The sequence below is a fragment of the Delphinapterus leucas genome, chromosome 7 (genome assembly GCF_059928025.1).
Source record: "Delphinapterus leucas isolate spDelLeu-1000000601 "Yukka" chromosome 7, BTC_Dleu_Yukka2, whole genome shotgun sequence".
NCBI classification, from domain to species: Eukaryota; Metazoa; Chordata; class Mammalia; order Artiodactyla; family Monodontidae; genus Delphinapterus; species Delphinapterus leucas.
The window spans coordinates 25,751,942-25,886,930 of record NC_143135.1 but is presented as its reverse complement, the minus strand read 5'-3'; the positions used below and the strand labels follow the sequence as shown (position 1 = coordinate 25,886,930).

General features: G+C 44.0%; 1 protein-coding gene and 1 non-coding gene across 10 annotated transcripts; both read right to left on the bottom strand.

Moving 5' to 3' along the window:
- Positions 1–13,852: 13,852 nt before the first annotated feature.
- WT1 (WT1 transcription factor) lies at positions 13,853–61,669 on the bottom strand. Of its 9 annotated transcripts, none has more exons than XM_022583580.3 (10): positions 61,118–61,669; positions 55,315–55,437; positions 54,768–54,870; positions 44,780–44,857; positions 43,678–43,728; positions 23,783–23,879; positions 21,240–21,390; positions 17,436–17,525; positions 16,730–16,822; positions 13,853–14,153 (listed from the first exon to the last, which is right to left on the bottom strand). In XM_022583580.3, exons 1-10 carry the CDS (start codon positions 61,560–61,562, stop codon positions 14,032–14,034), a joined length of 1,353 nt encoding a protein of 450 aa, XP_022439288.1. In that variant the 5' UTR covers positions 61,563–61,669; the 3' UTR covers positions 13,853–14,031. The 9 variants fall into 9 exon arrangements, with proteins under 9 accessions (XP_022439288.1, XP_022439289.1, XP_089771121.1 ...); XM_022583581.3 differs by having other exon boundaries at positions 16,739–16,822; XM_089914995.1 differs by lacking the exon at positions 16,730–16,822.
- Positions 61,670–88,444: 26,775 nt separating this feature from the next.
- Positions 88,445–88,548, bottom strand: LOC115803289 (small nucleolar RNA U13). The gene has a single exon (XR_004023975.1). It is a non-coding gene; the product is annotated as a small nucleolar RNA U13 (small nucleolar RNA).
- Between the last annotated feature and the right edge of the window lie 46,441 nt (positions 88,549–134,989).

The following is a 134,989-nucleotide window of genomic DNA, read 5'->3' as shown; positions in this document are numbered from 1 at the left end:
GTTTGGGATAATGAAATTGTTTCCCTGGAGGGTAAAAGCTTCCTTAATTCAAAAACTAGGGGGACTTTGAATACTTAAGTATAGACATGGCAAGATAATCAAACAAAAAATACCAATATTTTTGTGTTAAGACATCTGTATGTATTTGGTGTTTAAAGTGTAATGCTTAAGAGAATTTGTTCTATCAAATTTGTATTTCAGATACAAGGCACAAATAAAATCCATTCTAGTGAATTTTCTTATATTTTCAGCTGCTGGACTCATTTTCTCTCACTAATCTTTCTTGGGTGCTTTCCTGAGATCAACGAGCTATATAATTATGTAATCTACAAATAAGTGATATTTTGGATATATTTTCCTGTGCATCTTCCTCGATGAAGTATCTGTTCAAAACTTTTCTATTTTTGTATTTTGTGTTATGCCATTATCTCTTGTCTCTATATATCCTTGAATAGTCATCGCCAGTGTTGCCAATTCCCGTTAAATAGCAGTGGTAACAAGGGACGTCCTTCCATTATGAAAGAGAATTTCTTGGGTTCTTCTACTTTGGCTTTTGCATTTAATTTTTTAAAAATATTATGGAAATTTTCAGCATGTACAACGGTAGAGAGAGAAGTACACTAAACCGCCATGTACTCAACAACCAGCCTCAACAATCTTTACCACATCTCCATTCTTATTTTATCTACTGACCCTACTCCAAACATTCTTTTCCCTTCCTGCTCCAAAAAGATGATGGGGCAAACTGGAGTGTTTTTTTAACTGAGGTAAAATCAATGAAATGTATTGATTTTAAGTGTACAATTTGATGACTTTTGATAAATGTATAACCCACATAATCAAAAGCTCAATAAAGATATAGAACATTCCTATCACCCTAGAATTTCCCTTATGCCCTCTTCCCCACTCTCCATAGGCAACCACAGTTCTGGTTTCTATCTATGAGTAATTTTGCCTTTTCTTGAACTTCATATAAAAGGAATCATGCAGTACATTCTCTTTTATTTCTGGCTTCTTTCATTAAAATTTTTTGAGATTCATCCATTTTGCTGCACTGATCATTCACTCATTCTTTTTTTAATTGCCAAATAGCATTCCACTGTATGAATGTACCACAATTTATTTATTTATCCCTTCTCCTATTGATGAATCAACAGGAATCAAGAGGACAGATTCCATTTACTGAAAGTTACCAGGCATTGTGAGAAAGTTACCAGGCATTGTGAGACCATTGTCCTTCCATGGTCTCTTTCATTTAATTTCTCAAACAACTCTTTGAAGTCTTGTTCCAATTTACTTCCTCTCAGCTCCAAATTCACCCTTCAGTACCTGCTTTGCAATGATAGAGGGGATTCTTGATGTATTTCTTCTTCACACTAAGCACAGTGTTAAGCTTTGTCAGTAGAGGGCAATGGAGAGACATTACGGGAGGAAGAAGTTTTCCTGGTTTTCATGTGCTGTTTTGCCTTGCTTGTTGCTACTGCTCTGTGCATCTGCCCATGCACGTGTGGAGACGTCTAGTGGTGTTCTAGCCCACCCAGGGTGCCTAGCTCCTCAGCAACCTTGAGCGCTGTCCGGAGCCCAGTGACCACCTTGCTCTGGCCTTCCTGATGCAAGCACTCCAAGTGTTCCCCAGGCTCCCCAATCCCCTGTACATCTGCCCACCAGCCTCTGCTGGCCTGTGCCCCGGACAACTGTTTACCATGGCCTCCCAGCATCAACACCATGAATTCCAGGCCAAGTGTCACCTGCCAGGAAGTAGACTCCCAACACCCTACTTCTCTTTGCCCACCCACCTTGGCTCACCTGTACGTGTGCTGTTTCCTACTGCCTGGCCACTGGAACAGCTCTGGGCCAAACAACCCAGCAGACCAGGTGGGCTCCACTCATACCTCCTCCAACGGAGTCTGAACCTCAGCCACAGGAAGGCCGTGTTTGTCCTTCCTTGGGTAGTTGCCCTCAGCCCTGGGGTCCCCTTTAGGATTCTCTTTATATCTTTGTAATTAAGCACCTATCTGAGTTTAATACGTCTTTAGATTAAACCACCCCTGTTCAAATCACTATATGGTTTCTGTCTCCTGATTGGACCCAGACTGATACAGGCCAGTTCTATTATTATTTCCTTTTGGAAGATAAGAGAATGAGATTGAGAGAAGCTGCATGATTGCTCAGGATCACATGAGGAGTACGGCGGCAGAGCTGGATACAAACTCGGGACTGTGGGCTCTAAAGCCTTGGATTTTCACCACTCTGCTCCACTAACTAGGAGTCAGTGTAAAGATACCACACGAGACAGAGCGATGGGCTCACCTCCCCCTCACCCCCTCCTTTCCCAGGCTTATATGTCCTGGGTGTTTCAGATTAAAACAAGGGCAAGAAATGCAGAAATGGGACCAGCTCCTAGAGGAAGATTTTCAAGAGTCAAGAATGTCATCTCGAGCTAATGGCCAAAATAAACACACAAGAATAGAAAAGGGAAAAAAATCTACTTAAAAATCACTTTTACACACTTTTCACATGGTCAATATTCTTCTCCAAATACATTTGTTTTGAGGCTATTTGATTTTTGCCAATTTCCCCAGCTTTGTCTTATCTGCTAAAATGCCTCATTTTGCTAAAGAGAGCTGAAACCTCAGTTTCGGGTCTCGTCTGTATTTGTATTTGGCTCAAGGCAGCCAGATTTCTGGATGATGTATGTCCCATAAGCTCTCAGGGACTCTGGTCCCCACTGGGGTTGTGCTCAGAGGCAGCGTGTAACAGCTTCCATATTCCTGGAAATGAAGCCCCAGCCTTCCCTTACAGTTTCTCCCTTGGGGAACACAGCAATGTGAGTCCCAATTAGCCTCAAAATAACAAACCCCAGTACTAATGATCTTCCTTGAGGGCTGTTCTGGTCTTCCAGCTTTGACAGGAAAAAAAAAAAAAAAGTCCTGTGCAAGGATTAACCATTTCCTGCTGATTAGATGCAGGGAACTCTAGACTATGAGTTAGGATACCTGGATTTGAGTCCTGCCTCTGCCACTCATTATGTGGCCCTTTGTTTGTCTGCAAACAAGAAGATTGGATTCTAAGCTCCCTTCCAGTCCTATGGTCCTTTGACTCAGAATCCTTTCAAGCCTATTTCATCACAGCAATTTAGATCATAGCGGCTTCCATCATTGAGGGCTCTCAATGTGCCAGGCAAATTGCTAAGTACCTTAAATGCACTATCTCTTATGATACTCACTGCAAACCTATTATTATACACATGTTACAGATTCAGAGAGATTAGAGCATAGTGATAATACAGCCACAGCTGTGAGTTCTCTCCCCAGGTGGGTCACTGACTGCTCCCCTAACCTAACCAATGGGGTCCAGCAGAAGAAATGTAGGTAGATCGGTCATTGATTTTTTTTTTTTTTAAAGTTAGCATCAGCCTCAATTCTCTAAATGAAGATAAGGCAGGGGTGGGAGTAGTCAGGGCAATAGGGGAGGGAAAAAGACATTAACTAGCAGAGCCAGGTACTTTGTACACATAGTCTAGTTTAATCTTTACAGCAACCCTATGAAGTGAGCTCGTTATTCTACTTCCACGACACAGATGAAGAAAATGAGGTTCAGAGAAGTCAAATAACTCGTGTACATTTGCCACCACTGGTCAGCAGCAAAGCCACGGTCTGAACGTGTTTTGTTTGACTCCTTCTATCACACTGTACTGGGACAACTGTTTGTGGCCACAGATTTCAGAGCCTGAGCAACTATACCCACAGTTATCAAGGCCAAGGCTATGGCAACTGACAATGAAATAACTGGTCAATTCTGTGAAAGGAAGAAAAATATATTTCTTTAAAAAGTCAGTCCTTTCTTGACTTTGGCTGCACTGGGATCTCCAGGGTCTGAGGCCCAGCCCCTGCCCTACAGGACCTCTTTCTGGACGAGTGCTGTCCCACCCATGAGAGAGGAAATCAAGGGCATGGAACTGATCACAGGGGGGACTGACCCTAGGTTCTAAAGTGACAGAGGCTTTAGAATAGGCACATGGGAGGAAGTACAAGAACATAGGCAGGGACACAGGCCTCGCAAACCAAGCCATCTTCAAAACAGAAAGAATCAGGTTGTTGTTCTATTTCTCTTTGACCTCATCCTTTAGGAGCAGCTGTTGAAGAAGAACCACACAGCAGGGCCTTCCTGGGAGAAGGGAATAACTGACTCTGAGTACAGAGAGACACATTGCCCAGACTCTACTGGGATGTAACTACACACCTACCACCCAGAGTAGCCTACAGCAGTGTGTATAAACTGGCTCTCTAAAAAACAAACTAACAAGAGCAGTCCTGCTTTGCAGCACTTGCCAATTTCCACGGTATAAACACTCCCAATTCAAGCTACTAATGTTTTGACAACCAGCTTGCAAAAGTCCTACATATGTTAACAGCTGGCTCTCACAAGGCAGTGGAAGCCAGCTCCATGCACCACGGGGTAGCCAGCTCTGAGGATATACCATCTTGAAAAAGCAGGAGTCTTCTTGGACATGGCCCACTGCCTTCCTTCCCCACTATGGTTCCAGGTGTACCAAGATATTCCCAGTCCTTTTAATTCTTACAGTTCCTTCTGCCTGGGGTGTTCTTCCCCTTCTTTTCCTTCTAAGAAAGGAAGGAATGCATCCTTCACGTCCAGGCTGAAAAATATTGTCTGGTAAGCCTTCCCTAGCCTCTTTAGGCAAAGCTCATTCTCGATCCTTTGCCCACACCTGTATTATTTGCTTAAATTTCTGCTTCTCCTACTAGATTGTGAGGTCCCTTGGGGAGACGGCCATGCTTGCTTCATCTCTGAACTAGGAGCCAGACACATAGGAGGCTCACAATATATGACTGCTAAATGAATGAAGTTATAAACTTATCTCTGATTTTAAGTTAGGCAGTGAATGACATCACTCCTTAACCTAGTTGAAATGTCCCTGTCTCCGGAAGGCCCATAAAAGCAGTTCTACTGGTAGTGGTTGGACAATAGTGTATAGCAGGGTATGTCTTTTCTCTAGCTGTGGGCAGGAAGTGCCCACTGCAGGGTAAGAGCTCCTTCTGACCAATCTCAGCTCCGAAGGGATGTTCTGCGAAGACCCAAGCCACTACAGTTGGCCTTAAACTTTTTGGCAATCACAGAAAGGTAGCGGATGAGGTAGATGTGAAGGCAAGAACTTGATCCTTCTCTTAAGCTCCCCCCAAACCTATAAGCCTTCCACAAGGATGGACTGTGTCCTCTAAGATGTCCCCTCAGGACTGACACAAGAACCCCAGAGTCAGAAGGAAGAGCTAGACCGACCCTCTCAAACTGGGAATTTCCAACCTGCAAGAGAGAAGTGGAGGGAGGGAATGAAGAGGGAGAGAGTGAGAGGGGAAGGATAAAGAATAAGAATGACCACAGAAAGTAGTAACATTCCCTATATACACAGGTGATAAGAGCGGATAACAGCAATGACAACATTAAGAAAATAAAAACACTGCTGTCAAAATTTTAGACCAGCTAACACAGAACTAAATAGGCAATAACTCGGGCTGATAAAAAGCAACAGGGCATCAACCACATAAACACCCGGCCACTTCAATGCTTCTGTCTGTATTATGATGACACTGGTTTGTTGACACCACACCCATCCCCATGACCCCAGGCACCAGGAGTGGTGCCTGACTCACGGAGGAGGGAAGTTGTGCGGGGTTGATGCTGACGAGGAGCTTTTTGGGAAAGACAAGTTATCCTTGACTGGTTGCAGATGGCCCAGTGAAAAATGAAGTCTGCCAGCGGAGGCTGCCTTTATCAGCTGGAGAGGTTCAGCAGGGACGAGACTTCCCCATCCCCGGTCTGCCTGAACGAGCCTCCGGTTTCAGCACCATATCACAGGCTGTCCTAATGAATTCTTCTGACGGGCTGGAGCCTGCACGTATCTGCTTCTAGGACTGCATCCTGGCAGGCTGGGGCGTGGTACGGAACTCGTCTGGTGTTTGCGTTCCGCCTCATGGAGTTGGCAAGGAATGCTTGCCACGGGGAAAGAGCTGTCAGATTCACCAGGACTGAATGCCCTGCCTAAACCGGCCATCCTGCCACTACCCTGGGCTCCCCTCACTGACTTCCAGTGGGCAGGGGGGTGCCCAGGAAAGGCCAAGAGGCTGCCCAGGGCATGCCAAGCCAGACACCCAGTGGGTGCCCACAGTATCAAAGACAAAATTATAAGAACAAGCTGCTGTTTATTAACTAACTTCCCATTATGTGCCGAGCCCCACACCAAGGCACTTTGCCACGTTTATCCTGTACAACTGTCCCATGAGGTCAGTGTTACATTCCCACCTTGGAGATGAGCAAACTGAGGTTTCAGTCCAGCTGTCCAGAGTCATGGGGCTGGTTAAGTGGCAGATCTGGGGAATGAAACTGAGTTTCATCTATCCACACAGCCTGTAATCCTAAAAGGACTAGTGTGGAGGAAAATAGGCAAAATGAAACAAATACCTGGAGATTCTGCAAGAGCAGGTCAGACAAACCTGTCCTTTTTCATCCAGGTTTAGTAGCACCGTGATGGCCGTAGTAAAATATTGATAAAATATGAATCTATCATTGGGGTTTGAAAAAACCCACACACTATAAATTCGTCTCAGAACCCAGAACCAGGAGTTTTTAATTGCCGCTGCTTTTGGTTATTTGAGCTATTGTCCTTCTCATTCAGTATACCAACCAAGGAGTGCGGAGCCAGCAAGGTGTTTCCGAAGACCCTCAGTCCCGCCCCCAGACTGAGACCCACAGCTCTCCCAGTTCCTCCATACTGTACCTCTTGCTGACACACTCCATGTTTCGTACCTGAGCCAAGGCCTCTGAATACTTTCTTCCTCTCCTCTCACTTGGGAAGTTGAAACCAGCAGCAGGCATTTTGATGGGTTCAGAGAGGACCTTTATACGAAAGATGCCTCACGACACCTGGGCATGGGCCTGACATCTGATGAGGGGGGGTCCCAGCTATCCCTGTCTGATAGCCGCCAGCTGGCCAGGGTGACTGACAGGTGGTGAGGTGACCTTGTGTCCCAGTCCCTTCAGTCTCCTGGACGATCACAGAGACAACTGTGGGGCAAGTGCAGCTGGGCAGTTGCTGACTACCTGCCCCTCCTGGCTTTGCCCAGCGCGGCCCATGTCTCCTCTCTGCAGTGCAGTGGGCCACGGCTTGCTGGTGGGGTGGCCCAGGGCCAGTGCGGGCGAGAACCCAGGGACAGGCTCTGCCTCAGTCCTCCTTGAATGGCTTTGCCCTGCTCGATGCACAACTGGCTACCCTGCCTGAGCGTGTGGACTAAGCCCCTGTGGCATCCCCTTCCGTGGACGTGAACAGTGTTGTTAATCTGAGCAAAAGCTGAGGTCCAAGTGTTTCAGGCCTCATAGTCAGCCTGTATCCCGTTGCTGGGATGCTCTTGCCTCCTGGAGGGCATGCCCACCCCAAGGCCTCTTTCAACAATCCTCATGCTTTGCTTTGGGCCCTTCTAGACCGCTCCTGTTAGAGGTGAATGGAGGGACTCGCCAGGGGCAGGATCAGCAAACTGAACCATTGTATCTTGCCACTAGCGGTCGGAATTTACTAGACACTTACAGGTGGGGGGAGGATCTTCCAAGATTCACAGCTCCTCAGCTGCTTCTCCCAGGGCCCAGGAGTCTCTGTCTAAAAAAGTGGCAGCTTGTCTCCATGTGACAGCATCAGGAATCTTCCTCAGAACGTGCTTTGCGCTGCGCACCCAGCGAACTCAAAGGCGTCTTCATCAGGAGTCTACGAGAAGGGATGAACTCTGCCTCACTCGGCCTGCTGCTAGGAGGAGGGCAGGTGCGGCCTCCCTGGATTTCTTCCCCCATGAGACCTTTGTAAGCCCTTACCAAGGATCACTGTGCCCCTTCTCCCCTGCCAGGGGAGAAGGTCTGCTGCAGTGGGGACTGGAAGGAAGGCTGTGCCCACGGTGAGTGATAAAAGCCACTGAGATGGATCATTATATTTTTAGACCTCAGAAAAATTAGGACAAAAGACATCTGTGACAGGCTCCCTGGCCTTCTTCCTTTGGATGGTGAGGGTCCAGAGACATCTTAGAAAAATGGAGGCTGCCCGTGGAGACAAGGGGATAATCCTACCCATGGGACCCGTCTGGAGCTTCCCTCACCTCCACCATCACTAGACACCAGTAGCTTCCTCCTGCACCCGCTCCCTCTGACACCGAGCTCCTGGGGAAAGCAGGATGCTGCTTTTAAAAAGTATTCGTTGACCTTGAACTTTTAGATGTGTTTCTCAATTTTCCCCTTTTATCACTGTCCGGCTAACATTATACTAGGTCATTTAAGTTCTGGTGTTTAATATAAAATATTGAATGAAAACATACTTTACGGGCTTCCCTGGTGGCGCAGTGGTTGGGAGTCTGCCTGCCGATGCAGGGGACACGGATTCGTGCCCTGGTCCGGGAAGATCCCACGTGCCGCGGAGCAGCTGGGCCCGTGAGCCATGGCCGCTGAGCCTGCGTGTCCGGAGCCTGTGCTCCGCAACAGGAGAGGCCGCAACAGTGAGAGGCCCGCGTACCACAAAAAGAAACAAAAACCATACTTTACGAACAGGCTCTGCAACTGGAAACGGGAGGAGGGAACATTTTGCCAATCATGCCTATTCTTCCTCTGGACACCTGGCAAACACTCCTAGTATCCGAACAAACTGGTGGGCAAGAAGGCGCCACTGTTGCCTTCTCTCGGCATTCCTGTTCCTCCTCCAGACCAACATGCCCTGAGACGAGGGGGATAAATACTGTAAAATGAAGGGGTTGAGAGTGTGGGCTCTGAGTCAGAGTTGGGTTTGAATCTCTGCCATACGTGAGCTGTGAGGCCCTGTGTGAGCTACTGCGTAGGGTCTCAGTTTCTTTATCTGTAAACTGGGAACATTCTCAATAAGAGAATGCATGTACAATGGCACTGGTCTGTACATAAAGGTCCGATAAATGGCCCCATTATTATCATTTGCATGTTAGCCCTTGAGCATCTCCCATTTGGGAAGGCCCTGGGTGCGTGTTAACAGAGCTGGGGTGGGTTCACATGGGGCGTTGGGCCCTGTCTGACAGAAGCCCCTCTTCCTGACAGACCTCCCTGATATCCGCACTCCATCCCTCATCTGTCTCATCTTTCTTCGCAGAGTTGTCCCCCTCTTTCTACCCCTCCTTTCTGTCTCCTGGAGTCCAACTGCCTCCTCAGTGGCCCTCAGAATCCCTGCCGTGTCAGGCAATCCTTCTCGCCCAGTGTCAACGTCAATGCTCCCAGGATGCCGAGAAGGGGAGAAGCCACCTGTTTCAGCCAACCCACCTTCTACACTAATCTTAGCCCCTCCTCCTGGACCATCTCTCAATCCTCCCTGCTCCATAAAAATATCTTGTTAACTCCTAAACTCACATTTGCTAATTTGGTCTGCCTTAGCTGCTTGTATCTGAGATCTGTCTGAGACTCCCACTCATAGCTAGCTGATTTTCACAGTGTGCTTAAAGGCACTGACTTTCCTGCATCTACAACCTCAGGAGTTTGTCCTCATCCCCTCACGAGTCTCTGAAACAAAACTTTATTCAGGAGGTCCTGACTGCATATGGCTGTCTGCTGGCTGGTCGGGTGGATCTCCAGCCCTCTGAGAGATGACCCTTCCGATGCTGCCTGGCTCACTCTTTCCTTCTCAAGGCTGCTTGAAAGATGGAGAAAAGCCCAGAGCCCTCCACTGAAGCAGCTACTTTCTCAGTGTAAGAAATCAGACCATGTGGTCATCAACATTGTATCATTTACATTTATTTATTAAGTTTTGTGCAGATTTCAATCATTTGAAATACAATAAAATAGTCACTAGAAGCAAAGATCTGAATAAAAACGGCCAAGACCTTCATATTTTCTTGGGGATTTGTTTCCCTTACTGTAGTTCTTATACATTCACCCGTGAGAAGTTTCTATGAGCCACTCTGCCTGTTGCAAGCTTGTGAAGAAAAGTGCCCCTAGCTGGGAACTACTGTTCCATTTACACACACACACACACACACACACACACACACCTACACCTGTTCCTGACATACCTGTTAGTCCAAAATCAGTGATGCAAACACCCTGCAGCGAGGACAGGGCTCTGGAAGACATTGCCTTTTTCCTTTTCCCTTTGGTACCCAAAGAGCTAAGCAAGTGGCTCCTCGTAGGGACAAGACGTGGGGAATTCCTGCCTGGCTCACAGGGAATAAATCCGCTCCAAAGCCACGAGGTTTCAGTTTGTGGGTGCTGGAAAGCACGCCTCAGGGAGGGAGAGGCCTGCTGTGGAGATGTGACCTGAGTGAGGTGTGAGGACTGGATATGCAGGTGGGACCGTGTACCACCTTCTCCTTACCTGGGGGAGGGGGTCTCCCTTGCTTGGGGAAAGTCACTGACAGAGGACGGTCAGGCTGTTTTGGAAACAAAGCTCCTCATGGATGGACTCTCCTGCATACAGCTCTTCTGACTGTATTCAGCACCAATGTCCTGTCCCACAGCCCCGGGGCTCATCGCAGTGGGCCCCGGGCCATCTTCACAGCCGCTCTCTACAGGCTAAAGAGGTTCAGGACAGTCTCAGGAGTGTTAGGTGCAAAACTCATCAGTCACCTTATAGCAAGTATTTCTCGAGCTCAGCCGTTAGGTCTTTGTAAAGTGTCATCCACAGACCAGCAGGGTGGGCATCACCTGGGAGCTTGTTAGGAATGCAGTCTCAGGCCCCACCCCAGAACTTCCGAATAGGAGTCTGTGATTCAACAAATTCCTCAGGGAATGTCTATCGATATTAAAGGTTGAGAAGTCCTCAAGGAAGTAACACAGGAAGGGAGACGATCCACTCCTCTAGAAGCTCACACATGGTTAGGAAGATATGACTTGTAGATATGAAACCATGGAGCAGAGCGCATGTCTATATCATCGAGCACGTTTTGGAAGAAAACTTGGATACAGAACACCTAGACCAAGTCCTGCCTCAGCCACTACTTTCACTGAGCCTCAGCTTCCTCATCTGTACAGTGGGAATAATACTTGTCCTGTCTACCTTATAGGTAGATGGTCCTAGGTGGGAAAGCATGATACCCATAAAAAATACTATTGAATGTTATGTACTCTAAGTGCTACAGAAGTGCCGGGGTGAGACAGTCTGGGAAGACCCACTGGGGGGCTGAAGGTGGCCTTTTAAAGATATTGGACCATACACTTTACTAAAGCAAGATGGAAAAAATGTACATTTTGACCTTTGCACTTCAGATAGACTCTAGCCTGAGCTACAGAGAGCTCCCTCTGACCAGCTTTCATCCTGACAACCTGCTCGTGGTCAACTCCACGGGTCTCAAAACACACACTCAATGCCACTGGGTGTGTTACAAAAGGCAGAAAGCAAATAGATGTGGTCTCTGTGGGGAGGCTGACAAGAGCCCTATTGCTGCAAACCTTAACCCTGGTTTGTAGTATATGGAAACGGATTTGTTTGTCATTTTGCATGAAGATGTCTGGACACTGCAAGAGGATGCAGTGGGGGAGGGGGGAGGTAAAGGAAATTAGCATGAGTTCTCAGGTAATCATTTTCCTAGATGATGCCTATGAAGCCTTGGCAATGTACTAGATGCTTTCATGCTTCCCCCCCCCCCCATTTAATCCTCACTACAACCCTATCAGACAGATAGGGACAAAAAGTCCCCACTTCACAGATAAGGAAACTGAGGACTTAGGATCTGAATCCAGGTTGGTCTGCTTTCCAAAGCCCATGACCTTAACTGCAAGCTAACCTGCTAAAGTAGTGTGAGAATCTCTGGGCTTCCTAGCGCAGATGAAACAATGTGACTGCTTTTGTTGTGAAACCTGGCTCGCTCTGACTCGCTGACGTTTGCCATGCTCGTCCTGAGCTTCTCCAGAGAAATGCCGTCTTCTGGCAGGAAAAGATAAAAACTGCTGATACAAATGAGTCACTACACTGGCTATAATTAACAGTGATGCAAGAGCCAGATGCTAACCAAGAGGGGCCTCAGGACCTGACTTTTAGGCAGCCCAAACTTTGAGCTGCACTTCAACGCAGAAAAGTCTCTGTTGTGAGCTGCTGTCTGCTCAAGATACATTTTAAATGAAGAAATGAAGCCTGGAATGCACGCAAGCTCCCAGATAACGGAGTTGAGAGGGGCGGCACCAAATTAATCTCCTTATTTACAACTGAAAAACCATCCACCAGAACCAGAAAGAGAGTTTATAGTTTATAGATAACGTAGATCTTTGCCTTTCACACTCGGCTGCCCTGGAAAATCTTAAGCAGTTTCCAACCTGCTGAGCTAATTTATAGCAACTACGATTGTAAATTGGGTTGTACTACGTGTTCAGTTTATACTCTCCTGACTGCAGTGTATAGCAGTGAACTTTTCAAAAAAGACCAGTTATCATTTGCATCTCTCCACTCTCTTTTGCTGACCTGGAGTAAGCAATTATGCAATGAGAGCCTGATGAAAATGACTCTGAAAATACAATTCCCCCCATGCCATCCACATGGCATGATGACAGGTGAAGGCGGTGCTCCCTGGCTGCTTCTATGACCAGTAATTACCACCTGAGGTTCAACGGAGAGAAATAACGAGTGGTCAGGACCTGGATAGACTTAAGCGGTCATTGATGTCAGCGTCAGCATCTTACCTGTTTAAAAGAGGCTCAACTGTCCTCAAGATTTGTACGCAATACAGCTGATAGAATCTTACCACTTTCCTTTTGAATAGACTTTAATTGAGAGCGAAGTGAAAAATGCAGGTTACATTTTTAGTGTTACTTAGTGTTATATGTTGGAAGATCAACACCAAAACAGCGATGCATCTAACATTTATACATTTCCTAACTTTAGTTGTCAAAGAGCAAATCATTGTCAGATATATATATTTACACAATAATTTCAAGCAACAGTAAATAATAAACTCCCTCCCTTAAAAAACAGAAACAAAACACACACATACACCCAACCACCTTTAAACAATGGATTTCCTCACACTAGTAAGTCTCATTTTTTTTCACATATACTTGTAGACCCAAAGTTACTTAAGTTACTAAAGAACAGTCTTATCAGTGGAGATCCCGGACCAGCCCTTATTTTCTTTTAGAGTCACTTTAATTTTTTACAACTTGAAGCCACATAACCAGTGTGGTCTGTATACTCTTAAGGACACCCCAAATGATAAAAATGAATTCCACTTCCTTTGTGTGAGGAGATATGTACATCTCTGAAGATGCATACGATTACAACTCAGAAAAGTCAAAAAGAAACACGAAAACAAAATCTCAGATCCTCAAGCACGGTTTCTTAAGAGCATTGTGCTAATGTTACATTGAATTAACTGAATGATAAAAGATTCTTTTAGATATCTCTGCAGGGGTACTGGTTAGCTCTGATTCTTTTTTCAGCGGCTTGAAATGCTTGAGTTTTAAAAGTTGCCTGGTGGCGCTACATCCTGCTTTCCAGGTTAGCGGCCTGCCTAAGCTCCGGAATGTCAGACGGGACTCACCCCCAGTGCCTCGCCCTCTGATTTATTTCTTGCTGTTGCTGTTAGTAAATGGAAACCATGACAAAGTTTACATTAGCAGACACATCCACATGCCCTGGCCTATAAATACTCTATGATGGAAAAAGGTACAACGACGCCATTCCCCGTGAAAATGAGCATAAAGGGAGAAGGGGCAGGGGGGAACATTACCATCAACGGCTCTTCTTAACAGTGGAAAATCCAGACCAAATGGCAATGGGCTTTTCACTAACTGGACACTGACAGCCACTTCTCCAGAGCCTTATGAGTCAACTAAAAGTCGGCTAAGTAGAGACCAACTCCTCTGGGCAAACCTGGTAGGATCCAGTAGTACAGGCATCTTTCTCAGAGGCTGGATGAAGAAGATCAGCCTCCATTTCCTTCTTAGAGAGGCGAGTGAGGAGGAATGTTAAAGTCAGCTTTGAAAGTAGTTCACACACTGTCCTGCCCGAGACACAGAGCGGTGCCTGGCGTGGACCCCTCAAAGCGCCAGCTGGAGTTTGCTTATGTTTCTCTGGTGCATGTTGTGATGGCGGACTAATTCGTCTGACCGGGCAAACTTTTTCTGACAACTGGGCCACCGACAGCTGAAGGGCTTTTCACCTGTTGACACAATGGCCAGTCAGAGACACTTGCGGTGGAGAGATGGGGTGCAAGTTCAAGCATCAAAGGCCCAAATTAAATCATCACGAGACACCCACTCCAGATTCTCTCTAACTCTTTCCCTAAGCTAACAAATCGGGCCCATCTCACAAGCAGCCTTGAAGTGGCAGCACCTCTGGGGCCTTAAGGATTAAAATACTGTGACAATTATAAAGTGTCATTGAGTCAGAAGACTTGGGAAATGGGAGAGAAAGAAGGAGTCTAGTTAATGGAAATGTCTGGGCGATTCATATTTAATCAAGGGGGAAAAACATTTGGTAAAACCCCTGCCATTAGACTGTTTTGTGAACTGTGTAAATGTTTCCCCTTTGCTGTTTAAGGAGGGAATTGAGCTTAATTGGGAGGCAAGGGCCTCAGGATCATCACCCTGGATATTGTTGATTGACGGCCACCCAGTAGCGGAGCTGTGACTGTAGCTTTAATATCTCTGTCTGTATAGATATTCTGGATGGGCTGGGTGTTTTTTAAATAAATCACTGACATCAGTGCACATGGTATTTGCTTCTTTCACCTTAAAGGGTTACTCAGCATAATACCCATTATACAGAAGATTCTAACTGAGGCATGGTTTTGAGATTTTTAACAAGCTTGCCAAAAAATTGAGGCTTCTCCACCTAAGGAGGCCTCAGAAGATCCTTCCAAGCCTCATTTTGGATAGGGAAGATAATCAGCATTTATGAATGCCTAATACGTGCCAAGCCTTGTGCTGGGATATCACACACACACATATATACATACATATATATTCAAATATATATATATATACATACATATATACACACACACACACACACACACATATATATATAATTTCGTGTACTCCTTACAGCAGCCTGTAAGGCCGGCATTATTATCCCCACTCTACAGATGAAGCTGGACCTCTGGTGAGGGCAGACCCAGGCAAGACTTAAATCCAGGTCTGTCTGATTCCAAAGCCCACACACGTTGCTGCATCATACCTCAATGCACTGGACCTCGACATAATGGAAATACAGCCATAGCTTTATCCTAAGTAAAAACGTTGCAGGAGCCTATTCCCGTACCACCTGGGGATGTTCTCAGGATATGGCTAGTCCCACGTTGCTTTCTCTGAGAACTAGTGGATGGGGCAAGCACTGAGAAATGTCCCAGGAGAGGCGCTGTTCCAGGGTCAGAACTGGAGGCCAGTCAAATAGAGCATTAAACAATCTGCTGGTGACATAGGTCACTTTGTACATATACAGATATGCACCGGGTAGGGGGCAGGGTACAAGCGATGATAACTCTTTCCCACCAAGTTATGAGCTCAGGACGAAGGCAAAGAAGTGACACCAAAGGCACGTGAGTAACGGAATGAGATGCCCATCCCACCAACTCTGGGGCACAGGTGCCTTGACTGTCAGTACGTACAGCCTGTTGGGGCTGAGAATCCAGGACTTCACAGGGGCTCATGACCTCCCGTTTCCCTCACCTCCTACTCACTGTTCCTCTGCTCTTTCTGATCTGGTTCCTGTCCGCGCCCCCCACCTCCAACCGCCAGCCATGCTGTCAAAGAACACCTCCTGATGGACAAATCCCAACCTCTCCTCCTGCCAGTCATCATTCTCCTCAGTCTCTCAATGGAATTCAACTCTGCTGACCTTGGGTCTCTTCTTTATTCTCTATCCTCCCTGGGCTGCAAGGTGAACCCAGGCTCTTTCCCCAACAAAGAAGGCAGTGGGTAGGTGGGCTGGGAGAAGACAGAACTGGGTTTGCTACTTACTAGCTTTGGGACTTTAGACAAAGTCATTTTATCACGTGCCTCAGCCTCCTCATCTGTAAAATGGGGATAAAACGTGCCTACCCTCCTCTTCTTCCAAGGATGTTGCGAAGATAAAATGAGATAACCTAAGCATTGGCCCTCCCTCCAAAGCTAGAAAACACACAACAAAGATGGTGCTATTTTCATTACGAATCACACCAGCCTTGTGGAGAAGCAAAAACTTCCAGCAGCCAGTGAATTAATGTCCTATTCCCCTCTCTATTCTAGTACGAAGGAAATAATACCCACACGCTGATATGGGTCTGGCAGAAACCATGACTGCTCCTGCAACACTAACTTTTAGCAGAGCAAAGATTCAGTCCTCTGAAAATAGTGTTGTGAAACGCAAACTTTCAGGAAAATAAGTGTTTGGCTTGCTAGAATTTTTGCTGTTTTTCTGTAAGGTTGATTATCCTATCAAACTGAGTTGATAAAAATGTGATGCAACAAATTGGGAACAGCAGGGACCTAGCTTATCTATCTCTTCACTTCATTCTGGACACTCATGAAAAGAGTTCTTTTCACATCTCTTATGCTCTGTGTCCCCCACCCTCATTCCTTCTTAAACAATGTTGTTATTTAAAGATAGCCATGCACTGTGCTTTCTCTCCCCTGAATCTAAACCTGCTTAGAACTTTTACACTTGTTTTCTCCAGTCTCTCTCATCACAAGCAACTCCATTCAACAGTAGTTTAAAAAAATAATGAAAAATAAATGTGAAGAAAAGTTTACGCACTTGTTTTACCTGTATGAGTCCTGGTGTGGGTCTTCAGATGGTCAGACCGGGAGAACTTTCGCTGACAAGTTTTACACTGGAATGGTTTCACACCTAAACGGACAGAGAAGGTCTAGCCGTGGCCCTAACCACGTGGGGCAAAGCAAGGCCCACGAGCCCTGCTTCCCGGCGGCCCGAGGAGCCAGGCATCTCCAGCCACGCCTACAGTATCTGCCTCGCCCTCAGATTTCCCCAGTACCCCAGGCCCAGCAGGAACCACCTGATTCTACACAGTAATCCTTGAAGACCTGTGGTCTTGGGAACAACTACGGCTTAACCACAAACGTCCAGCTTCTCACCAAGTTCTCAGCTGTGTCTGAGACTGAAAAAGTGAATCACACACTACAAATGGGATTTTGCTCTCCACCACCCATGTTCTTTACTGACACTCAGTGTATCAACAGCAAATTGCTAATGGGAATATCATGGCTCTGTGGTTTTCAGGGGAAATACGGGATGTTTCTTTTTCTTTCCTTTCTTCTTCTTCTTTCCCCCGCCCTTTAAGGGAAGGTAAATCCCCAGAGATTAGGGGGGGGAAAATTATTGGAGAAACTAAACAAACAAATGGCTGACCCTCTCACATCCATATTGAACAATAAAGAGAATCACAAAATCAACCATGACCCGAGGGAACACACTGCCAGCAACGAGAAGGGAGCCTACAAACCTGTGTGTCTCCTTTGGTGTCTTTTGAGCTGGTCTGAACGAGAAAACCTTCGCTCACAGTCCTTGAAGTCACACTGGTATGGCTTCTCACCTTGGGGAAGACACATATTCCGTTTGAAAATGATACTGGAAATGAAGATCTCATTAGAGGCAACTTCTCTTACTGGGACTGAAGGGATCCCAAAATGCTGAAGGCACTTGGGTGGAAGGTTTCAGGGATGGGCTGCCAACCGCAGTGTGAGGGGCTGCCAACCGCAGTGTGAGGTTAAAGGCCCGCCTACACATACACTCATGGGCAGGAGGCATAGAAGGGGGTTGCGTGAATAAGGATGCGTTAGAAGCGAACGGAGGGGGACTTCCCTGGTGGCGCAGTGGTTAAGAATCCACCTGCCAATGCAGGGGACACGGGTTCGATCCCTGGTTCGGGAAAATCCCACATGCCGCGGAGCAACTAAGCCAGGGTGTCACAACTACTGAGCTCGCGTGCTACAACTACTGAAGCCTGAGCACCTAGAGCCCGTGCTCCGCAACAAGAGAAGCCACGGCAGTGAGAAGCCCGCGTACCGCAACAAAGAGTAGCCCCCGCTCACTGCAGCTAGAGAAAGCCCGCGCACGGCAACACAAGACCCAACGCAGCCAAAAATAAATAAATTTAAAAAAAGAAGTGAAGGGAATTCAGGTTCTGGAGTCTGACGCTGGGGTCACATCCACCTCTTCCACTTAAAGTGCTGGTTGAGGTACCATTTCCTCACTGTGAAGTGGAGCCAATAATCCGACAACTTCCAAGGATTTATAAGCAGATTACAGCAGACCATCCACATAAGGGTCTTAGGCCAGTGCCTAGCACAGAGACAGTGCTCAGAAAGTACTGGTAGAGAATATTTCAACAAATAATAGACCAGAGCAGTCTTAAGTCCTAGGCTGAGTCTGAGGCAGAATCCTGGGATAGAGGTGCCTCGGAGCCAGCCCCGTGAAGTAAGTGTTTTATGGTTTACGGCCTGAAGGTGTGGTGCTCGCTGCTACTGACTTCCCATCCCTGAGTCAGGCGTAAACAGCTGCATGGTTGTGAGGTGCTCAAGTTAAACCAGGAGCCAGAGCCTTTAGAGTTTTTGGTATCCCTTTACCCGAGAGAAGTCAGGAGTGGGATTACACAACCTCCTGCCTCAGAATGGAGAAGCCTCACCCCTGTCGTCACTGGAGAAAGTTCAGCCAAATCCTGGGAACTGCGCCCTCTGAATGCACTGAGCGACCCTGGGCCATCCCACCTTCTTATGAGAATTCTGAGTCACCAGCATTCTGGGATGGAGAGCAAGCCCTCCCAGGATCAGCCGGCTCTTTCTGTTGCTGGGCAGTGCCTGGTTACCCTTCCAGCCTCATGACCCCCTCTGTTTCCCTGATTAATCTATATTCCTGCTATACAGAGCTCACCATTCCCAAAAACTGCCTTGTACTTTGCTCACACCAAACATCCTCCATCCCTATCTCCGGATCCCTAACCCATCAAAAACTCTACTGCACGTCCCTCACAAATGCCGCTTCCTCTGCGATGCCTTCTTGGAAACTTCATGTTCACACAGAAAGCCCTTCCTTCCCTCATCACAGAACTTATTACAGAATGTCTAACATGGGGCCGTGTCCAGGTCTAGCTCTGCCGCGAGCTGGAAAATCCTGAGGGCAGGAGCCTTTCCTTAACTTTCTATTGATATCCAGCCCAGCAACTTAAGCTTCACCTCTTCAACCTGGGAAAAGCAACACTCCTGTTCAGTCTCATGTCTTTTCTCTGCCTTTCTGCTTCTGCTCATTCTTTACTTCCTCTGCCCAACCTTGCCAACCCTTTGATGGTTAACCCAAGCCCTTCCTCCTCCAAGAAACGAACGACGCTCACTCGAGCAAGACTTCTCAGCACCTCCAGATTCACACACTCTCTGTCCCTTTTCATTTGTGTATGTCTTGGCTCCAAAACAGACCACAGACTCTTTGAGAAGGGGTCCTGTGACTTGGAGTTGAAAGTCATGAGTTTAAGTCCCGCTTCCCTATATCCTACCACCGGATAATTGTGCGTGAGGATTAAATGAAATAATGCATGTAGAGAATTTGGCACATAGAAAGTATTTAATATAAAAATACTTAACATAATAGTCTGTACTATTATTATAAATAAATAAAAAAAGATGGCACTCTTTTAAGAAGGGGACTTCAGCGTTGTTAAATACCCCGCCCTTTTTGCGGTACGCGGGCCTCTCACTGTTGTGGCCTCTCCCGTTGCAGAGCACAGGCTCTGGATGCGCAGGCTCAGCGGCCATGGCTCACGGGCCCAGCCGCTCCGCGGCATGTGGGATCTTCCCAGACCAGGGCACGAACCCGCATCCCCTGCAACGGCAGGCGGACTCTCAACCACTGCGCCACCAGGGAAGCCCAAGGAAGCGTTTCTTAAAGGTTCCAGCGGGTCTGGGGGTCATGACTATCTTGCCCACTGCCTTCCCTTCCCACAGACATCTAACCCTCACTGTTTTCTAAGTGCCTCTTTCCCATTACAATTTCTACAACCCCATTGCCTTCAATGTATTACATCCGTCTAGGCAGAACTTTACCTTATCATTTTCCTTATAATCTTAACAGATGGTTTTCAAATGATCCCATTTGGGGAAATATGTAAAAATATAACATGTAACTGGTTCTCTTGTCTTCAGCTTCAAAGCAAGTGGTTTACTGAGTGCAAACTCAGGTCTAAGCCAGAACTGCATCCTCCAGACGCAATGGCTTAGCAAAGACCGATGGTCTAAAGAGATCTGAACGCAGCTCACTTTCTTCTCCAGCTTCTCCAAAGCAAAGTCCACAGTAACAATAAAATAATAATGGTAATCATAACAATGTAGCTTCCCTTCTGTCGTGGAAAGAATGGTACCAACTCCCCAGCAGGAAAGCCTGTGCTTTGCCCGGCTTTTCTGTAGGGGAGACCTAGCCACACTCCTATCTAGTGCCCACAAGGCCAGGAGCAGACATTTGTGAAATGGCTGTCCACATTCAAGGCAGCCAACAACAGCACATGGCCAATTCTCTCTTTCCCAGAGGCAGACCCCTTGACCTGTGGGAAAAATCCAGTTTTCTTTAAAACATCATCAAAAATCATCATTCCGTTTTTTAAAGATTGAAATCAAAAACTAAACCTACAAGCCATTTTCCTGTTCCTATCTGGTTGGTTATTACTAACCCAAGCAGTTAAGTTCTTCTTTGGACCATCTCTTCCTAAGTCTTACGATGCCCTTGCATATCAAGCTCTCAGAATCATTTGATTACCAAGCTCCCAGGCTAGCTCCTCTCCCTTAGGAGATACTAATAGAATTATAAAAGTAACACTCTCATCTATTCAGACCTATTAACATAGGAACTGTATGTTTCACACCTCTAACTCCTTTAATTCAATTTGATTTTAGAAGTTAATCTAGTCTCAACCATTGTATAAGGTAGGCGAGGTAAGTGAAATTTGAAGAACAGTTAGGTAACTTGCTCAAGGTCACACCACCTGGTGGTGAAGCCAGAATTCAAACATAGGTCTCTTTAATTCTGTGGGATTCTCTCTCCACCTACTCTGCTCTACCCTTCTTTAATAAAGGATGGACAATCAGGATACAAAATGACCTGGCATCCTTTTCCCATCACCTGGGCCAGATCTTTGAAAGCAGCACCTACTTTCCATCCCAGAAATCACCTGTGTCCCAGCAGCGCAGGAGCCAGGAGCAGGGGCTCCTGGGCCACCGCTGCCCAAAGGCCACCAGAGCCAAGGCTGGACAGCGGACGCACTTACCAGTGTGCTTCCGGCTGTGCATCTGTAAGTGAGACAGCTTAAAATATCTCTTATTGCAGCCCGGGTAAGCACACATGAAGGGGCGTTTCTCACTGCTCTCAGATGCCGACCGAACAAGAGTCGGGGCTACTCCGGGCACTCGCCGCACGTCCTGCAAGCAGAGTGTAAGAGAAACGGAGGTTTTAAGGCACATGTGAACATTCACGTTGGTCCCAAGGAAAGTGAGCGTTGAAGTATTCCCAAAGAAGGGATGGCGGATGTGAGGCCTAAGCCACTCCCCACCACACCCGAGGCGCCCGCAGCAGATGTCACTAATGGGTGAGAGAGCAGTATATTCTACAATGCAGTGCTCTAACATCATCATGGCTATCAACCAGAACGGGAACTTGAAATAAAGTCTGTTTGGTGCTGCTGATCTGGAGCATCTGGAAAAGAAACGCTGGTGACTGGAAGAGCTCCCAATCCATCCTGTCTCTCAGCTTCTCCTCTTGAGGCAGTGAGGTCTGGAAGTCCAAAGCTCCAGGTTCTATTCTATTCCCTCCCTGGCCACATGACCTTGGGTCCAATCTGCAATGGGTTGGGAAGTCCTTAGTAGAGAAAAACAAAGGATGTTAAATGAACCCCCAACTAAGCAGACCTTCCACATATGAGTAAATGACAAGGAAGAAGGAGCTCCTGGGATATGGAGGTTCTGTCTGTGAGGGGAGCTGAAACTCCAGGAGGGCCATGGTGTAGCCAGGGCAATCCTTTACTAGAGACACTCAGAAACACTGTGTCCGCCTTCCATCCACTCCACGTGTCCACCTCAGGGCATTCTTCTGATCCCCCTTACCTTGTGTGAGTGAGTGTGTGCATGGCCGGTCCTCCATGAAAAGGAGCTACAGGGAAACAGTGAGGCAAAAGCCCCTTAGGCTCCTGGGACCAATGAGTCATAGACAGGAACAGTGTAAGTGCCTGAGGGATCACTGTATCCCTTGTGCTCTCACAGATGTGCAGTCAAGGCCCAAGAGCACGGCCATAGTTTGTGTTAAGACCTGGAAACACTTCTGAGCTTAACGCACTCCTGCCCTGTGCACTTCCCACACCACCCCCAAGCTCCTGTTTGCGTTCCTATTTCACACTGCCTTGCACCGTGAGATCTTTTTGAAGAAAACGTACAGTAGTCTCATATAGCTCTGCTATTGATGGGCGACACAGTGCCTCAAGGCAAAATGTGGCATAAGTTTAAATGGTGAGCCAGCTGTGTCCGATTGGTCTACTCTAGCAGAAAATGAACACCCGACTGGTCTGGAGTGTATCAGAGGCCATGACAGCGAGTCTGACAAACTGCGCTTGGTGGAAAGGAAGGCAAAAGGAGCTTTTTACATTTCCTTTAATTCATCCTGAAGGCAGCACACACGGCAATAGGCTATAAATCTGAGTTGTCAATGTCAGTCCTGGTGGAAAAGAGTCTGACGGTACTTGTCTAATTTCCATCTGATTTCCATCATATTTCTGTAACCCTTGCCTTTATTCCCACCATTGGAAGGCCTGAGATAAGGGAGCAAGCTGTTCTATCACCATGATGCTTCTGGAAACATTAATCAGGACATCTCAGAGCGCTTGCCCCACACATCACGTGAGGACTTGGCCCACACACAATTTGTTTCTAGTGTGCTGACTAGGCCGGTGAAAGTATCTCAGCCGTTCCTCATGTTGCAGACACTGAGTCACATGCCACAGTCACAAACACAGACCCTTGGTAGCTGCGCATGGTTCTGAGCAACGAAAAGAGGCTCCCTGGAGGTGGCCTTCCATCGAGTTTCCTGAATTCTCAGAAAACGTCAGCCTTTTTACTTTACTTTCTTTACTCTCCCTTAGAACTGCACAACACACAAAGTGAACCCTAATGTAAACTATGGACTTCAGTTAATAATGGATCAATATTGGCTCATCACTGTAACAAATGTACCACCAATACAAGATGTTAATAACAGGGGAGACCAAGGGATGGGGTGAGGGGTGGATATGGGAACTCTCTGTACTTTCTGTTTTTCCTTAAACCTAAAAACTGCTCGAAAAAAATGAATCCTATCTTTAAAAGAAAGCCCATGTATAAAACTTAGCACAATGCCTGGCATATAGAAAGTGTCCAGCCATACATGGTGCTGTTATTATTAGCAATGATAGACTCTAACTTTGGGCACTTTACCTTGCAGACCAAGTCTCCTTACAAGTCAAGAGTCCAGGTCATTAATTCAAGCTCATTTACCCCCCGATACAAGATGTGCGCGGCCCACCCGGGAGAAGGTGAGTTAGGCAGTGAAGGAGGAAGGGAAGGGGTTCTGCAGGAAGCATCCTGGTCTGAGTCAGGGAGGCGGCCACGTCCACACTGGCCTCTGGAGAGAAGGAGGCCCCTAACCTGTCCCAGTGGAAGAGGAGGGGTCCCTGCTGTCACAGGAGCCTACAATTAGGAACAGACTTACCAGGGCCAAACGGCCTTCAGCAAGGAAGTGAAAGACTGTTGGGAAGGAAAGAGGCATCTGGGGCCCCTGCATACTCACCTGAATGCCCCTGAAGACGCCGTGGGTGTGTATCCTGTACTGGGCACCACAGAGGATGGGAGTGGTGTGGTTATCACTATCGTACCCCGTGCCGTGGCTGCAAACACAAAGAAGGGAGAACAAGACTCAGGCTGGTTCACAGGCACCCTTTGGAAACGCACATCTGCAGCGGAAGGAATGTTCTTTAAAAGCTCCTGGGACGATACGGTTGGTTTCTGTCTTCCTCCACTGGGGCTGCTTTGGCAACAGGGCTCTGTGAAAGGCGGGGTTGCTCAATCCTCGGGTCACCCTCACACTCAGGTTCTCAAGGGCACACCACCTGGGTCTATGCCTCTCTCAGACAAGCGGGGGAAAGTCACAGTGCAGGATTTCATCCGCAGCAAATTGTTTACCATCAAAACGGGGCTGACAGCTGTGAATATCTCAGGAATGAGCAGATGCCTCAAGTTTCACATTGAGTGCAAGGAATTTTTGTCGGCACCTCATGACTCAGTTTTTACCAGATAGCACCAACTAAGTGATGACACTTACAAGAAGAGATGTCACATCCTCAGAAGTGGGGATTACACATCTGTGGCTCTGCTCCACTTAACCCACAGATCAGTTTTCCAGATCAGCTTAACTCTTTGCAGCCAACCCGTACCTAGGTGGACACTGCATAGGTAATCTTCCTCCTTCCTTCCTCTGACCAGTCCTCTAGTCAGAGCTCAGTTGACCTTGGACTACTATCAAGAGCTGAGGGATGGAGAAGGTTGAAAAGAACACCTTGGAAGGGGCGGATGTTCTGCTCTAAAAGTATTCTCCCCTTCGGGTACAAGCTGATCTCTGTTCTGCAGTTATCTTACTTCCAGATGAGGCAGAGAGAGGGTTCCAGCCCACACGAGCAGCACAGTATAATCGTATCTAGACTCACCACAGGGAGCTTTTATGAAACGCCTCTGTAAAATGGTACAGCTGCTTGGACAATGTCTGGAAGTTCCTCAAAAGGTTAGACATAAAGTTATCATATGGCCCAGAAATTCCACTTCTAGGTATATTCCCAGAAGAAATGAAGATATATTTCTCCACAAAAACTTGTATACATTGTTTATTGGCGGCATTATTCACAACAGCCAAAAAGTGGAATCAACCCAAACGTCCATTGGCTGACGGTGGATAAAGAAAATATAGTATATTCCTAAAATGGAATATTATTTGACAATAAAAGGAATGAAGTACTGGTACATGACAAGGGACAAACCTTGAAAACATTATGCTAAGAGAAAGAAGTCTGTCACAAAGGACCACCTGTTGTGTGACTCTCTTTATAAGAAGCGTACAGAACAGGCAAATTTATAGAGACAGGAAGTAGATGGGTGGTTGGTTGCTTAGGACTGAGGATTTTGAGGGGAAATGGAGAGTGACTGGTAAAAATGTCCTCAAATTGTGGTACTGGTCATACAACTGTGTGAATATACTAAAACCATTGAACTGTACACTGCAAATGGGTGAATGGTATAGTATGTGAAATATATAAAGCCGCTTAAAAAATTACCTTGGGGGTGGGGGAGGGATAAATTGAGAGACTGAGACTGACATATACACACTACTATATATAAAATAGATAACTAATAAGGACCTACAGTGTAACACAGCGAACTCTTCCCAGTTCTCTGTAATGACCTGTATGGGAAAAGAATCTAAAAAAGAGTATATACGTATATGCATAACTGATACACTTTGCTGTAGAGCAGAAAGTAACGCAACGTTGTAAATCAACTATACTCTAGGGCTTCCCTGGGGAGCAGTGGTTGAGAGTCCGCCTGCCGATGCAGGGGACGCGGGTTCGTGCCCCGGTCCGGGAGGATCCCACATGCCGCGGAGCGGCTGGGCCCGTGAGCCATGGCCGCTGAGCCTGCGCGTCCGGAGCCTGTGCTCCGCAACGGGAGAGGCCGCAACAGTGGGAGGCCCGTGAACCGCAAAAAAAAATAAAGAATGGTGCTGCCAGATTTTGCCTCAAAGGCTGTTAAGAGATGCTGCCTTTGCTTGGTTTAGCCTTCTGCATGGAGCCAAAACGTGACTTACATGTTTTGTAGGGCTGAGGGATTTTTAGGGACCCGACAATAGAAGTCTGACTTATTTTAAAGTTCCACCATCAAAGAGGAAGAACTTGGAATCTCCTGTCTTGGGAGCTAATCTCTGGATGTTATCTGGATTCCTGGAGCGGGGTGGGGACGGGACATAGGAAATAGACTTCTCTCAGGATACTTTTCCCAGTAAATGAGGTGTTGCACCACTCAAAGGGGATGTCATAATCCTCACAGCCAGATGCAACCAACAAACAAAAGAAGCAACAGACTGTACCTGCCAAATATGCCACTAGATTCTTCTACCAGGTCCGTGAACAAGAAAACCAGCCAGGTCCCTGCTTATCGGCTCTTGTGCCTCCATAAGACAAACTCACCAGTGCAATTCCACCCAGTAGAAACCCTGCAACCGCACACTCTTCCCAGCGTGGTCTGCCTAAAACACTGAGTACAACCCGTGGGCATTCAGTATGGTAATAACTCTCTTTGGGTAAGTAAAGGAAAGCAAGTCAGGGGACTCGGAACCATAGATTAATAAATGCAGAAAAATCATCTACTCTGACCCCCATTCAACGCTTCTCCAGCTCATCCTCATGAGCTGGGCAACAGGACTGGTGACTAGTTTTAAAGGCAGCCCGCTCCACTTGGGGAGAGCTCTAATTGTTAGGAAAGGGCTTTCTAAACTGAGCAGAAATCTGCCTCCTCATTTCTGTCTTCTGGAGAACCAGAGAGTATTACTAATTTACAGCCGTCTCTGTGTATCTCCTCCACTGTATGGTAAACTTGGCCTTGAAGACAGACAGACTGACTTGCTCCCCTCTGTATCCTCTCAACTTTGTGACTGAAGTAAGGTGCGTAGTCCTGAAAAATTCCCAGAGATGGACTGAATCTAACTCCTCTTCCACATGACAATCCTTCAGGTACCTGAAGACAGCTCTCCAGACTACAGAGCGGTGGCCCTCACAACTGCAATGTGAACTGGCATCTAATTTCCGTGCTTTCCAGGTCATCCTCTTCTTCATCCCCTTCATTTTATGAAGTCCCTCTCAAAGTGTAGGCTTAGGATGGACCCCGGTACCCGTGAACAGTATTTAAATAAGGGACTGAGAAAGGAGGATCACAAGAGTCTTTAGAGGGACTTCGCCAGTGGCGCAGTGGTTAAGAACCCGCCCGCCAATGCAGGGGACACGGGTTCCATCCCTGGTCCGGGAAGATCCCACATGTCACGGAGCAACTAAGCCCGTGAGCCACAACTACTGAGCCTGCACTCTAAAGCCCGTGGGCCACAACTACTGAAGCCCGAGCGCCCTAGAGCCCGTGCTCTGCAACAAGAGAAGCCACCACAATGAGAAGCCCGCGCACTGCAACGAAGAGCAGCCCCTGCTCGCTGCAACTAAAGAAAGCCCACACGCAGCAACAAAGACCCAAAGCAGCCAAAAATAAAATTTTTAAAAAAGTCTTTAGAAACAGAGAAATAACATAAATGCCTAACACTGGAGAGTATATGGCTTACCCAAAGAGATTCCATTCCGAATTTTTCAAAATCAGTATGCTAGTCAATACAATGTGTTGTGCCCACAGGCTGCCAGAGCTCAATCCCTGGGCAGAGGGTCTGGGGCTTCCCTTCTCAACCTGGACAGAGTACTGCTAACACATCTAAGAGCACACGCCGTCTTAGCACTCAGGTCAGAGTGGTCTTCCTTAGTCAAATAAAATCTCCAACTCCCACCCTAGCACAAACCACAATTAAGGCAGGTATTCCAACCTTGAACTTGAAGGCGTGATTTTTTTTTTAACTGCAATTCAGGACTACACATTTATCCTTCAAATCCCATTCTATTTCTTTTAGCAAGCTATCCTCAACTATTGAAATCTTTTTGATTTGGCTTCCAAAGCATTTGCTTTCCATCCCATTTCATGTTATCTCAACATTTGAAAAGCATCTTTTCTGTTTTCATAAGAGGAAAAACTCTTCCTTGCTGTTGTTGGGAACTATTATATTAACAGTATGTATAGTTATTCTCTGGTATCCAAGGCAGTGATAAGATCCTAGAAGGTCTCGCCATAGGGCAACCTGAGGGAAGCCATCATAAAGAATCTGGTCATTTAGATGGGGTCCAGTCCAACAGAGCATAAGCAGGAATTAATCTGAGACAGAAAAGCTCAGGAAGATGGCAGCTGCCGTTGGGTCAATAGCTATTGTTAAGACCCAGCTGCGAGCTTAAATGGTGAAGTGAAACAAAGCTTTACCCCCAAAGAGATCAGACTTAAAAAGTTCCAATAAGTATGCTGTGGATGAACCAAATAGGAATGAAGGTAGGATTCCTAGAGGTCTGAAACCATTAAAGGGCAAGGAGCTATCAGCCTAGAGAAGAGATTTCTGGGGCCAATGATACCCCCTTCAAATAAAGGAATCACAGAGCCCCGGATAGTTGTGGGGTAAAAATTGGTCATGACCCAGAGACAAGGGTGTTATCATTCATGAAGCTGATATCAGAAAGCAGGTTCTAGAGCACAGCATGAATCCCACCAGACCAAGCAGTTGAGAGACCCCGTATCTCCCTTAGGGTAGAAATGCATGCAGTGACTGGGTCTACCTTCCAAGCCAGGTAATGAGGGGAAAGTAAAGGAACCTTGGCACTACACACAGAAAGGCACATGCACCAAGCCTGAGTGAGGCTGGAATTTCTTAGGGAAAAAAATTGGTGCTTTATAAAAAGTTTTCATGTTTTTCTGTTCTGTTGCCTCATAAATTTCTCTTTGACAGATAAGATACTGGACTTGGCTGAATGACAGGGGAAATGGATTTGTTGACTCTTTGGCCAAGATAATCAGGGAGAGCACAATGGGGTACAGTTAGGTGTAATGAGGGCAGCCGTGGGTCCAGCAGGTGGGGAGAAGAGCCAGTGGTAACATGAGGAGGCTGAGTAATGCAACTGCTTCTTCCTTCGTGCCCCGGAGCACTGCATGAGAAACCACTCACCAGCTCGATAAAGATACTTAAGACAGATCCTTTGGTTTTATTGTTCAACTAGGCACAAATCGTTCATTGAAGCACTTGGCTCATAATGATCTTATCCACAAGGACATCAAAAAATAACTAAGCTATATGGGGAGCAAAAGTTAACTTTCAGATGTCTTTTTGCAATAAAGATCCATTACATTAGTGACCTTCCACTGAGACTAGTAATTCTAGAATAGACTTGAGCACTGCCTTGCATACGATTAACATACCTTCGTTTTTGTTTTTTTTTTTACATCTTTATTGGAGTATAATTGCTTTACAATGGTGTGTTAGTTTCTGCTTTATAACAAAGTGAATCAGTTATACATATACATATGTTCCCATATCTCTTCCCTCTGGCGTCTCCCTCCCTCCCACCCTCCCTATCCCACCCTTCTAGGTGGTCACAAGGCACCGAGCTGATCTCCCTGTGCTATGCAGCTGCTTCCCACTAGCTATCTACCTTACGTTTGGTAGTGTATATATGTCCATGTCACTCTCTCGCTTTGTCACAGCTTACCCTTCCCCCTCCCCATATCCTCAAGTCCATTCTCTAGTAGGTCTGTGTCTTTATTCCTGTCTTACCCCTAGGTTCTTCATGACATTTTTTTTTCTTAAATTCCATATATATGTGTTAGCATACGGTATTTGTCTTTCTCTTTCTGACTTACTTCACTCTGTATGACAGACTCTAGGTCTATCCACCTCATTACAAATAGCTCAATTTCGTTTCTTTTATACGTTCTTAATCTCTCTTTTCTTCCCCATGTGCTTTCCAAAATCCAGCTTAATAGCTTTACCAACAACTCATGCTAATCTCACTGCTCTATGGGTTCCAGAATCTACTGGGTTTTTTTTTTCCCTACTTTAAGATATTTGCCTCATTTGAGACTAAAACTAAGACAAAAGTCTAATTCTCCATGAATTTCCAGATTATTGGCCAAGGGTCAATAATTTTGCTAAACTGGTCAGAATACAGATTTGGGTTTTTTTCCTTAAAGCAAAGTCACAAACTCAGGTACCTACAGGGACCAAGTAAGTGAGAAAAATAAATGACAAAGGCCCTGGAGAGAAAGACGGCACCGAACTGGCAGGGACAGCCACCCCACCCCCTGCTCAAAGGAGGCAGCCAGGACCCCACTCTACCAGCCAAGTGCTGTCGATCACATAAACTCAGTGTTGTCAGATCTTTCCAGTCTCCAGAAAAGTCAGAAATCAGGACTTTTATATGAGATCACCTGAGTTTTAAATTCTGGCAAATTACTGAAATTTTAAAGAATCACTGTCAGGTCAAACAAAACGTACCCCTGGCCTAAGGGCCACCAATTTGCAACCTCTGCTTTAAAGGTTGAGCAGTGAAGTTTAAGCCGCAAACTGGAAAATTCCACCTGGATTCTGTTGCTTCCTCCTACATGGCAACAAAGTGGAGGTGGGGATGTGCCTGATTCTTTGAGAACTGAGTATTAGAATCTTCCAAACCCTCGAAAGCTTGAAAGGATGCTGTACTTGAACAGCAGGAATGGCCAGTGTTGCTAGAGCAAAATCCATAAGTTACCATCTACAGGGGTCAGCGGTTTACCTCTAAAATGTCACTGGTCCATTTGAAAGTAGGCTTAAGCACTGAGGTTACAGATAGAAAAATGCAGTTGCTGTGCAGTAAGTTGAAGTGTATCTATTTTCTATAGTTACTGTAACAAATTACCACAAATTTGGTGGCTTAATAGGACACAAATTTATGCTCTTACAATTCTGGAGACCAGAAGTCTAAAATCAGCCTCACTGCTCTAAAGTCCAGGTGTTGGCGGGGCTATTTTCTTCTGGAGGCCGAGGGGAGAATCTCTTTCATTGCCTTTTTCAGTTTCTAGAACTCACCTGCATTCCTTGGCCCCTTCCTCACTTCACTACATCACTCTGACCTCTTGCTCCCTGCATCACATCTCCTACTTGTCTTCTAGAGTCAAATCTCCCTCTGCCTTCCTTTTTTTTTTTTTTTTTTTTTTTGTGGTACGCTGGCCTCTCACTGCTGTGGCCTCTCCCGTTGCGGAGCACAGGCTCCGGACGCGCAGGCTCAGTGGCCATGGTTCACGGGCCCAGCCGCTCCGCGGCACGTGGGATCTTCCCAGACCGGAGCACGAACCCGTGTCCCCTGCATCGGCAGGCGGACTCTCAACCACTGCGCCACCAGGGAAGCCCTGCCTTCCTTTTATAAGGACACTTATTATACTTAGGACCCACTCATATATTTAGTATATCTCCCCATCTCAAGATCCTTAACTTAGTCACATTTGCAAAGTCCCTTTTTGCCATATAAGGCAACATTCGCAGGTTCCAAGGATGAGGACTTGGATATCCTTGGGGGTCATTATTCAGCCACCAAAGGAACTGGATTTATTTGGTTTCTTCCAGATACACTGGCCAGAGCTAAATTAACCTGGATCCTTTATCTCCAGATTAATCTGCAAAACTAGTCTGAAAGAACATGGGTTCTGCTTCTGAAGGCGTGTGTTCCAGGCCCACTTCCATCATTTATTTGCTCTGTGGTCATGGGTGAGTCATCTAAACCCTCTGTGACTGAGATTCATCCTCTACAAAATGAAGCAATGACCTATTTTATACATTTGTTTGAAAACCAAAGAGCTAAGCTATATGGGGAGCAAAAGTTAAATATCACTCAGTAACTTTATCCTAACAAAATGTTCAGGTCGGGCTTCCCTGGTGGCGCAGTGGTTGAGAGTCCGCCTGCCGATGCAGGGGGCACGGGTTCGTGCCCCGGTCTGGGAAGATCCCACGTGCCGCGGAGCGGCTGGGCCCGTGAACCATGGCCACTGAGCCTGCGCGTCCGGAGCCTGTGCTCCGCAACGGGAGAGGCCACAACAGTGAGAGGCCCGCGTACCGCAAAAAACAAAGAAAGTTCAGGTCTATGGTTATACGCATTAGGTGACTAACAACCACAGAAATTATTTCTTGTAATAATTATAAGAAATAATGCTTCTTATAAGCCTGGTGATTGAGATCTATAAAACATATACTTTTATCCTTATCACAACACTAGAAGTCATTAAGGGTATCACTCTAGGCAAATGACTTAGCCTCCCTGGCCTCAGCTTCACGTAAAATGAGAAAAACAGTACCCTCGCCGTTAGACTGTTATAAGGTCAAATGAGGTTAGGTAAGTAAAGCACAATGCTTGTTACATGGTATGCCCTCAATAAATGTTACTCAATAGTATTATCCCCATTTTACAGCAAAGAATACTGAGGTTTAAGGAGAGATTGAGTTATTTGCCTAAAGTCAGATAGATGGCAAGTGGCAGAAATGGGGTTTGCGTCCAGGTCAGTGTAGCTCTTCTTCCTTTGAAACCAGCTAGACAATTCTGGTGGTGCAAGCCCATCCTGGGTTCACTTCTATCAGCATGACACTTGAATAATTCCCAGCTCTTTTCTCCAGGGGTGTGAATGAAATTAGCTATATGTGGAGCTTTGAAAAATGCAGTAGGAGTGGGTAGGACAGGAGGATGGGGGCCGGGAGGAGGAGCAAGTTCAAAATATGCACTCAGCATACTTCAGCTTCTGCTCAGAGGCACAATATTTATTTGGTATAAGAGAGCGCCAGGTAAACTGCAGGAAGTGGCCTGCTTATGTGCGATAGAGCAGTTGAAACTGAGGACAATTTTTACAAGAAAATTTCTTTCTACCTAACTGGGAAAATAAACTAAGCAGAAGCAGTTATCAGCAAAGCGTACATCTCGCCACGTCATTTCTGGCGGTGGCATGGACGGTACATTTTCCTAAACAGCTTGAAAACGCATTAAAATATATCTTGAGAAAGTGTGCTCTTCCTAGACAGCTTTAAAATACATAAACATGTGACCTTAGAAAGTTTGTAAAAAGAGAAAAATGTCCCTCATCTAACACAAATTATGAGCCCTATTCATGCTAAAAACTTGTACATTGAGGTTCGGCCCAGAAAAAACTTAATGTTTAAAGACTAGCTTCTTTAGAAATGATTAATTTTGAGATTTCACAGGCACAAGAAGATTAATAAAAAGGAATTGAGGTTTTACACATGAGGAAAACCAGAGCTGCCCTGAAATCCCTTATCAACAGAAGAGGTTTTTTTTTTTTTTTAAAAAAGAGACTTTTGAGGGCAACTAGCATTTGATAAGAATATTCAAAAAGGGGAAACCACCACCTGTGATTTCTCTCTCCCACCTCTAACCCTTGGCCAGGTGGGCATCCCCCCATCTTCACCTCTGTCTTCTCACCTCTGCAGAATTAATCAGATTTAAACGGAAGCACATGGGAAAACTTCATACTCTTGTGTATCCAGAAAATGGAATTTACCCATCAACCCTTCCTCTCTCTCCACCTTTGCTACTCAGGCTTATATATGAGATGCTTAGGTGCCTGATTCCTTTTGGTGTTGAAAATACACTTTGCTGCCTGCCTTGAGAACCATCATCCCTGTCTAGGGTGTCAGTTTTGAGGGAAAAGATCAATGGAACCATGTTTAAAAAATGTGCTTCCTTAAAGTTTAAACACAAGAGATGAGACTGAACATACCACCACTCCTCAATTATTCTTGCCAAAAAAAAAAAAGGAACCCAAATCTAATCAAGCCTCCAGATCTAACTACTTACTTATAGGAAATACAGGGCATGGACATCCAAAGTCAAAAGACTATAAGAGGAAGTGATCTGCCAAATCCTGACTGTGAGATATTCTACTGACCAATTGACCTGCCATCTTCAACAAATCATAACATGAGAAAAAAAGAGGAAGTGGGGGCGGGGAGGGCAGTTACAGCATAAAAGAGACTTAGGAGAGGACAATCAACAAAATAAAAACCAACAAAACAATAAGCCCCTGCACAAATGCTCACCGTGCGCAAGGATGAGCCAGAGACAGCCGGACTTGAACCGTTCAGTTCTAGAGGCCTTAAAGAGTCAAGAAGTCCCCGCGGAAGCCTCAGTGGTCACATCAGAATGCTTGGGTTTAAAGCTTTACTTTAAAGCAAATGTAATTTCCCTACAGCCAGAGTAATTTCAAAACTCACTTTCATATCCATTTATAAAATCTGACTTGGGAAAATGAATAGATATAGAATTATCTTTTTGTACATATTCAGAGCTGGTGTCGACCTAGCACAACTACCTCTAGTTCAATACAAATGCTATGTTATTCTCTTGCCTGAGTGTTATGGTCTACAGGCAATATTTAAATAAAATTCTGCACAAATATTATCAGCAATGCCATCGAGCCATCCTCTTTTCTTTGTGTGATTTAATCTTTTATAGTGGAAGCACAACAAATCAATGTATATAAATATATGTGATATATAATGTATACATACATGTATGCATAATATAACACATAAACACATAAGATAATACATATAAAGTTCTATCAATACAAAAAACAAAGGATTATTCTGCTACTGAGAACATAAAGGGAAAGGCTGAAAGATGCAGTTTCTTTTACTAATCCAGCATAGAAAGTAGAATCTAAAAATGAAACGACCAAGTTAAATTTGACTGAGTTTAAAAAAAACACAATATCTGTAATCTGATAACTTATGAGTATAAAATTTCCTCAGTAGTCTACAGAAAACAATCAGCCATATTTTTACTTGAAATATTTACTTTCCTCCTGTCCTCAGGTGTTTCATTTCAGTTCAGACCTCAAGAAAAAGATAAGTTTTTTAATTTAAATATATTTTATGTCACTTTTCATTAAAAATTATACTATGGTAATAATTCTAACTATTGTACTTTTTAATGAACACTTTTCCCATGAGCATTAGAAAGGAGGCTCCTCCCGCCCACTCCATCCTTCATTTATTTTCTATCCAGGTCTTGTACATCCCTGCAGCATCCAGCTCCACATCATATCTGGAAGGGAAGAGGACTCACCCCACTTTCACTAACTCTGACTTTTTAAATTCTTTATTGAGTATCTTTTTTCCTTTTTGCTCACCATCCTCTGGTAACACAGCCTCTTCTCCTTTCAGGGAACCACCTCTCTCTAATCCCACCCTCAGGCTCCAGGGGTGAGTACATGCCTATGGCCTGGCCAATCAGACCACTGCATTCTCTAGCTACCCAATCCAGGCCAATCAGAGACTTCCCTGGGTCTTTTGGTGGAGAAGAACCAATAGGGAGGCAGTCTTCTTGTGAAGCTGTAGGTGCCAAAAAATAGCTATTTTTGCCACAGTGAAGAGAGCCTGTCTGAGAGGACAGCCAGCACAGAGGAGAGCAAAGACAAGGGACAATGAAATACTGTTCTAAAGACACTGTCTCAGCCCCTGAATCCACACATGGGGTTTTAAAACACAATACAATAAGCCGCTAAATTTAAATTCCCTCTTTGACCTATGCCAGTTACAACTAGGGTTCTGCCACTTGCTGTAGAAAAAGTCCTGATAATACATAATCTAACAGTTATCTAGAAGTAATTGGATTTATTTTTCAGCAAATATATCAAAAGACGATACCTATAAGTGAGTACTACAAAAGGTCCCTTCAAAGTATTACCTTTTGGGTACTCTGCTCAATGTTAGGTGGCAGCCTGGATGGGAGGGGAGTTTGGGGGAGAATGGATACACGCATATGTATGGCTGAGTCCCTTTGCTGTGCACCTGAAACTATCACAACATTGTTAGTTGGCTATACTCCAATAAAAATTAAAAGTTAAAAAAGTAAATAAATAAAAATAGCCCTCCATCCACATTTCATGATAGACACAAAACTCAGTGAAATGACATCAAGAAAAAGGTAAAAAATTAAAATTAATGTATTCATTTAAAAATACATATTACCTTTTGGAAGATGCTCACTTGTTCCAACCATGCTAGCTATTATTGCTAAAACTTGTTTGTATTCCTCTTTTGAAAGTTTCTTTATAGTCACAGCTCATATGTTTTCACTTCCATGCAGCCTAGTCATTAGCTACTATTTAATAGGGAATACAGGCTTAGTGGTTAATAGCCTGATAACAACGCTTGTATAAATCAGCCATTATGAACCATCAAGCTTTCCTCACGACTTGAAATGGTACACAAACCTCCTCCAACTGACTCTTTTCTCTTATTTCACACTCAGAGCAGAGCTAGAAGCTATTTTAAATCTAGCTTCCCATAACAGTTTGGGGAGAATACAGCTCCCCTCCAAAAATAAAACTCCACACTATTTACTGGCTCCTACTGCTGGGAAGAATATTTTTAGGCATGACTTTCCTTCCTACTTCAACACATACAAACATAGGAACGCATGTCCTCATAGATCACCTCATCAGACCATATGAAATGTCTGGATCTCCCCTTACATGCATCTGGTATTGAAGTGCTATTTCATCAGAATCCCAGTTTCATCTAACTCACTAGGTTCTATAATATCAATGCTTTGGCTCTATGGCCAGAGGCTGCTGCTAGATTCACCCCAAGAACAGCTGTCCCAAATTCACGATAGACAAATTCTACACAGGGAAAATGAGCAGGATCTTTTCAGCCTGGGTTCTCAAAGGCTCCCACCCAGCTTGCTCACACACTCCTAAATCTGAAAAATTTTACTCAACCATTCTCAATTACTTAAAAAAAAAAAAAAAAGTCCTCCCTAAAACCCCAGAATCAAGCACAGTGCTCTTAAGACTAAGCCCTTTTCTGCTTCTCCAGTTGAAATGGAGGTTTGTACATGTGAAGGGTACGTGCATAGTCATCTCTACCAAAGGCACAACCTTTTGGCTGACATTAGTAACACAACAAAGTATTTCAACGTGAAGAAACAAAAGAAATACCTTGTAATACATTCACAGGAATCACAGGCACTCTCAAAGAGATTTATGAAGCCAGAGGCATTACTGTTAAAATTCCTGAAAAGGAGAAATTCAAAATAGAGACATCTGACATACAAGACTTGAAAAAGAGTTGAGAAATGCCATTCATGTTCTTGAAGAAAGGACTAGCAATTTTTCAAAGGTCAAAATTCTCCAAAATTAATTTTTAAACCTGATGCATTTCATTCAAAATTCCAATTAAGAGTTTTAAAAAATAAACTTGTTACTTTAGAATCGGTCTTTATTCCTAAAGATAATATAGACAGTTGTCAATGTACTCTGCACTGTTTCCTCTATTCTTTTTTTTTTTTTTTGCGGTCTGCGGGCCTCTCACTGCTGTGGCCTCTCCAGTTGCGGAGCACAGGCTCCGGACGCGCAGACTCAGCGGCCATGGCTCACGGGCCCAGCTGCTCCGCGACATGTGGGATCCTCCCAGACCGGGGCACGAACCCGTGTCCCCTGCATCAGCAGATGGACTCTCAACCACTGCTGTCACCAGGGAAGCCCTGTTTCCTCTATTCTTAACATCTCACATTAGTACAGTGTATTTGTCACAATTAATGAACCAATATTGATAAAGACTTTCTTTGAAATTAACAAAATGAATCTAAAGTTCATCTTGAAGAATAAACAAGAGATAATAGCCAGAAATAGGTTGAAAAAAGAAATACAATGCTAGGAAAATTTCCTATCAGGTATTTAAACAGACTATAAAATTATAGCAAAGAAAACAGTCTGATGCTTGACAAAAAGAGCCGGACTGATCAAAAGAAGAGAATAACGAGTCTAGAAATGGATCCAAGGAATCTGATAGGATTCAAGAATTGATAAAGGTAATATACGAAGTTAATGAGAAAAGGATGGATTATTCAAAGCAGTTTGGGGATACTGGCTAGTCATCTAGAAACAAATCAAGGTGGAATCCAATTGCAAAATAAATTCAGAATAAATTAAATGTTTAAGTGTTAAGAAGTCAATCAAAAAATATACCAAAATACAATAAGTAAATTTTTTAAAAATGAGGGGACTCCCCTGGTGGTGCAGTGGTTAAGAATCCACCTGCCAATGCAGGGGACATGGATTCCATCCCTGGTCCGGGAAGATCCCACATGCCGCGGAGCAATGAAGGCCATGCACCACAACTACTAAGCCTGCCCTCTAGAGCCCCTGAGCCACAACTACTGAGCCTGTGTGCCACAACTACTGAAGCCCGCGTGCGTAGAGCCTGTGCTCCACAACAAGAGAAGCCACCGCAATGAGAAGACCACGCACCACAACGAAGAGTAGCCCTCGCTCGCTGCAACTAGAGAAAGCATGCACGCACTAACGAAGACCCAACGCAGCCAAAAAAAAAATTAAAAAAAAAAATGGGATTGGAGAAATCTTTTCTATATAAAAGCCAAAAACTTGTAACTATGAAACATAAACTGATAATTTTTACTATGAAAATAAAAATTTCTGACAGAAAAAAACCATTAATAGTTAAAATACAAACCAGATAAAACATTTGCAGTACATATGACAAGCAAAGGGTTAATATCCTTAGAAACAAAGATCTCTTGTAAACCAATTTACTAATAGATGAACTATCCCAGCTCCTAGCTAACCAACCCCAGTTGCCCACGGAGCCTCTTCTCTCTCAAGGACCCTGTTCCAGCAATTCTATCCCCTCCCATCATTAATTTTTTTCCCTCTTCTTGAACATTCTCAACAGCAAACATGCAGGTACTTCCATCTAAATATAAATAAATCAAAGCAATAAAAAACCACCTTCTCCTGACCCTCTTTCCCCGTGGAGCTAGAACCCCATTTCTTTGCTCCCTTTTGCTGCAAAACTCCATGGAAGTGTGTTAACTTAATACAATGTCTCCAGCTTATCTCCTCCTATGATCTCTTAAACCCATCTCTACTAGGCTTTTGCCCTTTCCCTCTAATCTTTTCAGAGGCAACTACAGTTAATAGTTCAGTAAATGTTTCCAGAATTTCTTCTCTGCAGATACAAATATACCCCAATACGTTTAAAAACTAGTTATCTCTGTGTGGTGAGATAACAGATGACTTTTCTTTTTTTCCTTTATAAAGTTTTGGTACTGTCTGAATTTTTTCAATATATAAGCCTGTGTTACTTTTATAATCAAGGGGAAAAAAGTTGTTTTCATTTTGATAAAGTCACTATCTTAGCCTTAAGAACACTACATCTGTGGCTTTGCTTTTAAAATGAAGAGTTAGAAATAAAACTAGAATAAATGAAATTGTTCACTTTTAAGAGGGAAAAAAACCCTACTAAAAATAAGCAGTAACCCCTCATTCCAGAGATGCATTTATTTGGATGACTTTTTATGAGTGCAGCTTCTATACTGACGTCTTTCTAGCTAGAGGTTATGATTTTTTTCCTGGGATAGATGACGGAGAAGGATAAATGGTGAGCAGAGGGTCTCAGAAGGGCCTAGGATGGGATCACAGAATGAGAGGTCCAAAAGGCACCTTGAGGTCATGAAAGAGGTCCTCCACTCATCTGATATACCTTCTCGCCCTCCAACACACATACACATACACACACACACACACACACACACACACACACACACACACCCCTTTATCAACAGACTGGAGCCCTCATTAACCCCTCCCTGCACCGAGTCCACCATGATCCTCATTCCCAGCTTGACCCCCTTCATCACCACCTTCCTTTGCTATCTTTCCTGCTTGGCTTCTTTCTTCTCCTGACCTGAACAAACCTGTTATTCATCCTCCCGTTTATGAGATAAAACTAATTCCTTGCTTTAAAACAGAACAGTTAGAAACACAGTGTGGAGATGGTAAGTCTATAAAGCCCAAAATACTTTTTAAAGTGAAGTATTTTTAAGAGGTTGAGAATATTTTCAAAAACACTCCCATGAAGGTCGAAACACAGAACTCTGCAATGGCCTATAGAAGTGCATTTGCTGAATTAGATCTAAGCCGAAGCCAATCATTTGTTATAAAAAAGAAAAGGACACAAATGTATACCTATGCGTGGAAAAAGGTCTGAAAGTGTATGCAACATAATAGTAATAGTAGTTTCATCTGGGCCACTGGGGGGAGTGTTAATTTCCTTTCCTATAAAGTTGTATTTTCTAACTGTTCTATAATTTATACATATTACTTACATAATAAAAAAATTAAATACATGAATTGAATATAAGCCCAAAGAGAAAAGAAGGGGAAAGACAAAAAGCTAGGGAGGGGAAAGTAGCAGCAGGGAAGTGGCAAAGAAACCGCTGAATTAGTCCACGTTGAGAGGTACAGGGCAGACAGCTCTAAATCACAGTCCTCATCTTTATCCTGCAAACCCAGGAGAGTCCCCTGCTTTGTTCTGGTAAGTATGGCTAACAGACTCTAGCCAAGTCCAACACAGTTGAAATGCATAAATGTAACCATATAGAAGAAGAAATTAACAGCTTCATCCTGGGAGGGGAGGAGTACCCTCAGGAATGCTGGTATTCCCAGAGCTGCTTCTCTCCACCTTTGTGTTTGCATCACAAGCTCCAGGAGCCCCTGAAAAGCAAGCTATCCATTTTCAAGAAGTAAATCTCTTGGACGAATACCTTCTGTTCACTGGCTGGAGAGGAAAGGTGCTGGGCTGTGTATTGGAACTCCAGCTATCTCTTCTGGCACAGGTTCTCAGGGATGAGACCATGTCTAGTGAGGATTTTCTCCAGATTCGACAGCCTTGGCCCTACCAAAACACGCAGCTTTGTTTTCACCATACATCACTCAACCTGAGTCTTTCGTTTTTCCTTTCAAGCATCCACAGGTCAAATACTGTGTGTTCCCAATGGTCTGAACTTCTTGGACCAGCAAAGGGACATTCATTTTGCTCAGCACTCCTTTCACATTTCTATTGTGTTCGATTTCCCACTCCCCCTACCCAAGTCCCCAGAGAATAACTTCTTCCTTGTTTTAATAACCTGGACCGCAGTCAAGGTTGATGTGTTTCTCCATTTTGCAGGATATTTTCTTCAGAAGAGACAAAACAGAGGCTGACAGAGTAGCAGGGCTTGGGAGCAGCGTTAGGAAATCAGCAGGCGTTAGGAACACACAGAAAATGATTCTAAAGAAATACAAAGCAGACAGCAACGCGAGGCACCGTACACAGAATTATTCATAAAGGTGGACTAGTGCTTAGAAAGATTCCCCTGCAATTTTTTTCTCCCAATGACCCACTTAGAAAATATAATTTCATTTGTTGGTAAGGAAAAGGGTCAGAGTTAAGAAAGTGGCTTCATAAAGTACCTTCTCTTTGACTTAAATTGAAACACAATATTCTCCCATTTGAGGTCATAAAAGTAGCTCTGATCCCTATGGGCACGCAGAGATTAGAAAATGAGTAAAGGGAGGAGGAGAGAGGAGTAAATCACTGGTAAGATTCCCTCCTCGCCACCCCGTTTCAAGTTTTCATCTCGTCTTGCCCATGTCCCCCCTACAATCCTATCCCCAACCAGTATAATAACACTGCTCTCCAACATCTAACAAAAGATGTCTCTGTGGACTTGCTTAAGCAAGGAAACAAGCTCACTCTTTTTTTAAAAAGTAAAATTCTCAAGGAAAGACGATGTGAACAAATATTTAGTGGGCGTTAGTGGGAGGCACATGATCTTTTAATAAAAACGTTATAATGCCTCTTTTTTATGAGTGATTTAGAAACTATATCCTTTTTCTCCAAAACATGACTCAAACCTCCAGTATTCATGTTACAGATCTACCTTGTCACCATGATTTTTCTTACTACTGATTTCAGATAGTGTCCAGACACTAGTAACAGATACATGCAAAAACACAGTTATTTCTCTTTGTCTTTCTTCATGGAATATCTTTTCGCAAATGTATTTTCCGTATTAACAGCATTTTCATACCATGGCAAAGGAAAGCAAATTTGGTACAGAGAATAAAGATACCTACCCAGATTATGTACCCCCTGGGGAAAAACCACTTTCTACTGGGATATCAGCTTCAATTGAATCCAGTTCTCAGCTGTTCATGGCCTTGGAGGAAAGAGCTAAGGAGCTGCTATTTTTAGGGCTAAGAGAGGCAAACTGTGGGTCATGATGTATTAGTGAGCTGTAAAATCAATCTACACATCTCAACCAGCATTTTTTTTAATGATATGGAATAAAGTAGAAAGCATCAGTATGCACAGCATGTAATAAGTATTGTTTTGTGAAAACTTCTATGTGTGTGGGTACACCTGATCTCAGTGTAAAAAGGTATTTCTAACTGTGGTCGCAGTCTAGAAAGTTTAAGAAACTCTGATCTAGGGCCCAGATACTGGAGTCAGACAGAAGTGGGTTCCAACGTGGCTCTGACCCTTACTTGCTAAGTGAACTTGGTTAGGTGGCTTAACCTCTCAAGCTTCCTCATGTGAAAGATGGGTGTGAACATAATACCCTAGGATTGTCATGAGATCAAAAGAGGAGAGGTATATAAAGCCCTTCACACCCTGCCCAATAATGTTAACATCCATCTTCAGGTAAATGTTCAGCTCACACTCAGAAGCAAACATTTAGTTGACTTACAAAAGAGAGAAAAACACAGTGTGAGAGAAGATATTAGGAAAGTAGACAATTGTAACGTTTTGCTCTCCAAAGAGTTACTCTTCTATAGGACTATCTACTGGAGGAGCCCTTGATGCTTTTTATACAACTCTCTGAATAGAGTATTCAAGAAATACATTTTAATTTCAGGAGTCCTTTTCCAAAATGTAAGCACCAGATCAATGAAAACACTTCTAGTTTTTGTTTCTTACACAGGATTGAACAAAACAAATTATTTGCATTTTGTGCTTCATCTTTATAATATAGCTTCTGACTCCCTCGCAAGTGACTAATATCATGTGTCTAAAGATCTTAAAAGGTACCAAAATTATCTCACCTGTGGAAAGACCCAGATTCAAATACATGCCAAGATTCCTTATATGTAATTTTCGTAATTAAGCAAATAAACTAACCCTGTACTCCAGCATGAAGAAATTTAAAAAACGGAAAACACACCACTCACTTCACAATCGTGTTCTATCTATTCTTGGCATGTAGTCTGGGGAGAGTTACTAAATTCTGATTACAGCAGAGAGAAGAAAAGCAAGGGATCCAGAAAGAAAGGCTGGGACCACGAAACATAGGACGAGTTTTGAGTAGGTGTAAAGATACAGTCCTAAAACTGTCAGCAGCCCCTTGGATGGAAGTGGGGAGAGAAAAAACTCCAAGTCCATAGCAGGCTTTTTTACTTTTGGGTCTAGAGAGACGAAGTGGAGATTTGGTTAAAATAGAAAAATTGGGGGCTGGAGGTGGAAAGAAGGATCTAATAGTGAGTCTTAGAAGATGAAAAACAACTTCACTAATCACTGAAGGATGATCCAACAAACAGGACTGAACCAACAAAAGAAAGATGAGAAGAGGAAGGCTGGTTTTGGTGTTTAAGCAGAGAAAATAAAATCAAAAGAAACAGTTACAGAAGTGTCCTAGGGTGCAGGCTCTAAGGCTGGGGAAACACAGATGTTAAGGAATTTTAAAAAGTTTTTGCAGAAAGTCTGGCCATAGACTTGGGGTAAAAATTAAGTTCTCCCTGAGAGATTTATAGGTACATAGAGAAAAGGCAAGTTAAGTATGGCTGAAAGATTTGACCGATCTAACAGGAATATGTGTAATGCCACAAATGTAACACTTTTTTGAAACGTTCACCAGGAAATGAGCAGGGTTGCTACAGCATCATTTTAAAAATTTTTTTTCAGGAGTATGTTGATGAGAAATGTCACCACCTCCATTTTTACCCACAGTATATCTACAATAAATAAGAGCAGGCAGAGAGAGACAGAGGGAAAAAATGAATAGATTCTTCCCATCCCTGTGCACCAACTGCTACCCTGATTACCCATCATCAGTCCTAACTCCTGCATCACCCCAGGTGCCAGTCAACAAGGCCTATGTCATTTGCTTTGCCATCATCGCATTGTCCACTCACTTGCTCTGCCCTTCTGTCCATTTCACTGAGCTGGAGCTCCCAGCAGCAACTCTAGAAGAGAAGAAGAGGTGGGGAATGGGGACTGGAGCATGCGTGGCTCTAGCAAGCCCCCCAGATCCCACAGTCCAATGAGAAGCCACTAAATACACAGAGATGTAAAGCCAGCTGTCTAGTCAAGAGTGCTGAACTGAGGACTCGATCCCACTGGGGCTGATAGAGTGGGGGTGTGGAAGGCATCACAGGGAGGCTGGAAAGAGCCTTTGCTTTGGAATCAGATCTGGACTTGGAATCCCAGCTCTACCACATAGTATGATGTGAACTTGGGAAGTTACTTAATTCTCTGAGCTTGACTGACTTATTTGGAAAACAGGATAACAGTACCTAGGCATCATAATGCCATCAGGAAGATTAGATGAGGTGACCTAGACGAGTACCTGACACACCACAGGCGCTTCATGACTGTCACATCCTACTGCCCACCAACTCAGATTCGAAACTAGAAGTGAGTTCTTTTACGGTTTAAAGCAAGTCCCACCTGCTTTGTTTTTTCAGTTCCAGGTGCAAAGCATTGCCCCTACCTATGTTTGATTGCTATGTTCTCCCTATTCTGGTTGTGTATCAAGTGTGATAAAAGCCTGTTCAGGCAACCAGGTGTGAACACATCTGACTTTGGATGGTCCAAATCGTCTTCACTCAAATAGAAGTTTGGATCCTGGACTTTGTAAACTCTAAGCATTTCTTGATAAGAGAATGTAATGATTAACCTCTGTGATATCACTAGCAAAACACAAACATTAAACAAGTTCGAATGGACAAAAGTTCGAAGAACTCTAAAACATTCAATAAGGAAAGGCCATATTAAATTTCCCCAGTATTCTCAACCCCCTTGTTCTAGACAAGAACATCCCCTGTTTATATTCCTAAAAATTTAATACTGAACACCACTGACCACCTGGGAGAGGGAGGAAAGCATCTTAATTCTACAGACGGCCATGCCTATTCTTCTAAAACTGTACTCTCTTCATATGGTATAAGGACCTTTAAAATGGTTCAAACAAGTGTAAGTTACTGTTGAAGGGAAATGGAGTAGAGAAGACCTTACCCCTTTAATGTGGCTCCTAAGTTCATCTGATTCCAGGTCATGCATTCAAGTTGGGAGGTCATTTGGTATAAATTGTCACTGTTAGAGAAAAGCATCCAGAGTTAGAAATGCATAATACAAAAGACACATACACATGCAACTGTTTCTCCAAAAAGCAATCCACTTTTAACTTTTCTTTACAATGAAAGCCTCCACATTTTCCAGAATGACAGAATACAGGAGTCTGAAATGATTTTCATTTCATCCCACTGATCTCTGCACGTCATTCACTCCACACACAGCGGAAAGGATGTGAGAATAATTTGGAAGCCTTTAAAAAACCTTAGTAGAGCACACACTGAAGTTTCTAAAGAGGTATTAAACCTCTGAAGGGAAGAGGCTGAAGGGAGTGAAACTTTGAAAGGCAACACAGGCTGGATAGCTCAACATTAAAGTTAAAAGCCTGGAGCTGAAAGTAAAAAGACAGCAGATTAATTATTCGTGAAAAGGCCATTAAGTTGTTTTAATCAAAAGGATAAGTATCATGTGGATTATGAGGGCCTGAAAAGCCAAAGAGTGATGGGTGATGGATGGTCTAATACTCAAGGATGTGACAAGCGTAAGAAAGAGGATGATAAACTCTAGATACAACTGAAGGAATCATTCTCTATAAATTGTATAGTCACGGAGTGTTTTTTTAAAGCCCCCAACTCAGTTCTAGATTATATGAGGGAAAACAATGGCTGATCATTTACATTAAGACCCCAAAGGAAAAATATCCCACCGTATAAACCAACCAAAAGTTTTCCTCTCCCTTTTTTTTTGCACATACAGCTCTTAAAAATATCATTATTACATACGCTTTAAAACACATCTCTAAATGCATTATAGAAGAGCTATCACATCTATTTCCCAAAACAACACCCTTCTCAAAGTATCCCGCATGCACAACTCATGAACATCTTTATTATATGCTTTTATGTTTATTAATTTATTAATTTTATATTTATCTCCTTCCTAAAAAACTAGCACATAACTCAATTACCAGAAATCTCCTAAGTAACCAAGCTCAACTAGGATGAACCGAAATGGTTAATTATGAAATTTGAGACCCAAGAGATTAATGGTTTGTCTGGGAACGCTTGGTCTAAACACATTACAGAAGAACATTTCCACTCCACCTTCATGGCAGAAGGGAAAGAAGGTAAGAAGCTTTCAGTATGTAATGTATGATACCAGATTGCAAATTCTGGACAATATCCACCTTGTCATGGCATTCCTTTGGACTGCTTCATCCATCGGGCAGAGGTAACACCAAAGTTTAATTAAGAGAAGGTTTTGTAAGGCCAGCCAAACTGGGGACTTGTGGAGGGGTGAGGGAAATTACAGTATTTATCCCTTGGAATAAATGAACACCATGCTCTCTCTCAGCATAGCTTGATAAATCATGGTGGAGTCCATCTGCCTCTCATATAATCACTGAAAATTATTTGGAATTCCTCAGTGGTGGGTACACAGGATAAGGAGGAAATCAGATTCCAGGAGGGAATTTTACGTATGAAATGTGAAGTGACTTCAAACTCGAAGTACGTGTAGTTTCATTAGTCAGTGCATATCTGGACCCCATCATTCATCCCTGTGTCTGACTGGCTATTATGCTACCACAATATCCTACATATCAATGAAAAAAGAAATGATTAGTTTCTCCTGCAGCTTCCCTGTTCACAGCAGCGGCCGGTGCTGGTCTGTGCCACTACATTTCGCAATTCCACGAATTCTTGCTGTAAGGCCAGTGTAATTAATTCCTGAAGGACCCCAATTTTTATTAGAAGTGCCAGCCTGCTGCATTTAACATGGGAGAGTTTCTTGAACTTTCTTTGGGCTGACAGTTCATTAATAAGCGGCCTCCTCCACAATCTCTACTGGTTTTTGTTCTCCTGCACCTTTTCATCAGGCAATCCATTTATTAATCTTGCCATTAATCTCAGCCAACAGGCATTGTATTCCCCAGGCAGCTCTCTATTTTTGTCACTGATTTTTAAAAACTTGTTCACCAACTAAAATCACTCAGCCCCAGTTGACAATTTTCCTAGGTCCTATTGGGATGTGGGATCTTTCTGAAATTATTTCCTCCTTGCACAAGACTAAGAACACTGTAATTTTCAAGAGGTCTGAGAAGCAAGATGAGTGACAGAAGTTTACACACATGGGTCAATGAGTCCCAAATATCTAACTTTATGATTTAGGAATTTTCTCACAGACTTAAAGAATAGTCCAGCAGATTCCTAAAGAGAAAATAATTTTAAGGACATTTTCTTGGCCCCCAGAAAGAAAACCTTCTAAAATACAGAATCTATGTCCTATATATGTATCTTCCTAGTGGGTGCTTGATAAATACTCTCTACCACACTGCCCAATATGGTAGCCACTAGTCAGACATGGCTATTGAGCACTTGAAATATGGAGAGTACCACACACTGAAATAAAATTTGGGCTTTTGAGGTTAAATAGAATATTTTAAAAATTAATTTCCTGTTTCTTATTTTTTTAATGTGGCTATTAGAAAATTTCAAATTACACAGATGACTTGCATTATGTTTCTATCGAACAGTGCTACTCGGTAAATGTTAAGACCTTGAGCATATCAGTTCAGCTCTCTGCACCTCAGTTTTCTCATCTGTTAAATGGGAATATTAATCTCAATCAGTCTAACTTTACCAGGATGTTGTGAAGCTCTAATACTGGCTCTTTCAGGACTATACAGATAATATATTTTAACTTTTTCTAATCCATCAAATTTTGTATAGTACATTCACACATCACCAATACTCCTCACAACAACTGTGAGGCAGGTGTAATTATGATCCCCATTTATCGGAGGAGGACGGGGGCTCAGAGAAGTGCCTAGTGCTGACTTGCCTGATGCCCCCACCTCTACCCTGCTAGGCCCCTTTAAAGGCTTCCTGGCATTATTTGACCTCTGAACCTTGTCCTCTCACTACCATTTAAATGATAGTAAAAATAATATAGTAATACAAACAGGAGTCTGGAGGTGAAACAGAACATACTCAAGGGAGCATCATGACCTTCTCTGTCTCCAAGATGTGGTGCCCAACCACATCCTCTTCACCCGATTAAGAACAGTGTGCCAAGATCCCAGTAGGACCCTCACTTCGATTTCAGTGGTCCTGATAGCTCAGCTTGCAAATCCTCATAAGGGGAGAGAAGGTGGAAAGGGCCAATGGGGAAGGACTTTCAGAAAATCCCCAAGCAAAAACCAAACAAATAACAACCACCACCAAATAGGTTTCCTGAGGCTGGCCATAGGATCAGAGCACAATCTTAACCACATCCTGCCTTCTGTTGGCTGCAACTCCTCAGCGGCTCAGTCAGTCGGCTTGGCTGGCACCATCTTTCAGCTGGATGACAGTGACAGTAATGACAACAGCTGCTGCTGGGAGAGGATAAAATGCAAATTTGAACTAAAAATACTGGTCCCAAGCATGCTTAAAATATGATCTCTCTGGGCAGTTGGTCAACACCCAGCTCTCATCATGAAAACCCACGAAAAGAGGCAGCACCAGTAGAGGAAAATATGACCCCTGGCAAATAAAGCATCTAATTACTAAATAACCACTGTAGGTGTCGACCACCTCATTCCCAGAGGAGATCAGATAAGCAGGTGGTTTGGCTCACAGTGGCCACAGTGGTCATGTAGGCATTTCAGCTCCCCATCTAACTCTGTCTGTTTGGAAGTGAACTCTGAAATTGCTGGCTGCCAAAATATATTCCAAAAGTCATGGTGTCTTTTATATTTTTAAGTAGATCTTTAAACAGAAAAAGTCACTGGTTTCCTATGTCAGAAATGTTTGAAGTTGGAAGCAAGGAAGAGAGGAAAGAAACTTCTATAACTGGGATTAATGCAAGTTGGAGTGAAATAAAAGGAAGTCAGTCCTAGCAAAAAGGGGAACTTAAAAGGAAATCAGTAGTAGATCATATAGAGTTTGCTTTGGCCTGGACTGCAGTATTACTGAGTTCTTGACCTCTGCACAAAAAGAAAGGAAGAGAAAAGCTCTCGGCTATTATCTGGACCAGGACTCCCCCACTCTTCAAATGCATGTGTAATTCAAGTACATTTTCATCTTTAAGTGTGTTTAAGTATATCCAGCAGAACAAAGTAGAAAAGTCCTTATTACCACTGGAATGGAACTGTTGAACCTGATTAAGACTGGAGTTACCTCTGCCAGATGGTTGCTGGCTGGCAAACCAGCAACTTGTTAGAAGAAAAGTATTTCCCGAGATCAAGGAAAAAAATTCCTAATAAGAAAAAGGCACATGTAACTGGCATCTGTGAACAGAATTCATGATGTTTCCAGGGTTTGCTGTAATAGCTCTGCCCCACGCCTCTACCTGACGACCCAACGCTCATGCACAGAGGCTGCAGCCAAACTTCCACGCAGACTCTTTCCTGCGTTCTTCCCTCCAAGGCGCCACGGAGGCTGCCTGTTCAGAAATTTCTGCTCAGCAGGCCATGGTGAATAATCATTTTACAGTCAATCTCTTGGTATTGTAATTTCTCTCTAGCTCACCAGTTAACCAAAGAAAAACCCACAGGGGATTCCACTTCTATTAATAAACACTTGGTCAGCACAAATGTTGCAGGAATAATTGAAACTAGATTTTTCCTGCTCCCTGGAGACAAGTCCAATTCAAGCCTTTCTTTGGCTTTGATAACACTGCCCACCACCCTGGAAACCATTTCAGACTTTCTGCCTTCATGCCTACCTATATGGGAAACAAATATCAGTATTGTCTTAAACGAAACTTGGACACCATGTACAGTGTTTGTAGACGACACGTAGGAAGAGGCATTATTAATTATGATTTTATTTCTTCGGTGACAGATGTCCTCTGATTTAATTCTACATTGAAGGCTAACCTAAATGGTAGATCATGTACTTCCCACTGACCGGATTCCCCAGAAGCTCTATGGCTGCTAAGGAAGCTTCTCTCACATGGAAGACAGTCTACCGGTAACAGGCTCCACTGTCAACTTCATCATTGGATTGAATTGTCAACATTCAATTAAAAATATTCAAATTAGCAATGACTGCTTCTGAATTGGAATAGTTTTACCTGCTAGGGGGCCAAAGGAAACATGCATTCTCATTTAAATTAGTAGCACAGTGCTAAAAATGAATATGTAAACCTAATAAGAGTGCAAAAAGAAAAGGAAACTAGAATGTCTAAAAAAAAGTGTATGGGGGAATATTTTTCAAACACAGGGCACAGAACTCCTTTTCAAAGTAGCTGTGAGAATCAACCTGTGAAATGGGCATGGTCAGGGACTGTGGGCTCCAAGGAGCTCAGCAGGCTGACGGAGAGAGGGGGACTTGTGGAAGAGGATCCAAGGGAAGTGAGCAGGTAAGGCCCAGCTAGCTGCCTGTTCTAGGTCAAAATCAGGGGAAAACTGTGCTTAGTGTGGTCGGACTTCACTACTTTTTCCCCTCAGGGTAGCATGGGGTCCCTCCTTCCCTGGGACCTTGCCTCTGAGCAAGCACAGACCAGGGTGGCCCTGGAAGCTGTCGCTCCCCCTGGGTCTGGATGGAAGGGAGAAAGGTCTCTGCCACTTCTGCCTGTTTCTTTAGGAGCCTGGACTGAACTTCGGTAGTTCACGCCCAGTGAGTGGTAAAGGGAAAGCTGGAGGAGTCTGGAGCTTGACAGACAGCTGCTTTGTGAGTTAAGACTTCAGGAGAAAGTTCAAGTTGGCCCCTACAATACTCACCAACGAAAATACCGCCTCTGATCCACTGAGCGATTTCAATTGAAAACTATGGGTAAAACTAATGGATAAAGGGGTTTCTTTCACAAATGTGAGGAATAAAGACCTTCCTCTAGCAAGACCTAAGGCAGATGCCACGTTTGGAAAGGAATGGCACTTAACCATCAGGAGAGGCAGCAGGGTGCAGAGGGTGGGAAGATGGATTCTGGAGCCTCACACTTGCTCTGTCCCTTACTGTGTCACACTGGGCAAATTCACCTCCAGGGCTTCAGTTTCCTCCTCTGTAAAATGGGGGTGATAACCTATTGCCTACCTCAAAGAGTTTCAGATTAAATGTAAATAAGTCAATACTTGTGAAGCGCTCAAAATGGTTTCTGGAAGTAGTAAGTTTATATAAGCATTTGTTCTTACTATTTATTAGCAAAGGTGCTGGCACAGACTGTATAAGGGGAATATTCCAGGTGGAGGACACTAAGTGACTTGGAATCCCTCAGCGATTCAGAGCACACATGAGCTTTGAAGGCAGAGAGACTAAGAATCAAATCTTGGTTCTGATTCTCACTTGCTGTGTAACTTGAGCAAGTTACTTGGAGTCTCTGAACCTATCACCTCTTCAGTAGAGTGCGGATTACCGTACCAACCTCGTAGGTAATCAGAAGAACTAAATGAGTAAACTGAGTGAAGCACGCAGCGCAGTGCCCAACAGCACACAATATGCAGTAAAGCCTAGTGATTACGTAATAAGGGCCATGATTGCTGGGCTCCAGAAGGGCTGAAATCTGTTCCAGAATTCTTTAGACAAAATTCTACCCACTCTCAATACGGTGGGGAGAGAGTATGGAGAAAACTATCTCCTAACACTTCCCGTAAGTTGATTGGGGTGTCATTTTCTATTCACTACTAATCACATCTGTGTATAGCTGTAACTCCTCCGATCTGCAACCTGAAAGAGAGGAGAGAATCACTTTACAGTTCTCTCAGAATAGGGAGAGAATTTTGAGAATTTCCTCAAAGCAAATTCACATTGTGCAGTGCTTATTTAATGTCAGTGTATGTACCATTACCTTTAGGTCATGTGGGAAGGGAGACTAAATCCAAGAATGGGGAGACAGAAGCTTTGGAAGGGCAGGGCAAAGAAGCTGGGCAGGCTGCCTTAGGGGGTCAAGTGCAACAAGTCAAACAAAATACAGGCAAGCCTTTCACAGGAGGTCCCAGGTTTAGACAGAAAAGGGAACAGAGCCAGGGATCAGAAGAACCACTGAATATCTAAAAGTTTAGCCGTTAAGTGATTAAAGTTTAGTTGTACTTCCTATGCTTTTTCAAACACTGTGTTCACAAAAGCATTTAAATATCCTTCAAACATTTTTAGGAGTAGGGAAGAAGGAAATGACATAACCGTAATGGTAGTAATGTTGATGCACAGATCCAATTTTAAAACATCCCTACAAATGTCCATCCATCATTACTGCAGGGCAAGTACCTGATCTTTGAAAAGTGATTAGAAATGCTGTCAATTTAGAGTGGATGGAGCTTCAAAGACTCAGCACAAACTTCAAGGAAGCAAACTTTTCCTACGGGGTCACAAATTTTTTTTCAGGAGATATTACTTAAGAGATTTTCCTGTAACAAGAGAAAATGGTATTTTTATGACATTCATATAAAAATGAGCAAAGAAGTTCCAATTATGTAGAAAGAAGGGATAAGCAAATATCTCTGAAAGATGAACCTGACAAAATTGCTTTATACAGTGGCCAGTTAGAAGATGGATTAGAAAATGTGAAATTTTTATGTATAAAATGCAATCCAAGTGATTTTTCCTGCTTCCATAGCAACCACTAATTCAGCCCTAAGTCAAAATCCACCACAGGGACTCAGTTTGGAGAACTGCTGCTAAGACAGAAGTCGTGATCACTTTATCCCCTACTCATTTTTAGGCTGTTCAGTCCCTTCTTAGGGACCCACAGGGTGGATCTACGCTTGAAGAGGGGAGAGTAAGAAATGTGTGTAACTGTGTCACTACTGAACCAGACTCCAAAGCCTCGCAGTCCCCAACCTCCAAGCAGGTAGCTGGACCCATCTAAATAGCACCCATTCCAGCATCAAGGTCTTCCTCTCTGCTTGGGGTGAGGCGTCAGCCAGGAGCCAAGGGAGAATGACTGGGTCAAGGTCATCTCACTGGGAGCCATTCCATCTGTTCCCCCAATGGCTAGAATAAGAGCAATGCTACTCTGGCAATAGGCAGGAGCAGCTCCTTAAAAAGGATGGCAATGACCCTACCATCTCAGTTTTGCTTGGAGAGGGAGTTCACAACAGAGATTTCAGATCCTGTACCTATTCCAGTGAGTTGACCCACCAAGGGAAGGTGCAAAGATGGCTGCTCAGGACAGATCACTGGGCCTGAGGTGCCAAAGAACAGAACTGGGTTCTAACTAGAGAGGGAGAAAAGGAGGGTGAGAAGGTGTGACCATTCAATACCTCTATCTGGGCAAAATGCATGTCTTTCCCCCCACCTCTAAAATTAAAAAAAAAAAAAGGCGGGGGGAGTAGGGAGGAAAAAAAGTTATCTTGAATCCAAGATCAGATTAGATATGCCGGATTTCCCGATCAAAAGGAAAGGTTTCCAAAATCTGTGTACTGTAGGCGTACAGAAGTAGACGGGCTCCACCCTGTCCCTCCCCGGGATGGGAGAATCAGACCAGTCCTAGGCTCGGTTTCATAAACACGTCGGAACATTGGCATGAGCCGCCTGCGGGCTCAGGAGCGAACATTCCTTCCCCTCCTCCACCTGTGGGGCTGCAGGTCCCCCAGGCGCGGCCATTCCTTCCACCAATCTCCCAGGGCAGACGCTTTTCCTTCCTTTATTACCTCACTACCTCCTTCCCTTGACGTCAGCCCCGGGTCTTCCAACAGAGGGGAGGGAGGATGGAGATGAGTCTGGGGCAGTCGGTATCAGGATCCCCGCAGCACCGGGTGGGGGGTAGGGATGGAATATGAGGTAATGCGCGCCCAATCCCCGGCATCCAAGGCCGCGATCTGCCACTTCCCTCCCTCCGCCCCACCATCCCGCCCAGCTCAAGCCGGTATAGTTACTAGGCAACCCTATCGGTGACGCGGGATGCCGGCCAAGTTCACCCAAAGTTGAAGAGTAAATTTGGGGGAGAGAAGGTGGAGGGTGGAGCAAGAACCTAGAGAAGGCACGAGGAGCTGGAAAAGAGTCTGCAAGGAAAAGAAGCTGGTCTTCGGCCTCACGGGAACAGGAAGGAAGGCGGGCGCGGGCTGGAGCGGTCTCCCCGCAGGTACCGCTGCCGCCCGACCACAGTCCCGCACACAGTCCGGGGTAGCTGGGCGCTGGGGACGACGCCCACAGAGTGGTGCTGCAGCCCGAGACTCTGAGGGACAGGGGTGGGGAGAAGGCTGTGGCCCGAGTGTACGCGCCCTCGAATTCGTCCCAGAGAAGGCTGGCGGGTGTGGCCAGTGCGCGAGGAGGGGCTTGAGGAGTGAGAAGAAACGAGTGGGAGTGGACCCCGTGTTTAATCTTTGATCCCGAGGAAGCTGAAGTCCTCCCAGCAAAGAGCCCTTTTAAAAAAATACTCCTCAATATCAGCTCGGTGCTCTGTGACCGCCTGGAGGGGTGGGATAGGGAGGGAGGGAGGGAGGGAGAGCAAGAGGGAAGAGATGTGGGAACACATGTATATGGATAACTGATTCACTTTGTTATAAAGCAGAAACTAACACACCATTGTAAAGCAATTATACCCCAATAAAGATGTTAAAAAAAATACTCCTCAAAGCGCCGCTCTTTCTTCTTCATCTCCAAACAGTAATCGCCCTCATTTATATTCCAAGTAAGAACACGGTGGGGGGGGGGACTTCCCTGGCGGTCCAGTGATTAAGACTCCGCGCTTCCACTGCAGGGGGCGTGGGTTCGAGCCCTAGTCGCGGAGCTAAGATCCCGCATACCCTGCGGCGCGACCAAAACCAAAAACCAACGTACACACACAAAGTAAGAACGCCGGGAGACGGGGAAAGCTATTTCTTTCAAATAGAAGCCAGGAGAGAGGCTTTCACTTGCTTTTTGGAGACGAGTGGGCTAAAGGTGTACTTTGCCTCCAGGACCCTGCACGGCCGCATCCGGGCTGCCCCGCGTCGGGCGTTCCCGTGCCCGCTGGCTCGAGCGCCCCCTCCGAGGTCGCGAGGACCTAGATGAGGTGCCGAGCGCCTTCCTACCTGCTGTAGGGCGTCCTCAGCAGCAGGGCCTGGCTGCCTGTGCAGCTGTCGGTGGGCGTGTGGCAGCCGTAGACTGGGGGAGGCACGGAGTACTGCTGTTCACCTGCAGAGAGCCAGGAGAGCGGGGTGAGAGCAGCACACCAAGGGCTGGGGGTGCGAGGCCGCGGTCAAGGGCTGGGGCAGAGCGTCCTGAGCTGGGCTCCCAGGCTGTGCTGGGGGCACTGGGGCCTGGATGCCGGGGCGTGCAGAGAGACGGCCTACAGGTCACAGCGAGCTAAGCCTCTCACTTCACATTCCCTTAGCAGTCACGGCACAGAGCACCGAAAAGACCCTCTGGACATTCGCAGTCTCGGCTGAGCGGAGTTAACATACTTGGGGTGGGGGGAAACAATCTTTTCTTTTGAGTGAGATTAGGCTAATTATTTCTAAAATTCTTTTAGCTATCCTCTCCTCCCTTCCCCAATTTGCTGTGGGCTGGAAATTCCTGGGGAGTGAGGGGTAGCATGGAAGAAGGGGAGAAAGACCCCACATCATTCCCTCCTCTTACCCAGCGAGCCCTGCTGGCCCATGGGATCCTCGTGCTTGAAGGAGTGATTGGGGAACTGTGCCGCGTGGTGCGAGGGCGTGTGACCGTAGCTGGGCGTCCCGTCGAAGGTGACCGTGCTGTATCCTGCGGGCGCGGCCGAGAGAGAGAAACAGCGTCGGCGGGGAGTCAGGGACCGTGTGTCTGAACCAGAACCCGGGCGAGGAGCGCCCAGCCCCTCATTCGGATCCCGCTGCCTCAGCCCCCAAGGCTTGCAGCGAGAAGCCAGGCCCAATGTGACCTCGCGACAGGCTCCCCGTCCTTTCCCGAGTAAAACCCAGGCCTCCCCACCATTTCCCAATTTATTTACGCCCTCGTCTTTCACGGTGTCCGCCGCTTCTGCACCGAACACCTCGCAAGTATGAAAGCCGACAACCGCTCGGCGGAGAAAGTTGTTCTCCCCCCAAAACTGGGCAGCGCGGGCGACCGAAATGAATCTGTTCGCCCGACCCGGCGCTGACTCGCAGCCGTAAATCAGAGGCCTGCGCACCAACTTTCATTAATTACTCGGGGCCAGTTAAACGGCATGGGCTTTAAATGGGGAGAGTATACAGAGTAATGTTATCTGTCTGAGGCTGCGCGACCCACCATTGACACCCAAGGCCCTCGGGAAAGCTGGTGAGGGGGAAAAAGAAGGGGCCTTTCAAGTTGGGCCCACGGGCCTCGACCCTGCGCCCTCCTCCTTCCTACCTCGGACCCACCTCGCGCCCAGCGGGTCGGACTGTGACCACCATTGCCGGGGCGGACTTCCTCGCGCACCAGTCCAGGAAGCCTGTTTGTTTCAGTGTGCCTGAGACTCTACCTCCCTTTCCCTCCATGGTATGCACTGGTCCTCTGCCTCAGTTTCCCTGCCGAGAAACCGAGGGCAATACCGCCCGTATTCTTCCCCAGCTCTCCGAAAGTGAGGGGGAAAAAAACCCCAAAAACGTGTTGGTTGAGAAACGTAGTCTCCTTCTGTGACTATTGTCACTAAATTACTTTAAACATTTACCCCACTAGCTTCCGCAAAACTGTAGCTGCCTCTGGGGAAAAAGTATCCTCCAGCTAAGATAAAGATCAGTTCTGAGCCCTGAACCCAATGGTGGGGTCCCTGACTATGCGCAGGCTCAGTAGTCTCTGGCCTGAGGTCCTGACCAACTGACGAATCAGATTGGTCCAGACGCTCACATCGGCTCCCTGCAGGGCCACTGGGCCGGACCCAGTCCCCCCACCCTCAGCCCCGCCTCTGGGCACTGAGCTGAGTCTCCAAACCCCCGCTCAGTTCTTGGGAGTGGGATAAGTCAAATGAACCCCATTCCCCCACTCTTGCCCCAGACATGGTCAAGACTCTACAACCGGTGTCCAGTGAAGACTCAGATTGAACAGTGAAAGGTGGCCATTACCCACATCTTTCAAATACACATCTCCCCCCCAAAAAAACAAAAACCGACCTTCTACAGTCCACTTCGGGGAATGTGGTGTGTCAGTGTGGGAGGGAGGGTTTGAACAGGTCTTCATTACCAGATTGTACAGGGCAGTCCAAGTCTCACGCACCAATTGGCGCCACAGGTTGACAACTTGAGAAGCCACCAGCTTTTATAATTTACATGACCCCAGAGGCCTCCATTTCTGGCCTGCTAAGTGGGCAAAGATAACCCCCGCCCCGTTAGCTGTCAGGAGTCGGTGAGCACGCTTGGGCTTCCAGGCACTTCATTTTGGGAGCGGAGGCCAGACTGTGTTTAAGGCCTACCAGTCCGCTGACAAACGAAATTTGGCTCCAAGCACCCAGTTTTGCAGAGGGAAGGCCGAATTTTCAAAGACCATTTTTTAAATAAAGAGGAGAAACAGAAGCAATAAAGAAGTTGTCTCTAGACGAGCCCTTCTCCATTCCTGAGCCGATAAGAAGGCAGTGGCCCGGGCACCGTGCTGTCCTCGGAGGCGGGCTCCGCAACCTTCGGTGCGCGGCTAGGGCCACGGGTTGCGGGCTGCAGCTCCTGCGCCGGCCGCGTCGCCTCCGCGCCCCGCGAGGCTCCCAAGGACCCGTCCCAGACCGGACACCGGACCGCTGGGCAGAGGCTGGCCTCCAACCCCCTCTCGCAGTCCCCCTCCCCGGAGAGGGGATGGGCTTCGGTGAAAGCGCCCTCAGAGAGGAGGGAGAGCTCTTTAAATTAGAAACTTACCGGATGCGGAACTGATCAGAGCGTGCTATCCCGGGGCCTAGCGCTGAGCCAGGCGCGGAGGGCGCGGGGGCGGAGGCCGGGGCAGAGACAGCTGCCGGCAGAAAGGGGCAGCGTGTTCAAAGGCTCCTTGTACAGGCCTTAGAGGGAGAGGCTCGAGGGGCCAAGGTAGCGCCTTTCCCACGATTAGTCTCGGCCGGGGAAGGGAATGCAACCTTGACCGCGGGGAGAGGCGAGACACGCTGAGCGCCTCTCTCCCCCGCCCGACGCAGCGGAGGAGCCCGGGAACCGCCTGGCCGGGCCAGGCCCCGCGGGAGCTGAGGGATGAAGTGGACAGCAGGCTCAGTCAGGAAGGTGGTCCCAAGGCTGAAAATCATGACTCCGCAGCTGCCGCAGCATACGGGGAAATTTGTCCCGCAACGAAATACCCTCTCCAATGCGACCCAAGGGGGGCGCCCTTGGCCCTAGGGCTGAGCTGGTGTCCCCACGTGACACTAGGGTGGCCCGGTGATAACAAGGCCTCCTGTAGGTATAGGGTGCTGCGCGCCAGACGGTCTGGGGGAATCGGGCAGACTGTCAAGCAGTCTTTGTCTTCCCTTCCCAAACCCTGCACTTAGTCTAGGGCTATCGAAGTCCTCGCCCTTCTTCTGCCCCGGCAAATACCCCACCCCTCACACAGACTACAGTGGGTTGGGTGCCCATCCAGCAGGGAAGAGAAAATCCATCTCAACAGCGGGGCCTAGATCCCTGGGAAAGGAGGTAGAAATAACCTAGAATGGTCTGGGTTTGAGTCCAAGTTCTGCCACAGAGAGATCTCCTGCACACATTATCTCTTAGAGCCTAGAGTTCCTCATCCAAAAATAAGGGGCTCCTCCAGTATCAGGCTGTGAGCTTCCTGCAAAGGCTGAGGCACTTTAATTGTCTTAACATTCAATCCCCAGTGCCTGGCACAGAGTAGGTGCTCAATAAATGTTTCCTGAATTGATATTTAGAAGCAAGATTAGAATACCAGCTATAATATTTAAGCAATTGGAAAAAAACGAGGTGTGATACCTTGGGGTGGGGGGAGGTTCAAGAGTGCCAGCAATTGTCCCCACCCCTGGGCCACTGCTAGGTTGCCCTGCCTGGGGACAGGGATCTCGAAGCTTGATTCCTCTCCGCCTCGGCCTGCTGATGGCCATTGCCACACTTTGGAAAAGGAATTGATGCCCTTGCTTTCCCCTGGTTAAGCCTCCTGCCAAGACTCTACATAGCTGGGAGAGCTGCAGGAAGCACAGAAATCGAGAGAATAAATCTGAAATCTCAGGGCCCCAGGGCCCACTCTGGTTGCCAATGCCAGGGTTGAGGCACAAGTGGCTTCTGACATCCAACCCCAGCTCCCAGCTGCTGACTGAGTCCCAAGGACTGGTCAAGTGTGATCCCTTTATGTTTTGATTACAAGAGAGAACCTAAGCCGGAAGAAGACAGGAACCCGCTTACAGGCTGTGGCCTGGATCTGGGGCCGCCTCTCTACTGGGCTATTTCCCAGGATGGGGAGGGGGGACTCCTTTACCTGCTAGTCGGTCTCCAGCTCCCAAGCCCCTTTTCTCTTTAACATCCTGGGCCTATCCTCTAGAAAAGAATTGGGATTTTTCCTTTAAGCATATTGCCCACTGGCTAGGATGCCCACAGTCTCACTCCTGAGGCTGAGTTGATGAAATTCTGGGCACCAGCACCCTGTAGAAGGATGGACCCAGGGATCCAATCAAAGCCACAGAGTCCAGGTTCCAAAACCCCCGACAGAACCTAGATGGTTTCAAATAAATGATAATGGTAGTATTTTGCACAGGGGGTACTTAGATCAAATAGCTTCTCAGGTGTCTTCAAATAGCAAGCATCCACACAGAGACTCACTCATGTCACACACCTGCCTGCCAGTCTTGCCGTTTCTGGTCCAACCAAGTTTACGTGGCTGCTGCCTTCTGTGTTTAGAACCCCTGCGGGGGGAGGGTCAGACTTCTGCTTCTGTGGCATAGAACTTCAAACCTGAGCCAAACACCAGGTTGCCCATGTTGGCTCTCCTCTTACAGATGGGGAAACTGAGACCTGGAGATTTGCCAGAGGTAACACCAGCCTGCTAATTAGAGGTGGTACGATCAGAGGAAAAGAATCTGTAATAGTCACTGAGTTGTTCCAATACTCCCTGAGTTCAAAACACTAATTTCCTTTAGGGAAGACCTAGAGTGGAGGGACCCCATGGATGGGCTTGAGGTTCTTCCACAGAACATGGATCCCAGGTTCCCCGAACGAAAAGAGGAGGGCGGTTTCGGTTTCGCCAGGGCTTCGGGTGGGCTAGGTGCTCAGAGCTGGGGTAAGATACGAACAGCCTAGAAATACGGTTTTAGAATGTGCGTGACAAGGCGGGAAGAACAGGGCCCTTCTTCTGAGCCTTGGGAGCCGCAGCACCTCCTGCAAACAGTACACACTCTGCTCCTCCTAGCCCACGCATTCTAGAAACATCCCAGTCCCTAGGCCCGAGGGAATTTTTGCTCTAGGAAAAGCATCCACGCCTTTTTTAAAGCATTTCCTAAAATATCAAATCAACCCGAATTGGTTTAGGTTCCCAACAGCGCACAAGTCTAATTAGAATAAACTTAGAAACGAAAATACAAAGGTTTGGCATGATTGGTTCCGTGCTGGTCCCTGAGAAAGAAAAGTGAGAGGGCGCCGGCGCGGGATGAGAAAACCACCGGCTGTGTCCCTCAATGTACAATGACTGAAAAGGGAAAATAAACCTGTCCTTGTTCTAACCTCCAAGTCTTGCAAAAATCTTTCTCCAGCTAAGTCCCGTGTTCAACGACGAGGAGGCGCCAGAGGCGGGCTGGAAGGAAGGCCGACGCTCGGGCCTCATTCCACCGCCTGTGGTAGGACCCGGTCCCGCAGAGATTGGAATCAGATAAACGGGGTTCTCTTCCAGCCCTGGAGCCCGCGTGGCCGCCACCTGAGCTGAAACCCAGGAGAGATCCACTTATACACTACCATGCGCTGGAGCCACAGGCGAACACGGACACGGGTCCAGGAAAGCCACTATTGTCTCTAGCTCATTCATTTACTCATTCTAGTGCTCCAAGGTGCTTACTGTGCCCCCCTTAGGTCTAGAGTGGCTCCTGGACATTTTGGCGTGGCAGAGGCAGCAAAGGCTGCTCACCCTGCGCTGGTCCCACTCTGAATCCAGGGTCTAAAAAGTCCAATGCCTGGCGACAGTTTGGTGGTGCCTTGAGCGACAAAACCTCTTCCCGAGGCAGAGCCAGGCATTGCACCGGTTCCCGCTTCCCACTCCCACGGGGAATAGTCCTAGAATCTCCCGAGGTCCGAGGGGCCCCAGATGACCTCCCGGCTCATGCGAAGAGTCCGGTTCCCCGCTCTGGAGGATGTCAGGGACCCATGCCCTGGACTCCCTCTCCTTGCCCTCCTCTCCCCCAGCTGCTGCTTCTTCTACCCTCACAGTCCTTGGGGAGGCAGCCGAGTAAGAGCTGTGGTCAGGTAAGGGGTAGGACAGGGGAGTGCCCGCGCGCAGCCACAGCCCCGTCGCCACCGCCCCGCATGTAGGGGGCGCTCCCCAGTCTGCTTACCCTGGTTGCGAATAGCGGGCTGGCTCTCGAGGCAGCTGGGCAGGTAGGGCGCGTTGGGGAACATCCTGGCCTGGCCGGACGACGCCTGGCTGGGCGGAGGAGGACCGAAGGGTCCGTAGCGACAGGCTCCAGCCGTGCCGGTGAACTGGCCCGAGAAGTGGACGGTGAAGGCGCTCAAGCACTGCTCCTCGTGCGGCTCCGCGCCACCCCAGCTCGGCTCCTGTTTGATGAACGAGTGAGGCGGCGGCGGCGGGGGTGGTGGCGGCGGAGCAGGCGGCGGCGCAGGACCGCCCAAGGAACCGTAAGCCGAGGCGCCCGGGGGCGCAAAGTCCAGCACCGGCGCCCACTGCGCCGCGCCGCTCACGGGCAGGGCGCAACCGCCGCCACCACCCAGCGAGGGTACCGCCGGCAGCAGCGCGTTCAGGTCCCGCACGTCGGAGCCCATTTGCTGTGGCTCAACCCCGGACGCTCCGCGGCCCCACCGGCTTTGCAGACGCTCGGCGCTCGATTCCGCCGCGCCTAACTTGGCCCAGATGCTTTCCGGGCCCTGGATCCCCGGCTGCTCGGTCTGCTGAAGGCACCCAGACCCGGAGCGGAGCGTGTGCTTAGACGCTGGCTCCGGGGCACACGTGGATGCCGGCTCTTGCGGCAGGGGGAAGTCCAGGATCGCGGCGAGGAGGCGGCGGGGCCCCGGCTCCTGGGCTGCAGTCCCGGCTATGGGTGGGTGGGTGAATGAGTGGGAGGGAGGGCGGGAAGGGGGGAGCGGATAGGCGGTCGAGTCGCGAGAGCCCCCGGGTGTGGGCGCTGCCTTGAACTCCTTACCCCAGCTGCCTGGCTACCCCCAGCTTCCCAAAGCTCAAATAAGAGGGGCCGGCGGCGGGGGAGGAGGAGGAGTCAGGAGTCTCGGCGGCTCCATTCACACCGCAGCCCTAGCAGATTAGGCAGGGCGCGCGACTCCTTGGGGGCGTCCTCGCAGTGGGGGTGGGGGGCGGGCCCGAGGGAGCGTCCCTCTCGGAGACACCCTCCTCTCCTACCCACCACGCGCTCTCCGCAGGCCTGTAGGACACAATCCTCCCCCCACCTCCCCTTCTCGGCCTTCGCGAGTGTGGGCGCCTTGGGGCACTGGCGAGCCTCTCCAGGTGAGCACTGAATGTCCCCTCTGCATCCCTGTGTGATGGGGGTAGGGAAGAGGTTGTTAATCAGGGAGGGCGGGTTGGAGGGAGGGGCAGGGGGCTCCACGAGGGCGGGAACTTCAGGATAACGCAGAGAACTTTACCGGACTTCAAAGAGGCGGCGGCTCTTGCTTCTAGAGCCGTCAGACTGGACTGGTGGTCATAATCTTGAGGTCACTGGGGAGCGGGGTGGCTTTTTGTGGATTTCAGAGGCCAGACTCAGGCGAACGTGGGTCATCTGGAGGTTGCATCATTTGTGATAAACGGGGCGTATATCCACCGTCTGGTAGTTGGCGACACGGTGAGGTTTGCGCCCAGAGAAGGGCGGTTGCCGCCTACCTAAAATCGGTGTCAGCGGCACTTAATCTCCCTTTCTCGTGAGGAGTACCTAACTCTTCTACGGGGAAACCGGGAAAACAAAACGGCGGCTAGTTTGGGAGGGAAGAAAACCCTTAGGGAAATGCCCAGATTCCGGTCGGAGAATCCAGGCGCCGAGTTTGGAGGTTAGCGGGTGGGGAAGGTTTAAGATACGAAGTCCTTGGGGCGAGGTTGGCTCTTGGAGCCGCTCCTGCTGAGCTCTGCCTCCACTCACTCCAGTCGGGAGTACCATTCTGCATGCGTAGTGACAGATCAGGAGGGGCAAGCCAGGGTACGCGGACGGAAGAGAGCCTCCAGCGGCCCAAGGTCCAAGGCAGGGTTCTTACTGTTCAGAGCTCCCAGCGCCTGGCATCGCCAAATCAGATTCCTCCCTCCACCCATTCATTCTTTGGGAGCCCCGCGCCCCAGAGCAGGTGCTTGAGGTTTTGTTTTGTTTCTTTTGGTTCTTACAAAAGAGTCGGCTTCTATCGGGAAGCAGACCCTAGGCTAGAAGAGCCGTGAACCTGAATGGGAGTGCGCTTCAGGGGCGCGTGGAAACGCCCAGGAGGCAGCGGCGACGGCGCAGCCTGGGACTGCCAGGAGCGCCGGGCGGGAAGCGGCCTGTTGCCGCCTGGCCTCTGACACGAGGCTGGCCGGGGATGGGGCCCGAAGCTTTTCAGCCAAGCCCATGTGAAGCAACAATCAAAGTAGTTGCAGTTTTATAAAGAAGCCGGAAGTTTTAAAGCCTTGATTTACTCACAATTTCTTACGCGTTGGTTTTAGTTAATTTCCACGAAGTAAACGGTAGCCAGGCGTTCTCGCTGCGGACCAGAAGCGTGTGCCAGCTCAAAACCTACACGCTAAGTGCATTTCCCTCCTCTTGGGGTCGCTTGTCTTGGAGGCGCAGGAAACCGTGAGGGCAAAGGCCAGGAACAGGCAGGCTCTACCCGTTTGATCGCCGGACCGCTTTCACGGTGGTGGACACTTCCCTGCGCTACTTTGGTGCCTGACTTTGCGAAGTCTTCACTCAGAAACTTTTTCTTTCTTTTTCTTTTTAAAAAAAGAAGTGAAAAGGCACTCGAGGCCAGCTGCTTCTCCCCTACACTCCCTGTGGGCCGCCCACTCCTCGCCCGCATGTCCCATCTCTAAACCTGCGCGGGGCTCCAGGGCTGGGCAGAGGACAGGCGCTTTTCGTATTTTGGGTGGAGAAAAGCCCAGCGAGATAAAACTTCTCAGGCCAAGTTGTCCCTAGGACGCCCCAGACCACTGTCTCACACCCTTCACTTTTATTTCTACTTCGAAGTCGTTTTTCTTAACTAGGACTCACTCAAGCGCTACGAGGAAAGGGGAGCCCTTTAGGAAAGCCCGGGATTTCCACTTCTAAGTGAAAAAGGTCGAGATTGTTTCTTTTTTAATCCTTCTTTGCAATTTTGGGGGGGAGGGTATTTGGAGGAAGGTGGCTTGATTGTGAGCTTTTGCGGTTTTGAATCCCAGATAGGGCAAGGGCTCTTAACTCTCTGAGTTAAAAAAAAAAAAATTTGTTTTTTTTTTTTGCCTGGGGGTGGGGTGAGAGGAAAGGAGGGGGCTAGCAAATTTAGCACTCCTCTCTCACCCGCCATTTGTTGCCTGAGAACTCTTTTTTTTTTTTTTTTTAGATGTTGGGGGTAGGAGTTTATTAATTTATTTATTTATTTTTGCTGTGTTGGGTCTGAGTTTCTGTGCGAGGGCTTTCTCTAGTTGTGGCAAGCAGGGGGCCACTCTTCATCGCGGTGCGCGGGCCTCTCACTATCGCGGCCTCTCTTTTTGCGGAGCACAGGCTCCAGATGCGCAGGCTCGGTAGTTGTAGCTCACGGGCCTAGTTGCTCCGCGGCATGTGGGATCCTCCCAGACCAGGGCTCGAACCCGTGTCCCCTGCATTAGCAGGCAGATCCTCAACCACTGCGCCACCAGGGAACCCCCCGCCTGAGAATTCTTGAGGGAGGGAAGAGCAGTGGTGCGATCCCCATTTCAACCCTGGGGTACCCCCTCTCCCAGACCTTGTAGTCCGAAGCAGTGGGAGGAGTTCTCTGCAACCCTCAGGGCAGAGAAGTAAGTGCTGCGCGTCCGAAGCCGAAGCCAGAGGGCCTCACCCGAGACGAGGTCTTTGAACGCCCCTAGCCCGTGCCTATGCCCGGGAGCCCAGGTGCCCCGGGGCCAACCCTGGGGAACCCGCACACTACTGCGCTCACGGGGTGCCCTACGCTCCCCACTTGTCCCTCCGCTAGGTGACGTTCTCTGCGGGAGCTCTGCAGTTACCCAGGCGGACGCGCCCGCTCTGCTGGCCTCGGTGCCCTGAGCTGGGCAGAGGGGGAGACAGTCTGGCCGGGAAGAAGGTCCAACCTCCGCCCGCCCCAGCAGGTAGAGCGCGCTCTGCTGTACCTCCTGTGGCTCGAGACCGGCCCAAGGTCCCAGGGATCTGAGGGCTGCGGAGAACTGGCCGCTCCTTTCTCTCAATCACCTTCCCAACCCCGATAGCACTGAGACCTGTGGCAGAGGATGTGGTCTGAATCACCGATTGGCAGAGCTGGAAATTAAACTCCTTGTTCTACAGAAAAGGAAACTGAGGCCCAGGCAGAGGGAGGAAAGGCAGCTGTGGAGTGCACTGTTTAAGAGCAAGAGATTGGTGGCCAGAGAAAGGAATCTCAGCTCCACTAGGTAACCAGCAGCTGTGCAACCATGGACGAGCTCCGCAGCCGCTGCGAGCCTCAGTTTCCTTATTGGTCACATGGAATAATGGGATATTAGTACCCACCTCAAGGGGTCCTGAGGATTAGACGGAAGAGAGTGTTGGCCTATGCCCTCAATGTACGTTACAATTTTTGTTACTATTGTTCAAGGACACGTAACTAATTAGTAGCAAAACCGAGCTGAACCCTGGTCTCTCTGGGCTTAACCCACCACACCTCTGCTTCTTTAGAGCTAATGGAATGGAGAGTAAAGGAAAGGAGGAGGAGAGACGCTGGAAACCCATGTAGCTTTGTATCACTGGTAAAGTTCATCCTGGCCTGGAAGGGGCTTAATTATTGCAAGCTTTAAAAATGGATGCTGAGTGGGAGGGGGCAGTGAGGTCCTCTATCCCCCGCCCCCCACTTTGACCCCGGCGCCGTCAACTGCATCTGACCGAGAGCCCAGCCCGGCCCTGCAGCCGCGGCCCCAGGGACCAGCGCGTACTCCCGAGCCGCGCTCCGGGCGTCACCCCGCGGGCGCCGACAACTGAATAAACACACCGTAGCGCTGCGATCTGTCAAGGGCTGGGGCCGCCTGCCCGCGCCCGGGGCCGTAGACAGCAAAAAGGAGTGCTGGGCCGCCCGGGAGAAACCTGCGCTCGATTAGCGCCTCGCGCAGAGGCCAGTGTCCGAGCTCCACGCTCCCGACCACTGCTCCTCTCCTCCCCGCCGCCTCCAGCTCTTAGCATTCTGCCTACCTCGGGCCGCTGGGCAGCCGCTTAGGCTGGTTTCCATCCCCGTGCAGGTGGTAGAAATCCCAGTTTCATTTATCTAAATTTAAAAAAAAAAAAAAGTAAGAGAAGGGCTTTTGGTATAGTCTACCCCCGGCTTCCTCTGTTCGTTTGAAAATTAACTCTACTTTTTGGCCAATCCCCCATCTACGGTTCAAACTCAGTTGGTTTGGGGGCCAGGACCGGTGCGCACTAGCAGGTGCGCAGAGCAAAACTCCCCCTTTCCCCCAGCTCGCAGTGCCTAGAGCGGTCAGGGTTACCCGCCTGTTCTGATGCCACCGCGAGATGGTCCCCGAGCTCCGAGAGAGTCCCCAAAGAAAGGATTGCGCAGCGCTGCCTCTATTATTATACCGTAAATCTTTTTAAATTCTGGAACTAATTATATAGAGGATATGTCTCAATTTGTTCTGCATTAATGCCACAGTGGGGATGGAGGCCGGGCTGTGGCCAGAGCAGATACGCAGGCCCATGAAATTGATGAGCTGAGAGTTGCTTCCAGTCCTGAGCGCACCATCTGGAATTCCAGTCTGAGGTTACAATTAGAACTACTGACCCCAGATTCAACTTTGCAAACAACAGGAGAAAAAAATGGGGAAAAGAAAGAACCAAGAGGAAAAAAAAAAAACAAAAAAAACCCACCACGAACTTATTCTGCACCTGTTAAAAAAAAAAATCTTCGCACAACCTTAAAATCTTCCCATCTTAGAAGATTCTTTCCAAGTATTTCTTTTGTGTTTTTTAAACCTATAAAAGATAATGGAATATATTTTATAGATTGGATTTTATCTTATCCCCTTTCCCTCTCCCGAGTGCACTCAGTTTAATAGTTGTCAGTTTTTCCTCAGTGTTGGATTTAATTATGTAGGACCAAAACATTCCTCAGTAAATTAGCTTGCTAAATATTGTTCCTTTTGTGATTCTGCCTTTGAGGACCAGCTTAATTGCTGAAATCTATCTGGATCTAGGAACTTCTTTCTTCTTTTTGACGGTTGCTCCACCTTAACCGTAATCAGAGATGTTACGTGTGTTGTAATTTTATTCGTGTTCTAAATCGGTTGTGCCAGTTTCTTCTTTCTTTAGTTGCATGCTGCTTTATTTTCCTCTCACTTTGACCCCCTGAAGAAAACGAAGGACCAGGCAGTACTGGGGAATCTGTTAAATTTATTAGCATAAATGCTTAGACAAAACGAGATATAAATCATTCAGATGTATTAAGCCATAAAGTATCCCAATGAAGTCAGTCCCTTGCCAGGGTCCTGGTGTATAAATGTTCATATAAAACAAGGTATCAGTATTATCTTTCAAACTGAATATATGTTGTAAAAATACCCAAATGTTAAGTTAGGAATATGGGGGCAGTGGCAGGGCAGGAAGGGAATATTCTTTAGCGCAGCCTGTTAGCATTGTAGTGCTCAGAAAGTGTGGCAGAAAGGAAAAATCTGAACAGTTTGCATTTGGAATATTCAGTAAACAGTTTTCTTCAGGATATATTTGACTGGAAGCACAGGAATGAGGAAGGAAGAGATAAATAAAGAACAAAAGTCATTGCTTTCTATAGAATGCATTTTTTTTTCCTCCGAAGGTCAATTTAGCTTCAAAAAAAAAAAAATCTGCTCAGAAAAGCACTGGCTCTTCATACAGATAACGGATGAGCCATTAGTGAAGAGCCACCTGGGCCTTCATCTGGTAACCCAGATATGCAGCTGGTCGGCAGGAGAAGGATGTGTATTCACTGGAGGTGGACTGGGAGAAGAGGGTTTGGGGGAGTGAGGAAGGGGAATTGCCAGAATTCCTAGCAGAGGTTTACTAAGACAAAAATCAGATAAAATGTTTCAGGAGCAATGGCTCACATAGCTCATAACTGCAGCTCTCCGTAAATCTTGGCAAATCAGGGCTTTTTTTTTTTTTTTTTACCTTTTAGAAATGATTACTCAGAAGCTTTTTTTTAAAATCAAGGAGTCAACCAGAGAAAGGGAATAGTCCCCCTTATTTTTCCCAGTAGGATCATCCTTACCCTTTCATTTCCATTCATTCATTGGCCATGCAGCAACTATTCATTGGCACGTCCTATGTGCCAGGCATTGTGGCAGGGACAGAGAATACAGCAGCGTGGGGACAGGCTCTGCCATGCTCCCATGGATCTTACATTCCAGTAGGAATGACAGACAAACTACAAGAAACAAGTCAGGTGCTTTCAGATAGTGGTTAACTGCTGAAAGAACAAGGAGGTCTGCTGGTCTGAGAATGGCTTAAGGCGAGATGGGGATGGGAACAACATACTACCCTCACTTCATTCCGCCCTCAACCCACACTGCCACATTTTAATGTGTTTAGTAAGTATCCCACCCTACAGTCGAGATGCAGGGAAAGTTTGAAGGATTTGGAATGCTTGGTCTAGATAAGTCTCTGCCTACAAGGCAGCTGAACTTTTCAGTGGGCCAGCTGTTCAGGTAAAGCTGGATTAAAATTACCAGCACGAGCTGAGTGACTGAAAGTGACTTAAACTCTGAAAAACTTGATTTTCTCCTCTTCAAGGTAACAATAACGGCGCCTATTCAAGTTGCAAGAACTAGATAAGGTAAGGCATGTACATTTTTTAGCCCATGGAAAGCACTTAATAAATGGTGGCTGTTATCTATATTAACATACAGTCTGGTTTTGGTTTGGTTTTGGTTTGGTTTGGTTTTTGCTTCTAATTAACTGATGAGTTCTAGACTTAGAGTTGATATTGGTGTGAGTTAAGAAAAGGTAACAATCTTTGCTCTTGTTGTGTCAGGGAGAAGGGCAGGAAGGGAAGCCCTTTGCACAAGAGTCTGACCTCAATCAAGGATGTTGCCACCTCAAAGTAAATTGAAATCATTTTGTCCTACGGCCGGGCCCCGAAATGGGAAATACGTGGCTTTTGCTTCAAAATCAACTTCTTTCCTTTCAGTACAGAAGGCTCTAGGCTAACGTCAGCTTGAAAAGTTTAGGATTGCCTCCTTCCTCATAGTCACATTTCAGGTGTGCAGCCAGGTCCAGAATAAAGAATTAAAGAATCCTGGGCTAGCTACAAAAACACCTGGGCTCAAGTCCTGTCTCTGCCAATGACCATGGCCTTGGGGAAATAACTTAAGCTCTTGGTTTTTCATTACCCTTATCTGGAAAAGGAGGAGGATGATACCAATGAAGTAAAGTGTGCAGAGTGATCTGAAAACTGTAAAGTGCTGGGCAATGCACGGAACCATCAGGATGATCTGTAACATGGGAACTAACAGTGGAAAGGGATACTCTTGGGAGCACTGGGGTACGTGGCTTGCTCTCATGCTTCTTCATTTGTAAAGTGGGCATAGTGCTTTCCTCTTGGGCTTGTGAGAATTAAATGAGATACATGAACAATACTTGGCATAGAATGTGTGCTACGTGGGTGTTGCTGTTGCTTTTATTGTTACCCTTCTCTGGTCATTTTTCTGGGCTCAGAGGTGGGCCTTAAGTTTTCACACCAACAACTTATTCTGGAAGCACAGACTAGCATAAATAATTTGGCTTATGGATAAGACGGCTGGGGCTTAAATCCTCCTCAGCTACTTATTTTCTGTATGACTTTGGGTGACTTCCTTATTCTGAGTCTTAATTTTCATAACTGTAAAATGAGGCTAATAATACCTTCACCTCACAGAGTTGTTTTGAGAACAAATTAAGACAACAGGTGTAAAGTACCTGCATGGCGCCTGGCATGTAGTCGGAAATCAGTAAATGGTAGTAATTAAAAATTTAATTTGTATAATCAGAGAATATTAGCTGACTTCAAACAACAGATCAGCTATCAAGAACGTGAATTACAGCATGATTCTGGGCACGCAGAGAAACGAATTACCATCTTCTATTAAACTACCCCGTGCCACATTGAAATCTCACTCTTTCATATATGAACAGCTTTGCAATCAAGACATTGACAAGGTTTCCTTTATGACTGTGAGCCTGTTAGGATAGAAGTTAGAATCCTATTTATTTCCACTGGTTTCTTTGCCGAATATCTTGCATATATCAAGGATTTTGGCAATCCCATGCCCTTTCAAAATAAGCAGGAAACTGTTTTCAGCCAATGGAGAGAAAAGGCAGTTTGACTCTCTTCCTGGAGTGGCCACATAGCATTTATTAATAGCTCTGTAAACAGGCTTGAACATAGTATCAGCTGGCTGCTCAACATATTACAAAAGTTTATGGAGAAGTTGCTTAGGAAAAACAAGATAGAGTCATTAGAAATCTGATACTGGTCAATAGTGCATTTATTCCAAGTCTCCATAAATCACAGACAAATGAAACTTCTATTGTGATCACTGTTCCAGATCTAAAGGGTCCCTGTCTCCCCTTTGGTAGAAATTAAATACATTTAAGAACGCCTAAGGTTTTTTCTCTGCCGATACAGAGGCTAATTACAAAATTTTCCAAGAGATAATAAATATCTAACTGTAATAAACAGATTGACACACGATAAATAAGAAGCACATAACTTTGACTATTTAGGGCACGCGTTTATCTTTAATTATCCCCAAACTGGGAATAGAGTAACTGTTGTTATCTGTTATATTTATCTATTTCTAGAGTGACACCACATTTTGATTTTGACCAGGAAAGCCTCAGTTTAAGCTGTTGTCCCAGCTTATTATTTTCCCTTTATTCCCAAAAGCATCCTAGTTTTGATGGTAAATGATAAGGATTCCATTTGCTTAAATTTTTATTTTAGAAAAAAGATTTAAGAAAGCTGTTACAACAAAGGTGAAAGACAGGAGTTAAGTGGAGCTAGTGAGAAGGAAAGGTTGGCTTAATATTAGAAATGAAAGGATGAGGATAGCTCCTGTAACTGAACATAAATCTTAGTTCTAAGCTTCCTGATGGCCAAGTCAAAAAGGGAAAATAAAAGTAGTTACGTATCTCTCTTTATGCAATAGAAGGAAGAAACCCAGTGTTTCAGAAGAGACAAACTTTTCTAGCACTAAACTTTAAGAGGAGCTTACCTCACTGGTTTTTCTGTAAGGGTCATCAGCAATGGTTAGTAACTTCAACAATAATGTTTCAAAAGCTGCAGAGACACTCTGGTGGTTTCTCATTTCAACTCAGTGGTGTAGTATTAAAATTATAGCTCTGTAAAGCTTTTTCTAAGAGGGGAGAGGCAATAACATACTCCTATTAAAGTTTTCTGAGGATCTAACCTGATTCAAATTAACCTTCTGTGTTAGTTTTCAAAAACTCCCAACTGATAATTTTGAAAAACATCTTTTATTTGTTAATCATCAAATAACTTTGAACATGAACCAAAACACTACTAAAGACCTGACCGTTGTTCTTCAGAATCTGTGATCTGATTTGGGGAGAACTGTAGTGCAGCGGTTAACTGAAGTGATTTGTGCCCACTCCCCCCTGGGGGCGGGGGGTACATCTGGCAATGTCTACAGACATCTGTGATTGTCACAACTCCGTGGGAGTAGGAGGCGGGTGCTACTGGCATCTAGTGGGTGGAGGCCAGGGATGCTTCTGAACAGTCTTTAAAGCACAGGGCAGTCCGCCCCCCGACAACAAAGAATTATCTAGCCTAAAATATCAATCGTGCTGAGGTTGAGAAACCCTTCTCTAGAGTATTATCAGTAGAAGAGACCATTATTTCTAGCTGGGGTAAAAAGGAAAACGTTTCATGGAAGAAGGGCCCTTGAACTAGATTCCCCCACCCCACCCCGGAGGAGCTGGAGGATGCCTCTCCCCAGGCTCAGGAAATGGTGGGAACAGAAACAAGCAGGTAAGAAGAGGTAAGGCGTGTTGTAGGGATGCCATCCACAAAGGGAATTGTGGGTCAACTAACTTAGCTAGAAAAGAGGGAGAATCCATGTGGAGCAAATAAGAGAGAAAGCCAGAGAATACACGCAAATTTAGGGCAAAGAGTTTCTGTTCTGATGTTATGCTCCAAGATCCCTAAATATTGCTAGTGTTTCTTAAAAACCACACAAATCAAGGCAGCATAAACTTTTATGTTCACAAAGCTCATCTTCGGAATACTGGCTTGGGGTGTGTATAAGGATAGGCACATGTTTTGCTTCCTCTCCCCCACATCATTTTCACCACTTCCATATTAGAGATTCCTTGGAACTCAGTTTTATACATCACATTAAATTTTAAAAAATGGGTGCCTGCTTAAAAATACAACCTATCAAAGCACAGAAAATTCTGAACCGCTGCTGCACTTAATAGAACATTGTAGGAATCGCCATTAAGAAATATTATTCTGACCTAGTTTGCCATGTCACGCTGCAGATTGTCCTTTTCTTGAATCGTGGAACGATTTGTGAGAAAAGACCACAAAGCTGGGTCCCTCGATATTAGCCATCTCACCCCTCAAAGTTCAGCCAGGAGTGGGACAAAACCCTCCTCACCGTGTTGACGTGTTTATTTCTGGCGTAAGAAAATATTGCTGTTGCCCAATTTCGTTTTCCAGTCCATTCACTTGCCTGAAGTCATATATTTTATTCTTTCCTTTGATGATCTACAGATAAATTAGCATGATCCACTAAGGTCTGCCAACATATATGCGTTACTGGAGAAATCTGAGATGTTGAAAGATGATTGCACTTTATCATATCCCAATACTTTCTTCTTAAGGACCAAATAAATAGCATCAGCTAGTTTATATACCTGACATGTTTATTGAAGTATTCCCGCTGAGTACTTCCCATTGTCATATGTTCTCAAACATTGTTTTCACAAATTGTGTTTTGAAAGAAGTCAAGGGAAATTCAGGCCAGAGAAACAAGATGTTATCTTTTGTAAAGGATGAGCCCACTCTAATGGAAGAGGATAATCCATTCAGAGGTTTGGAAAGCCAGTGTCCTCCAGTGGGTGTGATAAATCCACAGGATCTGAATCCAGGATTTTGGGACCTTGAAGTCGGCAGGAACAATTTAATCGTGTTCCAAATAAACACAGTGTATCATTATTATTATTATTGGAGAAGCATGAACATCTGTTAGGTCAATTTAGCCCCATTTCCTTAAGGCAATTGAATTCACTGAACACAGTTCTAATTATGTCTGTCACAGATAGATCTAAAATGGATCTATAATGCCATAACTACTCCTTGATCATCTCTGTGTTTGAGACCAGGTTTAAAAAAGAAAACAATTCACCTGCTCATCTCAGATGGGTCACTTGCATGGAGAATCCCACAGAGACTTCAGTTACCTTGTGGATTCTATCAATAGAACCATTTTCAACAGATGAGAATATTTGAGACAGCTGGACTTTTTCACGTTGCACGTGCTTTAAGTAATCATTTGGGGCAAGAGGAATCCAAATATCACTTACTAAGTAAGAAGTTCTTCACCATGTCCTTTTCCTAACTCAATATGGTGCCTTCCCAGGTACCACTCATTTCACACAAGATACATAAGATAAATTCTCTCCGAGGCGAAGCAGCAGTTTTGCAGCAGGTTACAGCTGTAAGGGACTTTAAAAAGCTTCTAGTCCTACCCCTTGTTTTGCAGACAAGACATTACATTATTTACCCAAGATTACACAACTAGGTAGTGGCAGAGCTGTCCCTAAAGCAAGGCTGGTGGAGGGTGAGAACCATCTTTGTATAATAGCACTCACTCTTCCACACTTACCGTGTACCTGTTACAGACCCAGCACCTGAATTGGAGATACATAGTCCTTGCTCTCAACTTGCTCACAGTCTGGCTGTGCTGTAGGACTTGGTCACAATGGAAGCAGCATGTGGAATTTGTGCTATAAGAAGTATCCTTGTAACAGCCCTCACTTAGACCCAGTCCAAGAATGCTCTGTATGGTGATCAGGGAAACTAAAGGCCACTTCATCAGGTTTTAGAGAGAGGGCCTCTTGTGGGTCTGCAAAATAATTAGCTAACCACAATATTGTTAATATTAAGAAAGCATCAGTGTACTTTACAGAGGACTCAACAAGATACCTAAGATGCTGACAGCATCTTTTCGCTTGAATTAGTCAATGATGCCTCATAGAGGTTTAGCAACAAGGATACCCCAAGGGGGAGCTCTTCTGGTTTGGAACTGAACTGAAGTGGCTGGCTGATCAAACCCAAAAGCACAAGCCTCTTTCAGAGCTGCATTTAGTAGTGTGGTCAAAGGGAGATAACCAGAAAGCCACAAAGAAACCATTAATTCTCGCCACGGTATATTTTGTTGTTGCCTTTTTAAGCTGATGAAATCCTGATAGCATTTGGGATGGGGACCGCGGGTGGGGGTGGGAGGATGGAGTGTTACACAATGTGCAAACATCACAGACATTTACCAAAGATCAAGTTCCAAGATGTAAAACAAAATAAAACAAAAAAAGATTTTCTCCTAATTTGAATCCCAAAGGACCTGAAAAGCATTGCAAACGTGTCCAGTAAGGCATCAAAAATCCCAAAGAGTGATCACTCCCTTGGTTGTTTTAATGTATTTTTGTCCACAAATGAGAGAAGTTTTCTAAACTGCTGCACTGGCTTACTTTGAAAGGTCTCTGGAACAAAAGTACTTTGGGTGACCCTAGGATACCTGGCAACAGTAACTAAGGATGTGGATGAGGCTAAGAAAGATAAAAACAGATGATGCACTTTTTGATGTCAGACCTGAAATATTGTATAATTAAAACAGAATAAAATGCTGAAGCTTAGAAACAAAGAAATAATCCCATCAGGGAAATTAGCAAGCTTATTTAAGAGAATGTTGAATATGATTTCTTTAAAGGGTACTATAAAATCACTCTTATGCTCCCCAGATGGCCCTGTGGTGACTTCTTTATGTAATTAGATTCAGCACTCCCCCTCCTTCCCTCCTTTTTCCCTCCTCCTTCTCTTCTTTGCATAATAGTTATTATTATCAGCCATTATTTATTAAGTGCCTAGGCGCTCTCATGCACTCTCTCTAGTTCTCATTTTAATTAGCAGTTATTATCACCATGTGCAAGATGAGAAAATAGATGCCAGTAGGTTTGGGTTGTCCACTGTTGGCCATCTAGAAGGTGGTGAAGCCGGAGCAACAGTCATCATTTCTGTACAATGTAGCTTCTGAATTCTGGAAGGAAGTGACGGGGTTAAATCTCAGGGATCCACTTCGGCCCCAGCCCTTGACAGAGAGCTTATCCTCAGAATCAGACTTATTGTCCTGCCCAGTTATGACAAGATCCACGGGCCAAAGTAAAATCAAACTGCTTCTGCCACAGGATCTGCTTCCACCACAAAGTGTCAACTGAAGTCTAACCCACCCACTTCCTGTTTATATCAAATTCTGGCATACCCTACTTCATACAATGGCTGTGTCCCTGAAATTACTTTTTTTGTTAAATACGTGAATATCATGTCAATGCACTGGTGGGGGAGTTACAAAAAGAATGTGCTATTTCAAGGAATCCCAAGGTGATTTTTTTTCTCCCCTGAATCATGCTTCTCTCTCTCCCTCTCTCCAGACTTTTTACAGGCCAGGATGGGATGGGGAACAGAGGTGGAATGTAGGAGCACACCCATATTGTGTCGAAATAAAGCAGGAGGCACCTCTACTGAAGAATCCACTCAGGTTTTTAACAAGGTGGCTCTCAAAAGATCTCAGAGCTAGGCTATTTCTGGTGGTCATAGGAAGAAGGAAGTGCACCTCTATAAACCTAGAAGCTCATATGTACATATAGCTGTTTCCGTGAGGGTGCATTCACATGCTCGCACATGCACATATGCACATTTCTAACATTTACAGGCCTGGGCTTTCTCATTTTTACCTCTACTGAAAAAGCAGCTTCCATTTATACCTCCTCTCCCTTCCACACCCCCCTTCACACAAACAATCCGCAAGTCTTGAGCTAAAGGAGTATTGCAAATTTAGAAAGGAAGATGGCTTCTTAGGGGCAAGTTGGGAACTTCCAATTACACTAAAAGACAGAACTCCGTCAAAGTTGACTTTACGGAGGTTCTCATATGTTGGTAGGAGAGCGGGGTTAAATATCCCAGGCAGGAAGTCAAGCCCTCAAAAGCTAACATCGCTCGGCCAGGCTGAGCACCTTAGGAGGATAACCAGGGATCCTCAGCCAGGTATTTGGGATCACAACTCCTCTGAGAAATGCATCGTGGTTTCAGTTTCCCCTTTATCTCTTGCAAAGAACACTGTGATCACCAACAGAAGGATGGTGGGCGGAACTTGGAGCCAGCTGCCAGAGGATGCCCCACCCTGCCCCTTCAGGGTCCGCCCCTAAAAGCAAAAACAGCCCTCTCAACCCAAACCACGCTTCAGGGCTGGGCACGAGGCTTCCCCACTTAGTTCATTTTCCTTGGGCATCCCTTCAGGATTCACAAATGAGGCTTTGAGGCTTATGAGGGTGGCATCCCTGCCCTTTGAGTCATTTGGCCCCTTCGAAGAATGGGCAGCTCTTGGCAGGCTAAGAACGGCACAAGGATAATAATTAATAATAATAACTACCTTTTATTGAGTGCTCGTTAAATGACTGGGACTGCGATACATTTTCTCCTGGATTATTTCCTTTTGATCCTCACAGAAACTCTGGGAGGAAAGTCACATAAACATCCCCATTTTATCTGTGAGGAAAGAGAGGACAAAAGAGCTTGTCATGTGTCCAAAGTCCCACAGGTACAAAGTGGCAGAGCTGGAATACATGTCCAGGTTGATATGATACTGAAACCTTTCATCATAACTGTACTGCCTTCAAGGAGTGAGGGAAACCATCTACTGGTCATCCAGGCATCTGCGTAGGTCAGGGTCCTGCAGGAAACAAGTGAGTGACACACTCACATGGGGTAATTGAGGAATGTTTAGTCAAGGGTCTATATTAAGAGATATGGGTGGGACTTCCCTGGTGGTCCAATGGTTAAGAATCCATCTTGCAATACAGGGGACGCCGGTTTGATCCCTGGTCAGGGAACTAAGGTCCCGTGTGCCAGGGCAACTAAGCCCACGCACGGCAACTACTGACCCCACACACCACAACTAGAGAGAAGCCCACGCACTGCAACGAACAGCCCATGTGCCGCAACTAAGACCTGATGCAGCCAGTAAATAAATATTAAAAACAAAAAAAAGATATGGGCAGGGTTAAGGGAAGCCAACAAGGGGTGGTGAAGAGCCCTGACCCTAGTCACTGCAGGGATCCTGTTACCTTCCCTGGGACTGAGAGAGAGGCAAGCAAAGGAAGTGGTTCCCAGAGCCCAGAGGGAGGAACTGAAGTTGTTGGAGAGAGTGGAGAGGCCCACCTTTCAGGAATGCTGACCTCGGGTAAGGAAGTCAACCTGAGCTGACTTGGCAGGGAGGGAGCCAGGGGACAAACAGCCTGACCTCACCTTCTTTCTCCCTCCAAGTTCTGCCAGTATTTCCCACTGGCCAAATCCTACAGGAAGTGGAAGATAAGAGAGCCCATGGCTGCAATCGATTCAGGTCAGCCTCCTGGGGCCCAGGGTCGGGTGAAGAAAGGTGGAGATGGACTTGGAGGGGGCTTGTATGTCCGAAAATAACTTTATTCTAGCCTTTTCTTGACTGACATTTGGCTGGCTATATAGGTTGGAAATCATTTTCCCTTGGAATTTTGAAGACATTGCTCTTTGCTTTTTAGCTTCTAGCATTGCTTTTGAGAAATCCAAAGCCATCTGATTCTTGCGCCCATATGTGAAATAAACTTTTTCTCTCAGGAGTTGATAGGATCTTTTCTTCAGGAATTCCTGAAACTGCCCAATTCAATTCCCAATAACCTTTGTTAAAAAGAATCTATTAAATAAATTATCCCAACAATTTTAGAATGAGAATTTATAGAGACAGAAGAAACAACTTACCCATTTTCACAGAAATCCCTTTTCCCTTAAGTAGCATTTAAAGGCCAATCTAACATAGGTATTGAATTTTAAATTCAGTTTTAAAATACATTCTCTGGGCAAATGATGTAAGAGATGGGGAGAGAAAAATTCATGATAGTGGGAGCATCCAAAAATCATAGTATTTCTATTCAGCATCTAAAAATGCCTCAGTTATCCTATCCTCACATGAAAATTGCTGCTGAATGAGATAGGCCTAGGTTAGCACTGAGCTGTGTGTGTCTTTTCAATAATAACTTGGGGCCTCAGACTCTCCAAAATGTAGACTTATCAGACATTTCTCTCAGAAAAATGATATGTTTTATTCTTAATGATCTTACTATTTTATGAGAAGATATTATAGCTGGGAGAAGAGATTGCCCGGTTTTAGAAACCACCATCTGATAAATTGTTGCCCCAGTGCAGAACAACTGGTGACAGAAATTTCTTTTGTGGGTTGTAGTCCCCCGATGGAACCAAAGTTGGTTGGCATGAGATGATTTCCACAATCAGTTGAACACCAAAGATGAGACCGGCTCTTGGCCACAAACCAGACTGCACAGTCAGTAGGACCTGCGTCCATCAACCCAAGGCTGCTCTGACTTCTTTTTTTAACAATAGAAATGAAACTGCCACAGGGAGGAGAGAGAACAATGGTGTTTTGACAAATGAAACAAAGATAGAGCTTGGCTGACCATTCAGGTCAGAAAGAAAATGAAGGTACAGGAAGACTGATGTTGGTTGACCTCCTTGCCAAGAAGCAAACATTCTGTGGGAGGTTTCCACCCACTTGACGAACAGGCTCAACGGTGGCCTTTTGGATTTGGCAATTTTGTTGGCTATTTTCTGGCAAAAGAGCACTTTTTTTTTTTTTTTTTGCAGTACACGGGCCTCTCACTGTTGTGGCCTCTCCCGTTGCGGAACACAGGCTCCGGACGCGCAGCCTCAGCGGCCATGGCTCACAGGCCCAGCCGCTCCGCGGCATGTGGGATCCTCCCGGACCGGGGCACGAACCCGCGTCCCTTGCATCGGCAGGTGGACTCTCAACTACTGCGCTACCAGGGAAGCCCGCAAAAGACCACTTTTTCTAGGACTTCAGACAGAATGAGAGTAAGAAATGCATGGTTAACACATATAGACGTAGTGTCCTTGAGACCTAAGGAAGGAGGAACTGGCAAGAGCTTAGAATCACTGGAAAATGTTGTCCTGTTTCCTTAGAGATCTTCTAGAGTAGTTCAGATGGAGTTCTGGCCTGTGGCAGGGGTGAGGCTAAGAAACCTCTAGTTGCCCTTGCTAGACTTGTAATCCTCAAAAAATGGAAATTAGGAAGCATTTATTCATGACCTTGAAAACTTGTTTGTAAAAGCATATTATAATGTATCAGTAAAATGAGCTGAGAAGAGGGTTTATGAGAAAGTTCATGTGAGAAATGCAGCTATTAGCACACATGCCATTCCCCACCTTGACCCCAGCAGGAATGTGTAAATGGTGACATATGGAATGTAAGCGTCTGTTGAGATGTTTCATAAATCTGCCTGGCAACGGGCATCACAAGGCCCTGGGTGAGAACAGGCCCCAGGAAGGGAAAGATGGTGAATGTCGCATCGAATTTTAGGCTACTAGTCAGCCCAGAATTTGACAATCAAAACTTTCCAGATAATTCTCTTTCATCATATTGATTATTTTCCGACAAGGTGACACTTTTTCATGGGACCCGCTTCAGGAATAAGTCAAATGTTCATCCATCCATCCATCCATCCACCCAGGAAATACCTATCGAGGGCCTTCAGCATGGAAGGCAGCATACTAGGTACTGCAGGTACAGTGGAGGACAAGAGAGACACTGCCATGCCACTGCAGAACCTACTGCATGTGGGAAAACAGATATTAAACAAATAATAACACAAATAATTTTATAATTACAATTTGGATAACTGCTATAAAGGAAAATAACAGCTTATACTCGTAGTACACTCTTCCAAACTTTCTACATAGATTATCTCCTTTAATCCTTATAATACTCTGCAATAGAAGCTATTGCTAGTCTCACTTCAGAGATGAGGAAACAGAGGCATGGAGGTCTGCATGTCCTGCCCAAGGTCTCACAGCTAATGAGTGGTGGGCCTAAGATTGGGAGTCAGGCAGTTGAGTCCAGGCCTCAAGTTCCTGACACTACACCATTTTTCAGGACCTGGGTGGGGAAGGGGTGCTGATTTAGATTTGCAGGTTAAAGAAAATTTCTTTCAGTATATGATTTTAGGCCTAGCCCAAGGATAATTAGAGATTAATTGGGCACAAGAAGGTAACAAGAGTATTCCAGAATTAGGGAATGAGATGTCAAAAGGCCCTGAGGCAGAAGGAGTTGGTCTTGGAGGCCGGGGTGACTGGAGGGGTGGGGGGCAGGGGTGGTGAAATGTAAGGCTGGAGACGTGGGCAAGGGTTAGAGCGCGTGGGACCTTGTATATCCTGCTGAGAATCTTGAACCATATCCTGAGCAGAGGGAGAGCTCCTGAAAGACCTGGTATTGCTCCAGACCCAACTGCTACAGCTGGGAGAAGAGAGGCGTTCTCCCCATGGAAGAGTGAGGCTGTTGCTAGGCTAGAAACTCGCCCTTCCTTCCCACTGTCTTCTGTAGGAGTAAACGGATGCTGCACACTTCCGTTCTTATCAGACCGCTGTCCTCTGGTGCAGTTAAAAGACAGCAATGTCAAGAAACAACTCATGCTTTGGACTTAATGTTTGTGTCCCGACAGCAACAACATTAACAGCAACAATTCCTGTAGCAAAATCCTAATCCCCAGCATGATGGTATTAGGAGGTGGAGACGTTGGGAGGTAATTAGGTCATGAGGGCAGAGTTCTCACAGATGCGATTAGTGCCCTTATAAGAAGAGGCCAGAGGGACTTCCCTGGTGGCACAGTGGTTAAGCATCTGCCTGCCAATGCAGGGGACATGGGTTCAAGCCCTGGTCTGGGAAGATCCCACATGCCGTGGAGCAAATAAGCCCACGTGCCGCAACTACTGAGCCTACGCTCTAGAGCCCGCGAGCTATAGCTACCGAGCCCATGAGCCACAGCTACTGAGCCCACACGCCTGGAGCCCATGCTCTGCAACAAGAGAAGCCACTGCAATGAGAAGCCTGCATATCTCAACACAGCCAAAAATAAATAAATAGATAAATGAAAAGAAAAAGAAAATTTTAAAAAAATTAAAAAAAAAAAGAAGAAGCCAGAGAACTAGCTTACTGTCTTTTCAGTATGTGAGAAGTCAGTGGTTTGCATCCTGGAAGAGGGCTCTCACCACAACCAGACCCTGCTGGCACTCTGATCTCAGACTTCCAGCCTCCAGAACTATGAGCGATAAGTTTCTGTTGTTTATAAGCCACAGTCTATGGTAAATTGTTATAGCAGCCCAAACTGGTTAAGACAACGGGCAGATCTAAAAATTCATTCAGCACTGAGTTCTGCTTAATATTTTTTTTTCTTCTTTTTCTCTTTTTCTGGCCACACTGCAACAGCTTGTGGGATCTTAGCTCCCCGACCAGGGATTGAACCCGGGCCCTGGCAGTGGGAGCTCAGAGTTCTAACCACTGGACCACCAGGGAATTCCCAGGTCTGTTGAATATTAACCTCAGTTTACCACCACTAATTTTGGCATTGCCCAGATGTGGGACCCCATTAAGATTTCTTTAAAAAGATTTCCTCCAAAAAAAAAAAATATGGCATCCCAAAGATGTCCACCACCTAAGCCGTGGCACCTGTGCCTGTTACCTTGCATGGCAAAGGAGGCTTCGTAGATGTGATTAAATTAAAGATCTTGATATGAGGAGATTATCTTGGATTGTCCAGGTGGGCCCAATGTAATCACAAGAGTCCTTTTAAAAGCGGAAGAGGGCTTCCCTGGTGGCGCAGTGGTTGAGAGTCCGCCTGCCAATGCAGGGGACACAGGTTCGTGCCCCGGTCCGGGAGGATCCCACATGCCGCGGAGCGGCTAGGCCCGTGAGCCATGGTCACTGAGCCTGCGCGCCCGGAGCCTGTGCTCCGCAGCGGGAGAGGCCACAACAGTGAGAGGCCCGCGTATGGCAAAAAAAAAAAAAAAAAAAAAAAAAGTGGAAGAGGGAGACAGGAGGGTCAGAGACAAAGAAAAATATGTAAGGACAGAAGCAGAGTGAGAGTGATGCAATTCCTGGATTGGGGCCACAAACCAGGAAATGTAGGCAGCCTCTGGAAGCTGGAAAAGGCAAGGAATGGATTCTCCTAGAAAGAACCTCCAGAGAGGAATGCAGCCCACACCTTGAGTCCAATGAGACCCATTTGGGATTTCTGATCTCCATAACTATTAGATAATAAATTTGTGTTGTTTAAGCCACTAAATTTGTGATAATTTGTTATGGTAGGAAACCAATACACTCCCTACTCCAGCCACGACTTGGCTCAGGACAGACATTTCTAATCCCTCACAGTTTCCTACTGGGCCCAGATGCAGCCTCATGATGTTTCTCAACCCAGCAGTCCAGGCAGTTACTCCCGATCAGCCAGTGGAAGGCAACTCACTTGCCATCCCATGGGGTCTGTACAGAAATTTACACCTGATTGTGACCCCTCCGCCATTGCCATATATGTAAATATTAATTACTTGGATATTTCTTTTTCTTTTTTTTTTTTTTTGGCGGTACGCGGGCCTCTCACTGCTGTGGCCTCTCCCGTTGTGGAGTACAGGCTCTGGATGACAAAGTTAGAAGCCTTATAATGCTCTGCTAAAACAGCATGAAATAAATCCTTATTTTGCTTTTCTGCTCTCATAACCCTCCATCTTTTCCTACTGTGATATCTCTTTCCTTTCTTCACATAATAAAGAAACATCAAAAAAATAAAAACCAGGGCCAAAAGGAGTCACCAAGTTTAGGAGTATGAACTATTTGGCAATATATAGCAAAAACAGGAGAATTCTGTCTGGATTTTGGCTTTTTGGTGCCCATATGTGAAGAAAGTATTATATTTGGGCAGAAAGAGGGGGTGTATGACAGGAAAGGAAGAAAAATTAAATAGAATTAAGATGTCTGAATTGATTTTTAAATACATGAGTTAGCATAAGCAAGTGAGTTTTTATTTTTAATGCCTGTAATGAAGTTGGGCTGGGGGTGTAGGCAACAGATGAAGAAGAGGAACCAGGCCCATGGTGGCTGTGAAGGGTATGTGATGGGGCCGGGGAGCTGAGTGATGTGGAAGAAGGAGGCATCCGGGAGATGGAGTCAGGAGAGATGGTTTCCAGCCTCTTGCCACCAATGTGCACTTGAGCGTGGTGCCTACCGCACAAGGATTCTATGGGATAGCGCTTGTGTTCATGGGCTCTGTAAAGTTGTAGGAAACTGTAGGGAAGAAGTCCTCAGGAGAAGCCCATCTTGCTGGCACGTGAGATGCGTCTAGCATCGCACTGGCCCCACCAGCTCAAGGGTGGCTAGAAGGAACCGCCTTCCCCCAAAAAGACCTTCACGCCCTTCTGCCTTTGCCCTCCCAAAGTGACTCCCATTAAAGATGGAATGTTTCTGAGCTGGTGGGCCAGGAACTGCTGACCTGTGGAGTTTATTTCTGCATGAAACAAAACACGCCCACCCCTTTTTTTTCCTCCTGCCTGAATCTAAGACTTGGCTGTGCTCAGCAGAAGGGAGGTGGGAAAGGCACACTTGAAACTGTAGCGAGCACTTGAGCAGACCGAATCCAATTTTGGATACAAATGTCAAGGAAAGGACGCCTTAGCTTCTGCTCTTTGTTTACTGAGCCGCGATGTGATGCTCCATTGAAAGGCCTGCTGATTTCAACTGCGCAGGTTTGATAATGATACAGTGCAGGGAGCGGGAGGAAGGATGACCTCCCTGAGGATGCTTGGAAAGGCACAGCCAGGCTGCTCCGTGCTCACTGGGACAGCGGGCAAGAACCCGGGAGCTTCTCAGGTCCCAGCCTGGCCACAAGTAAGCTACGTGGACTCTTCCCGCAGCTTTGGTTTGAACTTCCTGGTCCATAAAATAAAGGGACTGGACTAGATGACCCCTAATATCTTTTCTTTCTGATGTTTTATGATTCTGGCACCTGGAGCATTTACAGATGCTGGCAAGGAATGCCAGCAAAGAGTGTAGGCTAAAATTTAGCCTAACCATTTGGGAGGGTAATTCAGCATTAGCTTTCACATTTTTTGATGTATACCCTTTGGCCCAGAAGAATCAATTCTTAGGATTTATCCTCTGGAAATACTAGCATAAAGATGAAAACATGGATGTTTATAACTGCAAAACATCAGAAACAACTTACGTGCCCATTAGTAGGGAAGTGGTTAAATAAATCTACTACACAACTGTTATAAAAAAATGCAGATCCATACGTCCTGAAAAGGAAAAATATCCAAAATATAATTTTAACTGAAAAAAATTAGATTGAGTAAAATATGTAGCATGATTTTTCTGAAATGAAACCCAGATATGTGTAATATACATATATTGTTTAATTATACATTTGTATATATATGTGCATAGAGAAAAGGTCAAGAAGTTTCCACGCCAAACTTACATTAGCGGTTCCCTCTAGAGCTGCACGGTCCAATATGGTAGTCACTAGCCACATGTGGCTACTGGGTACTTGAAATGTGGTGCAACTGAGGAATCAGATTTTTAAAATTTATTTAATTTTAATTACTTCATATTTAACTTAAAAACCGGTACTTCATTCAGTTATTGGAAAAATTTTAAGTACGCTTGCAGCAACTTGGATATGAGTCTACTTTTTCAACTTTATGTTTTAGGAATCTCAATATAGATCAAGGTTTTTCAATGAAAATTTAGCATCCAAATTGAGAGATGTTGTAAGTGGAGAACAGATACCAGATTTAGAAGACTTGGTACAAAAAATAATGGAAAATATCTCAATAATAATTTTGTAACTCATGAATAATTTGATAATGTTGATTACATGTTGAAGTAACAGCATTTGGGGTACATTAGGTTAAATAAAATGTATAATTAAAATTAATTTCACCTGTTCCTTTTTACTTTTTTAATGTGGCTACTAAAAAATTTTTAATTGTATATGTGGCTCACATTTATTTTATATTGGACAGTGCTGCTTTGGGGAGTGGGATAGAGGAGAGAACTAGGCTTTAACTTTTTACTTGATATACTTTTGTATTGTTTGATTTTGTTACAGTAAGCCTCAGTAACTTCCATAATTTATAAAGAATAATAAAGAGTTAAAAAAAGTTAACTTCTAGGATACAGTTTGGTATATAAAGAAAGTTATTGAGAAAATACTTCTAATTTGTTTCTTTGGAGTTGGAGTGTCAGGGTCTGAAATAAATATTTTGCCATCAGCTTATTAGAAAATGGAACTCTCACTGTGGTGTCTCTGTGATTTACCAGCATCTTCTAATTGCCTGAGTCTTTTCTGGATGACTGCTATCCTCAGCAAGGAAAGGATACCTTTGCCTGACACTCTGCCTGACAACCATCCCAGCTGTGACGGAAAAGGATTGTTTCTCTGAGAGTAGGAGTTAAGCCCAGGAGGGTTAGAAAAAAAAGAGAAATAACCCTTAAAATAATCTCCCTTCTTCTCTCCTGCTCCCTCCTCCCGTATCAAGATTTCCCAAGGCTTTGGGGATCTCGAGTTCTAGGCTGAACTTCCTACCTCACTAAATGACAAGGCCAGGATGTTAATGTTCCCCACACAGACACGTCTGCATTATACATAAAGATGTCTGTGTTACACATAAACACGTTATGGCTGTAACAATATCACTTTCAAAGGAGCGCTAATCCGCTGAAGTCATCGAGTTAGAAAACATTTGCTTCTCCATGTCTTGTGTCTGAACTGTGTGTGAGAGAGAAAGTAGGAAGGAGGGAGGGAGGAAAGGATGGAGTAAAGAGAAGGAGAATGCACGTTGTAAAACCCTACTTTGTAAAGATAGTTTTTAAAACTATCCCACCATTTATTATGGTGTCACTCGCTTACACTGTTTAGTCTCTGTTTAAAAAGTTGATTATAATCTTTTCTGTACAAACTTACAGATACACAGATAACCCCAATCAACATTTTGGGTATGAAGTTGTTGGGCTTGAATGGATGTCACAAGGTGACTTGGGTGGAGAAAAAAATCAGCTGTGGTTCTCATAAAGCTCAGGGAATTGATAACTCAATGCTTCCCTAAAACCCTCTACTACCCATATCATAGCTCGTGTCTCCCTAGATCATATTTGCCTAAATCATATTTGTCTCCCTTGCTAGGCACCTCTAACCCCAGCACCTAGCACAAGATCTGGCAAATACTAAGCTCTTAATAAAAATCTATTGATTGACAGAATGAAGAAGTGAATGGACCTACCATTCAAGGGTCAGCCATTATGTAAAACATTTATAAAATTAGAGTTCCAGCTCAAAAATGAACTTGTAAAATTTTCCATCTTATTAACACTGTATTTATTAAATGCCTATTATAAGCTAAAAGCTGACTAAACAAAGCCAGCTTTTAAAACACACACACACACACACACACACAGGGTCTGTGCCCTTGTGTAGTTTACAACCTGGGGAGAAGGGGGAGGCAGGGGTTAGGCATAAATAAAAAATTACAGATGGTAATAGGTGCTCCCAAGGATACAATCAGGGATGGTGATAGAGGATAAAGGAGGGAGCTATACCAATTTAGCCAAGCCTATTTGTCTCTTCTCTGAGTAAGTGATATTTAAGCTAAAGCATGGGGGATGAGAAGGCATCAACTATTAAACTATTAAATAAGCAAATTTGGGAAAGGGAGGTATGGGAGAGAGGAGAGAGCCTTCCATATACCCAGGAGCGGTGTCTGCTTCTTAGGTGACTCACTGCCCAATGTGCTATGAAATTCAAACTTGACTTGATTCATTTGGGTTTTAGAGCCCATGCTAATTCGCATGCCTGGCTGGGTGTCAGTGTCCGTAGGAACCCATGTGTTCAGAGTGTAAAGAGGGTGATTTCCCTTATGTGAAGGGCAATGTAATTATGAGGAAATGTTCTGAGAGTGGGCTAGGGGGTGGCCAGCAGCAGGCCAGTGAATCTCGTTCACTTCTCTTCAAAGTTGTCTGATGCCCCCTCACGTTAGCTTCCGTATTTCAGATCAGCTCTGTCGATTCAATTTCTCCTTTAAATATATTTTTTTGTTGTCACTAGTTACATGTGGAGGGGGTTCTGAGGATTCACAAAGGAGAAGATTTTTACTTTTTATCTTATACTCCTTATCCCTTTTGAATATTTTTTAACTATGAGTTTTTATAATTTATAAAACTTAAATAAAATTGTAAACTACATACACAGTTCTGTTTAACATGTTTAACATGTTTAACATGACACTTTGTGACCATTGCTAGGAATTAGTTTTTTCTTTTTTTTTTTTTTCTGATTACTAAGGCAATAAAAGCTCGATATTTGGAAAACTCAGGAAAAAATAAAAGATAATTTGTCATAACTGAATGACCCAGAGATTACCACTAACATTCTCTTGGTATACAAAAGTCCCCCTTATTCAAGGTTTCACTTTCCACGGTTTCAGTTACCCATGGTCAACCACACACCAAAAATATTAATGGAAAATTCCAGAAATATACAATTCATAAGTTTTAAATTCTGAGTAGCCTAATGAAATTGTTTGCGGAGCTCTGATGCGCCCTGGAGGTGAATCATCTCTTTGTCCATCGACTCCTGCCCCTTAGTCACTAGCTGTCTTGGTCATCAGTTCAACTGTCAGGTATCACAGAATGCCTATGTTCCAGAACCCTTATTTTACTTAATAAGGCCCCCAAAGCTCATTAGAGTAGAGATGCTGGCAATCCGGATATGCCAGAGCATAGCCATAAAGTGCTTCCTTTAAGTCAAAAGGTGAAAGTTCTCGACTTAATTTGTAAAGAAAAAGAATCATGTGCTGAGGTTGCTAAGATCTACAGTAAGAACAAATCTTCTATCCAGGAAATTGTGAAGAAAGAAAAAGAAATTTGTGCTAGTTTTGCTGTTGCACCTCAAACTGAAAAACTTACGGCCACAGTGAGTGATAAGTGCTGAGTTAAGATAGAAAAAGCATTAAATTTGTACAGTGAGATATTTTGAGAGAGAGAGGCCATATTCACATAACTTTTATTACAGTATATTGTTATAATTATTCTATTTTGTTGTTAGTTATTGTCGTTAATATCTTATTGTGCCAAATTAAACTTTACCACAGGTATGTATGTACAGGAAAAAACATAGTATACATAGGGTCCAATACTATCCATGGTTTCAGGCAACCAGTTGGGAGTCTTGGAACATATCCCCATGGATTAAGGGGGACTACTGTATTTCTTTCCCAATGACTTTTAAAAATAGGATCAAATTCTACTCGTTAATTTATAACCAACTTTTTTTTTTCTTTTCTTTCTTTTTTTCCCCTTTTCTTCTTTTCTATTTTTTTTTTCTCTTTTTTTGTGTCAGACGGGTAACATGCCGGTGTCATAACAAGGTTTGAGGGAGGCACATGTCACACAACCTCATGAACACCCAGTCATCACGCTCAGGAACTACAAAAGGATCTATAACTGGTTTTTTAAACTCGATATAGGTAGGCACCTTTCTATGGCAATAAATGTCGAGCTTCTGAATGGATGTATCATAATTTAACCAATTCTCTTTTGATGAGCATTTAGGTTGCAATTTTCACCACATAATTATCTTTTAATCTAAGCTTTTTATGAAATTTTTTGTGTCTGTCACCATCCTGGGGTTTTACCTGATTCCTCAAAATTCAACAAACAGCAGAGATACTTACTTGCTAATTAAGAAATAAGATTTCCTTTGCAAGTATGTAGTCAAGTACTTCACGCAAGGTTCCACTGGGTGCAAACTTGATCTATGAAAATCTAGACTGACCAAATCAACTTCAGGATTGTTTCTTAACTTCACTAAACAATTTAAATAGCAAGTTTCACCTCTTTCACTCAAAATACCCTTTCAAAAAGTATCAGCTTCAATCAACTATACTTCAATTATAAATAAATACATAAATAAATAAAAATTTTAAAAAGTATCAGCTTCTCATGAGGTTGGCAGTGAAGGGTAGGGAGGGGTGCCTCTGAAATAGCTAATGCTGTGTTTTAAGACTAGCTCACGCCTTCTGTGTAGTGGGGGGGACACGGGTGGAGAGGGAGTACTAATGGAGGCCGCTGCTCTGATCACAGCTGTTACCAACTGACCTGACAAGTCAGGCAGGTGAGGGGGGTGGTACAAGAGGCAGAATTCCAGGTGCCCAGGAATCAGAAATGGGTAGGCTGAAAGGATTCTAGCCATGGAAGCCGTCACATGGCAGGACTTGAAAAAGGGATCCTCAACTGATTTCTCTCCAACAAAACAGAAGAGCAGCCAGGGCTGGACCGTCTTCATGCCAGATCAGCCTGTCCATCTCCAAGCCAGCAAATACACAAAGACCCATTCCAGCCTCGAACCTGACGTTCCCCTTAGTTACAATCCTGTGATTTCCAAAAAGACTATTTTCTGTTTCTGTTCAGCTTATAGCAACCTGCTCTCTTAAATAGCTTCTTTATCTGGTGGGGCAATTACAGCCTGTGACTAACAGCTGCAGTTCATAAACATGAGTTTCACTGTTTGGGTCAGTAGTTCTTAGTCTTTTCTGAATGGCAACTCCCCCAGCTGATCTTGGCGTGAAGAGAGGCACCTTCCATCAGCACTCTGGTTGGTACTTGATAGTGCAGTTTACTGTTGGAGGGTTCCGTTTCCCCATGATAAAAGAGGTGACATTTTTATTAAAGTTACAAGTGCTTGCATCTAATACCAAATGTATTTCTGGATTTCGGTTTTACTAGTGATTTTAACTTTCCTCATTGAGTTTTTCCTTATATTCCAAATGGTCTAAAATAGGCATGTCTTTCTTTTATATTTAGGAAAAAATGCACTTTCAAAAAGTAATTCATAACTATAAAAATTTTAGGAAAAAATCTGTAGGATCTAGGTCTTCACGAAGTGTTCTAAGACATGACACCAAAAGCACAATTCATAAAAGAAAAAAAATCTATAAATTACACTTCATCAAAGAGGATGAAAAGACAAGCTATTAACTGGGAAAAAATATTATTTGCAATGACTGCACATTGGCATCTCAGAGGATGGGAAGCCCATTTATTGAGCCCTTAGGATGTGCCAGGCCCTGGACCAAATGTTTATCAATCCATTTCAATCTCACAGCAATTCTATCAGGCAGGAGCGGTTACTATTCCCATGTTAAAATGCAGAGGCAGAGGCTGGAAGAGTTTTAGGGTCCAATCCAAGATCCTATCACCATTGAGGGGCATGGCCAGGATTCAATCCAGACCTGTTCACCACCCAAGTTCGCTATGATCCTGGACTCTGGAGCCAGACTTCCTGGGTTCAAATCCTGCGTCCCTACTTGGTAGCTATTTGACTTTGCCTCCATTTCCCCAACTGTAAAGTGGGATTAATAATAATACCTACCTCATAAGGTTGTCGTAAAAATTAAAAACATGAATCTGTCTACGGCCTAAGAGCTATGTGCCTGGCACATAGCAAGGGCCATGTGAGTGATCACTATTGTTGTGGTGTTGTCAGTCTTCTACTGACTCTTAAAAATAGGATGGAGAGACAGGAGAAAAGCAAATGACCCAAAGAGACACCATTTCATGTTGCCTCAAGGGATTTCTCCTAGCCAAGTAACACAAGATGTACCGCCTCCAGGCTGCTGCTCCCAGCCTCAGGCCTTTCAGCAAAGTGAAACCGGCTGTTTCCAAAGCCAAATTCTTCAGGGTAGCATTAAGTCTTTGTCTTACCAGGAAAGGGGTTGGGGTGGGGGAGGACAACTCTTCCCTTTAAGAGCAGCAGTGGATTTCCTTTGAAGAAACTTGCCTTTTACAAGTATTTATTTGGGAGTATCCAGTGATCAGTGATCTTATTTTGTGTATCTCTGCTGCCACAACATACCATGGACTGTCAGCATCCTCTTTACTACAAGAAATACAGTCCTTAGTGCCTTTAAATCTAATCAGATTAGAGAAACAATTCAGAAAACACATCTTTAAGATTCTCGTCCTCTAGAACAACTCTAGGTACCTAAAGTTACCAAAAGATAACAAGAGGCATTACCTGCCTGACAGTGACTGGTTTCAAAAGTGAAGAGCGGGCTTCCCTGGTGGCGCAGTGGTCGAGAGTCCGCCTGCCAATGCAGGGGACACAGGTTCGTGCTCCGGTCCGGGAGGATCCCACATGCCGCGGAGCGGCTGGGCCCGTGAGCCATGGCCGTTGAGCCTGCGCGTCCGGAGTGAGAGGGCCTCGTACCGCAAAAAAAAAAAAAGAAAGTGAAGAGCACCTGGAGTTGAGGCTTTCTTAACTCCTCCAAATTGGTCATGATTATCATGCAAATGATGGCGTCAGTCAGGACCAGGGTTCAGTTTTCAAGCCGTCAACAGCCCTATGAAAGACTTCTCTTTGAGAGGCCCTGAGGTTGCCTTTTGAGATGGGTGGGCCTCACAGAGCTCAGGGGGCTACAAATAGAGAACCCTCTGGGCAGAGCAGTAAGAATGTTACTGCTGGTGTAGGACCCTATGCCAGGTTTATAGCTCGGAGTCCCTTATGCAAACTCCAGGTTATTATAGCCTTCAGGAAGGACACGGTTTACAGCTGATCTAGTTTAGGAAGGAGACCTCTCACCAGAATCCCTGAGTACAAGGAACACCTGATTTGGGGGAAAAAATCCACCCCAGGACTGGTGTCCCAGAAGAGTCCCCTTAGAATCCCCAGGATTTTGTTTTCATCTCTATAAAGAATCGTAAGTCTTTAGAATTTGTAAACTTATCTTAATATGATTTTATCAGCATCCTTTATCCTATACACTAATAGAAGGCACGATCCTCCATGCCACAGTCACCTTGTTGGACTCTTCATTTCATGATGAAGAAACTGAAGCCCAGAGTCACACAGCATTGTAATAATAAAGGCCTGGAACCCAAGACTGCTGACCTCAGTCCAGTTCTCTACCCTCTGAGCTACCCTGCCAAAATGACAATTTAAAGAATGACTTCCTAAACAGATTATTCCTTCTCTCTTTCACAGTACCATTGGGTCGCCTCCCTGCAGATAATTCTCTCCATAAACCAATTCAAACACTCTGAAGCATGTCTCATCATGAACTAGAGCTTCTGCTGGGATGGGGAAAGAGGATTCAGCGGGGTTTTTTGATGGGGACGGAGGGCACTGAACTCTCTAAAAGACCCAGCAGAACAATCCTGATGATTCAGAATGACTAGAGAATAGTCTTTCTGATTATCTAGTGGTTTTGCTCACATTTATGGAATGAATGAATATGTGGAACATTGAAATATAATTCCAGCAATTCTACTGAATTTAATTCAATCTTTCTTTCCCTAGCATGTCAGGATCATAATGAATATGGACTACCACTCTGGAGAATTCAACTGATGAAAACGGGTTGGCAATCTTCCCTTTGGTGTATTTTTGGTAAATTGCTGACCCTGATGTAGAAGGTAAGGTTGACCTAGCTGGTTCCTCTCTCTCTCTCTCTCCTTTAAAAGTAAATCCCTCATATCGGTTTGCTTATCTTTCACTTATCCCTTTCTCATAAAAATATCTTGAGGAATGTACACACACACCCAAGTCTAGTTATTTGATCTCTGGTTGACTGGAACATAGTTACCCAATCAGTAGGACCATCACACAGAGGATATGTCTTAAACTGTTCCCTTGAATTCTCAATTAACAAGACTGAAGACCTGCCATGGGGCACTTGATTCTTTTTACTTCATTTAGGAACAAGAATGCTGAAGCCACGAGGCAGAAACCAGCCAACTGACACAACACAACTAGACACAGAACATCTTAGTGGTGGGTTCAAGAAAAATGAGGTCAATTTAAAAAATTTTTAATTCAATGTCCAATTACAATTTAATACATTTTTTGAGCAGGCAACAAATTAAAACACAAAGAACAGTAAGCAGAGAAACATGTCAGGTAAATTACAAAACAGAGGCTTTTTAGTGAAACTATTTTTTAACTTACTGCTTTTCAACTCAAGATAATATTTTTAAATTTTCAAGTTATTTGTAAAGTCACAAATCAAGATTTATCTACATTCATGTCCAAAAGGCTTGGTCCTCTGGGAAGAAGTATTCCTTGCTCTTTCTTCAAGTACTTATTAACACCTTTTACTTGTCAGGAATTATGCCAGATATGGAGGCTACGAAAGACTAAGACACAACCCCCATCCTGCGGGGACTGACATGGAGACTAAATGCGCAAACGTTTTCTCACCCTCACCATCATTTTCCTTCTTACAGTGCCACCAATCTGAATTTTATAATAATCATACGGTTTCTCTATAGGGTTCTGTACACTCAATAATGATCCTTAATTCAATTCACCCAACCTCTCAAAACTCCTGCTGTGCTTTCTTTTTCCTTTCTTTTTTTTATATATATTTTTAAAATTCTTATTTATTTTTTATTTTTGGCTGTGTTGGGTCTTCGTTGCTGCGTGCAGGCTTTCTCTAGTTGCAGCAAGTGGGGTCTACTCTGTTTCAGTGCACGGTCTTCTTATTGTGGTGGCTTCTCTCCTTGTGGAGCACAGGCTCTAGGCATGCAGGCTTCAGTAGTTGTGGCACGTGGGCTCAGTAGTTGTGGCACATAGGCTCAGTAGTTGTGGTGCACCGGCTTAGTTCCACGGCATGTGGGATCTTCCCGGACCAGGGCTCGAACCTGTGTCCCCTGCATCAGCAGGTGGATTCTTAACAACTGCTCCACCAGAGAAGCCCTCTTTTTCCTTTCTTTAACTTGTTTTTTTCCTGGGTTCTTTCTTCGGTGTCAGCTGTCGCTCTGACACAATGAAGAGCTAAACGGAGAAGGGTCTGATTCCCCACACTGGGCTCACGGGTAAGGGTTTTGTTATGTACTATCTTTCCCAAATTTGCTCTAGCCCATTTATCCTTAGATTGTTTCCTTTCATATTAATAAACCATCATTATTATTTGCTGAAGCATTATTTGTTAATGTGGGGAAAAACACAGGGGTTACCTATATCTCCACCCATAGAAATGGGGCTAAATAAACTATGGTATATCCATACAAAGGAACCCTCTCCATGCTTTAAAAAAAATGAAAGGTCTCTAAAAAAGTTGAACTCCAAAAAAAAAAAAGTTGAACTCCTAAAAGCAGAGTTTAAAACGGTGGTTGGAGGAAATGCGGAGATACTCATCAAGGGGTACAAAGGTTCAGTTATGCATGATGCATAAGTTCTGGAGAGCTAATGGACAGCATAGTGACTCTGGTTACTAATACTGTACTGTATTCTTGAAATTTACTGAGAGGGTAGAGCTTTTTACCACATACAAAAATGTAACTATTTAAGGTAATGGATATGTTAATTAGCTTGATTTTGGTAACCATGTCACAATGTGTGTGTATGTATATATATATATATATATATATATATATATATATATATATATATACCAAGTCATCATGTGGAGCACCTCAAATATATACAATTCTTATTCATCAAGTATATCTCAATAAAGCTGGGGGCAGGGAATGAGAGGTCTGTATGAGCAAGTATCTATGATACATTGTAAAGTTAAACAAATAGGCAAGTTGCAAAATTCTATGTGTTATGAGACCCCATTTAAAAACACATATGTGACTCCATATGACATGCATCTGAAATACACACACACATAGTATTTAAATGGAAAACATTTTAGGGGACACAGAGTACATGTCTGGGAGCTAGGGGAGTTTAGTGAGTGAGTTAGGGGAGGAGCAAATGAAAGAGGGAATGTCACTTTCTCATTCTACACTTCTCTATTATTTTGACAATGAATAGATATACTTTTGTAATAACTAAATAAATAAATAGAAAGGAGATATGTGTTCTTTTCCTAGACATTTTAAAACTATATATTCTTCTAGAATCGCATAGCTGTTGAGTTTTCATTCCTTTTGATGATACACTCCTCTCCTCCTTTATAGCTTCAGGGAATTAAGGCCCCAGGTGGACCATTGTGTGCCCTTGCTTCCCTATCTGCCCCTTCTGCAGGTTCTCCAGTCCCAGGTGGACCAGTGTGTGCCCTTGCTTCCCTATCTGCCCCTTCTGCAGGCTCTCCAGCCCCTGGGATAACAAGCTATTCACAACTACTTGCACCTTCCAGGCCACCTGCCAGCTTTGTAACCATTCTGCACTTGTCTTTTGCAACCAATGTCATTTTAAAGCTTCAGAGTGCATCTCCTGCAGACCTCTGGAACATTCCTGGGGTAGACAGGGTGTTAGCAATATTCCTTTGGGCTCAGCAGAGTGAACAATCTGCCCTCCGTATCCGCGGACGGGAAAACTCTGGATACCTCCAGCTGACTCTTCACTGTCATACGCCATTTTATATCAGGGACTTGAGCATCTGCAGATTTTGCTATCTGCGGGGGCTCCTGGAACCAATTCCCCGCAGATACCGAGGGACAACGGTATTTCATTCAGGTTTATCATACACTGTTCCTGGAAATCTTGGTCACATCATAGATAGACTTGGCCCTGGAAAATCTATCCACCAGTCCCTGAAAGCAAGCCAGAGAGGTATTATTCTCATCTCACAGACCGGGAAACTGAGGCATCAAAGATTGACTGGGGCTGCCTAGACCACATGGCAGGTTAAAGGTGATGAGGTGTTGTGGAAAGGGTATTGGGATTAAAACCTAGCGTCCAAGTTCAAGTTCTTGCCACATTATATTTTCTTTAAGCAAAAGTTGAACTCCCTGAGCCCCAGTTTCCTTATCAGTAAAATAAGAATTATAATACTTGCCTCCCAGAGTAGTGCTGTTACATGAGAATATATACAATTGCATTTTGTAAAGTACATATTATATATATATAATAGGAGTACAACAACCAGGAAATTATGTATGAATAGTTACATCTTTGTGGCTGTATATCCAACTAGATTTTTGTTTGTTTAGTTTTCTTTTGCCCAAAGTAGAAATTTAAAAATTTCTTTGAAGCATCTTAGAAGCCATTCCTTTACCTTGAATAGTCTTGTTCTTTAAATTCAAGTGTCTTTTTATACCCGAAGCATTTCTCCAGATGGGTTTTAAAAGGGGCACAAAAGTATCAGTTCCACAAAGAAGGCAACAACACTACCAGAATGCCTTGCCAAACTGCATAGCACTCTGAAAGCAGATTAAAGTTGTTTCAAACGCTTCAAAGAGAAGGAAAACTCTAATCCCCCAAGGCTTCCTTTAAATCCATATTCCTTAATTTCAGAAAATTTCCCAAGTCTTTTAAAAGGCCCAACTATCATTTTACAGTTTGGAAATAGTAATGGAGAACATTTCCCAATTTTTTAGAACGTTCTTGTTTCCTTTAAAAAGGGCTCAGTAAAGCTGGGTCTCTCTCATAAAGGAACTGGCCCAAGTGGAAGACAGCCTGACTGGCTTGAGGGGAGTGGGTGCAGCCATCCCCAGGGCCCTGCGCCTGGAGTCTATGGCTTACGGTTACCGGGAGAATTCCTTATAGAAGCAGAGTCGGGCATTCTCCCTGTTATTTCTGGGCAAGATTTGAATGTCTGTCATTGTGGGAAGAACGCCCAGTCTCCTCACTATGTAACACTGAAGGGAAGAAAGTTTCCAAATGAGAAGAAAAACAAGCCCCGCTGCAATAGAGGCAAGCAGGACCATTTTCACTGCTTTGGAAAAACTGCTCTTCTTAAGCCATCTTCACCCGCCCAGAGAGGCAAACTGTTTTCCTGAAACACTTTTCCTGATTCTTCCCTGGCTGACCTATGAAAACAGTTATAAGAGCCCCAGTTACAACAATGAGTACTTATTGAGATTAACATGTACCAAGCACTGTGCTAAAGGTCCCACAGGCTGTATTTCATTAAATCTGTTCAGTAGCCTTGAAGCAGATACTATAATTAGCCCCATTATACAGATGAGAAAGTTGAGATATAAAGAGATAACTAAGCAGTCAAATGACACACAGCTACTTAAGTGGTTGAGCAGGGACACAAAAGCAGATCTTTCTGACTCCGATGTCCAGGTTTAACCAGAGTAACGCACTGCCTAAATACAGTCCCAAGGCAGTGCAGGGACGGGTCCATGTTGTACACGTCTGTTCTACCTCAACTCTGGAGTTATTTTAATTACCAATAGCTGGCCTGTGTCCCAGCTAACTGTGCTAAGTGGTTTACATGCCTGGTCTCATTTAATGCTTCCCAGAGATTTAAATGGTATAAACTACCCTGATACTTTCTGCCTCTTCTGTCAGTCTCTCTTCTTTTCTCCTTTTCTCCTGTTTCTTTCTCTCTCCCTCTTCAGCTCTGAGCCATTGAGTGCTTGGGTTGCGTTTTCACCTTGCCTTCAGCCTGGCTTAAAATGTAGACTACGTAGTGAGGAGAGAGATAGGTGCATCTTTTCAGGTGCCTTCCGCTTTAGTTTGAGGGCAAGTTACAAGTGCCTGTCTGCTCTACAACTTCAGGACACCTCCCTGTGGATAGTGCCAGAACGGTGACCTCAGGCCACAGCTTGAACACCGATTGCAAGTAATCCAGCTCCAGAGGTGATAGAGTGACCTCTCTTTAAAAAGGAGATTAAAATAGCTAAGAAACAACACTTAGCTTAGTGCTCTGAAAGGTTGGCATCCTTCCAGGATAGACTTATGTACTTTTTGTACTTGGAGGAAAAAAAAGAGATGGGATTTGATCCAAGAATGGTCCTCCAAACGAGAGAAATATGGAGCAAGCAGCTGGAGCAGAGTGGCCAAGTGGTACCACCAGCTGCAGGCCCATTAATTAACATTCCCTGGTATGTAGCAGCTCCAGTGACCTTGATTCTTGTTGAATTCACAGAGATAACTTTTACAGAGCCTCTATTTTTCTCACTGCAGTATATTTATCCAAGGAGTACCTTGCATATTTCCCCCCATCTCTCTGAGCAGTAAATTTATTCTAATTACAAAGAGATATAGTAAAAGCCTGATTGAACGCTTGGCAGTTTATAGAGATTTATTTCTGGGGCTTAAGGGGGGTTTTTAGAGTGTGTGACTAGAGTGGGGTTGAGGGGAGCTGAGGAAAGGAGCCCAAGAGAAAATGTAGATTTAATGGACCTATAAAATGACCCTGCGGTAGATAAATGCTTGTTCCAGAGAAGCTTAAACAGCCTCCAAACCAGGGTCTGTGACAGCCAGTCCGACACAAGGTGTCTGAAGCGTTGCATATTTCTCTGTGGGTTTTCAGGTTTCCATATGAAATTTGTTATTCCCCAGGCAGAGGTGAGAGAGCATGGAAATCTGTTTTCCAGAGGGAAGAGAGCATATTTAACTACAAATTTCTAAGTACTCAAAGCTATGAAAAGAGGAAAAAGTAAACCTCCAGCACCTGCCCTTAAAATCACTTTGCCTTTTCTCTAACTCTCTTGAAGCTCAATTCTGAATTTTAAGCCTAGGATCCTGGAAGGCAGATCATGAGAGCCTGCCCTTTGTACCAGGATTTCTGCATAAGAACCAGCAGCCTTCCAAAGCCCAGTTATCCCAGGCACTTCCAGCTCATAAGGAGACAGAGGGACACTATCGTCTAACTGAGCCTTCTGTTTAGAATAGGCTTTGCATGCACACACTGCTGAACTTTTCCACGAAATCCTTCTAGGCTTTTGATCCCATGAGTGACATTCATCTTTTTTGCAGCTGCTTTGCAAGTTTTGCTGAGGATGAATTTTAGGGCTTTCAACTGTTAAATTTGTTATACTGTAAATCTAACCACTACTAAAATGGAGACATTTGTTCTGGGGGAAAAAGCAACACAGAAAAGGGTCTAAAGTAGACACTAGGGGGGAGGTAGTTTGGAGAGTGAATGCACTGGCCTCTTTGGCCAGAGGCTAAGTGGGGATTGGGTCACTGTTTCTTGGGGTTCCCTTGAACCCCAAGCTTGAATAATGCAATAGCATCAATCATTTTACCAGCAAAGTGAGTTTATTCATTAATGCCAGAGGAATTGCAACCCAGGATACCGAATTATGGAAGACCACACGCAAACCCAGGGAACAAGGAAGGGAAACTAGCTTTTATAGGGAAAAGGCGAGACTTGGGAGGACCTGTAATAACCAAGGAGCCATTGGAGGAAGCTGGGAGTCCAAAGTATGGAGGCTTCTCATTGGTTGGACTGCTACAGCCTCGGATTGGCTGGGCTGTCCTTCAGGGAGAGAAGTTTTCTTCTTCCTGTTGGTTTGCGAAGTAGGCAACAGGTTCCTGTGGGAGATGCAGCAGAGGTGTAGGGGTAGTCCCTTCCGGTCTGGAGTAATTGAAGATGCATGGAGGGCGCAAGAGCTCCCCCTACAGGCCTGTGCTGACTCTAATTTTAGCTGCGGCTTCTTTTAATTCCGCACCCGCCCGTTTTCTCTTTTTAGGAACTGGCGTAAGGAGACCTTAGGAAAAAATTTTAACTTTTTGATTGTTTAACACTCATACAGAGAAAACATTTTACCATGTTGTTTTAAAGTTAACACCCAAGTCAAGAAACTTTTATCAGAGCTATCAGAGCTTTTATGGGAATCACTTCTTTGCTTTTTTAAATAATTATTTTAGCACCTAAATGTGCGTCTACATAGAATAGAGCTTAATTTTGTGTGTTGGAACTTTATAAATGGAATTAATGCCTCGTTCTTTTGTGTTTGGCTTCTTTTGCTCAACCTCCTGTTTGTAAGAGTCATCCGGGTTGTGTGTAGCTGTAGTTCATATTTATTACAGCACATTTTTGATCTACCCACGTACTGTTGGTGAACATTCTGGTTATTTCTAGTTTGGGGATGTTGATAATGAAGCTGCTGGGAGCATTCTTGTGCATATACACAGGGAGCATGAGAATTTGCTCAGCTTGCCTGGTTGATATCAAACAATTCAATTTGAACACATCTTGAATCACGGCTTGTCCTAGTTTTAAAGGCAAAATGGGCAAGATTTGTCACTTGTTCATTCAATAAACACAAACCAAACTTCTACTGTAGGAATAGAAAATATAAGACACAGGCTGCCTGTCCTCTCTTCTGTGCTCAGAGCAGACATTACTAGTTCATAAGAGTGTGATTTCCTGTTACATCTGGATGTGGCTTCAAAATCGTTTGCAACGTGGTCCTCAAGGCAGCCACTGCTAAAGATTAGAGATGAGGGGTGTGATGGTTAATTTTCTGTGTCAACTTGGTTAGGCCACAGTACCCAGATATTTGGTCAACATTATTCTAGATGTTTCTGTGAAGGTATTGTTTTAATTGAGATTAACACTTAAATACTTGAGTAAAGCAGATAGCCCTTTATAATGTGAGTGTGTTTCTGCCACGGAGTTGAAGTCCTCAGTAGAAAAAAGACTGACCTTTCCCAAGGAAGAGGGAATTCTGCCACCAGACTGCCTTTGGACTCAAACTGCACCTCTTCCCTGGGTCTCTAGCCTACGGCCTACCACCCCTGCAGATTTTGGACTTGCCAGCCTCCACAATCATGTGAGCCAATTCCTTGCAATTTCTCTCTGTGTATCTACAGACATCTTTTTGGTTCTCTCTGGAGAACACTGACTAATACCGGTGGCATACTATTTGCATAGGGTTGCCTGGTGGCACAGGAGCAGAAAGCCTCTCGAGCTAATTTAAATAAAGGAGATTTACTGTTGATAGAGTGGAACTTCTTAGCATCAAATACCAGGAAATACTTTTAATATTCAGGATTACCCCCTCAAAACCAATTCATTAGAACACTACTTATGTCTGAGATATTTTCCAAAATAAAGTTGCAGTGGGTGTCCCAGTTTTTGAGTGTCGTCAGTTGCCGTCAGCCAATGAGATCTAGAGCAAAGAAGCCATTCTGAGTGTTGACACACGGCACCGCAGCTGCTTCCGGTTGGTGAGCTGAGTTCAAAGCGTCCTGGTGTGTATGTTATTTATTCTGCTCTGGGCTCCCTTTCTGCCATTGCTTTTGTGTTCTGGCAAACAGTATGACTCAGACTGGTGATATGACTCAGACTCAGCATAGGTGATAATATTGGACCTACTGTAAAGAAAAGGAAGAGTATCGTGCTAGATGTTAGAACACAGGTTTTCCAGAGGCTATAGATTCTCCAAGTTGGGAGGTCCACTTATAAATAATACTTATATTACAAAGTGCTCAGTTCTGTAACAGCGAGGTGTACAAGTGTAATGGAAGTAAAATAACCATAGGTTGGGGCATCGAAGGGTGGGTAGAAGCTCACCAGAAGAAAGGGTGTAGAGAGGAAAAGGAAAAGGAAACATTAACAAAGGTATGGGGCGATGAGAGAACACATACTACTCCTTGACTCCCTGGCTACAGCAGCACCTTCCTTTTGTGTTTTGATTTCTCCCAAGGAGAAACAGTGAGGCTCCATGAGAGAACTTCAGGTGCTCTGGTGAACTTCAGGTGAACCTCAAGCCTCCTGTTATTTTCCACATCTATAGGGAATGTGTCCACATATTTTGAAGCCAGGGAAAATATTACTTTACAGTAAACAGAGAAAAGGTTTAGAGGAGGTTAGAAAATGGAAAACTGGAGCACAGAGTCAGTGATAAGAAGACAGTTTTATATGGCACATAGCAATTGCTTCTGGAGTCATTAGGAGTAATATTTATAATCAGGATAAGCTAATGCTTTGGATGAGTTCCTGTGATTCTTCTGTTTCTGAGAAGCCAGATTACCTCTGGCTCCTGCAGACCTGCAAGAGAGTTGTCCTCACATGGAAGAGACCTGAGAGTAGGAATGACATTCAAAATATTTAACCAGTGGATAGTAGATACCTGACCAGTTGGAAACGACTGGGATGGCTGGACCCAGTGCATATAGGCTGAACTCCAGCCCTCTCTTAGGGACCATTAAACACAACACTTGTTTCACTGAAGAGACTGAAGGATTTACCTGAGACCATGTGGTGGTGGCAGAGCTAGGAGTGGAACCCAAGCCTTCTGTGTTCACCCTCTACCTACGCTGCAGCCGTGGCCTCAAAGCCCTGGTAAGGCAAGTGGGGCGTCCTGTTGGTTTACCATAGATTCTACTCACACCCAAGGCTGTCCATGGGGAGGATACAGCTCTTACCCTGTTCATGAGTAACATGCTGAAAATTCTTTATCCATTAGTAAATAAATACCTCCTATTTATTTGTAAATATAGCTTATTTGCAAATACAGTGTATTACATAACATACTATAAAGGATTCAGGAAAATAGTCAGTTAAAAAGAAAGCTGCCTGGGCTTCCCTGGTGGCGCAGTGGTTGAGAGTCCATCTGCCGATGCAGGGGACACGGGTTCATACCCCAGTCTGGGAAGATCCCACATGCCGCGGAGCGGCTGGGCCCGTGAGCCATGGCCGCTGAGCCTGCGTGTCCGGAGCCTGTGCTCCGCAACGGAAGAGGCCGCAACAGTGAGAGGCCCGCGTATCGCAAAAAAAAAAAAAAAAAATTTACTGAACACCTACCAGCTGCCAAGGCCTGCTCTAGGAGCTGATAAGTAGCGATGTGCAAGAGGTCAAACCCCTTGCCGTCTGTTCCAGGCTGGGCAGGTACACCTGGGGCCCAGGAGGGACTCTGGTGAGGCTGGGATTGGGCCTCCCTGGGAGCACGAGCAGCCCCTCCCCGCTAGATGCTGCCCATCCAGGCACTGCCAGGAGGCAGGGGCCATACCCCCTCTAGATGACTTTGCACTCTGTCCTGACAGGGAATTTCTTCTCCCAGACTCATCACTTCTCAGAGACATCTTCCCTTTGCCTTCTTTCTCCAGAACTCACTTCGTAGTCCCTCAAGGTACAAAACTTTTTTTTATAGAAAATAAATGCTACGTTTATTTCTTGTTATAACACAAATGTATCAGAATCCTCAGAACAAAATGATTTGTATTTAATCCAATCAAGTTTTTTTAAATTGTGGTAAAAAGCACATAACATAAAATTTACCATCTTAACCATTTTTAATTGAAGTATATTATTATATTATAATATTCTTTTTAATTCTTTATGTTTGAGACCTTCATAATAACATTTTTAAAAATTAGTTACCAAATCTATATAAGAACATAAGAATGTTTATAATATTAGGTGAAAAAAACATGTAGAAATTGTTAGTGATGTTCACTGATATTTTCAGTTCTCTTCCTTCCTAAGCGCTTCCTTGGAGTTAGGTGTGGCCCTAGGACTTGCCTTGGCTAATTAAAAGTGAATGAAACTGATGTGTGTCACTTCCAGATGGAAGCCCTTAACAGCCACTGTATTTTCTCTCCCCTATTACAGCACTGATGTTCTTCCAACAGTCAAAGCTCCATCAGCCTGAATCCCTGAGTAAGAATCACACAGAGCAGAGGCCCTGCTGACCTGGGATGGACGTGTAGCATAAATGAGAAATAAACCTTTGTTTTTCGAAGCCACTGGAGGTTGTTTGTTGCTGCAGCATAAGGTAACCCATTCTGACTGGTTCAAAGCAGGGGGTAGCTTCTGGCAGTATAGATAACTAGATACTCAGAAGGCCTTCCAACTACAAAAGAACTGGATCACTTTTTTGGCCATGCAGCTTGCGGGATCTCAGTTCCCCAACCAGGTACTGAACCCGGGCCACGGCGTGAAAGCACAGAGTCCTAACAACTGGACCACCAGGGAATTCCCTGGATCACTTTTTAAATGGACCGTTGGGCTTGTAAGTAGTAAAGTAATTGTCTAGGACAGCTCTTATCCTCAAATATGAGCTGAAACCAGAACTGGGAGCCAAGAGTGCTAAGAAAATAAGAAAACTGGGTTGTCCTAAGGGCCAGTGCCATTGTAGCACGGTATGAACTCTAAAGCATCAGAAAGTGGGGAAGCCAAAGGTCTGACGCTTCTGCATTAGGCCAGGACACTCCAAAAGGGGTGAAGTGTCTCAGGTTGGTGTTTTCCTTCTGCTCCCAACAGAAGCAAATACAAATCTTCACAGTAGGCCATTAAGAGCCATCAAATTTGAGTTCAAATCCAAGATCACTAAGCACGGAAGGAGGCAAACCACCAAGAGAGAGTGAGTTGATGGAAAAACAAGCATCTAGTTTAGACCCCAAGAACTTTGGATATATATTCTCATTTACAAAAGTGTACAGAGCAATTATTAAGCGCTAGACACTATTGTAAAGTTTTTTTTTCAATTTTAACTTATTTAATTCCCATAACAACTCTATGAGGCAAGTACTATTGTCATCCCCATTTTATAAAGGAAAAAAACTGAGGGACAGAGAGATTAAGTAATTTGTTCCAGGTCAACATTTCTTAAGTGGTAGAACTACAATTTGGATTCAGGCAGTTGGTTCTAGAGTATGCACTCTTCATCTCTACATTTTGTTGACTTTCTAACATAGAATGTCTATGTGTGACAGATTTAAAGAAATAAGGAGGACTTCCCTGGTGGCACAGTGGTTAAGAATCCGCCTGCCAATGCAGAGGACACGGGTTTGAGCCCTGGTCCGGGAAGATCCCACATGCCACGGAGCAACTAAGCCCGTGCGCCACAACTACTGAAGCCCTTGCACCTAGAGCCCGTGCTCCGCAACAAAGAGAAACCACCGCAATGAAAAGTCCACGCACCGCAACAAAGAGTAGCCCCCACTCGCCGCAACTAGAGAAAGCCCATGCACAGCAATGAAGACCCAACGCAGCCAAAAATAAATAAAATAAATTTTTTTTAAAAAGGAGTGGAATACCAAAGATAACCAAGCGAAAAAGGACCATCAAAGGATGACCAGGTAGATTTGAAAAAGAATAAAAAAGAGACAAAAATAAAATGGTTGAAAATAAACATTTAATAAACATGTTAAATGTCTGAAGAGATACTTAGTGAATTAAAGAAATATCTGAAGAAAACATCCAGAATGTAGCTCAGGAAAAAAAGGAAGTGGAAAATATGAAAGAGAAATTTAAAGATATGGAAGATAGAATGAAAGCTTCTGATATAAATTTAATTGGAGGTTTGGAAGTAGAGGATAGAGAGAATGGAAGATACATAATATCTGTAGCTGAGAGTTTTTCAGAACCGATGGAAAGACCTAAGTCCACAGATCTAGGAAATACAGCACATCCCTGGAAAGATAAATGAACAAGAAATTTATGCTTTAGACATGTTACAGGGAAACTGGAGAACCCCAAAGACACTGAGAAAACCTTAAAAGCAGCCTGAGAGAAAAGAAAGATCGCCTGCAAAGGACTAACAATTAGACTGTCAGGCTTATCAAGAGTAATTGTGGATGCAGGGAGCCTGTGAAATAATTATTCAAAGTGTTGAAGGGAAATAACTATCCATTGCACATCCAGAAAAGCTACACTTCATAAATAAGAGTAAAATAAAGTCATTTTCAGCTAAACAAAAGTCAACAGACATTTACTAAAGGAGTTCACATCCATCTTTCAAGATTCATCTCAAATGCTGTTTCTTCCATGGAACTCTGACCTTTAAATCCCCATAGCATTTTATTTGAGGCTTTCTCATGACACTTCCCAAATTCAGACATAGTCTGAAGTTATTTGTGCCTTTTCATAACATGCTGTCGCCCCTGCCACGGCTCTTACCCCACGCCCACCACAAATATAATGCCCCAGGAACTCTTTGGTGTCTAACTCACTTTAACTCTTTGTATAGCTCGTATCATGATACTTGCATGAAGTATATGTGCATGATAAGTATTTGCTGAAGCTTACTGGTCAGCCTTCTCCTATGGACCATCAGTTCCAAACTATGCTTCCCTTCAAAAGGGGTTTTATGAAACTGGTATAGACAGTCTTATTTACAGAGCAGAAATAGAGACACAGACCTAGAAAACAAACGTACAGATACCAAGGGGGAAAGGGGGGGTTGGGAGGAATTGGGAGATTGGAATTGACATATATACACTATTGATACTATGTATACAATAGATACTAATGAGAACCTACTGTATAGCACAGGGAACTCTACTCAGTGCTCTGTGGTGACCTAAATGAGAAGGAAATCCAAAAAAGAGGGGCTATTTGTATACATATAGCTGATTCACTTTGCTGTACAGTATAAACTAGCACAATATTGTAAAGAAACTATACTCCAATAAAAAAAAAGGGGGGGGGAGCGTTATGGCCAAACCCTCTTCCAAATGCTGAGATCCACAGTTTAATTGTTTTAAGCCTACATTTCCCCCAATTTTTTGCCCACAGAACAACTCCTTCCACTCTTTACTCCATGAATATCCCAAGAGACTGGTGTTTCTAAGAATACCTTTTGCAAAAATACTGCAGAAGGCAATCACTTATTTGAGTCTCCAAGGCCTGAAGTCAACATCTTGGATCCTGGTTCTATTCACAGCTAATCATATAATTAGTTCTAAGTCATTTATCCTCAGGTTCCTTATTTGTGACATCATTAGCAGGTGACCCCTTCTAACTCTAAAATTCTATGAATTAAAGGGCATTGCCTTAGACCCTTTTTGACCCACCTCCTAGAGTAATGGAAATAAAATCAAAAATAAACAAATGGGACCTAATGAAACTTAAAAGCTTTTGCACAGCAAAGGAAACCATAAACAAGACGAAAAGTCAACCCACAGAATGGGAGAAAATATTTGCAAAGAAGCAACTGACAAATGATTAATCTCCAAAATTTACAAGCAGCTCATGCAGCTCAATATCAAAAAAACAAACAACCCAATCCAAAAATGGGAAGAAGACCTAAATAGTCATTTCTCCAAAGAAGATATACAGATTGCCAATAAACACGTGAAAGGATGCTCAACATCACTAATCATTGGAGAAATGCAAGTCAAAACCACAATGAGGTATCACCTCACACGGGTCAGAATGGCCATCATCAAAAAATCTACAAGCAATAAATGCTGGAGCGGGTGTGGAGAAGAGGGAACCGTCTTGCACTGTTGGTGGGAATGTAGATTGATACAGCCACTATGGAGAACAGTATGGAGGTTCCTTAAAAAACTAAAAATAGAATTACCATATGACCCAGCAATCCCACTACTGGGCATATACCCGAGAAAACCATAATTCAGAAAGAGACATGTACCACAATGTTCACTGCAGCACTATTTACAATAGCCAGGACATGGAACCAACCTAAATGTCCATCGACAGATGAATGGATAAAGATGTGGCACATGTATACAATGGAATATTACTCAGCCATAAAAAGGAACGAAATTGAGTTATTTGTAGTGAGGTGGATGGACCTAGAGTCTGTCATACAGAGAGAGGTAAGTCAGAAAGAGAAAAACAGATACCGTATGCTAACACACATATATGGAATCTAAAGAAACGGTACTGATGAACCTAGTGGCAGGGCAGGAACAAAGACACAGACGTAGAGAATGGACTTGAGGACTCAGGGTGGGAAGGGGAAGCTGGGATGAAGTAAGAGAGCGGCATGGACATATATACACTACCAGATGTAAAATAGATAGCTAGTGGGAAGCAACCACATAGCACAGGGAGATCAGCTCCGTGCTTTGTGGCCACCTAGAGGGGTGGGATGGGGAGGGTGGGAGGGAGGCTGAAGGGGGAGGGGATATGGGGATATATGTATACATATAGCTGATTCACTTTGTTGTACAGCAGAAACTAACCCAACAATGTAAAGCAATTATAAAAAAATAAAGTGCATTGCCTCTTATAGTCAATCAGTCAGTCATTCTACACATACTAAATTCCTACTGTATGGCAGTGTGCAAAATCCTGGGCATAGCATGGTGAACAAGATAGGCATAGTCACTGCTTTCATGGAGCTACAAGTTGAGAATGATTTTTCTAGAGCTCACTATTAGAACAGTGACTTCCAGAATCAAATGCCTTCTAGTTAAAAATGGGGAATTTACTGTTTCATGTATTATGTGTATCAGGTTGTGGCGTAAACCTTTAGAATCTAAACGTATGGTCTAACTAGGCTTATGATTCTATTTCACCCAGGAGCTCCATTGTAAGCATCGAGAATCGAACACGTCAAAGATTGAAAACTAAGTGTATCTAGTTTTTAATCTTCATCTTTAACTTTCCTTGTAATGGCTCAGTCCTCTATAGTTTAGAAAGCACGTTTTGATGATGCAGCATCAACTGAGCACTTTTGTGAGTAGACACTGTTGTAAGCACTTTATACCTCATACAGCTGGTGAAGCTAGGCTTTGACCCCAGGAAGTATGGATTTGCAGCCTGTGCTCTGAACCTTAACCATAAACTGCCACTATTCCTAATCGTCAATCACTGTTCAGTAGGTTTTCTGCTGGAAGTGTAAGGGTTAACATCTCTGAAGAGCTGAACAATCATATGGGATTTTTAAATTTCTAACTCCAGCCAGGTAGTGTACTGAAGGTGGAAGGAAAAATTAAAAGCTTTTTTTTTTTCTTTTTGACTAAGCACTAATCTTCGTGGTTATGGATGTATCCATATGCCAGAGAATATTGAGATAATAAGCTAACATAAAATTGGTGATACAGTTTTAAAACTGACAGCTCCACGTGTCTGATATGTTTTCTGAAAGTAATTTTAAGATAAGACTCCACTCTCAAATCTAAAATTCTTTCTTCAAAGATTGCTAGCACCACACAGTATTTGTCACTGTATCAATTATACAGAGAAAAACTACAGTGCTAGGAGTAGAGGACAGTTTTCATCATAAAACAGTAAAATAACAAAATATAATCAATGAAATGCGAACCACACAATGTCAGTGAGAATTCTTGGCATTTAGTTTTAGAAGCCATTCTGCATGGAAATGAATAAAATATAAACACAGTACTTTATCTAGGATATGACAAGAAACTTCAAGATTGTAGTGTGCATTAAGATAACATTCCAAACCTATCCTTTCAAGTTTTCAGCCAAGAATTTGTTTTTATAATTTCTTTGCAGTTGGCAAACAGCTAGCCTCTACTTGAGAATATCAATTTTCATGCTTATGGTCCCAATCCCATCGTGTGTAACTGTTAACTTGCTATGTGACCTTGACTAAATCACTCCCCGCCACCCCAACCCAAATGGAGGAGTGGGATCTCTCAGGCCCCTTCTGGTTTTAAAATTCTGTAGTTCTAGCCTATGGATCATGACATAAACACCATAAAAAATGCTTGCTAGAAGATTGGATTTTTTAAAATTTGTGCTATTTAAGCATTTTCAAATGACCGCTCTTATAGCCAGCTGTACAGACCATAAACCACGGCAGTCAGTTCCTACGGGTGATTTACTTGGTTTTGATGCTGGTTAGCAGCAGCTGTGCTGTCTCAAGTCACCAAGCACCTTCTGTAGTTCACAGAAACAGTCCCTCCACATGCTTCCCGAACTCCCCAACACGGACGGGGTCTGAGAGATTCTGGGCAAAAGAAGTAGGATCACAACCGCCATGGGCCATCAGATGACCTTGAACACCCTCCAAAGATGGAGGCGGTGTGGACCCCTTGATCCACTGCTTAGATCCCCACCTCGAGACTGAAGTGCTTATGCCCCCAGCTGCTGGGAATGTTGGCTGCCGCTGGTTCTTCAGCGGAGACCCTCTCTGGAGATAGCCTTTGGCTGAAGAGAGCTGCTTTGCCCAAACCCACACCCCTGTTGGGGGCAGGCTACATGCAAGGACTGCAGATTCCACTAACAGGCCAACCCCTTGTCCCAGTGGGGTCCAACTCTGAAGGGCCAGGCCAGCGCTGGAGCTCTGGTAGAGTGGCCTTTCATCCTGTAGGGTGATGCACGTGTGCTGCACCACAGAGCACCTTCTCCCTTGGCCCACAGGTGTTGCCCCCGAGCACTCCCCTTAAGCTTCCGGCACCAAGATCTCTGTCCCGGAGTCGGCGCCAGGAATCAGAACCTGCCACAGAGACTTACAGACCTGAGTTCGAATTATATCTGCTTAACTCTGGGTCCAGAAGTAAATGTCCTCTCCAGTGAAATGGAATAATAACTACTCATAGAATTGTTTATTATATGAATATGAGGAAATGAATCCAAAGCACGTAGTGGATGATTAGCAACAATTTAACATTTATCAAGCGTTTATTATATGTCCAGTGCTGTTTTATGACTTCACCACATAAGAACTCTATGAGAAAGGTAGTATCCCTATTGTACAGATGAGACAGCTGTGGCACAGAGAAGTTAAATAATTTCTCCAACGTTACACAGCTAATAAAAGTCAAGAATTCAAACCCACGCTGCTTGACTGCAGAAATAGCATTCTTAGCTTAAAAACTCTGCTGCTTCCCACTGAGAAAGGAAAATTGTTTAAATATTTGGATGATGGTACACAAAAGCCTAGTAATGTCACCTGATTCCGGAAGTATCTTTAAAACAAGACAGTTAGAAAACATTTACAAAGAATTTCTGTACTCCTATTGTTTATATTTTTGTGTTGCTATAGATTGTTTATTTTTGCTTCAGATCAACGCTTTTTCATCAAGAGAATGGATGAAACAGTTGGAGGGTAGGAGACCTAATCTGATGTGATAGTGGCTGTTCCACAAGATAACTTTTTGCTATTTGTTTCTATTTTAATGAAACATGTGCTGAGTTTCTATTTTAATGAAATGTGCTAAGTACAAGGTCAAAGAATAAATAAGACAATGACATGTTTCATTATTAGGTAGTAATTTTGTATACTAATAAGGTTTAGGTTATATCATATTTCCTACAATTTAAAATATCTCCCTCACCTGGGTCCTTATAATGGAAGTACATTATAACAGAAAAGAGCGCTATGACAAAGACCCCTACTATGCCCCTTCTGACCCCTCATTGGCAGTTTACACTTGTATTAACTTCAAAGTAGTTATCTGTTAGCATCCGATGGAAAGCATTTGTTTCACATTTCACTTATTATCCGAAGGAATTTATACCATAATTTTTATCTCAGGGGATAATGTGTTAACAGTGCTTGTTTGGATCCCTGTTATACTTTTAAGGTCAGGAAAGTCTCTTTTACTCTTTAAGGCACAAGTCTGTTAAAGTTTTTATGATTTGCCAACAAAGTGGTTTTTCATCTTCTGCTATTCGATAACTAAGGTATAAGAGAGTTCCTTCTACACCAAATAAATTAAACCTCTAAATAATTTATAGCTCCAGGTACATTTGCCAGACTAGCATAACTGAATAAAGCCAACAGATTAAATGTTCCCTTGGCAATCAACAAGGGTATGATATACAGCACCTGGGCTGCCCCATTGGGTCTCATTATTAAATCACAGGCAAGAGCTCAGAATCCCAGGGTCCCGAGTGACAGGTAGGAGCAGACTTTGGGCGGAGCTTTTGCTCCTCCCAGGTATCATAGCAGTCATTACTCCTGATCTTTGGAAGTGGAAAACTCTTAGTACAATGGAGATAGAGAAAGAGAAGGGTGGAGGCAGAGAGGAAGAGAGACAGACTGCATGTTTCAATGAAGAAAGACTCCAGTTACTTATATATCATTAAGTTGGGAATTCATCAACATAACACTGTGTATTTGCACAATCTCAGAGCAAAAGTTAAAAAGAGTTAGGGAATATTTTGTATATGGGACCACCGTTTATCACTGTCAAGGGTCAGAACAAGAACCAGCTTCAAAAATAGACTACATTTCCCTCTTTCTACTCTCCAGGTTTTGACCAGCACCTGCCTTTTTGTAGGGAAGGAAGGTTTGGTTCCCAGAGCTGATGGCAATGTTTCCAGAGAAACATTAGAACTCAGGATTTAGGGAGTTATGTGTAATATCCAGTCTACCTCTTGGAAAAGTTTTATGTGCCAGAAACCAGTCATCGGCTTTTTAACAAAGGGAATTTATTAATCAAAATGTGGTTTTAAATTTGGACATTTAATGATGGGAGGGTCCAGATGATCAGTAGAAAGATGAGGTGGGAGGCAGCAAATATATATTTAGTCAGTGGAGAGCCCACTTTTAGATCCTATTCTCTGCACCAGGCAGACAAGCAGAGTACCACTTAAAACAGCAGCAGTGTCAACAACTTCTCTCCCCTCTTGAAAGAACTTATGGAAATCTAAGTGCCATAAGGAAAATACGGAAGGTAGAACTAAGCTTGTACTTCTTAACTATTGTTGGCACAGCTTCTCTGAAGACAAACGGGATAGAGGAAAAGAAAAAACCAAAACATTCCCAGTGTATTGTATACTGACACCTCTAGCAATTACCTGATGTCTGGTCCTGTGATAGCCCCTTTGGGATGGGGGAGAATCAGAGGGAGCAAGGATAAGTGTAGTGGGGCAATGATTTAGAGTACCTAACCTCTTAAGTATCTGAATTTAAAGTAAAACCATTAAATTGGGTTCATTGCTGAATTCTCATGGGGTACACTAATTTTTCATTTTCATTTAGGAAGAAAGGGTGAAAGAGAAGATTCCCATGCTTGGTTTATGAACGTGGCCTTGAAAATGTCCACAGAACTATTGTTGTCTTGTTGAGTCTGCAGCCAGGAAGGCAGAAATCACTGCAGCAAAGCAGGTGTGAACGTCCCCCTACTTCAGAGGCAGCTCTCTTTGAAGCTGGAAAATCAAGGACGCTGGTACCTTCAAGGAAACAAGGGTATAATTATCACAACACCCAATTGGCCCGTGACCTTCCATTCCTCAGGCCTGCCCTACTCCCTTCACTGGCACCAGCCCAGGTCCTCACAGACTGAGCTCTGTCCCAGATCGCTCAGCCCAAGGAGCAGCCCACTCCCTCACCCTTTGAAAGTGTTCTTAATCTCTTTCTACTGCGCTGCTCTTGCTGACATAAATCCGCCAGCCCAGGGGGGCCTCTGAGCCCCCCACAGAGGGAGGCCCTTCAGGCCAAGTGGAGTCTAAGCAGCGAAGGCGTAGAATTTATGCTTCCTCTCACCTGTGCCGTCTGTCTGTGGCCTCTACTCCAGGCTGTTTTTGAAGGTTTGACCAGAACCTCCCAGCTCCCTGCCAAGTCTGCCATCATCACCTCAGTCACAGAAGCAGACTTCTCAAGGCCACTAGAAGCTAGTAACAGGGACTCTCAACTTCATTATTATATTTGAAATGTTGAAAGCCAAAGCCTAATAAAATAAGTTCAGAAAAACAAAAAGAGCTATAAATTATCATTTGAAAGTAGTGGCTAAAGAACTCACCTACTCAAAATACCTGGGGGCTATTTCTCAACTACAGTAATAATCCAGTATTTGGTTTCCTTCCCTTCACTGTGCGAAAGGCTTGGCTGTGTTCTCTTAGCACGGATTCTTTTCTGCTTCTATGATCAAGTGTCTAGAATCAAAAGTTACACAACAGACACTCTCTACCCAACTTTTTCACACACACACACGCGCACACTCCCCACCCAGCCTTGGTCCTAAAGGGTCCACTGAATGGTACTAATTCTTTTTGACCGCAAGGAATTATCCTACATTATCACCAATCAATATTCATTTCAAATTTACCTTTTATTTATTTTAAGATACGAGTAAAATTCTATTTCCTTCATTTCACAAAGACTACCTATGTTAAACTGATATATTAATGGAAAAACATAATAATGGAAGCATTACTTCCTGTAAAATCAGAAATAAACTAGGGATGCCCATATCACAGTTATCATTATACGATATTTTGGAAATTCTAGACCAGTGGGTCTCAGCTGGTGGTAATTTTGCTTCCCAGAGGATATTTGACAACGTCAGGAGCCATTTTTGGTTGTCACAACTTTGGGAAAGCTGTTGGTATCTAGTGGGTAGAGGCCAGGGATTCTGTTAAGCATCCTACAATGCACAGCCCTCACAGGAAAGAATTCTCCAGCCTAAAGTATCAATAGTGCTGAGTTTGAGAAACCTTGTTCTATACAATGCAAAAAACATAAAACATAAATAAGAGAAATAAAGTTTAGAAAATAACTAATTTTCATTAATGGAAAATAACAAGTATCACCTAGAAAAGCAAATAAGAAACAATTAAACAAACATTATTAAAATTTATAAAATAATAAATAACATAGCTGGATAAAATATTTTCAATTGCGTGAGAGACTAAGTCTTTAAATTTTCCTATGGGCCTATTTATCCATTCTACAAAAATTTTCTGAGAACAAAAGGATTAGTTTATTAAAAAATACTCAAGAGGTATGAGAACACTTTTGCATTTCAAAACTATGGAAACAACTAAGAAATTTTAATAATCTAGCCTATAATACTGTAATACAAAACATTATAGGAAACCTAAGTAGACATATCTTCCCAAACCATAAGTTGGACTTGAGGACTCTTTTAATAAATTTATTTATTTGGCTGTGTTGGGTCTTTATTTCTGTGTGAGGGCTTTCTCTAGTTGCGGCGAGCGGGGGCCACTCTTCATCGCAGTGCGCGGGCCTCTCACTGTCGTGTCCTTTCTTGTTGAGGAGCACAGGCTCCAGACGCACAGGCTCAGTAGCTGTGGCTCATGGGCCCAGTTGCTCCGCAGCATGTGGGATCTTCCCAGACCAGGGCTCGAACCTGCATCCCCTGCACTGGCAGGCAGACTCTCAACCACTGCGCCACCAGGGAAACCCCCTAGGACTTTTTTAAAAGGTTGTCTAAAGCACCAAAAAATTATTTTGGGGCAGTGAAAACACACACACACACACACACACACACACACACACACATACACATAAATGCCCCTTTGGCAGATAAGAGCTTTCCCAGTGTTTCTAAATAAGGACAGTATTCAAATGCATCATGGAAATCAAGGTCATCTATAACAATAGGTTATTATGATTCAGCAGATCATATCGTAGGTAGATGTAAGTTTCTTGAGAGAAGGGCCCATATCTTACTGATTTTTCCATCTCTGTAATTGACACATATCAGGAACCCAATAAATATTTGTGAATTAATGAAATAAAGAAAATATAAGCAGAGATGATCTTTGAACTCTCTAGTCAAAAGTTAACTTACAACTCATAGCAGTTGTAATTCGGCATCTAAGAACACACATCTGAAAGGTTAAATGAAGAGTCAACATTTTAAGAGAAAGTTTTGCCTCATGTTACAGCTATATTATATAAACGTAGGGTGAGCCAGCAAGAATCAACCAGTGATGTTCTACTGAGAACAGTAAACCCAAGTTTTAAATGTTGAAGACTTGAAAGAATCTATAAATATCTACACGATATACCTAAGTATATCGAAAATTTCCTTCACCTTTCAGTTCATTTTCATAATAAGCCTTCAAAATTTGAGGGGAAGGGAGGGAGGAAAGAAGCAAAGGAAGGCCAGATGAAAAGTAAAAATAAGGAAATAATCAAAAGCCTTCCCTTTATCCCTTCCATGCAATCTCACAGCCACTCCCTAGAATCCTTGGTCCTGAATGTTTAATAACGAGTGTTCCATAGTTTCAAGGGGAGGAAGGCCCCACAATCCAGTTTAATATAAGGTCATTTGAAATGCTGTAGTGGGACAGGTTCATGGTCCAGGAAGCCTCAGACAGTTTCACCAGGGAACATATTCCAGAAGGTCATTGTTCTCTTTGATATAAACATCAAAGATTAGGGACAAGAAAAATAATAGTTACTGTTCACTGAGCGCTTGCTCTGTGCCAGACATCTTCCTAAGGATGTGTTACATTTTTCTGGGCTAACCTTCATAACAGCCCTCATCTTCCCATGAGGAGACAGATGTTTTGGAGGTAACATGAGCAGGTCACCATGAGCTGGCAGAGCCACGATGGGAATAAACACCTGTAAACCTCCAAACCCAGGCTCATAAGTACCACACTGTAGATGTCACCACAGCATCACATTTCCCTCAGTAACCCACTCTTCATGGATTAGTCATAAAAGCTTCAAGTCAGCAAGCATTTGGTGGGAAAATACATAAAGGAAGCACATGTCCTTGGCTCGAAGGACGTGCCATCTTCTTGAAAAGATGTGACAGGAAACAGGCAGCCAAAAGTAGCAACTGTACAGAGTGCTAAAGGAAAGTTCCACCACATGTCAAGATGGATGCTATAGGCAAAAACACGTGGATGACCAGCGAGCAGAAAGATGAATCACCATATGGCATTAGTAGGGAAAGTCTCACTGAGAAACCGAGATATGATGGGACTCTCACAGGATCTGGACAGAGAGAAGAAGAAGCAAATGTTGTTCGGGTCAGTTCATGCTCACCTGGCCTGCTAGACCAAATGGTGGCCAGGCTGCAGAGCACGGAGCAGCACTTGGCCGAGAAAGAGTATTCAGGGTGACAGCTTATCAGACACATAAGCATGTCTAGAGTTTGATGAGCAAGTCGACATTCATGTGATCGGTATGACTGTTTGAGACTCGAGTCCTACTTTGCGTTCGTCATCTGCTAAGAGTGAATCTCAGCTCTGCCATTTACCAACTGTATGACCTTGGGGAAATTACTTATCCTCTCTGTGCCTCGATGTCCCCATCTGCAAAATGAGCATCATCATAGTATCTACCTTCTAGGATAGCTGTGGGTTGAACAGGTTAATCTATATCACGTGCATGGCACGGAGCCTGGCACGTGCAAGTGTGATGTGAGGGTTTGCTATTGTTCCTTTTCCATTTTCACCATTCCGCACCCAATTTTGTGGGGTGTTGAGGTGGGGTGGAGAAGAAAGGAAGGTTTTGCACAGCAATTCCTTCTCCTAATCACCTGATTTATTTTAAATGCCTCTTTTGGATATGGTCCAGCTTCTGAATATCTTTCCTGTGTTCTCCAGAATGGCACAGAGAAACTGTCAAGTTTGCTATGAAGACAGCACCTCTATAACAGCTTTGGGTTCCAATATTCATCTCTGGCCTCTTTTCCCATCAGCAGTGTATTGGGCTGATGTCTAACAGTTACGACTGGCAGCACGGGGTCCTCCACCATTCCTTCTATGTCATGTGCATTATTTCAGCAGACTTAGTAAGAACAAGGATGAGAGTAAGGAGTCAAAAGAGGATGAAAGGTAAAGAAGAGAAGAGAAATAAAGTGAGAAAAAGAATTTCCTTGTATTTCTAGCATTTGAAATGGCTTCTTGGCATTACTCAAATTGGGAGAAGGCAAGAAAGTAAATATTTATTGAAATTACTGTAAGCCAAGCATGGCCCCATATATTTCACACATTCAAAGAGATTAAGTATCTTGCTCATACTTGCACAGCTGTTAAGTGGGAGAGCCCAGCTTGAGACCCAGCTCCACGTTTAATTGGACTCAGTAAATATTAATGGAGCAGTTGACAGGCCAGGCACTGTTCTAGGAACTGGGGACACCAGAGTGAAGAAAACAGATCAAAATCCCTGCCCTCATGGAGCTCACGGTCCACTGGGCAGACAGATGATAAACCAGACAGGCAAGTAAAACATATAGTGTATTAGACAGCAATAAGCCTTATATAGGAAAAAAAATAAAATGGAAGAGGAGGATAGGTTGGGATGGGGAGGCTGTAATTTTGGAAAGGATCGTCGGGGAAGGTGTCACTAAGAAGGTGACAATTGAGCAAAGATATGAAGAAACCAAAAGTACGAGACAGGTGTGCATCTGGGGAGAGAACCTTCCAGGCTGGGGGAAGGGCAAGGGCAGAGGCTTTGAGGCAGGAGTGTGCCTGCGATGGTGTTGGAGGAACAGCCAAGACCCAGGGTGGTGGAAGTGAGGCGAAGGAGGAGGGGAGCAGGAGGGAACGCAGCCGGTGGCGGGGCAGAGCGCCCGTGTCTGCAAAAGCCCCAGCAGGGAAACCTTCTAGGGAGGTGAAAGTTAGCTGGAGGTTTCTTTTCTTTCTCTCTTTCTTTCTCCCTTTCTTTTTCTTTCTTTCTTTCTTTCTTTCTTTCTTTCTTTCTTTCTTTCTTTCTTTCTTTCTTTCTTTCTTTCTTTCTCTCTCTCTCTTCCTTCCTTCCTTCTTTCCTTTCTTTCTTTCTCTCTCTCTCCCCCTTCCTCCCTTTCTTTCTTTCTTTCTTTCTCTCTTCCTTCCTTCCTTCCTTTCTTTCTTTTTCTCTCTCTCCTTCTTCCTTTCTTTCTCTCTCTCTCTTCCTTTCTTTCTCTCTCTTTCTTCCTTTCTTTCCCTCTGTTCCTTCCTTCTTTCCTTTCTTTCTCTCTCTTTCTTTCTTCCTTTCTTTCTCTGTCTCTCGTCCTTTCTTTCTCTCTCTCTCTCTTTCTTTCTTTCTTTCTCTGCACTGCACAGCTTGCTGGATGTTAGTTCCCCAACCAAGGATTGAACCCCTACCCTTGGCAGTAAAAACTCTCAATCCTAACCACTGGACCGTCAGGGAATTCCCAAAAGGTAGCTGGAGGTTTCTGACATGATCTGACTTGTACACCTAAACAGGCTCATCTTCTTGATGTGTTTGAAATAGACTGAAATGATCAGGATAAAACAAGGGGGAACAATGAAGGGGATATTGTAATAACCAGGAAAGAGATGGTCATAGCCAAGGAGTAGCAACGAGAGTAGTTAATTTAAAAGGGTCAAATTGGCTTGGATATATTTCAAAGGTATAGCCAATAGGATTTCCCTGCAGACTGGACAGGGGTATAAGAAAAACAAAGCAAAACAAAAGGCCAGGAGACAAGAGGGACCCCAAAGTTTTCTGCTCCAGCAAATAAAAGAATGGAATTGTCACTAATGGAGATGGAGAGAGAGGTTCAAGATGACTGTTAAAACATCAGGAGGGGTAGAGCAACCTGGGCTGCAGGTATAAATCGGTCTCAAAGCCCATGCTCTAGCTAATAGCTTAAGAACTTGGAATTTGGGGATTTGTACCTGTTTTGGGGGATGGGAGGAATAGTTTTCCAGAGTAATGAGAATGAAAAAACTACTCAGAAAATCTCAAAAAAATAAGTCATAGTTTGAGCTATGACTTTTTTTTTTTTTTTTTTTTTTTGCGGTATGTGGGCCTCTCACTGTTGTGGCCTCTCCCTTTGCGGAGCACAGGCTCTGGACACGCAGGCTCAGAGGCCATGGCTCACGGGCCCAGCCGCTCTGCGGCATGTGGGATCTTCCCAGACCGGGGCACAAACCTGCATCCCCTGCATCGGCAGGCGGACTCTCAACCACTGCGCCACCAGGGAAGCCCTGAGCTATGACTTTTAAAGTCCTGATCCACCCAAGCCTTTTCTGATTATCTGGGCCCTTTCCCACCCTCCCACCTCAAATAAAATCTGTATATGCCCAAGTTGGTTCTGGCCGTCACTCTCAATGGGAATGAATGGACCTTTCCACACTAAACTTTAGAGAAACAGTGGTTCTCTACTTGTTGACACTCTTTCAGGATGACCATGAACTCAGGCACCCTTTCCACTCTTCAGTTCATTGGGCTACTGGCTGCCTTGCAGCTCTTGGCCATTTCGGAGTTTTTCTAGATTGACAAAGGAGGAAGGTGGCAGGTCAACTTAATCATTCAAATAACCCTGCAGTGTGTCAGGAGATTCATCAGTTTCCTTATCACTTGTGTTTTCTTATCTTGGTTATAAGTCAGGGTCGCTGTGATTTTGTAGGACAGCATATGAAAGGGAAGACGCAATTGATCATTGTAGGAATAAAAGACTGAGCTAGACCCAAGAGCAGATGTCTTTTCTCATGAATGTAGAAAGTTTCACATGCTCGCATCCTTACTATTCATTGCTTGTGAGCTGGATCTGGGATTTGGATTCAACATTTATTGATCTCCTACACAACAGAGGTTAAGTGCCCCTGCCTGTGTTAACCTCATTTAATCTTCACAACACTGAGAGGTGGCATTACCTTATGTTACAGTGGGGGTAAATGAGGCTCAGAGAGGATGAGCAACTGGCCCAAGGCCACACTGCCTGTGAGTGGCAAGAGCCAGCCTTCCCACCCAGGTCTTTAGGGGCTCTTACTTCCAAGCCACATTTTTTTGCCTCATAATATAAGAAAATAATGAAAGATTCAAATGCAAAACAGTCTCTAAATCCAGTGTTAGTCAAAGATGACTTTTCTTCTCTTTGGAAAGGAATTATCCACGTAGAGAAATTTGACCTTTGAATATGGAAATTACACTCTTATTTGGCAGGAGAAAGTAGAAAAACACTTTATTCAATGCCTAAAAGATGTGATAACAAAGACAGGAATTTTCTTTTTTCCATTTGCTCAAAAGAGTAGCCAAATTCACGACATAACGTAACATATTTTGTGTGTGTGTGTGTGTGTGTGTGTGTGTGTGTAGAGAAAGAGAGAGAGAGAGAGAACACTAATAAATGCTTATTCTGGGTAGGTACTCCGTTAAATGCTTTCCAAATGTGATTTCTCTGAATCTTTGCATCACTCCTGTGAGGCAAATACTATTATCTCCCCTGTTTTACACATGAAGAAACTAAGGTTAGGGTTTGTGTACTTACCTGCAGTACACAAAGCTTGAGACCCGAGATTCCAATCCAAGTGGACCTGAGTGACTCCCCACTTCCTCTGCAGCCCAATACACACCATTTGAAAACGGCACCCCTGTTGAAATGGCTACTCTCAAACTTCACGCGTGGGCATGTAAATTGATAGTTTTCAGGCTGGCACTTTTGATTCAATCAGAAAAGTAAGCATATTCTTTTGGCCCAGCAATTTCATCTCTAAGAATTCTCCCCAAGGAAATAATCAGGAATATGTGTGCAAAGATTAATATGTAAGTTCTATACATTCTTATTTAACTTATTTATCATTAAGTTATTAAAATAGATACTATGTTATTAGACTCAAATGTCTACTAGGAACTAGATTAGACCCATCATGGCACATCCATATTGAAATAATATGAAGTCATTAAAAATCAAGGTACATTAAGTGAACACAAGCAAATACTATCTCAATTGTATAATACACATGTAAAGCATAGAGTATGCACTGAAAAAATACCTAAAGAGATACACTAAACTTTCTGTAAAGACATGACCATGTTTAATTTGACCTAAGGCTGACAAGAGGCCTATTTTAGCCAGAGGTTCACTGCAGTGTCTTCGCGAGGTACTGTAGGGATCTCTACATCTTCCCATTGCTCAGGGAACAAAGTCCAGACTTCTTAAGTTGTACAGCCCTTAAAGGACTCTGGTCTTCTAATCATCTATCCTCCTTCTCCCTGCATTGCTCACTATGCTTGACCCACACAGGCCCTTTTTAGCTCCTGGATTGTACCTGTTCAATCCTAGTCCTATGCAGGGCCTTGGCACATGTTGTCCCTTCTGCTTGGAATGATCTTCCCCACTCTTCTCATGGCTGGCTTCTTTCTTCAGGTCTCAGCTTAAATGTCACCTCTTCAGGGAGTCCTTCCTTGACTACAAAATGTAAAGTTGGCCTCCTCTTTTATTCTGCCCACAGCATCCTGCTCTTTTTCTTTTTTAGCACATATGATAATTTGTAATGACATATTTATGTGTTTCACTTGCTCAGTGTCTGCCTTCCCATAGAAGCGATGCCCCGTGAGGGTAAGATCCACATCTGTTTTGCTCACCACTGTATACTTGACGCCTGCTCAGAGGTTATTCATGGCAGGTACTCAATAAAGACTTGCTGAATGAAGGAATAAAGGAACAAAGTTAACACCAAGTTATTAGGCACTGACTCTGTACCTAACAAAGTGCGGGGAACATTTAGAAGCTTGTTGGTTAAAGAAGACTGGGCTGAGATAGTAGGTGGCTGATAACCAGTTTAAGTCAGTGTAACACACAGGCTATAGGAATTCATACAAGGAAATGCTTCACTTGTTTCTAAACCATTTTCTAAGAATGGCTCATTGGATCTGAACTGTGCTCTGCATCCTAGAAGGAATGTGAACTGGAGAGAAATATCACTGAGCACAGGTCTCCGATTTTCTAAAGGGATCTAGGGCCAGGTACATAGGTTGATGTGGAGTCATTGTACCACTTTGCATGTGCTCACAGCCTCTTTTGCCTCACACCGTCCCTCAAAATCTGACTTGCTTCTTTGCGCAAAGAAAGAGGACCTGCAGTCCTTCAGTCTGAGGGCTTGTCCAAATCCCTAGAACAGCGGTTCGCAAATATAAGTCATGCCTCCGGAAGAACCATTCGAAATACTAAAATAGTGGGGGAAGAAAACAGCAAATCACTTTTGTGTTGAAAGAGAAACTTTTATACGTAAAATCTTGTAGGAGGCTTAAGAACAATTATAGGAAAAATAAAACAGATAATTCTACATGTTAACTGAATATTTTCCCCCCTGCAAATTGGAAAGTGGCAACACGTATCTGATTTTATAAACAGAACATGTAGGGCTAGCTTAGGGTCCATCAGTGTTCCTAGGGCGTGCTGTCTTCAGACATGAAATTGGGTGTTTGCAGTGGGGGCTGGCATGGCATAAATATTTTCCAAGCTCTATTCAAACAGCAACTTCTATCTGCTACCATGCTATCAATTTTTCCAACAGTTGATTGCAAATTCACCTCATAAATCAATCTGTACAAGAGGTCAGAAGCCAACCACAGCCAATTAAAACCTCTCAGCAATAATTCATCCAAGATCTGAGTAAGGATTTTTTTTTACAAGTCCTAGGAGGCTTTTGTTTATTCTAATCAGATCAGTAGAGGAAGAACTAAATTGGGTAGGACCCACATTTTTCTCTTATCCCAGGACACAAACTCAGATGTTTTTATAAGGAAAGGAAGAGGAAGAGGAGAAAGATATGAGGAAGGAGTGGGCTGAAGAATTTAGAACACTTTCTCCACATAAAGTAGTGTTCCCTGGGCTCTCCCCAAGGCTTGACCTCCGCTGACTGCTTCCCCTGCTTGACCTGGGGAGCTTGTATGCCAACCTATTTGGGGTCTGAGTCCTGTCAGTGCTGTGTGCGACAAATAAATACAACTAACTACTATTTAGTGAGGGCCTGTGACACGTCAGACCCTGTGGGAGATTGAAATAAATTCAATATGTTTGTTGATTTTTAGGAGACTTTGGACTAAAGAGGATTAACCAGGTGTGAGAAAGTGCTGGAAAAACTAGGAGACTATATAGCATGTGCCATAAATATATAAACATATAACCACACACACATATTAATATACTATAACTCTGCAACTTTAACTACACTTTCACTATAGAACTATGTTGGAAGCTGAGTGAACTTGGACAAATGACATAGCTTTCTAAACTTCTGTTTCTCATCCGTTAAGTGGGTAATAATAGCAGTACCAACTCATAGGCATGTGGTAGATTAAAGGAGATATTTGTAAAGCACTAGCATGCTCTCTGGGCCCCTGAGCACCCACTCAGTGCTGGCTACAATTAAGAACGATGTTAGACTCTAGGCCTTGCTGAAGTGCTCCCTGCTTATCAGCTCATTTGGTTTCAAGATGCTCCCTCCAGCCCCAGGTCTAGCCAGACTCTTGATTGATCACTCCCAGGGTCTGCGATGCCATCTGCTGGAGGTCAGGACTGAGGACGTGCAGGCTCCCCCAGGCCCATGGTCCACAGCCAGCTGGACCTCCTCCTTGTGGCAGCACAGCCCAAGGGGCAGCCCTGCTCTGTCGGAGTGGCCCAGTGAGGCTCAACCCTCTCCTGTCTGATCAGCAAGGCTCTCCTTTAATCCCGCTCTCAGACAGCCTCGGGCGCACAAGCAAACCTTCCAGCTCCTTTTTATAACAGAATGCTTTATTTTCTGATTATAAATGTAAAATAAACACTTACTATAATAATTTGAACAGATTCGAAGTGTATAAAGGAGAAAATTAATAGTCTCCCTCCACACTCTTTACTCCCTACTCGCTATCCCCATCCTAAGGTAACAAATGGCAATCATTCTGTGAATATCCTCCCATGACTTGTAAATACATAAAAAATACCTTTGAAGTGTTTATACAAGCACATGCAATCACACAGACATGTGATAAATATTACATCTCCAATATTGCTTTCCTTTCCCCCACCGTGCAAAGTATTGTGACCTCTTTCCCAGCCATTATTTAGAAACTCTAGACAAAACTGTGGGATCTTTACCCAAATTCTGCAGGACATTCAACAAAGTAAATAGAAATATCAGCTTTGTCTTCCTGGTGACTGTCTTTTAGGTTTCATCCAAAGAGGTCCAAGTCTTTAGGTTCCAAAAACCTCTGGGATGAGGAAGCAAGTCAAAGAGCTCATAACTTTTATTTCTCAGTAAAACCGGAGTATTTGTGGCCATTTATGGTCTGTTTCCCGTTCCTCGGAACTTCTCTGTCTTCAGCTTTTTTCTAGGTTTGGAGATGTGTCCGAAGGAAAGCTGGAAGCAAGAGACACTGTCTCCCTCTCAGAGGTCTCTCTGTAACTACCCACACATGGCCCTAGCTGAGGATGAGAAAACGTGTGTGCTGTGCAAATTTTGCCCACTCTGTGGTTACCCTGTACAGAGAGACCCAGCCCTCAACCTCACCAGCCAGGAGTGCAGGGCCCTTCAGGAAAACACATCACAATAAACAGGGTATACCTGAGACAGTTAGCTGTTGGAACAGTTGGCATTTTCATGGAACTGGCTGAGGCGAGTCCAAGAGTAGTTAGAAGTCACCTTTCTCATCAAGTCCTAGGTAATTCCTGAGAAAATGAACATGAAGCCAAATCCTGCCCCATACCCAGGACTCCAGAGAGACAGGAGGGAAGAGTAGAAGTTCACGATGGTGGTGGCCAACCCGACTGTCCTCTTCCCTTGCTCTGAACTCATCCCCAGCATCGTCGGCAGGGACAGGACCATCTAAAGGGATGGTTTAGACGAACCTCACCTCTTTGGGACAAGAGGCCAACACATCCTCTCATCCACCCTGTGTTGGGGCGAGAGCATAAAGAGAAGCAGCTGAGTGAATCCAGATAAGAGCTAAGAAAAAGTAGTGTATCTTGGGAGAGAAAAAGGTGCTCTGACACCAAGCTTAAGCCTCTAAATCCCGCTGAGCACCAACAAGGATAAGGAGGCTCCTTCCAGCTGGAAAGAGAACAGCCCTCATAGAGTTATTTATCACTGGCCCACCGTGTTTATTATTGTGAGAGCCAGAGAAAGTGACCACGTTAATGGCGGGTTAAAGGGAAATCAGAACACGGGATTTGTGAGACTCCTGGAACCTGATGGAGATTAGAAAGCAAAAGTCACACGGCGTGGAGACCCACCCTGATAGACACACATACACATTCCCTTATCACACTCTGTGAATATGTTTACCATTGGACTCTGAGCTTCCTGAAATAGGGGTGATGGTTTATTCCGTGTACATCCTCTCTCAATCACCCTTTCACAGAAAATGAGATTTATGAAGCCAGAGCTCAATAAATATTTGTGAAATGAACTCTATCAGTGAACAGAATCTTTTCTGATTGTCAGTGAAAACAACTTAACCTTCAGCTAACGCTATTCAGAGTCTGGTATATGAGGGACAAGACTAGCCAGGGCACGAGGAAGAGACAAGCTGAAGTTAAAAAAGATGCTGTTTCCCACCTTTGCAGTGGATTGAGTAGATCAGCTTTCACAAAAGGGATAACTCCATGTGTTAAAATACATTTTTTTTACTTTCTCACTAAAACTCTTTTAACATGGTGGTCAAATCCCTTCCATGTTTTCATTTTAGACATGAGCCTTAAGATATAAATATAAATATATATACCTCAGCACAGTGGCTGGTATATGCCTCCCCCCAAACCCCCCCACCAGTGCTGGTTTCCCTCTCCTTTCCCCTGTCCTGTGGACTTTAATTCATGGAAGTTGGAGTAAACTGATGCAGATTCTTTCCTGAGAGCGCAATTAGGCAGGAAGAGGGAGGATGAGGGCCCAGGAGGACTATCAGTGAGAAACTGGGGAAAAGGTTCTGTTTTGGTGAACACTATAGTTTGCCTGCAAAAAAGTATACATGGGAACCAGGATGGACGTATTCAAGAAAAGTCCAGCTGATAGGGATCTAACTTAGACTCTCCTCAGAAATCCATTTCTACATTATACGTAGTTTGTTCTAGTTCCTCATCTCTCCACTCTAAAAAAAGAAAACATGTTTACAGACTTTATGAAGAACCCCATGTTGACTTTCTCTGAACAGGACCTAGAAAAAAATTGACAATGGAAGGTGTCCCACAAAAGCTGATAACAGAAAGAAATGAAACCTTCCCCCAGTCCTCCAACCCCACCCCTTCTTTGAACAATGAAATTTAAATTATTTGGACATTTACATTATCCGTGGCCTATTATGGCATTTACGTAGAGGAAGCATGCAGATTCATAATGTTTAGTAATTAAATATGTTCTTTTGTTTGAAAGTGCTTTAAATTCTACAAGGAGACAGAAAATGGAAAGTAGATTCCTCAGATTCTATAAAATAGTAGAATAATATACATATATATATATATATATATATATTAGAAAATGGTATTACAGGTAACTCTGCTTTCTGGCTAACGTAAACTCTCATACGAGCGTTACTCAGTTTTTGAGAAGCCTTTGTCAAATTTGGCATTTCTCAAATTTGTGTAAGACTCCTTAGAAGTGCTTAATTGAAAAGCTACAGAATTAAGACAGAAAAGCCAAAGTGAGAATCTGAAGCCACTTTCCCCTCTGATTTAGTGTGATTCTGTTAATATTTTTTTCTTCTAAATTTTTCTTTCCCAGCCATGTTTTTCCAATGCCATCATTTTAGTTTCAAATACTATTGTAACTGTGTTTTTAGAATATCAACATTTTGCACTGACATTATAAATTAATTCTTTTATTCAATAAATATTGATTGAACTGCCAACACTGTACCTAGAACTGAGTTTTAAAAGATTAATAACATCTTTGAGTCTACCTTTTCCTATAGCCCTGCTTTTTAAACCATAGTAATATTTCATATACCTTGTTTTATATGCCCTAAAAAATAAAACAAAACTAACCAGGATATAGAGGGAACTTAAAGTAGATTTCAAACACTACAAATGAATAACATAACTACAGTAAAGGAGTGGGGATGAAAAGAGCTGAGTTAAGTAACCATGGAAAACAGTATCTCGACTGAATATTGTCAGGCCAAAGGCACCTACTGTAAACTACTGTATTCTATTTAGTAAACACGTGTTTCATTAAATGTTTACTAGAACAAATAAATAAATATGTTGTAGATAATCACAGCCTGATTTCTCACTGTTGGTGAAAGACGTTGCAAATAAGGAAAGGGGAAAGGTTAAAATGAACGCTGTGGTGTTGAATTGAAATCCAACCTATCAGTATAAACTCATAATATTATATATATGTATATGTATATATGTGTACATACATACACCGATCAAAACATAAATATACATACAGAAATAGACATGGGTATAGATGGTATTGATGTGTATATATGAATGGTTTATAGATATATCTATAATAATTTCCTAGCTGTCTGCTGAGAGGGCCTAGAAACCGTGGCACTCAGTCTCAGCGATCACATCTAGTGCCTAGATCTCGGTTTCTAAACATCATTCTCCAACCAGGGCTCCTTGGAGAAGTGGCAGGGCAGGGGCAGGGAAAACACAAGAGAGAAAATGCAAAGTCGCAAACTATGTCCCTCAAGATATTTATTAGCTACAAAGGGAAAGACGGTCACTCTTCAGTGGAGAAGCTTTTTCAGATACCACCTTATCCAAATGATCAAAGTTAAAATCACCAGTTATAAAATGTACTGACACCGTGATCCCCTTGGTTTGAGAAGGACACCACATCATTTCTAGCCTTCTGGCCAAAAATTTATCACCTCACTCTCATCATGAGGAAACATCAGAAATCTAAATTTAGAGATATTCTACAAAGTGAGGGTTACTCCTCAAAAGTGTTAAGGTCATAAAAGATTTAGAAAGCCTAACAAATTGCTACAGACTATAGGAGGTTAAGGAGAAATAACAACCAGATGTAATGTAGGGTGCTGGATAAGTTCCTGGAACAGAAAAAGAACACAGGGGGTGGGGGGGAATGGTGAAATTCAAATTGTATCGATGTTAATTTCCTGGGTTTGATAATTATGCTGTGGTTATGTAAGACATTGTTAACATTTGAGGAAGCTGGGGGAAGGGTATCTAGGAACTTTCTGCACTATTTTTGCAACTTTTTTGGTAAGCTTAAAACTAGTTAAAAACAAAAGTTTTTAAAAAGACGTAAAAAAAAAATGTAAAGATATTTTTGCCCTCAAAGAGAACTTAATGGGAAATAATAGTGGAGGAGATTGGGGGTTAGGATGCTTCACCTACATAGTGCATTGCTGCTTCTGACAGCTCCCCTATTTACCTGTATACTTAACCACCTTCTAACATATTACGTAATTTACTTATTTATTACATTTAGTGTTTATTGCATGCTCCCCTACTAGAAGACAAGTTCCTTGAGGGAGGGTCTTTGTTTACTGGTTTATCTTGAGATCCCAGAACAGTGTCTGGCATAATATAAGCAATCAACATATATGTGTTTGATAAATGAATGTAAACACATTTGCAAAAGAAGAAATGCAAGACAGTTTAATGTATAGAAGATGCAGCAAACTCAGATGCTTCAAGGTTTGGCCAGGTAACTTAAATATGTGAAGGGGTGACTTTTGTTTACTGGTGTATCTTATGTGGCCCAGACAGTGCCTGCTACATAGAATACACTCAATAAAAACTTGCTAAAAGAATTAATATGAGACATTTTTTATTAGTTAGATGCAAATTATGCATCTGACATTTTAGTAGCGTTTTAATTATGTAAACATCACTATAATGACTTATACAAGATTTAAGGAGGATAAAACTAAATTTACTGGTCAATGCAAAGATATTTTGAATTTTACTCTTTTTTCTGCTCCATACTAAGAATTTTACTTCCTCTGTGATTTAAAAAAAGAAACGTTTGTTGAAGGGAAGAGATATTTCTCAAAAATGCTGTACTAAGATGTAGTGATAGTATCATATATTGCTGATGGCAATGTTAATTGCTATAACTTTTCTAGAAAGCATTCAGCACTGTGTATCAGGATTCTTAAAAAATGTGCTTTGGTTTTCACATAGCAATTCCTCTTCTGGAATCTATCTTCCAAATTGAACAATGTAGACATACTCGTCACACAGTTGGTTATAGAATTGAAAGAGTAACCAAAAAAGTATATCAACAAGGTGAAAATGGGTAAGTACATAATAATATATCCAAATTATGGACCATTTTGCAGGCACTAAAATGCATGTTTATGAATCGCTTTTAGGACCATGGGAAAGTTCTTATGCTAGAATGTTAAGTGAAAAAGAGGAGGATACTAAATTGTATTGGCAGTATTATCACAATAATACAAAATATTATTGTAAAAATGAAAATATGCACATATGTAAACTGAAATTTTTTTCTCTGCTTCTTTATACTTGCTTTTCATTCTGTCTACAATTAATGCATACTATTCTTTTTTTCTTTTTTTTGGCTGCATTTGGTCTTCGTTGCGGTGCACGGGCTTCTCACTGCGGTGGCTTCTCTTGTTGTGGAGCACCTGCTCTAGGCGCACGGGCTTCAGTAGTTGTGGCACGTGGGCTCAGTAGCTGTGGCTCGCTGGCTCTAGAGCGCAGGCTCCGTAGTTGTGGGGCACGTGCTTGTTGCTCCGCAGCACGTGGGATCTTCCCAGGGCAGGGCTCTAACCCGTGTCCCCTGCATTGGCAGGCAGATTCTTAACCGCTGCGCCACCAGGGAAGTCCCTACTATACTTTTAAAAGCAGAAAAGATGCCTATGATAAAATATAAAAACATTTGATTGATTAATCTTAAAAATACTATTAAATAAAGAAAAGTCAAATGCCAAATGAAATTTGTTTAAAAACTTACAGTATTACCAGAATAAATGCTAAATGGATCCAAGATCTAAATGTAAAAAATAAAACCAGAACATTACTAAAAGGAAACATGTTGAATTCCTTTATAATCTGCAGTGGGGAAAGTCTTTCTAACTATGACTCAAAGGCTGGAAGCAATAAAAAGAAAAAAATAATAAATTTAAATGCATTAAAAACTTTTTATTGAGTAACAAAATAGCACCATAAGCAAACTACATCAATAATAATAACAAAAGACAAATGGTGGAGGGGGGATATTTGCAACTTTTATTTATAATAAGGGCTAATTTCCCTCATATACAAAGGGCTCTTAAGAAAAAGTACAAAACTTGATAGAAAAATGGGCATAAAACATGACCATACAGTTTATAGAAACAGATATACAAATAACTCAAGTATATTATAAGATGCTCAGCTTCTTTCATAATAAGAGAACTGTAAACTAACACTGCATGAGATGCCATTTCTTACCCATTAGCTGACAGAAACCTAAAAGCTTGATAACTCTGTGAGGCTGTGGGGAAACAGGTTTCTCACACATTACTGGATGCACAACGGTATATTCCTATGGAGGAGAACTTGGCCATATCTATCAAAATTATACATGCAATTACCCTTCGACAAGCAGTCTTACTCCTAAGACTCTGCTTTGAAGACAAGATGAATATGAAACAACGTATGCATGAATGAATAGAGTTATTCACTATATCATTATTTCATGGCAAAAGATCAGAGATGGCCCACATGTCCATTAAAAGGGAATGGCTGGATCAACCACATAACAGCAAGTTTCACAGCCATAAAAAAGAACAATGAACCAATAAAGAGACCTCTGCAGGATATATTGTTAAATGAAAAAAAAAAATCAAGATGCAGAACTGCATTATAGTACCCTACCTTTTATGTGAGAAAGAAGGGGAATATGAATATATACATGTATTTGCTTATTTTTCTAAAAAGAACTACAAGAAGGATAAGTTGCAATAGGATTAAAATGTTTATTTATGGGGAGAGGGGTTGGGGATGGGAGTGAGGCTTCTCTGAGGATATAAAAAAGATACATTTTATATCATCTGGACTTTTGAAGACTGTAAATGTTTTATATGTTCTAAAAATACACTTACATCAAATGGAAAAAACAAACAAGCCGTAAAATTGAGGCAAAATAGAAATAAAAGAACTAACTGTACATCAAATTGATATCATAACCACACAGAGAAAAGAATTTTTCAAGGTAACTTTTGAGCATAGTATTCTTTAATGGGATATGTTGTAAGGACAAAAAGAATTGTACATAAGTCTTAAACTCTACTCAGGTTTACAGAGAGCAAGAGAGAAAAATATCAAGCAAATGTGGCAAATATTGAATTTGTTGAATGCATGTAAGTAGCTAGTGGGTGTGGATCAAGAATTCAAACCCAAGACTGTCTAAGCCCCAATTTTATGTTCTTGATTCTTATGCCATGATGCCTGTGGGAAGGGGAAAGTCTGGAAAAGTTGCTTTGTTCCCTGATCCAAAGGAATGAGTTGACCTATAAAACTTTTTCTTTTGATAGTTTTGATCCATTACTGTTTCATATTTAACATTATTTGTATAAACCAGGAGTTGAAAACTATTCCTAAGGCAAGTTTTTATAGTCCCCACCACCTCCTTTTGGCTTATACCTACCCTGCTTCCCTCATTTACATTACCTGCCTCTCCCCTTTGACAACTGAACTTATGACTTTACATGAACCTTTTACATTTCTTAGAGTTATTCTTGCAAAAAGACTTGGTGTGTCCACACAGACTTATACACAAATGTTCATAGCAGCTATATTAAAATAGAAAAAAACTGGAAGGAAAACAAATTTTGGTACATCCATACAATGAAATGCTGCTTAGCGATGAAAAAGAACAAGATTGGGATACACATAGAAACATGGATAGATTTTTTTTTAATGTTTTGCTGAATGAAAGACAGACACAAAACAATATATACTCTATGATTCCATTTACATGAAATTCAAATCTATAGTGGCAGAAAACAGATCAGCGGTTGCCTGGGCCTGGAAAGTGGCATGGATGGGGGCCATGGACCATGAGGGACACAGGGAGATCTGGGGGGTGATGAAAATGTGCTTTATCTTGATTGCACTGGTGGTCGCACAACTGTGTGCATTTGTCAGAACTCATTAAACTACACACTTAAAATAGATGCACTTAATTGTATGTAAATTACACTACAAAAAGTTGAATTTTTTTAAAGCACCCTTGTGTCTATTTTTTTTTTAATTCTCTTTGCTCCATAACCATGTGTGCAATTTGTGACCATTGTGCTGTAAAGATGTTCTAAGGAGACTGGGTCTTCAACTTGCTACTTTCTACAAACAGATCTTTCTGGGAAAGATCAGATGTGTCTGTTTGGAAGTCAGCACTGTTTTTCCATCACCAAGGGGACTGCTGCGGAACACCGCCCCCAAAGTTCATTATCTCAGCATTTAATGTTTTGTTTTTGTTTTTTCAAAATACAGAAAAGTAATTAGAAGACATGATGGGCAACAACCTCTGTGCCAAATTACCTTGTTTTAATTTGATGATGCTTTTGAGTTGTTCAAGCTCAAATAATTAATTTTAAAACTGCCAGTCTCATAATAGGATTTGTTTTTTGGAATGTGCATGCCAAATATTATAAGGAATGTTTTTCACGGTAAAATCTTAACCCCCTAAGACACACAATGACCACCGGACCACTGATCTGCTTCAAATATTCAAAAGCTAATAAGCCACAAGTTCACAGGGGGGAAATTATTGCCTGGCCAGCCTCTAGCAGTCTAGGTTGGACTATTTCTTTAGCGACATTTATAAAACCCCATTCCTTTAATCAGATCATAGGAAGACCGAATCAGGTTTCAGATTCACTCGGGGTTGATAATTGAGCTCATTCTTGAAAGGCCTGAGGAGCACTAAAGCACTGAGGTGAAACCATGGAAATTAGTGATTTGAATAGGAGAATCATGAACTTTGGTAAAGAAAACATTCCCCGTCGGGGCGTTCATGGAACAAGCTTTGCCGAAACCTAGTAAGATTAATGAAGGTAAAATTAAGGAAAACACCGTGAATCTTGTTTTCTGTGGGAGAAAAACAGGGAAAGGGGAAGAAAACCATCAACCTCATTTACAGCCTGAACTATGTAACGAGGGGCCCAAGTGGAGGGGCCCAGCCCCACGGGCCTTCTTGCTGAGGAAAGGCAGCCTCCAATTCTTTGTTCTGCGGCTGCGAGGGTTTGCCTTGGGAATAGCTGGCCTTCCTAAATGACACTGGAGCAAAATTCCACGCCATCTTTTGTAAATGTTTGTTCTGCGCAAGGCCAAGACGAACTACCTAAGTGGGTAAGCTGGCTGAAGATCTGAGCAAGCTTAGAGAAGAGAGTCAGGCCTGCCCTTGAACTCCGGGAGCTGAGCACAGCAGCTCACACATGCTCCACCCTGGCTTGGGGCCCGGAAGCAGAGCCCCAGAGCTCCAGAAAGGTCGGGGACATCCAAAAACAGGCCTCGCGTCTCCTTCTAAGTAGGCATTTTAGTGAGGGCAAGTAGGGGATGACCCTGTTTAAATAGGGTTTTTGCTGATACAGCCTTATAGGATGGCCTCTCAGCCCCTGAAAGGGCGGCTGAGTTTTAGTCTCATCTATAAAATGGTTGACAACCTCTCGGGTATTTCATGGAAGATGGATCTGTGAGCCACATAGAACCCATTAAATGTTCGGACTATTCATTTACCATTTATACCTAGCGCCTGCCAGGCTATGGAGTAGGTACTCAAAAGTGATCGTTGAATATACAGATTTGACTTCAAATTTAGCCTATGAGCAAAGCCCTCCGTCTAATTTTAGCTTTTACTTTTCTCCCAGCATCTTCTCTTCCTCTAGAACGTGTTCCCTGAACCTTCAAGTTTACCGTCCCTGCTCTACAGTTGACTACAGTCTCCTCCTACTGTCCCCTCATTCATGTCACCTGGGCCACACTGGCTTTCAGGGAGTCTGTAAACCCAGTAGGCACACCCCGCCTCAGGAGCAGCCTTCCCCCAGACATGCGTGGCTGCACTTTGTGATAAAAATCACAAAGTTACATGTCTTTTATGGAGTCAGTGAGAATTGACTGAGGGGTCTCTACTCATTTATTCAGAGCCTTTTCAAGAGTTATCCCTTTGTCCTAAATTCTAGATCTCTGTCTTGGTTTCCAGTGTTGAATGCCACATCATCTACCAGTGCTTCTTGAAATCATGAACTGAACTTTTGTCAGCTCTCATGGTAGGTGTAAGAATGGCTTTTTAAATAAAGCATCTAGTGAGATGCTTTAATATTCCTATCCTTAGTTAATACTTTCATGTTCTCACTGTTTTAAGAACTCATTGCATATATTTGACTTTTATTACTCCGAACTTCCAAACCTGCCAGTGTTTTTCATGTGCTAAGAATGCCCATGCTTCTTTGAAGATAGAGGAAGGGGGCATGGGCCAAATCATGTGGCTATGTGGGCAGACTCTGGAAGCTGGGAACAGCCCTCCGATGACAGCCAGCGAGAAAACGGAGATCCCAGCAAGGTCTATTCTACCAACAACCTGAATAAGCAAGGACCCTCCAGAAGGGAACCCAGTCCTGCCAAAACCTTGATGTTAGCCCGATGAGACACACATTAGACTTCTGACAGGTACCGACACGTACATGAACTTACGTAGAACTTCAGAACTCTAAGATAATACATTTGCATCGTTTGAGCTGCTAAAAAAAAAATGCTCATGCTCTTACTGATTCTACATTCTCAACAGAAGAGGCATTAAAATATTCTGAGGCTGACCACATTCTGTTTTACAGTATGTTGTTATAACTGTTCTATTTTATTATTATTATTAATCTCTTACTCTGCCTAATTCATAGATTAAACTTTATCATAGATACGTATACATAGGAGAAAACATGGTGTATATAGGGTTCAGTATCTGCACTGGCATCCACTCGGGGTGCTGGAATGTGTTCCCTGTGGATAAGGGGAGACTACCGTATTATTATTTTTTGAGCCGCAAGCATGTAGTATGTGTGAAGCAATGTGCCAAGCATCATGGAGGACACACAAAAAAATTCTGAACCATGATGTCGGTGTGCCCCATAACACAGCCTGAATACGGATCAGATAAAATCCTGGCTCTTCCTCACGGAAGAAGCCTGGGGGCAGAATCTGCCTGGGGGCAGAATCTGCAAACAATGGGCATCACGTCAGTATCTGAGCTGCTGGCTGGAGTCCTGACTCCGCTGGAACAGGCTG

Bases quoted from the DNA above. Each gene is read 5' to 3' on its own strand.
- WT1 (XM_022583580.3), bottom strand. From the start codon at position 61,562: ATGGGCTCCGACGTGCGGGACCTGAACGCGCTGCTGCCGGCGGTACCC. The intron at 55,438-61,117 runs GTAAGCAGACTG...CCGCGCCCGCAG, and splicing joins GCCCGCTATTCGCAACCAGG to GATACAGCACGGTCACCTTC. The intron at 17,526-21,239 runs GTAAGTGCGTCC...GTCTTCCCCAAG, and splicing joins GCACAGCCGGAAGCACACTG to GTGAGAAGCCATACCAGTGT.